The sequence below is a fragment of the Cebidichthys violaceus genome, unplaced genomic scaffold (genome assembly GCF_023349555.1).
Source record: "Cebidichthys violaceus isolate CVI_PGR_0920_01 unplaced genomic scaffold, fCebVio1.0.p SCAF_7, whole genome shotgun sequence".
NCBI lineage: Eukaryota > Metazoa > Chordata > Actinopteri > Perciformes > Stichaeidae > Cebidichthys > Cebidichthys violaceus.
This window is the reverse complement of record NW_027176927.1, coordinates 11,948,823-12,093,001: the sequence shown is the minus strand read 5'-3', so window position 1 is coordinate 12,093,001 and position 144,179 is coordinate 11,948,823. Positions and strand designations below refer to the sequence as shown.

Genomic DNA, 144,179 nt, shown 5'->3' with positions numbered 1-144,179 from the left:
TGACCCTGAGCCATAAATATATTTACACATCATTACACATCAACACGCATGCAGACAGAGAATCACATTCAAACACTTGCCACAGACACACGCATCAGGCTTAATTGAATATTTAATCTATTCATTGACTAACATTAATATGGTGAGAATAGCAGTAATGTGATCAAAGCTTAAATGAAAATATGAAGCATGACCTCACACAAAGAGCAGTGTAGAGAGACCACACACACACACACACACACACACACACACACACACACACACACACACACACACACACACATATACATACATGCAACTAGAAGGCACAATGCTGGCCTTAACACCTCTTTCAAGAATCAATGGAATGGCCTTTCATTCCAATTAAAATACAACACATTATTTATTAGAAAATATAAATCCACAGTTACATAAAGAAAACAGCCTGTAGGTGTGTAATCATATCATTTCAAAAACTTTTCTTTTTTTTTCCTCTAAGGATTAAATTACATCTAAATGTCAGTTCATGTGAATGCTTGGCATGGCTGATCTAAGCAAATGAATATATTGATAGAACACAGAATAATACACCAAAGTAAAGAGGAGTTTATAGAGCACTTCACAAACAGTGAAGTGTAAATTTGGATTTTGTGGCGCCGTTACCATTACAAGGACGCCCCTCCACAGCTGTCAGGATGAGGTGTGGAATATTTAGCCCTCTACTTTAAAATCTGAAGTGCCTCCTCTTATTCTTCCTCCAACTGCATGGCGATATGGCATGTATGTATATGTGTGTGTGTGTGTGTGTGAGTGTGTGTGTGTGTGTATGTGTGTGTGTGTGTGTGTGTGTATTGTAGCTGTGTTCAGAGCCCAGCTGCCAAAAAGACATGTCCAGGATGTGCCTTTTGGGCCCCAGTGACTGGCCTCTATCAGGCCTCTATCATCGCCTCCCTGCAGTCGTTCCGCAGGTCAAGAGGTTTTAGCCTGAGGGGCATTGCTTTTCACCATCTCACCCGTCTCAGTCTGACTGGACTTTGTGTGTATGTGTGTTAGATGGAAAAATACAAAAAGTTTTTCACATAAACTTCTACTTTAATGCAAAACAAAATAAGATATTCTAATCATGTTCTTAATAGCCTCTAAAAGCACTCACAAACATGTCCAGTAAGATTTGTTTCTTAGTTAGGCTTACTTGGTTACTTTGCTATACCTACTACCCAACAAAGGTCCAGGATTGTTATCTTACACTCTCTTAAAGTCAGAGTAAAGGCCAAGAGGGTCTAATCATGGGTCGCCACAACCCACTTCAACTCTGTCAGACAACTAAGAAACAGTTCAGCTCACCAGCAGATAGCTGAGATTCTATAAGCAGCAGGCATCTAAGTTTTTCGCTGTCTGGTTATTATGAGGCTGAATTGTGATTTATTTTTTCTATTATTTAGCCAAGTACAATCCGAGTTTCTTCCAAGTCCATGAGATATCTGACATTACAAAAATCTTCATGAGGATTTGATAATGCCTGTCAAATGATCTTTGTTACATCGAAACATTGCAAAAAAAACCATTTGCTGCCAGCTTATAATACAGTGTGGATCTTTAGTTTGATTATTGTCTTAGTTTGATTCTTTGAACCAGCACCTGTTGAAGTTTTTGGGGATGTGCGTCCTCTACACTGTAGCCTTCATCTGGAATTACAGTCGGAGCACACGCATGCCAATATCTGAGGATATGCAGGCAGCTTGACTCAATTTAATGGAGGAAACAAAGACCCAACATTTGATGTTTCATGAAGTGTACAGTCTCATTGGGGGATTTGATGAACATGTGGTTGGGTGTCACACCCACCGATATGTAATATAATCAAAGGTCAAAACATTTTCTTTTCGGATAAGGTGTTCTCATATGGATGAAGCAATACTGCTGAGTCAAATCCTGTTGCCCTAAGAGTTACTTGTGGACCAGGTGTAAGTCTACTATAGCAATGTCATAGTATCTTCTAATCATACTTTGTTTACTGTGATTACATTGTAAAGAGCAGCATCTGGGCAATTTAAATAAAATATATCGTTAAGTAAGCCAGCTGTACTTGATGAAGACTTAGGTATAGTTACACACAACAAGAACAAGAAAAAAAGAAAAGAAAATGACATTGTTTTTTTATATATAAATCTGGAGTCCTGCTAAAGTCATGTAGAAGTAATTGCTAAAGGTCAAAAGAGACTGTGTTTTACCAACACATTTGTGTTTATCATTCAGGACAGATCAATACAATATTGTTGTTTTAAAGAACAAAAGCCAGGGGGGGACTTAACACTGACCTTTGCTTCCATTTTCCATTGTGTTCGGTAGATCCAGCAAAACATACAAATGAGGCCCTCAGGTTTCGCTGGAAGTAAAAGGTTTGTTGTATTGTATTTTCTTTTTTTTGTACAATGAATCTCCTAAAAAAAATTCAGTTTGGAGAATTCTGATGTAGCTCTCCTGTGCTGGGCACTCGGAAATAAAGTTTAGGGACCTCCATAAGAGACAGAAACTTAAATTTGGACTCAAACTTAAAACATTCACAACTGTCTATGGATCATATCAACCTGATGTTTTGTAGACAGTGCACTTGTCACTGTGCACCTGTGCAGTGAGTTTGAATTCATAGCAATGTACAAATTGTTGTAATAGCATTAGCAACTTGTTATTACACAATTTTGCACTTCTATTCTTTTCTCACACATTTGTACACTTGCCTCACAGCACTCTGGGAAATTGTATTTGTATACTTCGAATGCAACAGCAAATAGGTTTTGAAAGAAACGTGATAGTGATTGGATTATGTAAATTGTTCAACGACAACCCTTTTCATTTGTAGTTCAATGTCTGCCCCTAGAAACTAAACCCTTAAGTGCTCATCATCCGCCCTGACTGCCTCTTTCCCAGGCGCGTGTGGTACAGAAATCAAGCACTTCCTATAAAAAACATATATAGAAACATAAAACACACTGCGGTTATGTTTCCTCATAAAATTTAATCGGGAACAAAAATGTGTGAGAGAGCATCTGTTAAAAAATGGTTGCATCTGAAATATTTTTCACAACAGCTACGTGTGTTATGGCTGATGATTGTCTGATCTCGTGCTCTGTGGTGGCAGTGGTTGAACAGTTTGCTCTTAGGCTAAGTTGAAATGAGATCCAGCCATCTTTATGTTATAGCATGACTGTTCGAGTAAAAAAGCTCTTAATGATGGTCAACACGTTCTCATTCCAACTCGTCACTTACTGACGCTTGGTCAGGACCCTTGGTGTCACTTTCTAACTCTGGGTAGCCCAGATCGTCAAACTACAGTCATAAACTAAGTAAAATATCAACAATGTAACAAAAGTACGGAAAACATTTAACTTAGCATTATAACTCAACAACACGTTGTTTGACCCGTGTCATAACCAAAATCTTCTCCCAAACTTTACCATACAGTAGTTGCTGTCAGCAGATTTTCAGAAAGCAAGAATATAGAAAAATGTTGGAATTATGTTTACACAAAAAAATACTTTGCAGCTGAACATAATTGAAGGTTTCCCAAATCATCCAATGTCTACATTCCTGTCAGGTGATTGGGTTGCAGCCCAACTGTCATGATGTTTCCTCGGAGCAAATGAAAAAAAACAAACTGTGCGCTTTTCACATTTTAATTTTTTCCATGCTTTAATGTCTAACAATGGGGTGTCTTGTTAGACTGTATGCCAATTAGTTTCTCAGTAAATTATCTGTGGTCTTTTATCTGTCTTGTTTGCATGTGAAGGGTGTTTTTCCCTTTAAGAGCGGCTGTGACCTTTTGAGTCTCATTATAAGGAAAAGTTTCTTCCATTATCTGAAAACGGTGTATCTGTGTCGTCTGACTTAGTGTAACGCAGAAGTCATTGTTTTCAATGAAGAATGTTAACAGTTCTATGAAAGCGATTTTTTCAGAAAGTATCTCAGAAAGCCAGCTTTTGTCTCATCTTCCATATGGCTTAGGTAAGTAAACTATAACTTTTAGGCCAATCACAAGATTGGATGTTGTAAAAATGAAATTTCATCCATCCTTTAGTGGCTCTGGCTTTGCTGCATGTCTTTGTGGACATAGAGTATCCCTATCACCAGCTGGTGTGCATGCACATTAGTTTTGCTGTAGTGTTGCATTTACGAACATTATGGACAGACATTTTTGTTTCAAAATTGAAAATGGGAAAAACTCTGTTCTGTACCATGAGTATGAAAACAAGTGTATCTTTGTTGTGTTGTCTTTGTCATGCATGGACTCTAGTGATGCTCGTGCTATTCAAAGATTTGCAATTTTATAAAAATGTAAAATCCAACAGTTTCCCACTCAAGAATAACCTGAATTTAATAAAGTATGTGGTACACTTCAAGGTGTTTTGCAGCAGCAAGAATGAAGGCAGAGAGGTTCCAAAATAGCACCGCTAACAAGTCCCGCAGAGAGAGGAAAAGAGACACCTTTGCAGGCCCATTGCTCCTGGGCTACAACATGTAGTGTGACGACTCAGTAACTCCAACAGGTCGACTTTAGACTATTTGGAGAGTTTTGAGAGACAGCCTGGCCAACTGTGAGGATGTGCTCTGACGCGCTAGGTGATTCTCCGTCTGCCATGCGTCTCAATCAAGCCTAATGTCCACTTCCCAGGTTCTCTGTCTTAACCCTTTTCTTTCTATCTCTCCTCTCCTCAGGTGGAAGAAGGGGGATTCATTTTTCCTCCAAATTATGATGAGTCAGCCAAGCGATGTGCTCTCGGCCTTTTTTTCAGAAATAACTGTTCGACTCAACCTACAAGCTGTACTTTCTCCTGACAATCCGGAGGGAGAAGGGAAAGACAGCTTCTTTGTTCATAGGCTTGTAGCTGCACTGGACTGGTTGTGACTGAGTTTACAGTGTCCACAGGCTGTCAGGCTAACTGGGACTTTACGATGGACAAGGCTCTTGGTTTGCCATTCAGTGGAATATTTTGCAGGGATTCCCAATTTCTGTTTTTGTACTCTATTTGACAGGTGACACTTAACCACTTCAAATTTATCTCAGCACCAAAAAGCATGGATTTCAATCTCAGTTCCATATGACTACTGCGAGTAATGAGATTTATGATAAACACTTATTTAGGGCTTTCTTTTGTAAAGACTTTAGGTTTGTCAATGTTGTTGGTCATAATGGTAGAGTAAAAATATCACAAAATTGAAATGGACACATTTTATTACTTGGTTGTACACAAAAGTGCCAACTGACATTGCCCAATTGTCTGACTTCCTTGCATAGGAAAACTCCATTCAAGAAATAGCTTCCTATAACTAGCTTTCTGGAAATAAAAAAAATGCAAATACAAAGCTAGTGATTATTTATTATTTTTGATTGGTTCTCTTGCTTGAATTTGCACCTCCTCTAACCAATCAAATCAATGCACGTTGCTTGAAGCAGCCTGAGTCTGCCATGCCTGGAACCAGCCAACCATGCCAAGGCGGGTGACCGTGTCATTGGCCAAGAAGGACTTTCATTGCTGGAAATTCAAAATTTCCTTTAGAAATCAGTAAAGGCCTCCAACATATTTGTACAATGTAAAGCTTGTTTACCAGAGGTGATAATGATGTCAGCATTGAAATGCTCCATGTCTGACCTGAGGAAACATTTAGATTTATTTAAAACATTTGTTATAAAAGTAATAAAAAAGTAAATGAATGATATGAGATAATTTACTTGATGAAGTAGGCTCATTAGAATAGTCACATTATGTATTACCTTTTTAAAAGGGTAACAAGTAATCTGTAGCCTAGCCTATTTCAAAAGTAACCTTCCCAACACAGTATAGCCTATATAGTGGAGAAGTCATTTGTTATGTGCAGCAAAACATTTTTTGACTGGCTGGATTTAAATTATATTTCACCAGCAAAACAGACAGACAATCATTCTGTATATTCACATTATCACAGAAAAGAGAGAGCCACACTTTATTTTACTCAGCTCTGCAGTAACAATGCACAACGGTAGGTGGAAAAAATATGTATTTGATTTAGGATTCATTTTACATTGAATATTGAAGAATTTTGACGTTTACAATTCTTTCTTTAACTCAAAACTGAAAACAAATTGGCATCACTCAGAGACATGTCAGTTGGTTAGCTGTTGGAAATTTAGCTTGCTGAAAAAGGTAAACTTTTACGGCTTCTAGCAATGGACAAGTAAGAAAATCTTTAAACTTAAATAAGGAGGCTGCAGCAGAAGTCCGTTTTTTTTGCTGGGTCTGGTCGGGGGCTGTTCAGGTTGGTCCCTGCATAAGCAGTGTGTGGGACTGGTACAGTGGCTGCGGCTGACTGACCTGCCTGCTCATTAAGGCACTAGCGAGCCCACTTGGCCTGCTCCTGTAATGGGAGCCTGTACTGTGTCAGAAACACTTATTTGCTCCACAGCCATCACAGAACATTAACATTCACGACAGCCCGTCAAATGAGGGAGGGTGGGGGGGTCAGAAGAGTGTCTGAGAGGGTTTGCTCACTGCCCCAGCCCAGTTACACACACACACACACACACACACAGTCGATCTGCATTTCATACACATGCATATATACACAAACAAAACACACATTTGAAGCCCTTGCAGGCTCTTTGATAATATGTATGAAAAGTTGCATGCATACACACACACACACACACACACACACACACACACATACAGTTACACATTTTAATTCTTTTAACACACCCTTTCAGAGATCGTATGCTCTCTCTTACACACATTCACACATTCACACACACACACACACACACACACACACACATGCACACACTTCTCCACACACATACCCTGCGTTCCCTCACACACTCTAGGAAACATGCAATCAGCCCTCTAAGGAAAGGTCACATTTGCAATGCAGGTGACTCAAACAGAAGGCAGCAGGTAATTGGCTGACGGGACGTGGACGCTAATACCTCGACTCTGAAAGATAATGTGATGGATGGGAAATGCTTGGCATTGGGGTAATTAGATGTGTTTGGAGGAGACTAGACCTGGCCAGGTCCTCCACTTAGGGTGAGTGGAAGAAAAAAGGGAGGAAAAGCGGGGTGCAGTCAAAGAGAGAGTGGTAAGGTTGAGTACCAAGGGTCACACAAGGCCTCCACTGAATTTAAGAGAACAGGAGACAGACAGAAATAGAGAGAGGACGATACGCTTAGACATTATGCAAGTGAGAGAAAATGTAGTGGACTTGATGTCCAATGCTTCCTTACCTTGGACCCAAGAATTGGCTGCAAATGAAATTAAGCACCACAGCAGGGGACACTTTGGCATGGTTTAACATGTTGTACAGCAGATCAAACAAGTGTTTTAGTGGCTTCTCTGAGCAAGGTAACACCCAGGAAGCAGGGCATAATCAATACTTTATTGTTTTCTTTGTCTACTTTTCTTTACATTTATTTGTGAGGAAGAGAGGAAGGTTGTATGGCAGGGATTAAATGCAGGCATCTCAAGTTGGCATATTACTGTAAACAATTAAATTGGAACCTTTATAAGGGATATAGCTAAAATCTAGAAAATCCATTCTTTATTAAAATGTTCTGTGCAAACAGTAGAATAACGTAACCATAACTGGAATGAGTGAGAAAACGGAGAGAAAGGGTGCACTAGAAAGGAGGGAAAAGATGAGTGCAAAGCGTTCTAATTGAAGTGGGCCAGCTGTGGTGGGGTGAAACCCTTTAAGACACATGCATTATTTACATAGTGTGTGTAGCTGTGTAGGCCTGTGTGTATGTGTGTGTGTGTGTGTGTGTGTGTGTGTGTGTGTGTGTGTGTGTGTGTGTGCCTGTGTGAGACACCCTGTCTGCATCGCACCTCCTTTGGAGAGGGGAATATATTCTATCACAGGGCATCCAAGTGGAAACAAGAACTCAGCCATTCTCCATATAGACTATATACACAGTCGGAGAGAGGAGGGTTGAGATGGAAATATTATCATTGACACTCTTCATAAGTAGGGCTGGAGAGGAAGGGATCGCATGTGTTCTCATTAATTCAAGTGGGAACTGCATCAATTAAGAGGTACCAAAAAAAGTGAGAAAAACAAAATACAAAACATATAAAATGAATGATAAACTTTATAACTTTAATACAATGTTATAATACATTTACAACAGTGTATTGTAGTATCAGAAATAAAATAAAACAATAAAAATACAACATAGACACAGAGTAACGTGAAAAATGATATATACAAATCTACATAGAAAGTACTTCAGCCCTCTCCTCTCTTTTTCCTCTCATCTCTTCTCTTCTACTCTCCTCTCCTATCCTATCCTTTCCTCTCCCCTCCTCTCCTCTCTCCTCACCCAACAGGGTTGTTGCCGCTGTGTGCAAATAAGATTAGTAGGTTGTATTTTCTCAGGTCTCTGCATTGAAACAGTAAGCCTGGCTGTGTATATAATTAGAGAGCGATTATGGCAAGGCCACTGCCAACGACCACGGCCAACTGACATTTTGTGTGTGCATGTGTGTATGTGAGTGTGAACTGGCTGCGGTTGTTGTGCAGTGGCCTCTCCATAATCTCTGTGTAATTGTGAACGTGTGTGTGCATCTGTGTGTGTGTGTGTGTGTGTGTGTACAGGACCACAGGTGATGTTTGAAGTACAGCAGAGCCAGGACCTCAGGAAACCAAAGTGTTGATAATATGGTGTCTCTGAAAATGTGTAAAATGTTAAGTTTTATGTGCGTTGTAATTTACCAACTGATACAAGTAGTAGAATGTGATCTAAACACATTATATGGCATGAATTAAAGGCTTATTAGGCGTCCCTTCCCACATTAGAAATGTATTAATTTGCTTGTCAGCGCTTGCCCTTTGTTACTCAGGCTTCAACTCACAGTGTAAACATGCACCCCTGTGAACTTGGCAGATGTCTGTAGCCAGTATCTATCCTCCTGATGGCCCGAGTGTTTGACTTTGACGCCATTGATATCCTGTTTATTCAGTCTGCATAGGAATAATCACTTCAGTAAATGTGGGATATTTTGCAGGATTTATAGGTTTGTAGGTCAGAACTGTTTTCAAACAGAACTGTTTTCTGTATGACTTCCCTTTCTTATTTAAAGTAATTTAAGAGTCATACATAGAACATATTGACATATATTGTGTCTATCTATGGGAAAAACGCATACACAACAAAAACTAGATCAATACTAACAATTCATTCACATTTTAATTTTTTAATTATTTCATTTATTTATTTTATTTATATTATGTTCTGTTTATGTTTTAATTTTTGTATTTTCTGAAAACTTACATATCATGTTATTGTAAATGTAGCTCAATCTTATATATGTTACATACAATAAGGTTTAAATTCCAAAAAGATGGATCAGAAAAACCTTTTCTCTCATTAAAAACCACAAACAGAAAATAATCCAAGACAATGCTCTCTCTTCCCCCTTGTTTTCCATCTGCTTCCCATCACTCCATGTTGCCTGAAAGTTACTAAATAATAGAAGAATTATGGGTATTTTATTCAGCCATTTTTCACGCACAGTTTCACACAAATTTGCGCTCAGAGCGCTTTTCTAACTGACTGAAGAATCTTCGAAGTGGTTTGGTATTGCCTCTCCTAATAGCCGCCTAACAGCTCCCCATTCTCACCTTTCGCAATTAGTTTTCATTGAATGCTATTGATTTTTACCCCCTTTCAATTACATACACAAAAGTCAACTACATAGATGTTTGTAATCATTAGGAGCTACTCTTTGTGTCTTCTCCAATACTAATTATGTCTTGCTGCTGCTCCCTTGGATGAAAGGAAAAAAAATAAAAACACCAAGTGGAAATAAAATAGAACCACTACATGCACCAGTGGACATCTGGTCCTGCGTGTGTGCTTGTGTGTGTGTGTGTGTGTGTGTGTGTGTGTGTGTGTGTGTGAGAGAGAGAGTGAGTGTCTGAGCTCATGGCTATCCTGCCACCATGAAGCCTATGGAGAATACACCTAATAAAATAAATATGACTTGGATAAAAAAAAGAAAGGAGAAAGTGTTGTCCCTTGGCACATCTCTCTCACAGAGAGTAATGTATTGTATCAGAGCTGACATTTCTCCTGCATTGTCAAAGAAATGTTTCCAGAAATGTTTATGTTGTATAATTTTAAGTGTATCCTTAAAATTGAGGATTTATATTAAAATCTGCTTGAAGATGAAACAGGGCAGGAAAGGAAAGGAAAAGAAAAAGAAAATGACAGGTAATCATTTTGACACTGCAATGTAGACAATGTAGTATTTTTGGGGCATCATAGATTTATCTGTTATGGATCTATCCTTGTAGGATGAATATAGAGGAGGCTTTATTTTTTTATGTTTGGGCCTTTGATGACCTGTTGTTAAAATGTTACAAAATAAGACATTTTACATTTTGTCCTAACTGTACTCTGTGAATATTTCATGTTTCCCATTCCCTTGCCCATGTAGTGAAAATGTTGCAGATTAGAGAATGAGAGGTTGCACAGGTCTCTGTGTTTGAACTAACCTCTGTCCTATATTTACACTTCCTCTAAACTGGAATGCCATGCATATGTACAGAACAGATTTGGCTATCATCTCTGAGCTGAATCATTATGCCCTTCCCTGCGTGGCAGCAGTTCAATGATAGGTCTGAACTATGACAGCATTGATTTTGTAGAACAGTCTTCAATCTTTGATCCAGGGGAATCAACATTATCCAAATATTTGCTCTTGTAAAATAATATCAATCAATCAATATCTTGAGGAAGTTTTACAAGGAATGTTGGACTGAACTTTGACATGCAAATTTGCGCTGTTGACCAATAGTAAACTATCTTGACAGTGCTGACCTTTAAGACTGGAGAGCTTGAGAGTCCAAACTGGAGGAAGCTTGTGGAACTTTTTAGTTGTGAAGAATTACAGCTGACACAGGTGATGAGGAGCTTAAAAAGACAAAACAAAGAGTGTGAATTGCCAGAGAAAACTATGTTGACCACTCCCAAGAGCAAAACAAGGGAATGTGTGAGTATGTGACTGATAAACAAGCTGTACAAATTGGTGATTTACTTTTTTTTTTAGATTGTAGTCTGGCCAATATAGTAACCTCCTCTATAAGAGTAAAACAATTTTTTTAAAAGAGGAATGATTTTCCGACATATAGGCGACTAGGGAAGCCCTAAATGATTATGACTAATTTATTTGTATTTTTATACCATTATCTCGAGATCACATGTTATGTTACAAGTTGTGTTAGATAAAAACACAATTAATTACTCTTTAATTACTTTTTTTCTCATATTGCTTATGTTTGGGTCAAATCAGCTGGCGATAAATGCATCCAAACGGCCCAGACTGAGCTGTGATGAACACATACATCTGGATTTCAAAAAAAGGTGTTAAGTAGGGTATATTAAAAATACACATATGGAAGTAAAATTGAAAGGAAATGTAGCTATTTCATGGTAGAAATGTTAAGCTTTTACATTGAAATCACTTAATTGATGTAAAAATGCTTGATTTTCAGTATGTGAGAGGTGTCCTGAACTCAAATTTATCAGCTATTGTCAGGAATTATGGAACAATGTGTTTTCAGATATCTATTTACTATACTATATCCATAGTATACTGAAAGAAACAGTGTTTATAGAGATCATAGGTCATGATGGGTAATTAAAGGACTACGGCCCCCAAAAATACCTATTGCCATGCACAAAGCTTTATTACTGCTCACATCCTTTGATTTCATCACATTGTTATCACTAAAGGTTAGCATTGAATACGTTTCTCCTTTGATTGCTAATTACAATAGCTTGTTTGACAGGTGCACGGATGTGTCTCCGGTATGGGTCTAATATATCAACTTTAAAAAGAGAAAAGTGTTATCGTTTGGATCAAAGTCAGAGAAATCCTCTAATTATGATGAGGTTCAGACTGGGTTTCTCACTCTCTCTCTCTTCCTCATGCCCCCTTGATCTCTCCATCGTTGACTCTGCCATCTATCACAAAGTGTTCCTTTGATAATTACATGCCAAAATGACTTAAAACGCCCCCGCTAGGTGTAGGCTTTACAGCCTGAATGACATGCCAACTCACCTTAAGGACTTTTTAACAAGGTAAGTCAGGAGCACGCCATGCAGTCACTCACTCTTTTACACAATCATTTGGCAACACCTAATTACAGTCTTTCATAATCCCCCAACTTGTTATTTTGACTAAACAAGTTCACAATGAAAGCCACTGTGGCAATCTGCCATCGCTCCTTTTCTCCCTCCCTCTCTATCTGTGTGTGCGTGTGTGTGTGTGTGTGTGTGTGTGTGTGTGTGTGTGTGTGTGTAAACATGCAGGCAGAAAGTGTAGTAGAGACAGTCTGCCACTCAGTGAAACAGATAATTAACTGATGTACAGTGGAGTGAAGATTTATTTATTTATTTCAACAGATTCAGTGGGTAGGGAGATCGTGCCTTTGTGTATGTCAGGAGATGGAAATGAGACTTCAGCAGAGAGGGGCAGAGAGAAAATAGAATGTTGATGGGCCAAATACCAAGCCACAAAGTCTCTAGTGAGTTCTTCCTTGAGACGCCATGTGTGAGCAAGTGTGTGTGTGTGTGTGTGTGTGTGTGTGTGCGTGCGTGTGTGGGCGCAAACCCCCAGAACAAGCCAGCAGAGCCTGAACGTTTGGCACTTGCAGTTCATGTGTTAAATGTGGGCATGGTTGTCAGCGTGTATAGAGGTGTGTTGAACTTGCTTAGCATGTCCCATGGACACCTGCACACTTTGTATACTTTTACACAGCATGTCTGGGTTATGGACGCCTCACACAGAGACACACACTTGCCTGTCTGGTGGCTCCAGTGTGTACATATATACTGCATGAAAGCAGGAGTTGGAAGTGTGTGTGTGTGTGTGTGTGTGTGTGTGTGTGTGTGTGTGTGTGTGTGTGTGTGTGTGTGTGTGTGTGTGTTTTTGTGTGCATTTCAGAGACATAGATTGTACTTGATCACACCGCCGTGGTTGTATGTTTTTGTATTTTTTGTTTTTGTACACTTTCTTCTCAATATTACTTTTTTCATTGTAGCTGAAAAGAATAGACAGTAGTTAAACAGACAATAACAAATACATTCAAGTTACATATTGTATATTATGCACATTTTTCAGGTAGTCGTACAGGTGAGTACTGACAGGAGGTTCCACACTGAGTGAGAAATATAGCCTAAAGCTTTAGAGCTGCTGACAAGACATACATTCCAAGTTGGTTTTGGTCTTCAAATCACATTTTGTTTGTCATCTAGTTACAGGGTCTGGGTTAAGCTGAGGTACAAAAACGCCCCTAGCACGGGGGCATGAGGTAATGAAGATATATGAAATATTGCTCTTTCATAATCGTCTATTTACAGAACACATCGGTGTTGAACTGTTTTAAAAACAGGAGGTCTTCAGCTTTCAGAATCCGTAAACTAATTGTACATTGTCCAAACTATGTGTTATTATGAAGTTTTTAACAATAAAGTAGTGCAGATATAAACTGCATTATGAAAAGAACACGTTGTGATCAAAAGATACAGGATCATTTTCTTGTAAGTCTACAATATCAAGATTGGTATTGCTGGAAATAGAAATTCCAAGCTTTCGAATGCACCTGAGCTCACCTCCCATCGAAAACACACAGCAGCCACTGTCAAAGGGGAAACTAAGCAGCCAAACTTCACGTTTTACCATTACACTGACATACATCTATTGCCAAAGTATTTCACAAAGGACGCTATTTTTTGCCCAGAACGGCAGATTTAATTTACTTACATGTCTGCAGCAATTATAATCAACCAGAAAACCACACAGATCGGCTGGAATAGGAGCAAGGCGCATGTTGGCTCAAACTATATACTTCACTTTCAGCCAACCGCTAGCTCTTACTTGATACAGCCACCAAATGGCAACAGTCAACAAACTATACATCATTGTCTTCGTCTCATCCATACGAATGTGTGGATACCTCAGGTTTTAGCATTTTCCCTTATGTATAGTTTGGAGCTCTTGTGTCATGTAAATATTGATCAGTATCCATTGTGTGCATTACTTCAATGTTTTTTGGGAAATTTGAGTACCTGAGTATATCTTTTCAAATTGTATAATATATGTTGCAAATTAGTGTATTTTCATCAAATGTATAGTTACAGTTGAAGACAAAGAGCAGGCAAAGACATTCAGTTGCATCGTTGTCTATGGGATCATGATTATAATGGGGATGTTGGCTCTTAAATTGGGATTTTAATCAAGCCGAGGATAAAAGTCTAATTTTTTTCCTTCCTTGCTTCTCCGTGTACTCTGAAATGGTAATATAGTTGATTTTAATTGGTTTCATTATCCTTAGCTTCTTACCTTTCAAAGGAGACCAGAGCTATTCCTGATATATTTTGGGTTTGCTATTTTAGGTGTTTTTTTCCAAGGGATAGGGCTCGAGGTTAGGAGGCTGAGCTAAGGTCACATTTCAGGAACACTTTTAGTCGGATTACATTGGATTCTTTTGCATAAACATTACGATCAACCATGTAAGGATTCTAGTAACGTCTGTGATTTTGTCCGATTTTGTCATCCTATCCAATATTCCAGTATTCAGCAAGTGGATTGCCACCAGAATCTCTGTGATGGAGGTTGACAGCTCTGACATTTAAAACTGAACTGTGTTCTGTTGGGTAGTAAATCAGATTCAGACTCATACCAACAAAATAAAAGTCAGGACTATTTTGGAAGAAACATTTGTAGTATGTTAGCCGGCCTGCTAGCACTGCTGCATTAAAAGACGTGGTGCTTGTAATAGTAGTTTTGCAACTACTACTACTGTACTTTATCTGAATGTTACTGCTAACACCATTGTAGATTATTTTAAATATAAATTATTAATACTCACAGGTGTTAATTATGTTTCCTGCCTGTCCCTAACTGATTTTGTGGTACAACATAGGTGCAATACTTCAAAAGGGTTTCTATACTGCTGTTTAAAAACTTGAGGTGTGTTCCCTGTAGCAGGTTGAACCACTTGAAGTGAGTCTTAAGTGCTCTGCAAAGTGTTTGTGGTAAGTTTGAGGTTACACTGTGCTTTTGCTCCTTTACAATTTAGACACTCTCTCATGAGTGCAACAGCCTGAAATCTGAAAACCACATGCAGAAATCTACCTCTTTATGCATCACAGTGGCAGCTTAAATACCATTGTATAGTTTATTTTTACACCACAAATACACCAAACATTTCTCTTTGAAGTGCGATGTAATGAGGTAACCGGGTAAAACTTGAGAGTTTTAAAAAGGAGAATTATGGGAAAGTAGAAAGCATTTCTACAGAAAATGTATAGGTTAAGATACTTAATAAGGGACAGAGAGAGGTTTACGTTGAACCATCTGTTTTGAGTAGTGTGTAAAGCAACAGTGACCTCTATGGTTTGAAAAGAGAACTACAGACTTGGAAGAGAACATGAAGTTTTATGACTTCAATTTGCACCCAACAGAAGATTTCAGAGCAGGTCAAATTCACCAAGTTTTTTCTTATCAACTACTTTAATTAGACTGTGTAACACGTTTAGATTTGTTTATGAGTATAGAGGAATACTGCATTGCTGTGTTCTTGTGCATTTCTCTCTGTTTACATGAAATGTACAGAATGTGGCTTGTCTGTCAGTCTTGTCTGTCCATCGCCCTCTGTCAATCACTGTGACTTTGTATCTGTGTGTGTGTGTGTGTGTGTGTGTGTGTGTGTGTGTGTGTGTGTGTGTGTGTGTGAGAGAGAGAGAGAGAGAGAGAGACTGTCAGACTGTCTGTCTGTCACCACTGATACTTGCTGGAGGGGAAACATTCAGATATTTCTGCTTGACCGTACAGCTGCCCAGCCAGAGACAGCCTCTTTTCCTGCTTGGCCCCTCCGCGGACTGCTGTGTGTGTGTGTGTGTGTGTGTGTGTGTGTGTGTGTGTGTGTGTGTGTGTGTGTGTGTGTGTGTGTGTGTGTGTGTGTGTGTGTGTGTTTGTGTTTGTGTGAGTCAGACAAAGCAAGACAATGTGTGGCCGGTTGGACAGTGATTTTGGAATCTGTTTCACCCTCAGGTGACTGTCAAGCTGTCAGAAAAGCAGGTTTGTTCCAGCTCGAGATGTACCACACCATGTTTATATTTGCAGTTATTTTCCCCTTTGAGTGCTAACATCTTGTTGACAACACTGTACACAGAGAGGCTGGACAGGTAAATAAGTCACACGACTCTCCCGATCTGCAGAAGTATTTCAAGAAGCATGCTACGGTTACAGAAATCATGTTGTTCTTGGAGTTTTTGTGTTTTTAATGTTTCTTATTTCTGGTTATTTTAGGAGCTGTCTAACTATTTGACTTATTAATATAGACCAGTTCTAATGCGGCAGAATCATTCTTAATTAAATAACTATAATCAATAAGACAAAGTAGTTCAATAGAAAAACCTGACAATAACACAAAGTTGTACAAAGTTGTTGTACATTGTCTCTGGAAATTATGACAATGATTTCAGCAAAAGTTCATGCTTAAATCCAAGGGAATGTGTTCAGATTGAAGCATGAGACCAAACCACACAGCAGCTGTATAAGCGTTGTATCAGAACCATCCATGTGGTTTATCACTCGACAGATAATAATGAGCCTAGTTTATCGTCGTACACAAGACAATCTACTCTACTCTATGTCCCCTCTCCCTGGGTGAGTGTGCCCTGCTAATCATTCCCCGGATCCCTCCGGCAACAAGGACAAAGTAAGAAAAGGCCCCTTTCTCACCTGATTACCTATTATGCTGTCATAACTATATGATAGCTTTTATCCGAGAAAACAGCAACAACAATGACTGAACACAACATGTTGGCATGAATAAAAACAACAAAGACTTTGATTGAACAGCAATCCAAAAATGTCAATTTTTTTATGATCCAGCATCGTAATGAATGAAAGCATGTGATATTAGTTTTGGATTTCGTTCAAGCCTGTTATCAAAGTGGAACAACAATGGCAGAGGAAGATGGAACAGGCTTGTGTGAAACAGAAAGTTTTTGTTTTTCAATTTTCAAAGCCTTCCCTGAGAGTCGCTGGGGGAAACAATCGCCCTGACACAGGTCCATTGTTTCTGGGCGGGTATGAATACAACAGGCCTAATGTGTCTGTTGATCGCGGTTTCTGGCTCTCTGCACTCATCACTTCCCAGAAGATAGGTGATCAAAGATAGAGACAACAGGATGCCGAAGAGATATCACAGAGAATGTGAGGATTTACATCTGCACTCCTCATAAAACCAGAAGCTTTTACAATGGAGCGCTGATGGGCCCGCAAGGACTGAGCAGCACTCTGTGTTTGTGTGTGTGTGTGTGTGTGTGTGTGTGTGTGTGTGTGTGTGTGTGTGTATGTGTACAATGGATTTCCAGCTCCAAATCATCTCCTGTTATTATCCTCTGTGTGAGAAACACCTATGGGAACCTCAGCAGAAAAGGCAATATCAACAATTTCACACAAAGGACCAAATACCAAAATTATGCTTTCAAAAACCTCTGTCTTGCATGGTAACACATGCGTGTGCACAATCCTACATAAGCACACGTACACAAGCACACAGCCAGATGCAAGCACATATCACAGAGCACGGAGGGGATTACAATATTTCCCCCCTCAACCAGATTAGACAAGATCAAATTATTTCCCTTCCCTGATGCCAGTTTTTCTGCTGTCTAATGCCGGCTTTTCAAACAACACAAGGTTTATTGTGGGCAGCGCATAATGCAGCAGATTTCAAATTCCTGTCAAATGCGGTGGGATAGAATACAGTAGCTCTTCTCGTATTCAGCAGGAGGAGGCCCACGCAGGCCACTTACACTGACTGCAGCTAAGCTGTTTATGTCCCCCATTCAGCAGTTACACAGGCCAGCGAGTGTAAACACAACAGTATCTTTTTAATTGTGCTGTTTCAAGCCTCGCTTCTCTGTCGAATTAGAGAGCGGACCACTCTCTGTCTTTCCCCCAGTCTGGCAGATTAGGGGCCTTGCTGTAAGGAAATGCCGGGGTGGCTCGGTTTGGAGTTGTCACCGAATCAGCTTAAACTTTTGCTCAGCATGCATGGCGAAGAGCGATAACAACCAGATGCTTGTTTGCGGTGCAGAGATGCAGCGGCAGGGGCGGCTGGGTGAAGGCGTGTGCATGCACGTGTGTATGTATGTCCAGCAGACTTTTTTGCTTGTTGTCGTCTTATTTGTTAGAAAGCTGGAGATAAGGGGAGACAGAGTGAGCAGAAGAGACTGAGATAGGTACTGTGTATGTGTGAGAGTGTGATAGAAAGAGAGACGTTGAGTAGTTGAATCAGTGTGTGAGTAAAAGATTGTAAAAAAAAGTTTGCATGCAATTTTAAGTACAGTAAACACTGAGGACAAAAGAGCAGTCGTATTTGTCCTGCTGTAAAATGAATCACGTGATTGTTACAATGAGATTGTTTGACAGTTGACAGTGAGAAGCTACTAGAATAGGAAGAAAGGAGTTATATAACATAGTCTTTGGCCTGACTCAACCTAAACATTGCGGTTACATGTTACAGTATACACGTCACAGCCAACTGTTGCCAACCAACAAGTTAATATAATGGCTTGATTACTTTCTTAATAGTTTCCATGTGGTGTGTCAAGGACAGACTTGTAACAAGTAACATAAAACATTTTTTTTTTCCTCATAAATGTAGAACAAAATACATCTGATGTTTCATAGATTCCCAAGTCTTTTGTCCTTTCCCATCTATTGGCTGTTGACAGGACAAAGTCGACTTTGGTGCTTTAAACACTAAATCTGTTTTCTTTATAATTCTTGTTTATATTATTTGGTGAAGTTAGGTGATGCCAGCATTGAGCAGTGCCTAATTTGCTCAGTATTGGGTTTGCAGTAATCATGCACTTGCAGAACCAATTACCCACCTCCAACTTTGTTTCTGGCATTCATGTCCAGTCCACAGGGCTGTTAGTCATGTTTATTTATTTTCGGGGAAAATTGAACTTTCAATCTGTAATCACCTCTTCAAAAAAAAAAAAAAGTTGTAAAACGCAATTGTCCTGAATAAAGATTCAGTGAGTGCCCCAAAACGGCATATGTAGGTGAAGAGGTTGGGGTGGACTTCAACACGAGATGTTGCTGCTCATCTCCTGTCTCCTGACCTGTCAACATGGTTTCTTTATACCATGACCACGGTCGTTCCCCAACTGTATGGTTATTATCGTAACTATGAAGACATATGTCCCCTAAACTCCACAAAGTTATTTTATCCCAAAGCATGATGTTTCCCTGACCTTACCAAGTTTGTTTTGTCCCTACACATAAGCCAACCTTCACCATGGGATATCAGAAAACACTTTAAATTTGCCGATGCCGATGTTATCCCGTTGATAGTGGCGTCAGACCAGAAAAAGCTTATATGTGATCTTCTGGAGAGCATTGACCAACAGCACATTTTGTTATTTAATTTGGAGGAGTTGCAGATATAATGTTAGCTTGACCCTCAAGTGAGGCACTGGAGACACCTTGAATCCGACTAAATGGCTTTCAGGCGTAAGCTGCTTCTCTGTTTGAATCAGAAAGAATTTAATGTTTGTTCAAATTTGTTTGTAGATTTTTTATGTAAAAGTGACCTACTGGTACCCAAGCACATTACTTGACGTCTTGGTTAAACTTGATACATCTCTGAAGTTTTCTCAGAACCCATTTGAGAGTCCTACCCATTATAAAATGTATACGAGATACATTTGTTCCTCCATCCCAACCATTAAAAACTTCTTCAAGATTGGTTGTGATGCATTTTTAATTATGCCATGTGTTGTTGTAGAATGATCAGCTGGAGTTAAATTGGTTAGGACGGGCAGGTTTTAAAAATTTAAACATTGTCTTTAAAAGACGGGGGCAGGGATATAACACTGGCAGTTGAAATGAGGTCCGTATACAGTGAAGGAATTAACCTTTTCTGTATTTAAGAGCTGTGGAGAAGAGACAAGAAAGTCTCTGTCTGTCACCTCTGGCATTCAGGAGAAAAGAGGGGGAGGGGGCGAGTTAAGGAGGAAAGGGAATGAGGAAAGGAGAGACAGGGGGAAGGGAGGGATGTGAAAGCTCATGAATATTATAATGACAGTCGCTTTATGTTTTATACCATAGGCACATCACAATACGGCCAGGCCGTATAAGTTCCCTGACATGAGAGTGGCATGATACTGTACATCAACTATGAAGACAGGTGTGTGTGTGTGTGTGTGTGTGTGTGGTTGTGTGTGCGTGTGTGTGTTTGTGTTTGTGTGTACTTCTTCAATCTTAATGAAAACCATTTTGAGTTTTAAAACTACATTAAGGACCATTTTTGCAACTGCCAGTTGGACTGGTTATGTTAGTGTGAGAGCACACTTTTAGAATCAGTTCAGATTTCAAGTGTTGGACCTTGTCAAGTACAGTAATACAAATATGTGCATGCATGCCTGCATACTTATTGTACATATTTATGTCTGCAATCGTCCTGTCACACAGTCAATGTGCCATTAACTTTCTTTGTGCTTTCATTTTATTTCATGACTGCTCTGTGTGACTCTCCCAAGTTGCTGAAATCAGAGCTTCATGTGGTTGCAAGTTAAATCTGAGAATCTGAATTTAAATTGTTATACAGGAGAACTTGAGGGCATGTGCTGTTGGGGATGATAGATAGACTATATATGTCAGATGAGAATGAAGGACAAAGAAGTAAAAGCTATTTTAAATTGACACCAATTGGGAAAATGTTTCTGGCTGTTTACGGATCTATTTTAATAAAAGGACTTACATTTTTTAAAGAAGTATCTCTGTCCAATACTTTGGTTCATGACATACCTCCAAAACTAATGACATCACCATCAGCTTAGCATTGTGTTTACCGCTAATTACCTAATGTGAATATGCTAACTATTACCAAATTCATACCAATCTCAGAACCCATCGGTTATCAGTCGGACGACGAAGAAGCCTCTGGGGGCAAGGAGCTGTATCTGGTGTAGCCAGCGGATATCCAGACAAAGACTTCCTTTTCCGTGCATTGTTTACAGTCCGTTTATTATCTTGAGATGAGACTGGAGTTGGAGAAGATGTGTACGACCGGATTGTTTCACAAGTATCCAGTTTACAAGCTAATTTTAAACCAATAACAAGCTAAATCATCGTATGCGTTCGGCCTCGTTTGCTCTCCACATGGATTGTTTACCGGCATTCAACCAAAGCCTGCTTGAATCTTGACGAGTCAATACTCTGCAAACTACAAACGGAAGCGCTTCTCATGCCAAAATGTGTTTATCGATATTAATGTTATATTTGCTGAACATCAGCCTGTTAGCATTGTTATTGTGAGCATGTTAGCATGCTGACCTTCACATTTACTCACATTAGCTCACAGTACCGCTGTGCCTAAGAACATCCTCACGAGCCACTAGCACGGCTGTAGACTCCTGTTGTTGCATTACAATGAAAACAAGATGTATTGTTTGCGAGAAAGGACATATTATTTATCTGAACTCATGATCAGTATAAAGACTGTATGGCTCTCTGCCTGTTACATATTTTTTTCTTTGCATTTTACAAATATAAAGGCAACCATCTCAACGGTGCTGTATAGTATGAAGAACTATGACACAAACATTAAGTGGATTCATTTCAGCTTCCATTATGAAGTTTATCAAGTGCACTCTGGCTCCCTGTACACTGAGTTTAACACATTTAAGTGTCTGAAGCATAGCTGAGTTCTGTTATAGTTTGTAGGCCAATGTCTGAGCCTGGAAAAGGCATCGTTACGTCATTAAAAAGTGAATCTAAATATAAATCTGTACTCAAAGTATTATTGCCTGAATCACACCTGTGAAGATCTCAGAAAGCACCTTCCATTGCCTTGATTGTTAAATGTCGGTCAGGAAAGATGTTTTAAAATATACATAGATTCAGCAAAAAAAAAGATTTTATATTAATATTTTCAAAGGCAAAGAAAACATCAGGTCTGAAGAGCACTGAGGTGATGCCTATTAATCCTCTTCTATCCGACAGCAGCGTTAGAAAAGGTAGAATTGTGAAATGACAAGCCCCTAAAAAAAGTGAACAAGCACACTTGAACGATTTCGACTACAGCTCCCTTCAACCATGCCTGTGGTTTTGAAAAGGAGGAGAATATGGTGAAATCTGTCTGTAGACTGACGCAAAGCCGAGTGGACAGGCAGGTAATAGGAGGGCGAGGCGGCGAGAGAGAGACAGGCATGGAGCAATCATGAAAATGAATGCAAATAGAGGCAAGGGCAGCCATGGGAGGTCCAGGAGCATGAAGACGGGTGTACTTAAAAAAGATCTGTTCAAAGAGCACTGACAGCCTTTACCCTCACAAGATACAAATGAATGGGTTTAAAATACTGGACAACTTGGTATAAGTATACAGACATACTTTGACAGTTTCAAAAACATAAGTAAGTGTTCAGATTTGTGAAATTAAACATTTCTCAAAAAAAAACAAAAAAAACATGCAATATTGTAAAACAGCGCCACTTTGATTATAACTAAACTCAGCTCTGATGAAAATAGACTTGACAAACGTTTATTATAGAGCGACTGTATTGATAAGATTTTATTGTGCAGGTGTTTCTGTTGTGTGTGCTGCTGTGTACTGACATCTTCAGTTTGAATAAAACTGACAATCATCACACTTTTTATGATAGTTTACGACCTGCACATTGCAATCGAGATACAGATGAAAGGCAGCTTTGTTTGTGGTTGATTAGGTCTTTAGAGTTTGGTGACTTTCCGGATAACTTTGAAGACAGGGTTGGCAGGGGCTCCTGATGAAGTGTGGGCAAAACTGCATACATAATTCCTCTGTCTCTTTCCCGCTCACTTATTTGCCCTCTTTCCCTGCACCACAGGTTCTGGCCTTCCTGCAGCTTTGAACATCTCAGCTTGTGGTTCCAGATTAATAAAACAGGAAATTAATGAATTTTGGATGAAATCCTCCCAGTTGGGGGCAGGTTGCGCCTCATTAAGGCCTGTATTATTGATCAGATTGAAAACCTCCAGTACCTCTGGAACCAAACTGTTATAACCAGGCACCCACCTCCCCCTCCCCCATAAAGAATGCTAATTGCATGGAGGTAAAGGATTAATAGCTAATTGAGCATATTTTCAGACAAATCATCATCATGACTTGACACTAAAACGAATGTCTTTAATATGCATGGGGCCTGTCACACACAGTTAGCTTGGTAATATTATGGGCAAGATTTAGAGATCTAAAGAAAAAGGGCTTTTAAATATACACTGTGGGGCCAATACCTCTCGTATTACTGCTGAATAAGGGATGTGAATTTATATTGGAATGAGGCATATATTTTGCAATGTTTACATTCTTATCTGAGAAGCAATCAGCTGATGTGAATAGAATGGAAATAATATAGGAAAGCTAAAATTGTGAAATCTCCAATTCAGTCTCCCCAAAGTTCTTGTTCCAATTTAGTTGATTAAAAAATGAATATGAAAAATATCAACTGGGTTTAAAACTCACAGTAAATACTATATAATAATAACTCCTTCACTTCAATAACAATGTTACCAGGGCTACAAAGGTCGTCCTCTGTGTACTGCATCATGTGGTTCCTTTTGTTTTCTCTTTGGTGACTATATTTCTTTTCTCTTCAGCAGCTTGCCATGAAAAATTAAATGGATGCTAAGTGACTAATGCATTTTCTCAGTCATGTGTTGAGACAATAAAAAATTAACATTAGAAATAATTAATTTTGATTGGTGCCTACGGTACTAAAAAACTTGTGTTGTCCCCTTATAAGTAATTCATATCTCATGCAAATTCTCCTCCTCACTTACATGCAAAATAATGTTGCTTCCATGTTATATAAATTCTGAAAGACTTTTAACTTATGTTCCAGCATGTTGTGATTACAATATGCCCCCATGCACCTCAGCCTGCCTGCAAATTTTATTTGTTTTTATTTTGAAGTTCCACCCACTCATCTAATATGCATTTAACCAGAGGTAAACATGCAGCCCAAGCACGGTTTCATTTTGTAACTATTAATTCTTACCTTTCTCTGTGGCATGGCTCATTGTCACACTATTGTAAACATCTCTCCTTTTGTTTTGTTGTCTGCTACTTGGCATATTGCTACCAGCGCTGCATGCCTTAGTTTTAACTGTCATTTAGGCTAATGCAGCATCCAGTTCTACTTGTTTACATGATGTAAGCCTGACTACTACCACTGTGGCAACATTAGTTTGTTTGTTTCCGCAAGTGAAACAAATAGATCCGATGTTACCGGGATACCTACTGTACAGTACAAGTTTGAGTAAGCATCTTTACTACAGAGATCCTAATTACGTCAAGTCAAAGTGATTGGTTTGATATTACAGTTGACTGAAAGGTAATATGGTCATGATTTGAGCTGCAGACTAAGCTTTTAAGGTGTGTTCTTTCACTGCTGGGTATAACACTAGAATTGGATGAAATTGACAATTGTTGCTTTCACGACTTGAGTTTATTACACTGTGGAATTCCTCAAGTAAATGAAGCTATAGTATACTATCACCACAAGCACTTCATGTTCTTTTTTGCTGTTTTATGCACTGTATGTTTCATGTCACAGGTTCCAGGTGTTCAGAGCAGTCACATTTTATTTGTGTATTAACCGTATTTGTACAGAAACAATGAAGTCCACACCACATATAAACGATTGTGAACATATTTAAATGTGTATAAATAATCAATGATTTTGTTAACCCTCTTTAACTTATGTCTCCTGGACAGGTAAACAAAGGACAATACAAAGAACATACCGTTACAACATAACAATTACATATATTTCCCCTCCGCCCAACCAACACTCACAAGTAAAGTTCTTCCTGTAAACACTGTTGAGTACACACACACACACACACACACACACACACACACACACACACAAACTCCTCTCTGCCCCTTACAAACCCCTTGTTGTCCCTGCATGGCATCTTGCTGAATGAGTGAATCCATCCTGACAACAAATGGGATATAAGACAAAGAATATGTTTCCCTTCACTCCCCGTATTACTAATAGATAGACTGTTGGGTTGCATAGCATAAATACTTTAACCACGTCGCCTCCATTTGTAACTGTGTGGCCCAAACAGATTCAAACAGGAACATATGAAATATAAATTGGCATTTTATAATGGCCCTTTGGGTGTGTGTGTGTGTGTGTGTGTGTGTGTGTGTGTGTGTGTGTGTGTGTGTGTTTTGCATTGTCGTGATGCTCTGCAGGGACTCCCCAGCCCTTGTAGACAAAGTAAATTGAAGAGGAAGAGAGACCAAGCTTTTCTGTGGGGATTTGAGATGCGTTGCAGGCAGCTGTAGCAGGTCAATGCAGGGAAAATAAATTTAATCCAGCAACTTTTCTGCCCTAATTACCCTCCAAACACACGCACACACACACACACACACACACTTAAAAGATCACAAATAAACACACAGGAACCTCTTTAAAACAAAATTTAAATCTTAAAATGTGGTTTTTGTAATCTTTCTATTTATAAATTATGGAAACAACAAACAGTGCAAGTCAATGATAATATACTACAATTGAAGTGAATGTGACAATTGTGCTGTCATTATCTTCTTTCTTGCTTAATATATTTTTTTATTTATTATTTTTGAGATGATGTAAGTATTATTGTCTTAAATTGCATGATATTGTAAGATGTCCATGTTATGTTGTGCACACCCTATATTCATTTGTGCGTGACATTCATCGTACATCATCAGAAAGCAATACAAAGGTAAAATATTAAAAATTAAAGTAAAAAAAAAAAGAAAAAACACAAGAGGAAACCTAGTTAGCTGAGCAAATGTACAGAGCACATTGACCAGAAGCAGTATGGTTTCTTGGAGCTTGTACTACACTCCTGTTGGACATCATGTCAATCCTGGGATGATCCATCACTCTGAGGAACACACACACACTAGCATCTCCGGCTCCAGATCTGTCATTGCGCAGGCTGTAGAACATCTTGTCCATCTAACACATACACCAGAGCTAAACTGCTGTACTACATCTTAAATCAAGAGTCCATCATTGTACTTGGTGAAGTACATCTACTCTCTCTTGTTACAAAGCTAAGGCTGCAAACTGAGGCAATTATAGCAGCATGGATTTTACACATAAACCCACAGACACTCAAAGAAAATGTTATACGACTTGATTATATGGACATAATGCATCTACACACACTTGTGACTTAAAGACACAAACATATATAGCACAGGTAAATACATTTGTACTTACGTTTTGATCATTTTTTTCACCATGAAACTGGGTCTCTGTTGGAGACTTTTAGTTTCTCATAATTAGAGGAAAATATTGTTGTCATGATTATATATTAAAAGAAATTGGTGGTCTGAGATGGGACACAAACCCTTGTCTACAGTGTCAAAGTCAAAGACATTGTACATAATTCTGCTCTCTCAATAATGGAGTTGCATGTAAATGTTGGCCTTCAGAATCATCCTGCTGTTTGCTCTGCATATGTTGTGTAAAAGACCTAGATGTAATTCCTCCACTGTCTTAATGCTTTCATCAACTTATAACTTGTTGTTTTTTTCATAATTTATTTCCACTGTGTTTTGAAAAAAATATGTCACTGCTGAAACCGCACCAAACACAGCCATACAATCCAACTCCCAACTTTTCACCAACTCCCAGATGGAACCAGCTTGAGCTCCTTCTTCAGTGAGGAAACTCAGGATGAGACAACAGAGCAGCAGCCCATCTGAAAACTTAAGGTTTCTGAATAACACTAGTGTTGAAAAGATTCAGAACATTGTGATAATACAAGGGACACAAATAAAGAAGTGAGGGGAAGTGGTAAAGAGAAAAGCAGACAAAAAGACGTGAGTAAGAAAGAAGGAGAAATCGGGCAGCGAGGAAGAGAAAGAGAGGGAGAAAACAAAAGGCAGTAGGAGCAAAGCCTGTCCATCCAGCTCATGATTACCAGTTCAGATAGCACTGGCAACCTTTGATTTAGAGATAATCTCCTTATCCTCTCCTTTGTGATAAGTGGACATTGGATCTATCTGGAGTGACTCACTGCTGCTCTATGTCTGTCTGCCTGATTGCCTTGTCTGACACACACACATCCATCCACTCATGCACGCAAAGTCTGGACACGCACAAATTCACATATACATATTGGTGAGGGTCAATATCAGGTTTTCAGCAAAGACACACAGTTTGCATGTTTCTCTCTCTCTCTCTCTCTCTCTCTCTCTCTCACACACACACACACACACACACACTCACACTCTCTCACTCACACACACAGACAAACACACAGGTCTGGTTGGGCACCTATGGGGATGGATAGCATCATATTAAAAGACCAACTTGCTGTCTTAATGTATCTCAGACTCTTCCTCTCCACCCTGCAGCTGCTGTGAGAGATAGACAGATACTGCAGCTGTTTCTACTAATGGATCAAAAGACAAATGGGTCTTTAAAAGGGATAGCTACCCCACATGGGTGGTGTGTCTTGAGGAGATAATTATATGACATATTCTTTGTCTGGTGATTTCTATCATATGCTATTTTTTTTATTAGCTCAGCTGAAAATGTATTCCGCAACCGCAGCAGTGCAATGTATCACATTGCATACTACATGTTTTATGATTTTCTATGCACAGTGATTTTGTCATAGTCGGCTGTCATCATGAACAGCTAAGAAAGATGACGCCGATTTCAGATTGGTACAAGTGACATTTTTTATTACCACAAAAGCAGCTATACTTCCCAGACAGGTTTAGTTAAATTATGGACTTCTTTTCTTATGATTGGAAATGTCATTTCACAGAGGAGCGAGATGAAGTATGAAGGAGCGAGAGGTAGTAAGTCTCTTCCTCCTTTCTCACAGGTGCTCAAAAATGCACACTTTAGTATCTGATAATATTGACTGATATAGCCTGCTTTTACAGCTGTTGACCGTCCTGTGTCGTGCTGGCATCTTAGTCAAATATGTTTGAAAATGCATGACCGTGAAGCAGCCCCAAACATCTGATTAACAAATATTGTGTCAGACATTTCCTTTAAGTGGGCCTAAACACAGTGACTCATGTAGAGAGAGGGTCTGAGGTATGCAGACATGGTTTTGTATGAGTAAACTGAGAAGTGAGAAGTGTTCAAAGTTTCCATTGTTGTGAGTGTAAGCCGTATTTACTGTGACTGTCTCACCAGCTAAGGTGAATTCATACAATATAGAAACATCAGTATGTTGTTTCATCTATTTAGAGTGGGGAAATGAGGAAGAGAGAGAGAGCGAGAGAGAGAGAGAGAGAGAGAGAGAGAGAGAGAGAGAGAGAGAGAGAGAGAGAGAGAGAGAGAGAGAATTAAACCATTCGTCAAATGTTATTAATGACTCGCCCATATGCATGTGCTGGATAATTAACCATTCACAGGTGAATGTAACCGATAGGCGCCTTGCTTTCTCTGCAGCGAATCGAATGAACTTCGATAACATCAATGGCATCCCTCCTTTTTTACTGCACTCATTCATTCTGCTCTTTTTTTCCATTGTGTTGTCCGCAGGATGCTGGTGTCCCTTTGGTTATCAAACTATCGCCAAAATTTGCCCATCTATCGAGGCGAAGAGAGCGAAGGAGGGCAGAAAGAAGCAAAGAGGGAAGAGCCTAATTACTTTAGCCTGTTCCACTGTCAGGTCATTAATAAAACCTAGTTATCTTACAGTGACGCCCAGCCAGCAGCCTCCCTCAGCCATATCTTTGTCTTATCTACTATAGAAAATATTTGGGAATTTTGTCTGTGAAAATAATTCAAGATTTTTGTCTGGGTTGGATATTAAGAAAGGGAAAAAACATACCAGCCATGCCAGAGATATTCTTGGAATAATGGAAAAGTCCCTTTAAACGTGTGTGCTTGTGTCTGTATGTTTCTGTGTGCATGTCTACACGCACGTGTGTGTTCCAGTTGGATAAATGTGCAAGAATTACACTGGCTTCGGCTTCATAAACATTGATGGATCTGGGCAACCTGCAAATGCAGATAAGGACTGTGGAAAAATCACTGGGGCAGGTTTTTACTTCTTGGCCAATGTATATTTAAAAAGAGTATGCTATAGGTTACATTTGCATTACTTATTCCTTTGCCCACATACATCAATGACAAGCAGGGAAAAATGAATAGTCAATAACAGCGTGGCGGGGTTGTCCCACGGAGTCCTGGCGTGCATATTTTACACCCACCTCTATCAAATAGAAATAGGTAGGTGATATTGAATTCATTTCCTGTAGTGTAACCTCTTTGGCCTGGTTGCTCGTGAGTCTGGTAGATAGAAAACAGAGCGCAGAGTTTGTAAATCAGGTTGCAAACATGGAGCAACACTGTTTTTTACCTGCTATCATCCGTCTAGCTACAAGACTGGGACTAAGTCTACATTTTTTTCATCCTTGGACAGCTGTATACAATCTGGCAAACCGCTCACTGGCGAAGCAAGGACTGGGTTTGGGCACGTTAGGAACAGCTTCAGTATGGTATTAGTATTGTGATAAAACATTGAAATAGAAAGTTTAGTTTCATTATGTCATTATGTTGAGTTCATTGAGGCAAATTGTGTGGGTGTGTGTCAACAAAATAAGATTGTTCCAACTCATCTATCTGGCTTGAGTTTCCCATACCCGGTTCTTCAAGTATCACATTAAACACACAAAATGTGTGTCCACATATGTTACAGTATGTTCCTAAGCTTTCAGATACAACCCATAATACCCATCCATTATCTGTGTCTCCCCCCTATGATGACAGGTTGTTTCCAGCTGCTTTGAAACAGTAGTGCCCTCAGCTGTGCACAGGTCTCTGATCACACAAGAGATGTATTCAGGGGGAAATTGAATGGATAACCGGATATGGATTATAAAAGATTCTGCCCACTCAAAATATCCCATCCAAAGCATTCCACTGTAACTCAACTCAGCACGGCAGGGAGGATGAGTGGAGAGTTCAAATAAAGTGTCAGCAGGAAACATGAGCAGGTGTCTCCTGATGTTCACTGGGCAAAGATAAACTATATTCAGTCTAATCCAAGTCATTGAACTGTTTAAATGTATTATTTAGAAGCAGCAAATAAGCCTTATTTGTTATCAAAAAATATAAATTTAATGTAGTCATGAATGGAAGATAATCACAAAAACTGATGATACTGTATTTTTTTATCTGCTTCTCTGTGTAACCTTTGTATACTTCCGGAATCAGTATTTTAACTCTTTTGACAAATGTGGTGTACTTTGTGTTGTGTTGTTATACTTACATTTTTGGTCACTTTATAATTGCTCTTGATGACTAGAGTAGACTTTAAAGGATTTTATCTTTTAGGTTTACTGAAAGAATCGTACCAGTGGCTCAGCAGCCCATTCCTACATCTTCATCGATATGTGTTTTCTTTACGTTACCTATTACATTTTCTTTGGAACAAAGGAAAGTTGTCATCATTCGAACTTTTCACTGGCCCTGCTAACAATTTATTAATAATACATTAAATAGAATTCATAACAATGGCAGATTGATTAAGCAAAAGAAAGTCTTTTGCAAATGTCAATTGGATTATGAAAAGCACACAAAAATAAATACAAGTAACGCTTCATGTTAAAGTCCTTAAGTATAGGTTGATAGGTAACAAGCCCTTTACAAGTCCTAATAAGATGCTTATTAACATTATTATATATTAACAAGACTATAAAACAAGAAACGTGTTAATACATTAATAGAAGCCTTTTTTAAAGTTAGCTAGAAGTTTGTTATAATTGTGAATAATAGCATTACAAACATTTGTTGAGTTCAAATGACTTAGTGTTAAATCTTTTCTGGGCTTTTTGTTTGTTTTATTAAAATTATTGCATACTTTATCAGCAATTACTTTCAGTTAACAATGCACTTATTAACAGCTCACTATGTTATTGCTGGTACATAATCTAGAGCTAGAATAGTGCCTTATTAAGATTAAAAAATACTTTATTATGCAATTTGAACGAGGACACAGTCTTAATACATCTTATAAGGACTTCTAAGGGCAGTATTATCTAAACTAACACTTATTACAAGAACCTTGATATAAAGCGTTACTAAAGTAAGCTGTTAAGGTGAGCAAATATACCTAGGAACTGCATGCATAAGGAACAATCTTGCACCTCATCATTTATATTCAGTGCCAATGAGGGAAGTGACGTGCCCTGTATCAATGCGGAGAGAAAGAAAAAAATAAGAAAAGGTGCAGTGGCTTTATTTAATTTTTTGAAGATGGAGAATTGATTTGACTTTAGTAGTTTACATACTTTCTCATTGAATTACACATTCTTCATTCATTAATACTAACATTGTCAGATTCCAGTTCCAGACCAGTACCCTCACATCAATCTGTATCAACAGCACTGTATTGTAAGTATTGGGCTAAAAAATGTAAAACCACCATTTTCACCACAAATGCATGTCAATTAACAGTGTATCCAGAGCACTAATGCAATTGAATGTATCCTTAAAGAACCCAGAGACAACACATACTCCAAACTCTTGTGAGTGTTTGGGCATGACAAAATGAACGTGTTTTAGAAATAAAGATTGCAAATGCTCTTTGTTTATCTTATGGCCCACTAAATAAAGTCAACATCACAGCTGGCGCACTGAGCTGAATTCAATCACACTGCTTTCACCTAATATCCCCCACCACACACACACACACACACACACACACACACACACACACGTAACCCACCCCCTATGATTCAGGGTCAGCCATGCCCATCTCCTCTGCTCTGCATTTAGGACTCATGAATAAGTAATGACATCTCTCATCACCTCAGAGCACTGACAGTCAGGCCAAGAGCTTTCATCTGCTCAAGCCCGTGTTCAATGTTAATGTTTTTCTTCCTTCCTGATCATGTGACAGACAAGCAGCTGACCCGAAACCACCATAAACAGTAGCAACCTGTAAGTGCATGACGGTGAGGAAATGGAAATATCAAGCTACATTACTTGATTTTGATTTTAAAGTCATTACTCAGGCAGGGTCAGTGCTCAAGTTTGCAAACTGTTTCCAGTACTAACATTTACTTCTTAAATATTCTGAGAAAAAAATAACTTATTCTATTATATATTTTTACAAGTAATTCTAAAGTTATATGTAGTTTGGTAATTTAAATACAGGCTGTTTCTGCCATTAACTAGAATGAAAAGAGAGTCAATTAAGAAAAATGCCTTAAGTGAGGACAAGAATGAGGTTGCTCTCAGGCCACTGCAAACAAACACAGATACAGTTAATTCAATAAAACCACAAAGGCAACAACACCTTTCTCCTCTGTTCATTGACAGTTAAGACCAGCCTGGCAGTCAGGCCCAGAAAGATCAATTAGATAAACAGATGTTCAAATCACTAGTGTATCAACAGGGCTTGGGGGAAAAAAAAATATGAAGCAAAACACCATTAATAACCGAAAGAGAAATCACCAAAAATAAAGATTTTCCAGAGTGCCTGTTTGAAAAAAGAAAGAAATAGGTAAATGGTCTAACAGATGTCTTGTAGAGCTTTCTTGTAAACAGTGTCAATATGTCTGCCGTGAGTAAGGTCTATTGGTGAGTGTCATCATCAGCTCATTGCTCATTACTCAGATCAGTATGAATCTTAAAATTAGTAAACAGTCCACGCAGTAGTTTCTCATGGTAAGATTACTTGATTTTCTTTATGAATTTTTGTTTCAAGTAAACATTTCATCTTCAACAAGTGTCTGTTTACATTTAGTGTTTCTCACTGAAATGCATCGAGTGTATCCTTGAAGTCCATCAAATGCGTTGAATGCATTTCCTTCTCTTTGCAAAGCTGATTTTTCTCAAGTTTGAAACCTGCATTGTTTGCATCCATGTTTACTTATTAGTCGTCCTCTTCTTCCTTGTTTTTTGCTGGCACATTGCTGCGTGTCTAGGTGCATTACCCCCACCTGTAGAGTCGAACTGTGTAAAACTATTAGCAAGAATGTGTATCGTGTCCACTGCATGCATCCTCAAACAAACAAAACAGGGACCCACCTGTGAAAAAAGTGCTCAATAGCTGATAATGGGGAGAATCCCGACACGGTACCGTTTACTTATGGCTAGGGAAAGATTGTGTTTTGGTTAAACGCCAAAAAAAGTCAACGCCTCTTGTGCTTCAGTCTATACCACAATCTTCACCATATCTGTCAACAGACCTGCACCTATTTTGTAGCCTACACTGCACTGTGAGTATTTCCACTACAGGTCTGTTGATTCATCTTAAATGTTACAGCGGTGATGTATTTTCACCAGTAGATTTATTGATGTGTGCAACAACTAATTTCTTATTGTGGTTTGGCTCCAGTACATTTTTTTTGTCCTTTTGAAATATAGTTAAACATCTAGTGATGGATTTGCCTTGAAGATATGTTTTAGGCGACAGTAACTAATAATATCAATGCCATCTCCATCCATTCTCTCTCTCTCTCTCTCTCTCTCTCTCTCTCTCTCTCTCTCTCTCTCTCTCTCTCTCTCTCTCTCTCTGTCTCCCCCCTTTCATTATAATGTCCTCCTCTTTTGTCATTTTTTAAGAGGTTGGCCGGTGCCCTTCCCTCCCCACCCTCCCCCCTCACTTTTGCATATTCATTTCATGTTAAATTGATGGATTAAGTTATCCCTGGCTCAAAATCAATCGTGGCTTGCTATGCCTTCTTCCTTTACACTGGACCGCTATCCAGAGAGAGAGAGAGAGAGAGAGAGAGAGAGAGAGAGAGAGAGGCTGGGAGAGAGAGAATGCATTGAGACACTGATAAGACTCAGTCCCATTATATGTCATTTTAAACAAAGAAGCAAAGCAGCCTGTGGAGACTTCCTATCAGCTATTAAACAGAGACGTAGCATGCAGCCTGAGATTGATGATTAGCATTTTCTCCTGGTAGAATAAAGATGCCGGCCTGGACCAGCGATAACTGGAGAGAGTAACAAGAAATGCTTCCCTTTTTCTCCCCTCTTTTCCTCCTTTTTCTTTTAGTATTGTCTTGACACCATGAATATCCATATCCATAAATGACTAGTTCTGTCTCTTTTTTCTTCCAGTCTTACTCTCATTTTCTCCATCTCCCATCACTCTCTTGACACCCTTGCTTCTCTCTCTCCCTCTCTCTTTACCAAGGCAAATAAATGCACAGGCAGTGTTGCTGTTCCTTTGTCTTTGCGTCCTTGTGTAATCTGTTAGGAGTGGACAACATGGAATCCCTCATGTCACAGCCGGAGACTTGTAAGTTCTGGCCAGATACAAGGCAGAATGACACAGAATGAAAGCGGGGTAAAAGGGGGGATTTAAGTAAGAGTTTGATAGGAGCATGTAAGGCCATTGTTTTCTTTGCAGCAAGACCAGTGTCAACCATTGTGCTGGGACAGTTTGAACACCATGTAAGGGCTGCAAGACAGCTGGGTTTTAGATAGAGAGAAAGGATGTTTCTGCTTGATAATCTGTCTGCTGTTGAATGCCGTTGTATGCCGCCACATTGGAAAATTACATTAACTCTTCAAAACTATAAAATCCTCCCATACATTTTTTTTTTCCTTTGCAAAACTCTTTTGAGAGGTTTTTCAAGAATAATCTTTTTCTTTCTCGTAATTACAAGTTGTGGAACGTATCATCTCAAGTCACCAGAGTCAAATGCGCATTGACCTTCACATCTTTGCTTTTCTCTGCAGTCTGCTTTGAGTTTTGTCTCCTTCATTTAATTATTTCTATGATGGACAAATGCATTTTTTCTCAATTATGCAAGGCAAACATTATTTGGGCTTTAATTAAACCACTATGTCTATTACTTTATGACACTCAATAAGATTTAGACTAGCAGTTTGTATGTTTTAATTCTGTTCCTGGAATTAGTTTGTATGTTAATTATTTCACTGAATTCTGTTCTCTTTAGGAGTCAATCCTGAGAGTCAGAGAATAATATGATACAAGCAGATACCTATTGAACTTATGTAAAGAGCTAAACTGTTGGAAAATCTCTATTGAGGTGTAAAAGTAAAATGTTAAAAGCCTTAGGTTGGTAGAGTTGTGTGGTCTACAGGTTAGGAAAGTTTATCAGGCTTGTGATGTCTCTCCAACAATCCAATCTTTGATTTCTTCTCGACCGCTAATGTTTTTCTTTGTCAAAAGACAAAGTATCAAAAACAACCAAACTTTACTGATAGTTTCAAAAACCTTCTCACTTGTGCAAGTTCATAACCTTCCAGATGGAGACATATCAGTCAATTTCACTTATTGACCAATATTTTAATTTTTTTTTCAATCCCACTGTTATCCATAATAGATTCATATTGATTTCTAACAATTTGACTTTTATAGATTTTTTAAAGTCCCCCAATATCTGCAGTCACCTCCAAATTTGCAATGCATGCTTGTTCACCTATCAAGCACAAATTAATCCTTGGTTCTTTGAAGCTACAAATTGCTGCTTGTGTACTGCACTGTACGTCATTGTTACCCTTAAGTGACCTTCTAAAATCAAGAGAAATGCTTGTGATGAAATTGTTAACACTGAACAATTAAAATTAAGTGTAGCCAATCACACAATATTTTGAGTCAGGATAGTTAGAAACTGTCATAACCAACCAAACTGTATGCCATAAGGGGTAACAATTCACCTGCCATACCGGTATTTATTTTGTGCCTCACAACCACATGGTTTTACTGATATACCAGATTTCATATTGTCACAACACACAAAATGCATGAAGGGAGATATATATATATATATATATATATATATATATACTGTAAATAGACTTAAACACACTTATAAAACCCTGCTTGTTCGCCATGCAGGGACATACAACAATAAAATAACATCCACAAATGAATTGTGTATATTTGTGCAGTACACATGCAGTAGTAACACATACACATACAGTAAAGACTACACACGTTAATGCAGATGTCCACACACACAGAGAGACACAATGTTTGTCTTGTGGTCCTCCCAGTGGTCTTCCCAAGTGGTCAAAAGAACATCACTAGAGCTCCTCCACTTGCTCATAGCTATGTACTGCAACAAACAAAATCATGTGTGACGTATCCCACTTTGTAGCAGCTGACAACCCATGCATGCATGTGTCTATTACGAATACATATATTTTTAGTCTTTGTATTTTAGTTATTGTGGATTTGTACTTTTCTTAGTCAATATCCTTTACTGCTTATTACTTATTTATGATACTTTTTGATACATTGTTTTTTACTATGTCTCTTGTTTGCACTATCCACTATGCTGCTGTAATCCTGTAAATTTCCCCACTGTGGGACTAATAAAGGATTATCTTATCTTATCTTATAACTATTTAAAAAACAGTAAAAAGTGAAAATTCATATAATATTGTTGCAAGTTTTTTTAATGTAATAACAAATGTTCTCTGACTCAAAACACCAAAACACAGATATGATATGATATGATATGTATATTTAGAATATCTGTGTCTCATGACACATTCTTAAATATCTACCACACATTTACTATTTGTTTTGCCAATTTTGGACAATACTAAACTATGTAGTTTGAAAGAAGGTTAAAATATATTGCTTTAGAAAATACAAATATGTACCTCAATTGTGCATGCATAGCAAAACCAGAAAGAAAACATGAAATTAACATTTCTACAAAAAAACTTGTATGTGCTTTCCAGACAATATATACCAATCGTGTTATAGCTCTATTGGGTTAATTAGTTGTTTACGGTTCTTTTTCTTGTTCATTCACATTCTAAACCCAAATGTTCCTCATCTAAGTGCCTACCCTAGAATCATAATCTCTAACCTCTGGGGTGTCACCACCACCTCAAAGATTCAATCTGCCCTGGAGAAGATGAGGGAAAGGAAACAGGAAAAGAGAGTGTGAAATCAAAGTCTCACCATTTTTCATACCTTTATCATCACCCTAGATGGTCAATTAGACTAAACAGTATCTGCCTTAGAGAACAGGATGTGACAAGAGAGTCCGAGAGAGAGAAAGAGACGTAAAAAAGGACACATTTGTTGCAGTGTTGACAGATGTGGAGACACGGAATGACATTTCACAAAAAAACTTGTGGCATCAGCCTTTCAGCAATCTGACTGTGAACTCATCCTCCCATGCCCCCATCTTCCATTCCAGCATTCCCTGACTAATTGTTCCTATTAAAGGAGGATCATTTTGTTTTTGTCTACAGCTTTTCAATCTGCTTGTTGAGAAAATAATTCCGCCTCTGTTTCTCTCTCTGAATCTCTCTCTTCTTCTCTACCCAGCCTTGTCTACCTACAGAATGTCTGAGGATTTTTTAAATGCAAAGTTGTTCATGGAACGGCAGCAAGAACGGGGGCTAACGAACCTAGTCTAAAGTCCTAGTCGTCTAGGACGTGTCTCAGTGGGGAGACACCCAGGAGGCCGCCATAGATTCTAGAGGAATAAAACCTGCAACCACAACTCCCTTTTACTTTGAACAGTAGCAGCAGTAAGTGAGAAGTCTGTGTGTGTTTGTTAGCATGTTAGCAGTGCAGCTGTAGCAACAGCAGTTCTGTGCATGCGTTTCTGCTACCACAGCGTTTACAATGACACAACTTCTACATGTCATAGCCCCATTATAAAGGTATGATTGGGTATATGATTGGGACCTCAAGACTTTGGATTGGTTCTGCTGCTCAGGTTTTTTAACTTAATAATTGTTTCCACCCAGTTTTAGCAATGAAACCATGGGAGACCGTCAGCCTCTAGTTGAGCAATGTTTTAGAGACTGACTTGAGTGAGTCTAGTAAGAAAGTGGATTTTGTTACCTTTTAAATGAGCCAGGTTAGCTGTTTCCCCCTGTTTCCAGTTGTTGTGCTCAGCTGACTGGCTATCGATTGTGGCTTCATGATTATCTTACACCCATGATAGTGGTATCAATCTTCTTATGTAACTCTTAGCAAGAAAGCAGATATATCCATTTCCAAAAATTCCTATTCCTTTAACTATTTCCTACTTAAAAAAAGACTTTGACAAAAAGTTAAAATAAACCTGCATTTTAACCTTCAAAATCCAGTGTGTGCTGGAGCACATCCATATGCTGCAAAACATGAAATCTACCATAAAATATAAAGCCACCATTCCATCTTAAACCCAGGGTCTTCAATTCCTTTATGTTTTCACTGGCAAATGAGAAACAGAAACTCATTTTTGGCAAACATAAACTAAGTATGGGGCATATTAGAATGCCAAATTTCAAAGTGAAGCATATCTTATGGTCCTCATTTGAAAGAACCTCACACATAACAGGAGATGTGAACCAGTGAAGTGATGGGTGTGCCTTTTAGAGAGTATCATTTAAGCCATATCATATACATAATGGATTATTTCTACTAAATTATGAAGCATAACACCTGCCACACTATGATTTTGGCAGTGTTTTCAGAAACCAGAGTGATGCTTGTTGAAAGACCTGGTTCTTAACCAGTGTATCATGATAGTCTGGTGCGAGGTCCAGTGAGCATTGTGAAGTTGTTCTAATTATATTATTAATAAAATAAATACGAGGAATTAACTTGAACTATATAAATGATATAGCCCCTGTATTCCCTCCTAAAGCAAGGCCTTGGGTTTTATGTGCATCCCTCATACATACAAACACACACTCACATACAGACACAGGTCACCGATGTCCTAGTACCTTATCATGGTATTAGCACTCAGGCAGATCAGTGGTTTCTGTCAACTAACACTCGACCCTTGATGATAGCAAAACAGGGCATGGGTATCTGTATTGTGCGTGTGTGTGTGTGCATGCAAGACTTTATCTTTTTCCTCTTCCTGCTCTCTATCATCCAGTCACATTCCAAAGCCATGACCTCCCCTTTCATTTCCAAACAGGCTGACCTCTCTATTTGTTGTCCCTGCTCTGTCTTATTCAGCGCTTCAGACTTTGTATCTTTCTCTCATTTACTTTGAAACTTATACAGAGAAGAACAAAGCATGTTGAAAATCCCAAATTCTGTGTCATTTGGTCACTCAGTGCTAGAGGCTTTCTCTCAAGGTCAAAGTCCATCTCTTCGCTATTCCAGCAAAAATGTTCACAATTGTCATTAATGTGTTTAGTATGAACAGTTTCACCTCCTGAAAGACTGACTCTTTTGAGATGGATGGTAATGATGTTTCCCATCAAACACTAACCTTCAGAAGAAGGCACTCAGCGGCACTTATGGAATTCTTTACAAAGAAAACACACACACACACACACACGCCTGTTCAATCCCTCCTTACACGCCCCCCTGTGTCGCATGTTTTTGTTTTTGCCTGTGTAAAATTACAGTTGTACAGGTGTCCAGCCGGCAAAGCAATGCTGACAGACAGGCATGCGAGAGGACAGCCAAGCACTTGTGTTCGCCACAAAGATCTTTCTTGTCTTACAACTGGCTGTCCTGCCCAGCATGTGGCTTTGGTTACAAAACCCGCTCTTCTAGCGGGAGCCCCCTTCATCTCCCTGAGGAACACAGAGGACGATGGAAGGTGCTTTCCAAGATGAGCGGCAAAGTGGCTTCCTCTTTCAAAGGGCCGTGGATGTACATGGCTCATGGATTCCTGTGTTAGCTGTGAGATAGTGCAGCACCTGGAGAGGCCATACAGGAAGATAGGACAAGAGACCAGAGGAGAGAGATGAGAAAAAAACCCCAAAGAGAAGCCGCTTAGATTCGATGCCAGAGAAGGGACAGCAGCTCTCTCGGATTTCAAATGTCCGTTGTGTGAAATTGTGGTTTCAAACGCTTACAAACCCCCCCGCCTGCTCTCATCATCAGCATATCATGAAATGCGCAGATTAGCGCTTTCACAAAAGCATGCTGCACAGAGCCGAGTATTGTGAATTCCACTTTTACCTGTTTGACAAAGTCCCCTCTCCGGGATAAATCAACAGTATTATACTTTTGGTTTTAGCTTTTTATCTTAAAAAAAATGTTTTCTCTTGGAGCCAAATGTAATACACAAAATGTAAGTGTTTATATTGCATACAAAGACAAATGAGACAAAAGGAAAAGTCTTTGTTATTGAAGCTCGGGACAGCAGTAAAACAAAGGGCCTTTGATGATTGACACATCCAGAGAGTCCCCTGCCAATCTTGCGCACAATCCATTTCCTCAAGCCAAAGTGTTCTCTTTGTGTGTTGAATATGTTTTGGAACATGCCGGCCATTGATTGACATGGGCGCAGGGGCTGGTAAAACATTACTGTGGTGTGAAGCAAACAGTAGTCCGTCTGTCACACTGCCTCAGATGTTTGGCCTGAGGGGATGTACTGGTATAATAGTGGTGCAACAATCTGGACATTCTCTCTCTCTCTCTTGTTCTCAGTCCCACTCCTCCCTTTTCCTTTAACTCATTCTTGATGCATTCCCAATTGAATTTTTGCCCTTAAATTATCTTTCAACTCTCGACCTGGTCTTCTGTCTGTCTGCACAGATCTGCTGTGTGTCTTTCTCGTATGCTCTGCCTCCACTCGCTATTATTTCTTTATTAAGACACATTCTGTCTTCAAATTTCCTTCATGAACAATCTTCATGAGCTGAAGTGCAAGAAGCTGTTTCAGCTTTGGATCTGGCTTAAAAGGTACATTGACAGTGATGGGAGGCCCCCAAATTGCTCGCCATCATTCACATGCCCCTTGGTAAATGGAAGTACACATAATTCTTCCCTGAGTTTTCCTAAAGCGATACATTTTAAGCCACTTTTGATGATGATCACTATAGTAATGTTGCCAAAACTACATAAATACATTCATAATCGTCCCATTATTGAGTTTCCAATACATCCTACATCAGCTTTAAATACTATGTACAACACTAATAGTAACGTATTTGTACAGGATATTGAAACTTCCTTTCTTTACCTTCAAACAGTTGGAAGGCATAGTATTGACACCCAGTTCGAGTCACCACCTTGCACCTTTCTCTTTCCAAATGAAAACAATAGAAAAAATGCTGTATATATAAAATGACCTGATACTTGTGTATTTCCAAAATGTCATATGGATTGATTCAACACTGGCATTACAATTTTAATCAGCGGTGTAGAACCAGGTGTTAAAGCGCATGCGGCAGCCCTCCGGGCCATAAGAAATTGGACAAGGCACCAGGAAATTGTGTCTCCTCCAGAAACAAGTGTTTTGTGATTGTTTACCCCATGTCTTTAAATTGCATTTCTTCCTTTTTAATTTAAGCACCTCAGCTATGGGATTGAGGGAGGGAAAGAGAGAGGGAAGGGGATGTTGGAGGAATGGGGAAACCTTTTCCACTATTTGTTTTTCTTTTTTCTATCCCTCCATCTTCTCCAGTATTAACCCTGTCTGATGTGGTTCCTGTCAAATGCAAATGTCACGACCTGATATGGTCAGCCCACAGGGCACTTTGACTACACGTTCCACACCCAAATTAAAATATGAGGTTGAATGTTGTGTGCATGTGTGTGTGTGAGAGTGTGTGTGTGTTGAGTGTCTTTGCCTGTAAAATGTGCATGCCGTGTGTTTGTGCACATGTGTAAGATTGACTGGCTGATCTTGACATACTTGCAATTACAAAAACCGTAAGGAAAAACATGATTGCTGAGAGGACAGGGAGAAATCAAGTGTGATGAATAAAATACAGCTTCCAAAATACAGCACCTTTGTTCTCGCCACATGCTTGAGTACCTGTATGAACACGTAGTCCAATCAATAAATGTGTTTGTAAATGAGGGACTTAAGAAACTGTTGTGCACGCAAAATTAATCTTATAAGCAATAGAGTAAAGCGCTGTGGTCAAGATACATTCTGCTCTTAGTTTTTCTTTAGCTTCCAAAAACTTTTATTCACAAAAAAATTGGCTAGGATTTCACGTTGTTGTCCTAAACTAAAGTACTTCAGTATAATTAGCACTTCATCACATACTCAGACAGTGGACAAATAAAAATAGCCAAATAAAATGTGAAAGCCAAGCTTTTGTGGTACGTTCAAAATTGGCCAATCCACAGCTTTACTCGAGAAAAAAAGGCATTTGTTTTATTGACATCCTGTCTAAACACAAAATAATTGTATCTAGTTTTCCATTTTACTTTTCATCTTCTGATCATATCACACATTCACACTTTCAAAACTTCTTCTTCTCCTCATATAATTCAATGAGAATCAAACTTTGCATGGTGTAAAAGGGAGTCAATAAAACAGGATGTTGTGATTGAGACCTCAATTCCTTTTGAAGATCAGCAGATAATGATGAAAACAAAGTCACTGGTGACATTCATGTTACATCCCACTCAAAGAAAGGTAAATTGTTGCTGGTACCTACACATGCAATCAATGACAGCTTTTTGGTTGGATATTGTTCTGTAATATCTTTCTCAATATTGTTTCAGCCTACATTAATGTTGGGGGTGGAAATCACCCAACACCATGTTCCATAAACGCAATTTATTAGCAAGTCACATACAATCCATCTCTATATACTAAAACGTGTAGTTTCATCTGTTACAAAGTTTTGTCTCATTGTATTGTGAGTAATTATTCTCATCCCTTTAAAAGATTGTGGATTTTTTTTCTGGCTGCATGCTTTAAAACCTTATCTATTTTTCAGTGTTTACTCTAATGGCTACTGCTGCCAATAAAGTGGCAGAATTCCCTTGCTTCATTGAAACAAAAGGAAAAGTTTTTACCAGCGGACTAAAATTGTGAAAGTGGATTTGTATGGTCCACAAGAGCTGTATCTGTAACTCTGTCTGTGTGGTATTATATGTGCTACTGAGTGAACATATGGTTGGGTGTAGTCAGAAATACAACTGTGACTGTGCTGTGAAGTGATCACCACTAGAGGGAAGCATATAATCAGCTACGAAGAGCCATTCAATGGAAACGAGACACAATACTAAAGTAAATCATACTTCAAGAGGTACCGTATTAGGCCTCAGTTAAAGATAAATACAACATTGCCAAATGCCCTATTTATAGTATACTAGTTAATTAATCTCCTGCAGGTTTTCAAACCATGGTGCTGAGTGTGTCCATATTTTAAAATGCATGCACGTTTGCTGTGCAACATACACTACGTGCAATAGATATAACTAAAATGCATATTTTTGGACTTCTCTTTTATAAGTTTGTGGCATTCATTCAATCATAAAAAAGAATGAGGTTGGAATTAGGTGAATGCCATAACACCACTCAGAGTGCCCATACTGTAAAAATGTGTGTATTAATTGAATTAAAGTGATACATATTTGTATTCATTGAGATACGAACAAGCTAAATATTTGAACTTCAGGAGCTGCTGACATCTTTGGACAAATATTGCCTTTTGTGACTAAAATCATGTGCTCTTGACTTGTAGTATCAGTATGCAATTCATAGTTCTCAACAATTATGCTATGATAACACATAAACCATCTATTAATATAGATATACTCACAACAGCTATATATACTATATACGTACATATGGCTGCTGTGAGTCATTTCACAGAATAATGACTGCACTTAGAGCATCACCTAGGTACTTATGTGCATGCAAGCATCCATCGATGCACGTACACACACAAGTACACACACACATACACACACACTAGGGCAGATATAGCTCTTGTCACCTAGCTGTCCAATAATAAACACCACAAACTTTTATGACACTACTCTTCTGAAAACTCTTCGATTCTGACAGCAATTCTAGTCTGCTAATTGATAGATAGATAGATAGATAGATAGATAGATAGATAGATAGATAGATAGATAGATAGATAGATAGATAGAGAGAGAAAGAGAGAGAGAGAGAGAGAGAGAGAGAGAGAGAGAGAGAGAGAGAGAGAGAGAGATAGATAGATAGATAGATAGATAGATAGATAGATAGATAAATACACAAGGACAAGGTGAGCTGCTGGTCATGTCTAGTTGTATTTACTATGCATTTGTGCGCAAACACATAACACTTTAGTTGTAGCAATGGTTACCAGCTGCAACAGCGTGTGGCTGATGTTGTTTTCACCTTGCGAGTTCCGCTTTTGACTGACGTCCAGCTGTGCATATCTTGTATTATTTCCTGTGAGCACTAAACAGTTAAGCACAATGGTTACCATTTAGAGTAGTTTATAGGGTATACTATAAAGTATTAGTAAATGGTGTGACATTGGGACACAGCTGTGTGATATTTTCAGTCCAGTTCAGTCCAAGGTTAGAGCCTCAGTTGTATGAATGAGGCTCTAACTGGCATAGCAGGCATAATATGTGAGTATCTTGTTACAAGTAAGAATAGTCACCTAGGGAGGTTCACACATGTTTTTTTTTTCTTGAAGATGGGTGTGATCCAAGCAAGGGTATCCAAAGTTGGCCCCTTAACTTTATGTTATTGGCCTAATTTGGTGCCACAGCTGATGTGATCCCATCGCAAGATGGGCTCTAGTTAGTTCTTGCTCGGAATGACAGTATGTTTGTTTGTTGTTTTATTATAGGAATGAATGACAGAGATACAGTAAGCTACACATGCTGTATTGCAGCAACATATAATTTTTTTCTTCCAGTAGTCTGTTACATCTTCAATTATAATAGATATTATTTTGTCATAAAAGTTCCCTCATAAGAATGTGCAACAATGTGGGAACATGCTGACAGAGAATAAAATAAATGAACAAATTGTGCATGCACATTTACTGTAGCTTTAGGATTTATGCTGCGTTTCCCTTTATGATTAACATCTCAGAAATTTACAAACGTATAATTCAGCTGGAGCTAGTTGCAGCAATGCTTATGGTAAACATCAAGAAAAAAGAGGGTGTTTTATTCCAGATGTGTTTATTGTAGGGCTATTGTATTGCATTGTGAGCCTATTTTGAACATACGTTTCATATTTTGTCCATGCCCCTGGCCAATAGTAGAAATGTATCGCAAATATTACAAATCTATGTTGCATTTTAGAAATTACGATATTTTGGACAGTTATGAAGGCAGCATCTTCTAGGCACAATGATGTAGATACGAGGATGTGCTGCGCATGCGCACTGTCAAAAGAGCAGAATCGTGGCTCCGTTAGCATCCAGAGCTAGCTGACTGGTTGGGGAACACGGTGTGGAGGAAGGCGCTCTGCGCACTGTAGGCAGAAATATATCGGCGACTTCAAATATCCCCAGCTAATCCTTGAGCTAACCATTATCCCTCCATGCTCTCCGGGAGAGAAAGATAACCCTTCACTGCCACCTCAATTAGCCACCGTGCAAGACTGATAAGGGAAACTGCGTGTTTTGCGTGAGGAGACTACCTTTCAGGCAGAATCAGTTTCTGTTTGCAATATTGACAACTTAGCTGCAACCTCGACCAACGTTGACCTCGTCTAATAATGAGGTTACCGAGTAACAGACATAGTGCGATGGAAGGAGATGGAAAGAAGATGGACCAAGCTCCTCCGTTTAGAAACCCTTTTGTGCACGTCTTGAAATTCACCCCCCTGGAAAAGGCAAAGGTAACGTTAACGTAACATTATGTTTGCAGCCCAATGACGTTCTCTTCTACAGCTATGTTAACATGTTGCTGTCGTAGTGTAGAACATTATCACTTAGGTGCAGCGCCGTGGAGAGGCTGTCACCATCATTTAACTTGCAGTTTTTCCAAAATTGCAGGTAGTCAGCTGAGCTAGTCTTAGCTAGCCTGCTAACAGAAGCCACATACATGTTGCTTTCTAGCTCCTGTCTTGTTTGGTTGCTGTCTTGCTTAAATACTGCTGGGAAGGGCTGAGCGTTTTTATTAAAAAAAATGGACGTTTAGCTACCGCAACGGCATGCATTGCACACATGAGTATACAACATTAAAAACAACACCTCTCACCCAGGAATCGGCTAACAATTCATTAGGATGAAATATAGCTATTTGAGTATGGCCGCCTGTCCAGGATGGGCCTAGCTTGTTGCACTGGTATCATAGCTATCAGAAACGAGCATTTTGTGCGATACCCTTTACCATGATTTCATGATTTTTTTTTAAACGTGCCGTCAGTTGTAAACACGGTTCACTTGCATCTCTTCATGCTTTTGGTGGTTATCACGGTGGGTCCCACTTATTAACCAGCAACCAACACGTGTGGATATGAAGGCTTGAGAATGGGATGAAAAACTGACAGTCATGTTACATTTCCCCCCCATTTAAAAGTTTGAGGTTATTTATACGACATATTTTGCCCAGCTGTTGAAGTTAAAACGTTTTTGCAATTAGACGCCTGATTAAAATGTTACAATTTTGCAACATGGACCAGACATGCAGGCAGTTCAGCTATCTGTCATTCGTGTTGATAATCTGATAGTTTTCAGGCTGTCATGGAAAAAGGTGTTGACTTACAGGCTTCTTAAAGCTTCCAGACACAGGTTTGATGTATGTTTGTATTCTTGTGAGCATTACATTATCTTGCTCTTTCAAACTGCGGCTGTTTAGAAATCGAAAGGCACATGTGGGACCTTTTGTTCACCTCATATGATCCGTTATGGCGGCAACATAGTGATTCAGATGAGGTTTAAGAGACATGTTTAGTTGTTGTCCATTGTCATAAGAAGCTCTGTCTCCCTATTGAGCATGATATACTACTTATGGTGTTTGAGTATGTAGTACATTAACATCAGAGAAAAGTGAAAGAAAAAAGTATTTATTTTCAATGCCAGCATGCATTCTAAAAGTGTTTGACACGAGTGCATTGTCAGTGTGCTCTTATCACCCGTAGCTCTAAAGGAAAGAAATGCATACATTTATTAAATATTGGCCAAACCAGTTTCCTTCTCTTTGTAAAACCTCCAAATTTGAAATTGGCAGCAGCTTTTCAAACTTTCGCTTTTGATTGACGTCCAGTAGTGCATATCTTGTATTATTTCCTGTGAGCACACAGCTGTGTGGTATTTTCAGTAACAGAGTTCAGTCCAAGGTTAGAGCCTCAGTTTTATGAATGGCTTTAAGCTGGCATAGCAGGCATAAGCGAGTATCTTGTTACAAGTAAGAATAGTGACCTAGGGAGGTTCACACACATTGTTTTTTTCTTTCTCGCTCTTTTGACAGAGACTGAAAGGAAAAAAGGTAGCGTGATAGGTGGATCAAAGCCAAGGGAATGGACAGGTTTTCTGGTTTGTCCTATAAGGCTAACATAATAAAATCAAGGAAGTTATCAACGGAGGACTGCACTTAGTTTATTTATTTACACCAATTACACGCTTATAGAGATGTAAAAGCGTGTTCATTGCGCTTCATGATTAAATATGGAAATTAGTTACAATTGCAGAATGTTTTATTTTGACAACTGTACCAAAAAAAAAGGACCAAAAATGAGACACAACTCCCTAATCCCCTAAAGTGGCATTTAATTGTCATGTTTTTGGTAACAAAGCTTTTTTTATCAGTATGCATGCATATGTTGTTGTAACTTAGATATTTAAAACAGTTTTCTTGTTAACACAAAGTGCTTAAGCCAAAGTGCGTCATGACATGATGGAAATAAGAAGGCTCCGTCTTATGTAACTGAGAACAATTGTTTTCAGCATGTAGCGCTGGTTTTTTCGCATCCGCAGCAACGTGGAAAAAGTCAAACTCTGAAGTGAAACATTGAAGACATGAGCAGGAAGTGAACTTTCTGTCTACCAGTTGACCCACTAACAGACAGATAAACCCACAGAGTGCTTTTATAGATTCACAAAGAAGATAAATTGCTTCATGTACCCCTTGTCTATTGTAAAATTACAGTGCTAAGTGACAGTCATTAAATGGCATGAGATGAGGATTATTTCACCAGCAGTGTCCAAAATTATCTTTTGAATTTACCATCCAAGCAGACTGGTAGATTAAAAACGTTCACTGGGCAAGCATATTTTTAACGGCCAAAATAATAAATTGCCTTTTCGTTTTAGATATTGTTGTGTTTAAGTACCTTTCATTGTGATAGTATTATCTTGAATACATCTTAAAGAAGAGGCCAGAGCAAAATTTGAAGCAAAATGATTTGGCATTATTTGGTGTGAAATAAAAACCTCCACAATGACAGGACAGAAACAAGGTGTCATATACAAATGCGGGTAGATTGTCCCAATGGCGGATGTCTATATAATTACTCTAATAAAACATATACAAGATTTTGTTTCGTATGTTTTGCATGATTGCCCAGAGATGGATAATACTGTATTTTCTCCAATTGCCTTTGATAAGTAAATCAGTTTTGGCTATAATACGTTTGCAATATCCTCGATATTGCCCTCAAGAAAGGTTTATAGAAACAGATGAGTTTTGTTGGGTTAACCGTTAACCCAGTCAATGACAGTATGCTTGGAGTTAGTCCATAAAGCTACATTACTGCCTGTAAGAACAGGCTAAAGGCCCGAAAGCTTATAGGCTGTAGATAAATTACCAACTAATGACTTAGTATAAATTACTAACTAAACCAAATTGGCATTGTTGCTCACAGTGCAAGAGTCTGTGCAGTAGAGCCTACAATTGCTGGAGACTTTTTTGCTAATCTTTGACTTGAAGTTGACCCAAATCTTGGAGCAACTGTGGAGACTCGCAGATTCTCATTAGTAGGCTATATTATAATTCAGCTGCCTGACCTTTCAATCCATATAAAGATGCTCTTGCAGTTTTGCACCTTGATGAGCTAATTAGTTGATCACAGAGTTGATTAGCATGGACCTAATATGAGAACATATTTCAGGGTTTTAGTTGCCGATTTAGGTGCATCAGCAAATATTCCTGTCATAATCAAGCATTAAAGCCAAAAGGTTGGTAATGTGTCAGAGTGCAAGCTGGTAATGTTAAAGTTGATTTAATTCCCATCTTAGGTTAGACGAGCCTAATTTACAATATTTGTGATTTATTGGGGAACCCCAAAAATACCTAAATCTGTTTAGATCCTGCCAAAGCAGCAATGAGTCAATAGCTTATTCCCACACTGTAAAGATGTTTAACTGTAACATTAACAAACAAAAAAAGATTTCGGGATTCTGAGGTGGAGGATGCCCTTCGTGGGGGAGAGAAGACTGTTACCGTTGTAGTAATGTTGTATGTTGATTTATCTGATTATGAAACAGTCTCGGTGTAAAACTGATGCCTCGAAAGATCTGGCTTCCCTGCAGTCAAATCTCCGGTGGGAGGTGGAGAGCTCAGCGCCCGGCAGCAGCCGCTCAGCGCCCGGCAGCAGCCGCTCAGCGCCCGGCAGCAGCCGCTCAGCGCCCGGCAGCAGCCGCTCCTCCTCCTCCAGCCAGCTGGGTGCACTGACTCCATGCTGCTGGAGGCCCAGGTTGTATTGCTGGGTCCCTTGGAGGAAAGGGAGGCACAGGAAAGCCAGAACCAGGACTTCTCAGTAGGGATGGGTATCGTTTGGGTTTTTTCCGATACCGGTGCTAAAACGATACTTTTAAAACGATACCGGTGCCTAAACAGTGCCTGAACTGATACTTAAAAAAAACAACACACAAAACGATGATTGACGACATTAAAGAAAGGCTTTTTTTATTGCCAAGGCAATTTGTTCTCTTCAAATTGAACAATATATGAACTGTTTAAAGTATACTATAAATTGAAATGAATACAAAACACTTGGTTTCAAACTTTTTAACTTCAAACTATGAACAATATATTAACTGTTAACAACAGTTTACAGTATACTTAAATAAATATAAATAAACTTCAGCAATTCTTTTGCAGAAATATGAGCACATTTGCCTTCTCTGGCAAAATACAACACCTCTCCTGACTAATTGCATGTCCTGCACAGGAGAACCCCTCTCAGATGGTGTGATGAGGCCTGTACACACAGGGATGAACTAGTGTACTGGACAGATCATCCCTGGATGGGGGTCGGTAGCGAGGATTGAGGGCAGTGGTCATCTCTCTGTATAAAATACATTTGAGGATATTTATTAGTCTTTTTGACGAATTGTCTTAATGGAACAGATTTGATACAAATATTGTTTTCACATCTTTTTTTTTTTTTACCTGAACCGTGGAGATTCACAGTGGAAAAAGAACGCAGTCCCTTGACCACACATTTGGTCACAGACCTGTGGGGCTCAGACACCGAAATGAAACACCGATAGTATCATATTGGCACCGGTTTTTGGTACCCAACCCTACTTCTCAGGGCAGAATGTCAGACCGAGCTGCAGTGAAATACAAGCTTTTCTAAAGGGAATATGGTGCTTGGAAACACTGCAGCTTTTGTCCACAGGTAGCGCCAAAATGAACACAAAATTAAAGTTTTTAAAAGATTATACCTTTTGAAATTGACTCATGACTTCAATACATTACGAAAATCTTAATTTTAGAGCAAATTACACACTGCATTCAAATTTGACATTTCACACAGAGTAGCAATTGCAACCTTCCTACAAGTACAATTAACAAACTCAACAACAACTCGACTACAAAGCTGCCAGCGAAACATAAACCCAGAAACACAAACTCTCGCAAACGTTTTACACAAGACTGATCCTTACTAGCCATAACCACAAAACAGGCAACTGTCCCCAGTTTTTTTTTTCTTTCTTCTTATTCTTTTAACTATATAACTGATGGCATTGTTCGGTCAAAATTGTTTGGTTTGCATTTTGAAAATGGGAAGATCATACACATGACTCTACTACCAATAAAAAGGTTACAGTTTGATTGTTGTTCTTTTTTTATTCACTGTTCCAGTATCAATTAAGTCAAAGGTAAAAGAAAAGTAGGATAAATGGCTATCGGCTACATGAACGCCAATATGCTTAGAAAAAGCAGGATACACTTATAGTTTACACAGTCTCTAAACTTTGGTTGCATATTAATAGTTAAAATGTAGACTGGTCTTCTACATCAGTGCAGATAATATCAGCAGACCGATAACATCTGGTTTACAATTGACTGCAATTGCTGCTTTGCATTTCGTTAGTAATACCGACATAAAGCTACACTGTCAACAAAGAGTAGACCTCTGCTGTTTTAGATTAGCCCCTTGATTCTTTTTTTTTCTTTTTTAGATTTACAGTATTGTTACGATATAGGCTCTACTTGGCAGCTATTATACAATTCCCAAGATGCATAATTCAAGATGAATGTTTAATTTGTTTTCACTCTCACTCTTAAGACTGTGACGAGCCTTATTACATATATTACATATATTACATTACACAAAACAGGCAACTGTCCCCAGTTTTTTTTTTCTTTCTTCTTATTCTTTTAACTATATAACTGATGGCATCGTTCGGTCAAAATTGTTTGGTTTGCATTTTGAAAATGGGAAGATCATACACATGACTCTACTACCAATAAAAAGGTTACAGTTTGATTGTTGTTCTTTTTTTATTCACTGTTCCAGTATCAATTAAGTCAAAGGTAAAAGAAAAGTAGGATAAATGGCTATCAGCTACATGAACGGCAATATGCTTAGAAAAAGCAGGATACACTTATAGTTTACACAGTCTCTAAACTTTGGTTGCCTATTAATAGTTAAAATGTAGACTGGTCTTCTACATCAGTGCAGATAATATCAGCAGACCGATAACATCTGGTTTACAGTTGACTGCAATTGCTGCTTTGCATTTCGTTAGTAATACCGACATAAAGCTACACTGTCAACAAAGAGTAGACCTCTGCTGTTTTAGATTAGCCCCTTGATTCTTTTTTTTTCTTTTTTAGATTTACAGTATTGTTACGATATAGGCTCTACTTGGCAGCTACTATACAATTCCCAAGATGCATAATTCAAGATGAATGTTTAATTTGTTTTCACTCTCACTCTTAAGACTGTGACGAGCCTTATTACATGAATTGAAATATGCCCTGTAGAACAATGGCTGAATTCACTCCAGCTCCTAAAAAGCCTCTCTGCTTTTGTAGCATCGCCTTTATTTTAAATCTAAGTGACATTCATGCATTCTCATGCTTTTGGGTCTGAATAAATCTTTTAACAAATGCATTATACAGTGGCTCTCAAGCTTTCCTGGCAAGGCCCATTTTATCATCGAAAGAAAGTGCCAGTTGTTTTTGGGTTTTTTCTTGTGCAAAACTGTATACTTCACATTTGTATAGAAAGAGAGCTAGCCTATGTGTGGTATACATATATAATTAATTCATATATCTTAAGAGGATCTTGGGGAAAGTAAACAGTTTGGAGTACTATGAAAAGAAAGAAAATCTAGGGTGATGTGTCACTGCAATAACCGGTAAGATTAGTGTTTAATATAATTTTGCGACTCCCTCACACAACCCAACAAAACAAATCTATAATGTAGATAAAACCATCATGATGTAAACAGGGTTATTTCATAGGCCAGAGTTATGTTTTGGGGAAGGAAAATATGTGTAAAAAGTGTTCTTGTAAGGCTACATCCACACTATGTTTTTGTTTTAAAACAAAAACGATCTCCGTCCACACTTGCGTTTCAGCATTGTGCAAAATGATTTCTGTCCATACTAGCAAGCCTGAAAACGGATATCCCATGACTATTCCCGTACACTGGGCATGCGGGTGTAAGCAGGAAGTGGTTTGGTTGTAGTATTATAGTAGTCTTTGTTAATAAAGGTTGTGCTTGATACTCAAGATCTTCCTCTAAAATCTTCCTCTATATACTCAAACAGACAAATTTCGTGGAAAGTTTTAGTTTTCAAACATAGGTACAGCGTTGTAGGTCTTGCTCTTTCGCTCTCTCTCTCACACTCACACACACGCACACACACACACACATACATCAAAAATACTTACTCTTACAAATTAAGGTTTACTAGATTATGGGTCAATAAATGTGGTCAACGCGTCTCTCAAGTAATTTCGTTGTTGTCTGCTCTTACACTCGTAGTTCTGCTGGTGGCTGATGTCCCTGTCGCACGAGAGAACATTTATGCTTTTGTTCCTTTATAGTTTCTATGTGGACTTCACAATAGTTGTGGCGAACAAAATAAGCATTAATTAGAAAAGCGAGGTCCCTTCACTTTGTCTCCATCACCCTCCTCAAAGCCGCAAACCGTGGCTTCACATGTCATGTAAGGCTGATAACGTTGCTGGACACACTGCTCGCTAATTGCTCCAATAACGGCTTACTTCCTTTGCATGTCTGCAGTAGTAGAATTTAAAAAAAATGCTGAATTTAACTGCACAACAGCTGCTAGTATAGACAAGGCCAGCAACGACTGTAATTAGTTATCCATGTTGAATTAACGTGGTAGTCGATCAATAATCAAGGCCGTTTGTTTTCTTCTGGAAAAGGGTCATGTGATAGGGACGTGACAAATCAGGGAAGGACACGCCGTGACTGCTAAGACCTGATCAAGTAGCCAACACGTGTGTCTGTCATCGTTTTCAAACTTCTCCGGTTACGCCGTCCACACTAGGAGGTAACCCAGGACTTTTCAAACGTATCTGTCCTCAGGAGTATTTTTAACTAATCCGTTTTTGGGTGCTCTAAAACTCCGGCCTAATCTCCAACTGATCTCCAAAATGTGCTACTTACTGTCAGTAGTTAAACAAGCAGGCTTTAAATGTATTGATTTAAATTGACAATACTGTCAGACAAGAACTCTCCCCGGATAAGATAGTGCAGATCGGCTTCATGCTGCCCAGTAGTGGTTGCTACTAAGACAAATATTGACAGAAGATAAGCGCTGCAATCAGGGAGTCATAAAAAGCTGTAAACGGTCACCAGTAGACCAAACAAGGTTTTGTTAGAGCCTTTAAGAATGAAGAACAAATGTATATGTAACATTTGCATGCTTAGGTGGTGTTCGGGCCATATTGTGACCTAAGATGCACCATCTGATTTAAATTGTCTAGTACAGGCCATGCTGCAGGCCTGCTGCCCTCTGTAATGGGTAGGACAGACGGCTTCATTACATGATGGTAGTTAAACTACTTACATTGTTCTGTTTTTTTCTTTACACCAGATGCTTATAATTAATTGCTTCTCAAAGTCATCATTGTTGTCTGATGGGCTTTCTGTTCTTGTGCTTTGTTAGATATGTAATAAAATCAGCTCTGCTCTCTCATCTTTCCTTCCTAGAAAAAGTGTAAACACGCCAGTGTATTTTTAGAGATCGATTGATGCTTTTTGGGTGCACAGTTAAAACTAAACATTAAAAAGCATTTATTGTGAGGCAAATGAAAAAGTCATGGAGTTGGAGCCAACGACAACTTAATACTGCAAAGACTAATGTCAAAGTGTGACTGTACCAGCGCCAAGATGACTGATAACACATGTGTATTGTTGAATTTGTTTCTTTAACCCTGTTCTCATTTTCTCAATCTCTTACAGATTGCATTTATGACAGTCACACTGTTCCCCATCCGTCTACTCATAGCTGCATTCATGATGCTGCTGGCTTGGCCTTTTGCCTTCCTGGCCTCAGTAGGGCGCTCAGAGACCATCGTGGAACCCCAGTGCCTCTGGAGGAGGTGGGTGCTTTGTTATGGATTTGTGTGTTTGTTTGTTTGGTGAATTTGATTTTTTGTTGTGCATTGGCCCACATATTGATTGCACTGTAACAACCGGTCTCTAGGTGTCCTTCACACTTTGATTGTAGGAATGTAACTGTGACAAGGGGGCAGAAATTTGAGTTTAAATTACAATGTAATGTTACCATCTCAGTTTATTCTGAATAATTATTGAGCTTTTATATTTCCATTGTTTGACCCCACTGTCTGTCTTGTGCTCCAGATTGCACTTGTTTTAAACAAAAGATTAAATACACCTACAAATTTAGTGAACATGCAGTTGAAAGATGTCATGATGTCATATTTTCATAGGATACTTGGGTATAGATGATGCTTATAATTTAAGAGTGTGTGGGTTGGTGAGAGAAGTTTAAGGACAATAAATTGATTGATTTTTTAATTAGCAACTTGAGTAGGACTAGTTTAGGATACACATTTACAATATGTCTAGTTGGGCTTGAGCATGCAAACCAGTCCTAAGTTGTTTTTTTTCTTTTGCAGTTTTGCACATTTTTAACTTACCCATCTGGTTCTTTTAAAACTTTCATATGACAATGGCTATTATCTGGCCTATTTTAGTGCTGATGCCAGATTCTTAGCAAATCCTCGATCTTGGCGAGGATGTCAATTGGTCTAGTGTGATGACAGTTTAGCTTATGACTTAAGTTAGCCTCAAAAAAGGAGGGGCATCCAGTGGGGTAGAGGCAGAACAGAGTCAATGGGGTAACTACGCTAATTGTACAAAAAACATGTTAAAAGTGTTATTTCTTACTGTTAAATGGTGTCATTTTCACTCGTGCCATGACTCACTGATTTCACTCATTTATTTGATACCACATATTAACCCCAGACCGAATCTTCTATTTCAAAGATATCATGACATTGGACATATGCATCTAGAATACTATAGGTGTTGGATATGTTATCCCCATCTGCTGATGAAAAGTGCCCCTCACACATGCTTTATCTTGTTCCAGACTGGTGGACATAATTCTGAAGATCATCATGCGGGTCATGTGGTTTGCGGGTGGTTTCCATTGGATGACTGTGAAAGGGCGAAGGGCAATGCCTGCAGAAGCCCCCATCCTCACCCTGGCACCCCACTCGTCTTACTTTGATGCCATCCCAGTCACGATGACAATGGCTTCCATCGTCATGAAGGCAGAGAGCAAGGATATACCTCTCTGGGGCAGTAAGTAACAAACGCATACCAGTATAATATTACTGTCATTGTTACCTCTATGAATATGACCTATGTTGTGAGCGAATGTGAGGGAATAGGTGCTTCCAATCTGGAAAAAAGATCTGACTTTCATGACAGCATCACAACATTTCTATCTATTCTATGCATATACACAGGTATAACCAAAACTTGTTCAGCCACATATGGGTTCCAGGGAAGGTTAAGTATATACAGAATGCGCCCTGTTAATTCCGGAAATCATTATGACTTTTCAACCTTCTACAGTGTTGTTACATAGTCCTAATGATATTGTTAAAGCCATCCATAGCATGAGGAAGCAGAAATCAAACATTCTTCTCCGTGTTATCGCACTCGGATGAGAAAAAGAAAATAACTCATAACATTGTTAAAATGCTATGGATCTCATAATCATAGACATAATGAGACGTAATTGTCAATTAATTCTTTTATTTGACATTATTGTCATATGACATAATTGTTAGCTGGCCCACCAGCCTCACTTTTAAACCTGAACCAGAAATGGCCTTGTTCAGTTCCAGATCCGATTAACTAGATTGCAAGTTCAGTTACCTTTTGTAGTTGCCAGGTGAGGCATTTGTTCTTATACCCCTGACAGATGGACATGCAGTGAAAGGCCTAGGTGTGTGTTATTTGAGCCTTCCTTTCTCCTCCTGCTCTGCCTACTAAGTCAGTAATTGGCCACCTATTTATCTCCAGGCTGAGTGAACCTTGCCAAGTTACTGGAGCCTTCCTTGCTTGCATTACAGGATTAAAACCATATTTGCTTATAGGCTTGTTTTCTATTTTGTCAACATGATGTTTTGAAGAAACCAAAGTTGCATAAACAATAGATACATCTTACATCTTCAGGAGTCAATATTCATTTTTTTGGTTGAAAAGTGTAGTTTGACTAGTCATGCTGGCCTTGCAGTAGGAACCAGGCACCAATCATTGGTCAAGCAAGTGGAATCCAGAATAAGCATTAAGACCTGATCAGCCACAGTGACGTGTGCAGTGTCTCTCAGGGTACCAGCTAGAGCCCTAATCCCTTCCTTTCGGCAGACAGCTCACAGTTGGAATCGATTTCTTCTTTCCATGGCCTAACTCTCTTTCTTTCTTCATTTTATATTACTCTCAATAACTTGTTGTGGAGCTTCCTTTCTATTTGACGCTCTGCCTCAGGGCTACCAGAAACTTTGCTTTTCTAATTATTGTATGTATTGTTAAAGATGGAATGTATGAGAAAATGCTTCTTGAATCAAAATAAAACTTTTGCAAATCTACTTAGAATATTCAAACCCAGTCTTTGTCAGATTAGTTCCTCTTTTATTTCCTTGTAAATTATGCCTTAGTACTTTATCTATGCTTTACAGTTCTCAAATGCTAGAGACGCCCTCGATCTTTGCCCTGCAAATTGTACACTATGCAAATATATTACACCAGGAGTTTTCCTCTTATAGTGCATGGATTTTGTGTTCATTGCATTACTATGTCTGACCTTTTTATTAAGAAGGTTTTCTTGCTCCAATGCAGTCATGTGGCTGTGCTATGGGAAGTGAAATTAACAGTAGTGGTGTCACGCCAATGACAAAATGTGTCAGGCTGACGCATTGCATGGAAGTGGTATAGTGGTATGTGTGCTAATGCGTGTTTGGTTATTTCACTCAGAACAGTCGTAGTTAGAAATCAAGTTGTTGCAATGGTGTCTTTGTTGTAAAGTAGTCTGATCCGACCTTCTGAGGCAAATACAGTTTGGCTGGGTGGTAACAATAGATGCAACAAAATACATCACATCATACAGCACATTAACAAGGCAGATTTCTTTTCATGTGTTTGTAAATCAGAGTCTTAACTTGCAGATTGTTCAGGACCAAGGATGGAAGGTGGAACAGGCTTGTTTTACATTACATTACAGTCATTTAGCAGATGCTTTTATCCAAAGAGAATTACAATTCATATTCTATCACATTTCTACCGCCGATCCTCTGATTGAAGGACGGCCCTGCTCTCCACTTATCCACAGTCGCACACAGTTTTACCAACTTCTGTACTCATAGAAGGCAGTTTAATCTGAAGCTATTTGTGCAACCTAAGGGTATTACTGCTTTACAAAAGTAATAACTTCCAGCTTAAGAAAGTGGGAAATGTGTCTGCGATGCTCTTATAGATATAGAATGTAACAGCGATTTGGCCTATGCAAAGTGAGGGATGACCATCCTGCCATGTCCTTTAAGGCAGTGTTTTTCAACCTTTTCTGAGCCGCGGCACATTTTTTACATTAAAAAGACCCCGCGGCACACCAACAACCAAAAAAGTTGTAAAATGACACCTTTAAGCATAATACAGCAGGAGTATGCCAAGCGTGTCAAACTCAATCACAGAGAGGGCCAAAATTCAAAATTGGGACTACGTTGAGGGCCAAATAGGGTCAACATTTAATAAACAGGATAGAAGGGATATTGGACAAAGTGCAAGAAGAACACATGTTTAGGTAGGCTACATTCTACTATGCATACTACCAGAGCCAGATGTCTGGCATCTGCTTTTGGCTGCCAGTTCATTAATATCTGGGGTTAAGTTCTGTGCTGTGGAAACCCTCAAGATGGAGTGAAGGTGTGCATCAGTGAGATAACGCCTATGTCTTCATCAAAGAGAAAAGCTGCTCACACAGGTATGTGCTTCCAAACATGCAGAGCATTCTAGCAGCATTGAGGCATCGTTTCGGGGATGAAGCTTGGAGACTGTGCAGCGCCCACAGAGTCATATTTGCCTTGAGAGTGTCATTACGCTGGAGGTCTATCAGCTCCATTTGGATGTGCACAGGTGCTCTTTCCACGCCAACTGCAAACAGATTGCTGAGCAGTTCAAATTTAAATTTCTGAGCTGCAAAGTCGGCAAATCGCAGACTGAACTCTGTGCCAAGTGCGCCCAGTTTATCAGCAAAATGCGCAGTCGGGAGCGGTGGAGACACGGTTTGGCAACACGGAAAGTGACCCAAGTTTCCTTGCTGCCCGAGTGACCAGAGTCTCCCACAGGCGCAGCTTGGCTTGGAAAGCTCTCAGTGCATCATACATGACTGTGATCACACGTCCCCGTCCCTGAAGCTGGAGGTTTAGCGCAGTGAGATGCTTCGTTATGTCGCACAAAAAGGACAGTTAACATTGCCACGTTTCGTCCCGGAGCTCTGTGGTGTTGCGGGCCAGTTATGATAGACATATGATTCTCGCGGGCCGGATATAATTGTACCGAGGGTCGGAATATTTGAGTTTGACATGTCTGATATATGCTGACAATTCAATGACAAGTCTCTCAATTTATTGATCCTTACTAGGCTTTTCATCTGGGTTACAATGTTGTCCAGGGCCCATCGCTGTTCGTCTTGTCACCGCAACCTCTCCCACGCGTCATTTAATTCTACTGTCTTAAATGAACACGGTCATTATTGCGCTACCTACTGACACCCACTGCCATGAAGAGTATTTATTACTTAGCCAGCCAGGCTGAGACGCTCAACAATGGCAAATTATTTGCAGCAACTAAATAATATTATTTTGACTGACTGCTTGAATTAGCGATATACCTTAGTACTGAGTGATACAGGGGGGTCAAGTTAGGAGTGTGGCAAATAAAGTGTTTAAAATTTAGACTCTCGTCCATCCAAATTCCCAAGTATTTGTAATTGTCTAAAGACTGAGTCAAGACATAATCAAGAGTAATAATGAAAAGGGTTCAAGAGAGAAAATAGTAGTTTTAGTTTTGGTTGAGTTTTAAAGCAATTTCAGATCCGATAGGGCATGCTGCAGGTTGTTAAAATTGTTCTGCAAGTTCTAAAAGGCCCCCTCTGCACTGGAGGCACATGAGTACATGATTGTCATCTGCATACAGGTTGTACTTGCAGAATCTGAACTTCTCACAAAAAATGAACATCATCATAGTGGTAGTTGATGTAAACGGGAGCAATGCTCGTATTCCTGTCTAGCTTTACTTAGCCCGTTCAGTGAAGTGTTTGTGCTACTGAACCAGACTGATATATGTGGATTTAAAAAATATTTACCGTTTTAGGCAATATAGATATAGCCTGTATTACCAGGTTCCATCAAAAGGTCTGGCTGAGGTTTTGCAAATTTTGCAAATTCCAGTTAAAACCAGATTTAAGAGCTCCCCCATCTCCCTCAACTAAAACACTAAATGCAGTGGATGCATATAATGCAGAGAAGCTTTAGTTGCTTAGCTGTCAACAGAAAGAAAAAAAAGAATGAAGGTTTCTGTATTCATTTGCATTTTCTCTACTCTGTGTCTGCTTTCTTGCTTCTAGCTTTGATTAAGTACATCAGGCCAGTGTTTGTTTCACGGTCAGACCAGGACTCCAGAAAGAAGACTGTGGAGGAGCTCAAACGCAGAGCCCACTCAGGAGGGGAATGGCCTCAGGTAAAGAGATAGACATTCTTGTGCACACATGTGAATGTGGTTGTGGGCACACGTACACAGAACAGGAACGTATTTTAACATTAATAGACTTTATTTAAATTTAAATTTTTTACAACATCTTTACAAACAGTGGATAATAATAAAAAAAAAATATCCATTATGATTCACTGATACATTGGGTTTGTTGTAAAAAACATTGTGTCTGTACAAAAACCCCTTACGGTTACAATTCTAGCCCCGGTTTTCTGATAGCATGTGTAAGGTATGGGGGGGGGCATAGTCCACATAGTGCTTAAAAAGACCTAGACATCCCTGAAAAGGACAAAGCTACAGACAAATGGACATTGTTCCAGTAAAATCCAGCAATGCAGCAAACATTGTTGGAACTACCTGCACATCTGACTTATTGCAACTTATATTGCAAGCTAATGCACATATTTATGCTTTGTACCATTCTATTAATATGGCTAGTGATTTTTGTAATTTGCAAACCATTCCTTCTTTCCTACAGATAATGATTTTTCCAGAGGGAACGTGCACTAATAGATCCTGCCTAATCACCTTTAAGCCAGGTAAAGCTTCCCCTCATAATTTTTCCTCTTATTCAGCTTTCTTGTCTTTTTCTTTCTTTGAAGTCATGCTTCCAGCTTGCTAGCATGCACTGACATGTCATACTCAACTTAGTGGGATTATTGATTTATTATTTGAATTGTATTACACATTAACTTAACGTCAAATTTAGCTTTAAGTGCGATGTGTGATCGTATAATCGAGCAATAAGAACTAAAATCCTAGTCTCCGTTCCCAAAGTTTGAATTATGATTTAAGTTAACATCATTTACCTTTTGATGGATTTTCTGTAAAGAAGAACTCGCATAAGAAATACAAATTTCAAATAGGAAAGAAATAGGGTTGGGTGATTGGCTGTAGCTAAAGCTGATGGACTTTATTTGGTAGATGTTTGAATAACCAAATATGTGCATTGGTTACACTGGTGTTTCTCACAGTCAAATTTCATTGAGTCCACCTTTTCAAATGTGCAAATTGTAATTTGTGTGCTCTTGTTCGGAATTTGTTGTTTATGCTGGTATGTCACATTGAAATAAATCCTTTACTCTTGCAGGGGCCTTCATCCCAGCTGTACCAGTGCAGCCTGTGGTGATTCGTTACCCTAATAAACTGGTGAGATTGTTAATGGATGTGTTTGTAACACAGCTTAATAATGCATTTATTTGTAAAAAAAAAATCTCAATCAACTTTTTGCTTTACATAGTCAATTAAATCGTATGTTTGCTAATGCAAGTTAATATAAAAAAATATAGGGGATGGATTTTGAGTGACTCCCGACCTATCTCCTTATTCACAGCTTAACTGTGTGATAAAATGCAAACTTTATTTGTTGGTTTCCCTAAAGATTAATCGGTAGCCCAACACCTACTCGCTGATTCCCATCAACCACCTTCTATTGTCTGTTCTTGGATTTATTTGGCAGACAGTTGCCTATAATACAAACTATACACTTAAGAGTACTAAGGGTACAGTTGTGGTCAAAAGTTTACATACACTTGTAAAGAACATAATGTCATGGCTCTCTTGAGTTTCCAGTTATTTCTACAACTCTGATTTTTCTCTGATAGAGTGATTGGAACAGATACTTCTTTGTCACAAAAAACATTCATGAAGTTTGGTTCTTTCATGACTTTATTATGGGTTAACAGAAAAAGTGACAAAATCTGCTGGGTCAAAAATATACATACAGCAACATGAATTAGCAATTTTGGTGACTTAGAAAGTTGTGTCGATGAAATGAGCTTCATAGCATGGCCTCTTAACTTCTTGTGAGTGATTATGAGTGACTACAACTGGTGACTTCTCTGAGGCCATTTAAATAGGGCTCATTGGATACAAACGCCCACAAACGCTACAATGGGAAAGTCAAAGGAGCTCAGCATGCATCTGAAAAAGCGAATCATTGACTTGAACAAGTCAGGAAAGTCACTTGGAGCCATTTCAAAGCAGCTGCAGGTCCCAAGAGCAACAGTGCAAACAATTGTTTGTAAGTATAAAGTGCATGGCACTGTTTTGTCACTGCCACGATCAGGAAGAAAACGCAAGCTATCACCTGCTGCTGAGAGAAAATTGGTCAGGAGGGTGAAGAGTCAACCGAGAACCACCAAAAAGCAGATCTGCCAAGAATTAGAAGCTGCTGGAACACAGGTGTCAGTGTCCACAGTCAAGCGTGTTTTGCATCTCCATGGACTGAGAGGCTGCCGTGCAAGAAGGAAGCCCTTGCTCCAAAAGCGGCACCTTAAGGCTCGACTGAAGTTTGCTGCTGATCACATGGACAAAGATAAGACCTTCTGGAGGAAAGTTCTGTGGTCAGACGAAACAAAAATCGAGCTGTTTGGCCACAATGCCCAGCAATATGTTTGGAGGAGAAAAGGTGAGGCCTTTAACCCCAAGAACACCATGCCTACCATCAAGCACGGTGGTGGTAGTATTATGCTGTGGGGCTGTTTTGCTGCCAATGGAACTGGTGCTTTACAGAGAGTAAATGGGATAATGAAGAAGGAGGATTACCTTCAAATTCTTCAAGATAACCTAAAATCATCAGCCCGAAGGTTGGGTCTTGGGCGCAGTTGGGTGTTCCAACAGGACAATGACCCCAAACACACATCAAAAGTGGTAATGGAATGGCTAAATCAGGCTAGAATTAGGGTTTTAGAATGGCCTTCCCAAAGTCCTGACTTAAAATCCCATTGAGAACATGTGGACAATGCTGAAGAAACAAGTCCATGTCAGAAAGCCATCAAATTTAAATGAACTGCACCAATTCTGTCAAGAGGAGTGGTCAAAGATTCAACGAGAAGCTTGCCAGAAGCTTGTGGATGGCTACCAAAAGCGCCTAATTGAAGTGAAAATGGCCAAGGGACATGTAACCAAATATTAGCACTGCTGTATGTATATTTTTGACCCAGCAGATTTGATCACTTTTTCTGTTAACCCATAATAAAGTCATGAAAGAACCAAACTTCATGAATGTTTTTTGTGACAAAGAAGTATCTGTTCCAATCACTCTATCAGAGAAAAATCAGAGTTGTAGAAATAACGGGGAAACTCAAGAGAGCCATGACATTATGTTCTTTACAAGTGTATGTAAACTTTTGACCACAACTGTATGTATCAGGTGTCCCAATTGAATCAACATACGAGAAGTGCATGTTATGCAAAATATCACGTTAAATCCTAATTGTGGTAGTGCTGGGAGATTGGATTACATGAAGGACCTGCAATACTAAAACGTTAGCGCTCTTTGTTAGTTCTGAGAGGAATTTGCACGAGCCATATTGTGTGTGTCTGTATGTATACTATGCATGCCCCGTAGCCCGCTTGGCACCCTATCAGAGTCTCACTCAGTGGGTAGGTAAAACTCTTGCCGGTCACATGGTGGGAAGAAAGGATATTTCAGTTATATATAGTATCCACAAAGGAGAAAATGTTCTGCGTAATGGAGAAAGATCAGCGAAGTCAGCAGAGTCATACAGGGTACTTTGAGATCGTCCTTCAGTCAACACTTGGTGTTGTGGTCATACTATGTCATCTTTTTGTAACTCTTAGGTTCCGGTTAGAGAGCGATATTGTTCATATATGGGGATAGCGGTGCACATTTTCAGACTTTGTCTCTCCTGGAAAGCATTCATAGTGTTGCACTTGGTTCATGTGAAAAGTGACAGAAATAGTTATGTGACAAATAAAAACAGCTAGTGAAAGAAGTTCAAACCCTGGCTCCTTTCTCAGCTTCACACAGCGGGATTTGGTTATTAATGTCTGTTTTGGAGATCGCCTGACACAGACGATGGCTATTGGTAAATATGCTGAATTTGCCTTGTTAATATTCTGGATGCTCACTTGAGGCTGAGTTTGTCCTGACATTCCGTGTCGAATGATGGACTCTTGATTACAACATTTCTGGCAGACCAAAGAGGCTGATTCAGTTGCAGTCATTTAAGTCATGTTATGAGAAGAATTCAGTGAAGTGTACAGAGCCACTTTCTGATAGCCTCACTGGGAATCTGGTTAATCATGATATGACTTGTTAGTGAGGCTGTGGAAACCCAACTGAGGACATTGTGAGAAGGATATTGTTTGGGGATCTTCTAGTTTGCTGAAAGTGGAAGTGCTTTGTTGTTCTGCTTTGAGGTCAGTTGCAGAAATCACAAATGTGCTTGCAAACCTTCAGTGGTGCCTGTCCTGAAACTGTAGTTAGGCTATTGAAATCAATAGTTACATAGTTACCATATATATTTAAGTATAAAAAAATATTTTGTGGAGATAAAAAGTGCTAAGTCAGTGTTAGCATGCACTACAATAAATGCAGTGTTCCCCACTGTTTGCTTTAACCTGGTTTCAGAAACATCAATGGAAATTTGGAAGTAGGTCTTTTAACTCAGTTAACACAAGTACATTTCTGTAAAGGAAACCTGAACACTTAGCAACCCAGAGCTGTGATTTTAAATGTCCAAATTTGTATTTAAAATAATGTCTACATTTCATACCCTTACAAATATGCTAAAACTGGTGTACATGTTCTATAGGAGGTGGCTGAGGAATTGAAACCACTGTATTTGAGCAAGTGCATGTATTTCCTGTCTTACACTGTTCTTTGGTTTTTGATGTGCAAATAAGAATGCAAGCCCTCCTATTTAGTGCAAGAAAAGCTATAGGAAAGAAATTAACAATTGATTAAAAAAATGCACCTGGGAAATATTTTAATTTGTTTTTCTTTATACTAATGATGTCCTTGCTTCATTTACTTATTACAGGACTCAATCACATGGACTTGGCAAGGGCCTGGAGCGTAAGTACACAATTTCTTCATTTCATATATGGTGTGCTTCAGTTTCTATGAACTAGTTATGGCTGGAGGAAAAAGACTGCCCTCATTATCAGTCTCTGTAGCATCCTCAGAATACTATGTCCTGTTCTGGTTTCACTTCCATAATTATGGTGGCTCTTTGAATGCAGTCGGCTGTCTTCCCAGGTCACATGAGCAGAACTCTATGTTGTTTAACTAAATCTTTAAAAGACGCGTGCACACTTTTTTAAATGCCAGCTCCACACTAACTTTTTTTTTACATTGGTTGCAATGGTGTGCCTAACTTTTTCATATAGGTGCACTGTGTATATACACACACACTGACATTCACACATGCCTTTCGGACCTCCTGCACCAACACACTTCCACCCGCAACCTCAGATCCACCGACGACAACCACCTTCTCCAAGCACCAAACTTGGGGGGACGGGGGCCTTCTTCATTGCAGCCCCCTCCCTCTAGAACTCTCTCCCCCAGCACCTCAGACATTCTCCGTCACTCGCCACTTTCAAAACTGCACTTAAAACTCACCTATTTAAATCTGCTTGATGCCTGTCATGCTAGTTATGTATGTTTTTGTTTTGTTTATTACTGTACTATTGTCATCTCTCTGCCTTGTTTATATATTTTTTTGCTTTTATTGTTTCTGTCTTTACCATGTCAGGTGCCTTTTGAGTATCTTTTTAAAGCTGGTTAGGGTTATACAAATATAATGTATTATTATTATGCCTGTCAGCACGAATAAGAGGCAGAATAGGGGCGGTGATTTGCAGAATGCAGGTGGGGGAAGAAAAGAAAATCTGCTAAATGTCTGGCGCACTGGTGCAACCAATTAAAATGTTTAGTCGCACTTGACAGATTTTCTTATCCAAAAATGACATTAATGTCTAAACAGTTTAGGAGGAACACCACATTTACATATGTATTGATACCTAAATTGAACTTCGATGTTCCTAAAATTTAGGACATTTTTAAATTTTTAATCATTTAGGACCTAAATGATTAAAAACATAACAATACTCGAAGATCTCTGTCCAGATCTATATTTGAAAAGCAGTGACAAGCATACTCTAAATGATTGGTGCATATAAACATGGCAGTTTTGGTTTTAAAAGTAATTAAGTAAAGATATGAATAATTATAAAACTGTTTAACTGTCTAAATTTGCAGAACAAAAATATTTCCTTCTTCCTATGATTTATTGTATGATGGCAAAAACATTAATGGAAAAAGTGAAGAGGTCCATTTTAAACGCACTGTATATTCTCAATGTTACATCATTTGCCTCATGGACATGGGCCCCAATCAAGGCTCTTTGTTTCTGTCGATGTTTATTGTTGATGATGATGTCTTGTTATTATCCAGGTTTGAAATCTTGTGGCTGACTCTCTGCCAGTTGCACAATGAGTTTGTTGTCGAGGTGAGTGTGAAATTCTCTCTCCATACATAACTTATTATTGTCGCTGTAGATGATGACATGTTTGGTCATGATGTAATTGTAGTATTCCAAATATTTGAATGTGTGCTATGTGAAAGGATGCTCCCGTTGATTCCATCCTGTTCTTTCTTTTTTTAAAGATATAGCATATGCCTTCTTTCATGAATATTGAATTTAATGTTTTTTCATTTGTCCACAATAAACGGAATATTTGTTTTAATGATTGTATACATATAATAAAATGTCAATTAATCATTCCCATTTCTCTCTGCAGTTCCTTCCCATCTACACACCCTCAGAGGAGGAGAAAAAGAACCCTGCTCTCTTTGCTATCAACGTGAGACGTGTCATGGCTAAGTGAGTTAATTGCTCATATATTTGGCAGTTCACTAGCTTCATGTACAAAAAGCAAAGTTGAACCAAAATAAAAGAAGTGTCCAGTCATAACTCTATCACTGCTGTTTGTGATGGCGTTTTTCTTAAATCAGATACTTAATTACACATATTTGTCAGATGTCTAAACAGAGAGCAAGAGAGACAAGAACACACAGACACAAAGTGCAGAGGAGCAGAATCAATTGTTGACCATCACGTAAAAGTAGCTTCAAATCGAACCTGTGATCAGATGCTGCTTCAAGCCGTCGATGATCGGCCCCATATCCTGATCGGAGCGCTTTATTTATTTATTTATTTATTTTTAATTCTGCACCAACCAACATTGCCATCCTCATAACCTGTCTTATACAGTGCTACGGGTGCACAGGCTTCCTACCTGTGTTATCATTCTCTCCCACGCTCTGTGCTTCACTACTTGAGGCTAGGGACGGGAAATGTAAGTTCTACAGATGGACAAAAAATAAACTATAAACATTACTCTCAACATCTAAGGAACCATATTGGCTCCAGCATTGGCCTTCATGAGCCTTCAGCAAAGTTTGTATTGATTTGCACATACTGATGTCCTGTCATTGTCTCCTCTGTGCCATGCTCAGAGCCCTGGGGGTACCCATCACAGATTACTCATTTGAAGATTGCCAGCTGGCCATGGCAGATGGCCAGCTGAGACTGCCAGTCGACACCTGTCTGCTGGAGTTTGCCAAGCTCGTCAGGAGACTGGGGTGAGTCACTCAAACCTTCCAATGCAATGCTCCCATCAAAGAGAACCAAGTAAGGGGTAAAAAGGTGAGACCGTGGCAAAATACTCATCAAACGCCACAGGGACCCAGATTAAATTTGTGCGGGCATGGTTTGGATTCCAGCAAACGCAACTGGTCGTATGCACAGGTGGTGAAGGTAGTTTGGGATTGTGTTCTTGTTGCTACGCTATTAGCTTCCATTTGTTGGTCAGGTGCCTGCACAGTATAAGATCTGTAGGGGGATAGTGGCCACACATGGTTTGGGTTCTTGGTGAAACTCCTCTCTGGCAAGTGAAAAGAAGCATCTGGCAGCACTATGTGTATTAGTGGAGGCACATGACTGTCTACTCCCTCCCCAGTCCAACACTTGGCAGTGACAAGGACCACTGACAGTGCAGGGGAGAGAAAAGGAGCGTAAGGATAGAAAGCCCGAGAGGACATGTAAATGGTTTGGACAAAATACGGCAAACAATTGAATAGACTGCAGCCCAACAAACAACAGTTTAAAAAAATATATGGTACAGTCTTAAAAAAGGACACAGAAAGACGTATTGTTTTGATGTTTTTTTTCTTCTTTTTGATTGTGGCTTTTCTACATTTCCTTGTTTGCACCATGGTTAAGTTATTCATTTAAATATGGTTTATTCCCCTTGCCACCCCAGGCTTAAACCCCGAAACACTGAGAAGGTTCTGCAGGATTATGGGAACAGAGCCAGGAAGCTGGAAGGTCAGAAACTGGACTTGGACAACTTTGCTCAGTTCCTCGATGTGCTAGTTTCAGAGATGCTGCGAGACATGTTCACTCTGTTTGATGAGGTAATGACTGTGGAGACTTTTCAATCACGACCACAATAGCTCTACTGTCTTCCTAAGAGGCCACCAGCAAATAACTTGCATTTTGTCACTTTCACCATTATGACTCTCACATTATGTCGTACTTGCTTTCACTGCAAATATAGAACTGAAATGCATTCATTTAGTTAAAATAGTTAGCTAGAGATGTGTTTATATATGTATGTAGCAAACAATACATACTTCAATTTAGGGCAGAATGAACTTCAAGCAGTCAGTTGACAAAGTGCATCTATAAAAATACTGTTCAGAATGGAGGCTGAGGTTCAATTCCACATACTTTTTTAAACTAATCGCAGCACCTTGCTTTTCACTCAGGAATACATTTGCAGTATAGTACCCAAACAAATAATAGAGGTTTTACTGCAGCAATTTGTTCATGACCTAAACAACAATCACCCGCAGCTACTTCTGTGAAATAAATAGATAAGTAGCCTTGCTCACATCCTCGGTCTTGATCTTTTGTAACGCATAGTTTTCTATTGTTCTTCCAGCATGAAGATAACTGCATGGATATCAGAGAATACGTGATAGCCTTATCTGTCGTATGCAGACCTGCCAAAACTCTGGAAACGATGAAATTGGCCTTCAAGGTATGTTCTGTTTCAAGCTCTAAGCTTACAAACCACCAGACAGAATGGAGTTCTCTATGCTTGCCTATGATCAGCATGACATTTGCTACGTTAAAATGCCACTTACTGTAGGTTGGCTTGTGTTTAGCATACTGACAAGTTTACGCATATTTTCCCCCACGTACATGCTCAGATCTGCATTTCATAACATCAGATAAAACGTGCTTTTGTGAGTTATCTTTTGCAACCAATTTGTTTTCGTGACCAAATGGCTCGAGTTTGAGTCATTTATATGTTTTCACTTGAATTGCTTTTCATAATTCTTAAAGTTAAGCAAGTCCTGTGACCTTAGGGCTCTTGAAACCCATTGAATACAGATGTATTATTTAGAGCACCATCAGTTATTTCAGAAAAAGGAAACCCACTTAAGGAATAATTTCACTAGCTCCTATTCTGACAACCTTTCAGAGTGGTATACCTAAAGGCAAAGTCAAAGAGATGACACCTGCATTTCTCCCCATTGTATCTTCTCCAGATGTTTGAGGCAGAGGAGGATGGTGCCATCACAGAGATGGAGTTGGCAGTTATCCTAAAGACAGCTTTAGGAGTGACTCACCTCAGCGTGTCACGTCTGTTTACTGCCATCGATCCTGAGGACACGGGGAAGATCACATTTGGTAAGAGATATAATCAAATAAACTGTTCCTGGTCTCTGATTGATCTAAATAATTTGTATTTGAATCTTTGTTTTGAACTTTGCTTGGTCATTGAAGCAGTAGTCTTTTTTTTTTTTTCAACCCTCTTATGAGGAGCAGTAGATTGAACAACCAGGCCACTTCAGTTTTAAATGTAGTCTGTCTCCGGGCATTTTTTAGGCCTTTTGTCTCATGTTGACTTTGCCTCTGGCGCCCTCATGTGGTCTTTCCACAGATAAGTTCAGATACTTTGTGGAGCAGCAGCCAGACTTTGCTGAGGCCTACCTGTACACAGAAAACGCAGGCCTCCACAGCAGCCCGTGCCATGGTCACCAAACAAAGCCCAGCCTGTCTTCCCGGAACATGCAAGGCACTGCCACCACCAAAACAGCTAACGGTATCTGCCCCAACTTCAGCCCCAAAGACCATGATGGCACAATAGATGGACTCCTCAAGAAACACAACTAAAATGGTTTGAAAATGAAATGGGAGAAAACAACACCTCTCCTGGTGAGAGGATGTTGTTTTGGGGGCAGAGGGTAGTTAATTACTTGTTAGTTAGTAACTTGTTCAAACAGTAAGGGACTACATTTCAGTAACCACAACTACAAATATGAAGAAAGTTTACCTTACCCCTTTTTTTTAGTATTGTGTCCATAAAACTTCTGAGGTTATTTTCAACCTGGTACAGTTTATTTTGTTATGAATTTCTTTTTCTTTTTTTTCTTCTTTTAACAGCAAGGATCGTCAAAATTTCAGACAATAGCTGTTTCAGATATAATGCTTGAATACTTAAAGGGCAAGCACTTATAACATTTCTTAGGGGAAATGTTTTTCAGTTCCTTCCAACATAGTGCTAACTGCGTGTTTGGAGCAAGAAAAAACACGAGCCCTGGACAGTAAAGTTAATTGAATTTCTTGGAAAATTCAGTGTTGGATTCTCTTTTATCTGTTTTCTCTTTTGAATGGTAGCTGCCTTTTTAAGTGAAAGTGCAGAATGCATGGGCTCATATTGTTTTGAGTAATATTGAGGATTATTTATCTAAAGAAGGGAGGCCTGAGGGCACCAGTGACATTGTATCACTACTTGGAAGTGTTAAGCTACAGTAGACACAGTTGAGGTGAACTCGAGTCTCTGTGAGTTGACGGTCATAATTGCTATCAGCCTGTTACATATACGGTGATATATTTGATTTAGCTCAGGGTTCAGTGACAAAAATGAAAAATGTAACTTGTATGATGTCATCATTTTTGACACTAGCTGGGTTATGCGCATGTATTTGTTTCTTACGATATCAGTACTCTTATGCCCAGTCATTTGTCATTCACATGAACTTCACAGATTTCTTTCAGGTTGGCAAATTCAAGTGTCTTTTTTTTTTTTTTTTTTTTTCTTGTTGAAATTTTACAACGTGGACCAAAAATGCATTGAGTGATTTAATGTCACCTGTCTCATTTGTACTGTCCTTTTCCTGTCCTGTGGTGTAATGGCTGGAACCGGGAGGGTTACACAATGTATGGTCATTGACATCATATTGAGTTAGGTGGCTTTGATGGGTATTATAAAGGCAAGGTCATACTTATTCCATTTCTGTCTTACTCTGCTACATTTTATTAAGTCCTACAGTTTTCACAGCGTATTCCCAATCTGTCTGAAACTACCGTTCAGGTGTTAAATGATCTAATATTTAAACAATGGCCCCTTCGTCACCTGTTTTTATTCACTAATAGATTCATGTTTTCAAATAGATCCCTAGCACCTTAGCATATAATCACATTCAAGGGACCAGTCTGGAAATGGAAAATATCCACCTGTGGTAACATTTATGCCTCGTTGGTGATCTAACTGGCATACAAATATTTGTCACTGAATGTGATTTTATTACTTCTTAGTGCACGGACATACAGCCTGTGCCCAAAAATGTGTTTTTCATCACTGGGCCTTTGCTTTATTGTTAGTATTTAAGATTACACATTTGATCTCTAATCACTGTTGATTAGTCTTTAGTGGTCTTTACGACACGGAAGTTATATTATGACTCAATTATCGTTTTATAATTTGTCCAGTATTCTATGATCTTTTTTTGTCCGATATGAAATCCAGAAAACTATCTTAAATTTCAATCAACTTTTGGATGTATTGGCAAAAAAAATCTCACACGATGATTCTCAATTCAATCATTTGCCAACAATGAATTGACTGTTTTTAATAATCCTTCCGTCTCTGGAAACAGAAAATTACAAAAAAGATTAGGCTACAACTTCTTTTAAAATGTATAGTGCTTTACATGTCATTTTATAGCACACCTCTTCTGAGCAGATGAAATTAAACCCATTAGAATGTTTGTAGCTAGTTATACTTGAAATCCGTGCATTGGTGGTTTGATTCGGTTGACTTTTTGTTTATAGATGTCACATAAGAATTTACAATTTAGGTGTTTTTTTTTCTTATTCTGTAATTTCATTGTGTTGGTGAGCCTCACATTCCCATCACATTCATGACCATGGATACTGTACATACATCCCCATTATGGCTTACGGTGGAGCGATATTTCACATCTCTTAAGCCTTCTCAAGATGTATGCTTTTAAAGAGTTCTGATATGTATTTTGAATATTCCAAATGCAGGACATTTTGTGAATTTTTGATATACGTATATGGATGATTTTTATTTTCACTGCCATGACAAAGATCTGTGATCTTCTCTCCTCTGCAGATTGTATTGATGGTGAAAAATGAGCCACATTTTCATTTTCTTTTGTATAATACTGCAATTGTTTTGTGCTGTATTCCTCCTACACAGTGTAAAGTTTTATTGTTGTTATATTATTACTATTATTGCTGAGTTGACTGCTTCGAGACAAAAATGCAGATTTCTTATGGAAACCGATAGCCTTGAATCTATAGAATTTTTATGCTAAAAAAAGAATGTATAGACAATCTTGTCACAATCAGAAGCTACTCAAAGCGCTGACCTCCAGCGGACATTTTCCGAAGAAATCCTGGTTTTGAAATGTAAATTTTTTATCCTGGTTTAGCCCTCTCTCCATTGACCTGGTGTCTTATGTTTCAGGCATGCGGGTTGAATTAAGCAAAGTGTAAGTGTGTCGGGCCTTGAGGTGAAGTCTGCCACCACATGACAGGCCGCATAGCAGAAACACCCCAGACTGTACGCACATATAGACTTACATATGTTAAACCACAATCTCTTAGTATTCCCCCTTTCTACTTTGTCTTTTTTAAATTATACGTTTTTATGCTTGCACTTTAGATTCCTTATTTTTATTTTATTTTTTAAGAAATATCACATTGCTGTAAAGCACGTTAAGTTCGCAGGTTACATTATTGTAGCTCCATTTTGTTAATTTGTATTGCATTGGTATATTTGCTGCAATAATGGGAGCACAGAGGAAATTAGGGATCACCCATTGACGGAAGCTGCGCCTCGTCCCACTTTGTTTTTTGTACTGTAAGAAAGAGCTCAGTTTGTTTAAACACCTAAAACACTTTCAGACCCACTTTTCTGCCTTGTCTCGGGATTGTGGACATTTTGTAGCTTGTAAACTTATAGGACTTGGCAACGGCATTCTGATTTGAATGGTTTAAAACTGCACCGTGAGTGTTAAATGTAGCCCTAAGTGACGTGATTTTACAGCAGATCTTTAATTCTACAATTTACTCTGTACGAGGGAAACCATACTGTTTTTGTACATAGGTGGGGAAATCCGATTGTAAATGTTAAACTGAAACAAAGAGATCTGAGCCAGAAGGAAATGTATTGAGCCACAATAACCCCTCTTTGTTTGTTTGTTTATTTTAAACAGACATTTCCATGTGTAGGTCTGAAGGAGGATATTATATTTCATCAGAAAGTCAAATATGTACATTTATATAAATATATATATATATATGTATATATGTGTATATGTATATATATATATGTGTATATGTGTGTATGTATATATATATATATATATATGTATATATATAAAAAATATTTACATTCAGAACAATGGCATTGGGGATGTATGGAAATACTGAGTCCATTTATATTCACACTTGTTTCACTTCCCTTTATTTCAAATACCTCTGTAGAGGTGAATCATTTTTGTACTTGCTATCAATCTGATAAAATGTAAACCTGCAAGAGAGAAACTTGTATTTATGCTACTGCTGCCTGCTTAGTTTGTCCTGCAGCGAGCCTAAGACGAAAGACTTGTGTGCTCTGACGGAGCGATAGTGTCTTTCTGATGGCTTATTGTCTGTGGACCAACAAACTGAACTTTCTGTTTTCTCTGTCGCTTTACTTCCTGTCTTTTTCTATACTCAACAGGTTTTATTTTATTAACGCATTTTGATGATGAAGAGTCATTACTGCAAGCTACTTTGAATTTGTCTGTTCAGGACTGCTATGATATAACTTGTAAATGTGACTCTTGGATTGAATAAAAAAAAAAAATGAAATGTGAACAATGGTAATTTTGTGTGTTTGGTTGCATGATTTAGAGATGGAATGGGTTTTAGCACAAAACATTCTTCATTCTGCTCAACTTGAAATAGTAACCAAATTCCCTGCACCACTTGCTGGCTTCTTGTATAGATGTCTCCTCCTTGAGGTAACATGGTGGCAGTGCTGTCTCGAGTCTCAAGTGCAATTGCATCAGGTGTGTTGAAGTTTTTCGTATAGCTTATATCCAAAATATCTTTGTTACACATAATTCCTATATCAATGCAGTGGTATTGGCAAGACTCTGGCAGCATGTATATGTTTGCTGTCATTGATTACATGTTGGTGTCTGTCCACCACTGGTACAGACTTTTCCTGTTGTACCACCAGCAGGTCAAAGTTTGCACTTCTCCAGAGAAATATTGAAATTTCTCAACATGTGTATATCATAGATTGGAAGAGATTGTGATTTGTAGAGACATTCATGGATGACGACTTTGTCATCACCTGACTTCTTCGCGCTCCACAATGAGCTATTTGTTGTATTGAGTGAAATGTCGACAACCATTGGCTGGAACCATATCTTTGGTCACGATATCCATGTCCTCTTCGGGATGAATTGTAGCCTAATAACTTTGATGAAGTGCCATCATTATCAATACCTGCTAAACTAAAAATATTCCCATCAACCTCAGCTACATTAGTGCTTATTGGCAAATGCTAGCATGTTAAACAACCTTATGCTGGCTAAATATCAGCATGCTAGTATTGTCACTGACAGGGTTGATATTTCTCTCAAAGCATACAGCCTCACACAGCCTCTTGTATGGCTCTAGACTCTTAAGTCTTTAGGATAGGCTATGTAAGAATCAGTTATATGATCTTGTGTGTAATGGACCTGTGCTCATATGAAACTTCTCAAAGTAGATTTCCTGCTGGAGATCCAGATCTAACAGCTTGGGCAGAACAGAAACTTACAATAGAACATTATTTTCCAGGGCAAGGTGGAGCATTGTTGTTGTCAGTATGTAAGGTCTAGTGTTTGTGCATTTCACTTCATTTCCAGGATGGCTGTGTGAGTAAGCTGAGGGAAAGCTTTAGTTATTGACATTATGTTAAACGTTTTGCCTTTGTTTGAAGGAAAGACTATTTTTTAAAGCCACAGGGTTACATCATTTGTATTGTATGATTTCACCCTTATACCATTCCTCAGCCCTCTTGAATCCCTTTTTGTTCCCTACCTCCCCTTCCTCCTCTTCACCATTCTTCTCTCTGGGTCTCAGCTGCTGCATTCATGAAAACAAGACACTCGATTATGTTCACCTCATCGGAAACCTCATACATCCAGCTCGGCCTACATCGACACAACGATTTCTAATATGAGGCCCGAGGCTTGATGGATTGTGGTGTGCCTTGTGGTGCTGCGGCGTTGATGTGAGGGATTAGTGACCGATTGATCACTGTGATTGGCTTGCAAACAACAGTCATTTTGGACATGAGGGTCATAAATATGTCCGTGGGTAGCAGGCTGATTGGGTTATTTTAAAGCCCCGGTCCTGTTTAGGTTGAGTTTGAAATGGGAGAGGTCTGGATGTCAGGGCAAAAAAAAAGGGCACCTGGCTTGATGTGTAGTTAAAAGTAGGGACTTAAATGTTATAGACAGGAATTAAAGGCACTGGAAACTCAATTTCTTCATCAGCGTCTTACTTCGAGTGATGGGGTACGGAGATGCAAAAGTTCTGTTAATTCTATTTCAATTGACGGAATTCTGTATTTGTGTTTTTGTCTGTGCTTTTTTCACGAGTTTGAAGTGGGCAGGGCACTGTTGGAAAAAGATGATGTCACTTACTCCCATGAACCAATCAGGATTCGGCCATGTTTGAATCAGTGTCATATTTTTTTCACGCCGTTTAGGACTGACGACATAACTTATCAAACACAACATTTTACTGCTTTGATTATTTGTTGAGGAGTTTGCACCACTTCAGTAGAGTCACTTTAACAATATTCAGCCACAGCTGTTAAACTATTGTACCACTCTCAGGACTCATTGTAGAATGGATGCAAAATTCTTATCTCCAAGAAAATGAATAGAATAATATGTCTTGAGCAAGAGATTATAATTTCATATCAATTAAGTTATTTTTCAAATGTTTGAATCAAAATCTAGATACATATTTCATTATCAAGGACCTTTTGCTGATTTGTCAAAAAAAAATATAGTTTTTTTAATTAATTTGATTGATTGATTAAAATTAGGAGGATTTTAGAGTGAAACTAAATGAGAAAACCTTTTTTTTCTAAGAATTTATTTTTATGTATGTATTTCTTTAGTGGTTCTAACCACTCCCATCTTAATTAAAACATTTCATCTACCATGAGACATGTGTTTATGTATAAAGAAAACTATCTGTTGCATTTTCACACAATCATGCTGTGAACACCTTCAACTAACTTGAAGCTTCTGCCACACCAGTGAATCTCCTGCTTCAGAGCCACAATGTGCTTACATTATACTTACATTACTTACCTTAGAAGGGGTCAGGTGAGTGATGGTGAAAACAAAAAAAACTTTTCAAATATACTTGCAACAAATATCAATCGATCAATGCTGCTTGCAGCTTTAATATTTGTTTGTGTTTACTTAACAGATTTACATTCACAAAGAGAGAAAAGTCATTTAGGGAAGATGCTTAAATCAGCTGAGAAAAAAAAAGCAATGATGTGAGAGAGAGGACGAGGAGGAGGAACAGATCTAGCTCGGGTGAGGAGGAGGAGGGAGGGAGGAGAGCGTGACGGTGATGGGGTGGGGGGTGTTGTTGATTGATTCTCATACAAGAGTGGTATCGCAGTCAGATCTCCATACCAGACCACAGGGTGCTCTGGGATCTGTGTGTCTGTCACTGGAGCCAGGCAGGTTGGGAGGGCTTTCTATAACTCCCCACAGATTACCAGTTCCTGTCGACTTTTTCTGTCTTGATCCTCATCTCCTGTCCTATTGTGACTATATCTCGCACTGTCTTTTTTTATTCTTTCAGTTTCTATAAACATTTATGCTCCAATCTGGGTTTGAGTCTAAAATATCAAGGACGGGCTACATAAATATGGTCAGCGTCAGTTGGCAGCACACTGAAGAACATCAGCACAACTGGAATTAAATTGTTTGAACTGACAACTGAAGGAGCTTTTACCTGACATATTTCAAAGGTGAGTGTTTTTGTATCATTAAAAATGTTTCTTTTGCAATGTAAAAATTGTTATGTTATTTCATTTTATTATTTTAATAAATGTATTTAATAATACAGCATTTGACTATAACCAATGGTGTTAACTGTTGTCTCATGTTGACAGGACATTTACAGAATAAATGATAGAATTTGACAACATAGCAATTCAGTGGAATAACAAAGGTTTAAATATATTATGGATTTTCTGTTTTCAACAAGTTTTAGATGTACTGTTTTCATCTATAAATGAAAACCTCAACATGAAGAAGGAAAAAAAAAACTACATTATCTATAGTACAAAATGTAAAACATAATTTTATTCATAACTTTCTTATATTTACCTTTTGGGTATAATACTGGTTCTTTTTCTACTAATTTATTTTATTATTTTAGTGAAAAGTTTTAAAGGGAAATCTGAACAAAATTAGCTGGACACAACATGTTGACGTTAACAGGATGAGTAGACACTGGGCCAAATCTGAGCAAAATGGCGATCAACAAGTGTGAAATGAAATGAGCATGCTGTGATGGCCTGGTGGAGACGCTCCCCCATGCCCTTCTGTTGCCCTCAGACTCGATCCCACTCTCTGCTGTTCTCCACTCTCCTCTTGCTCTTTATGTAGTAATTCAGGTAAAACCTAGACGTTGACATAAATTAATATGTTTAATGACATATCCTTACTCTTTTATGTGTTTATCTCATATACTGTCTGCTTAACATGTTAACTTGTTTTTTTATTTTTTTTATTTTTATCGCTAAATTTCTCTCTTTCTATCGTGTTGAACCCGATTAAGTCTGACTACATTCGCAATTATAACTCAATTTCCCCCAAAGGGATTAATTATGTTCTACCTCGTGTTTTTCTCAAGACTCTTTCTTCCTCCTCCACAACCACCGGCATTTCACTATCGAAGGCTGTGCACCCCTCCATGCTGACAGAGAGAGTCCCTGTCGGCCTGATGTCTTCGGTTGTAGCCCCGGAAAAGCCCACCTCCAACACCATGGGCCCCAAAGAGGTTAGTGCATATCTGACGCAAGTAGTGGATTAATGGCATGCAATTCAGTCTGATTAAGAAAACCTTAAATTAATCACAGTATGGGGCAAGCTTCTTAATTATGTTAATTTGTCTCTGATTTGGTCTGTCTGACCTAATTCCTACAGCCCTGAAAACGTAGGTGGGGGAAAGAATCGTTATTGTAACAAAAGCCACATTTTCTTGATGCTAAAATTAACTGAATGATGTCTTGAGTAGAATTTGTTCATTTACAAATAACTTACTTAGTACAACATGTAACGCCTTGGCTGATGCATGAAGAATTGATGAAGTGAAGGTGATAATAGCTACTGTCTGTCATGAGTGGGAATTGAGAGAATGATACAATAAAGGTGATACTTTAGTGTCTAAATGAGACTTTAAATGACCTTAGTATGTTTTCAGCGCCTGTTGAATCGGATTGATGTTTAACTCCTTGACTTCTACTTCTTTAGGTGGAGCTGATCTTGGTAAAGGAGCAGAATGGGGTTCAGTTCACCTCAAGCACCATTGTGGCTCCGACTCCTACTCAGACCAACCAGAGTGGGGAGGAGGAGAGGGAGACCTGGGGGAAGAAAATCGACTTCCTCCTGTCTGTGATCGGATTTGCCGTGGACCTTGCCAACGTCTGGAGATTTCCCTACCTCTGCTATAAGAATGGAGGAGGTGAGATGGATTAAAGGGGTGAGGGGAGGAAGCTGATATTGGCCCATGTCCAAATGGTCCCATCCAGAGATTGTTGTTAGTGGGTGCATGCACTTTACTCACATGAATGCACAGACTATTTGCACATGTATGCAGATCTGTGTGTGTGTGTGTGTGTGTGTGTGTGTGTGTGTGTGTGTGTGTGTGTGTGTGTGTGTTGGTGTTCCTTGTGCTTGCTGATTGCTGTTTGAGATTTTTTTCCCCCCTTTACAGAGATCAAAATAGGGGAAAAACCACCACAGCTGCTCTGAATAGATTAGCTCTAACAATCACTGCCACTAATTATAGCTGTTTAACATAGAGCTCTCATTACGTTTAGGAGCTATAAATAATACTGTAGCCATAGTCGAGGCTGAATATATGTCCCCCAAATCTGGCATGCTGTCACACCTGTATTTTGGGGAACATATTAATGTTTAATTTGAGTCAATTACCCCCAATATTTTTCTCTGATTATTATTTGTGGCATTTTATGCTTTTAATTGATGGATGACAGTAAATTAGAGAGAGAGACTTTGAGGCTGATGGTCGGCACTTTACCCCTGAGCCACCAAGGTGCCCGAACCCACACTATTTTTAAGAGTGTTGATAATCATCTATATTCTATATACTCTGTGACTGTATTAATGTTTGACTTGTCTGTGTGTGAGCAGGTGCGTTCCTGGTGCCATACATGTTCTTCATGGTGATAGCAGGCATGCCTCTCTTCTACATGGAGCTGGCTCTGGGACAGTATAACAGAGAGGGGGCAGCAGGCGTCTGGAAGATCTGTCCCATATTTAAAGGTAGGAATTGGCCATAGGACACATATTTAGATATAAAGACAGACACGTGCTCACACTGGAAGATGTACACAAGCAAATTCTTGACCACGAATGCTTTCACATGTATTTTAAATCTGTCTATTATGGTGCGTACATGCCTGCCTGTCTGCCTGATAAAGGACCTTTAATATCTGAATGTCTTTCTGTCTGCTTGTCTGCCCACATGCCTGTCTGTCCACATGCCAGTCTCTTTTGTCTGCTTGTCTCCTGTGTTGAGCGGGGCGACAGGCATTGTTTATCCTCCCCAGAACGTCAGGTTCTGTTGGCACTCAGATGGAAAGCAAATGAAAATTGGGCTTTTAGACTCTTGTCCTGATTGTCCAAATCCTTCTGTCAAATAGTGGCGGTGAACACTCTCAAGGGGTACTTTTCAACACATCGATAAGCAAAGCGCAGCTCAGGAGAATGCCATCCAACATGCACTAATGGAGAAACAAACATTAAGACCAATTCCTGTTTCTGAGCAAAGTCATTGGTTGGAAATATAATAATACACTTTGCTTTGTTCAACTTTATATTCTCCATACACAGTCTACAAACTGTGACCTGTGTGTATTCATCCATCCCTCTCTTTACACTTTATATCCTGCTCTGGTAAAGTTATAGTTTCACTTAAGTCCATATTTATCATCTCTATATGAATCTAAAGATGCAACAGAAATACAGCCTCAAATATCATTATTTCCAGCAGACCAGCTGTTGCTTCACAGTATGATGCAGCAACGCTGCCTTTTGTTAGATCATGTCCTTGTTGGTCTGGAGGTGGCCCACAGTGTGTACTATACGTGCTCCTCCATGATGTACATCTGTTTTTGTGCGTGTTTCTGAGCGTCTGCCTCCTGCGTGTGAACATGTGCCGTCTGTCAGGGACCACACTGAGTAGGTTGACGTTCTAATCACACGCTTCACTCTCTCTCTGCCTCTCAACAGGGGGATAATAGTAATTATTCAAATACACATATACACATGCCCATATTGACAGTAATTATTCTGATCAACAAGCTGGTTTCCTCTCAGGATCAATGCTTTTGAAGAAAAAGACCGAGAGAGGCAAATGGAGAGATAGAGAGTGATGGAGAGATGGCATTGCCTCATGTGGCGCTAATAAGAGGCATCGCTTCCTGGACAAATATCACATCCACATTACAAAAGGAATCAATAAGGCACACTTGTGGTCATGCCACTTGGCAAAAGATAACAATTAAATTCGGACTTAGAAGAGCACATTGTTTCAGATGTATAGAAAGGGTAGATGTGTTGATAATTAAGGCATGAAGAGGCAATCTTTAGAAGTTTTCGTGAGACCGCAGGCGTCTTTTAAAAGCTGGTGTTTTCATACTGAGTGAGAGATTGTGCTTCGTGGTGTGTAATCCATCAGGATCTAGTCACTGTTCAGTACATTTATGCTTAAATTGGAACCTTATGTGGAACATATTACTGTTTCTACTGATTCATAATGGCTCTTCATGACCAAATACATTAAAATCATAACGTGGTTAGTTTATAAACATTCCTACAAAGTAATAATCTCCAAGTTTTCATTCATATTTAAGTCACTATCTATGGCTGGTTGAAGTCACACAATGGTGAGTCAATGACACACTGATGAAAGCTCTTGCATTTGCAGGATTACAAACTGGGTGTCCGTGGCGACAATTGCGTGAAAGATTACAATTATCAATCTCTGGGAAGTGAGACCCAAAAACTTTGCTTGTTAAGATTAGCACTACCACTGTCACTGTTCACTGCATGATAAAAGCATACAGTATTGGCCAACATCCAAGATAAGTTAAAGATTTGTTTCCTTGAGCAAGACGGTAAACAATTTCCTGATAAGCTAACATTCATTAGAACAAGGTATACAATATGTTATGTTATGCTTCTTTGTGTGCATCCTCTCATGTATGTAAGCTGATGTTTCAGCTAGTTACTATTGTAGCTGGTCAAGAAAATCAAAAATGCATACAAAAGAGCTTTGAAAGCTTCATAAACTATTCCACTTTGAAGCTTATTGTTAAATAGCTACATGGTCAAGCTACTTCACTGCTTAATGAATTAGTTATAAGACACCAGCACATCTGTAGAGTCAACATACATTAACTAACTTAACATTTAAGAAAATATAATGAAAAGTCCTGTGGAAAAGTGTTGTATATTAGCGTTTCATTACAAACATGAAACACAGTGCATCCGGTGCTTGTGCATACGTTTATGTTACAATTCTAACGCTACTGCGATATCCATATCAAATAAACTAGACTAAACTAAATAGGTCATAGGCCAGACGTGAAGTGGCTATACTTTGCTTTAATGTTTAACTATGCATTGTATTTTATAGGCTAGTAATATGTCCATCCCTTTCTATCAATGCATCCCTGTCTTTGATGCTTGTAAATATGATTAATTTGTGTGCCCCTAACAGGTGTAGGCTTTACAGTGATCCTCATTTCCCTCTACGTTGGTTTCTACTATAATGTCATCATCTCCTGGGCGCTGTTCTACCTCTTCTCCTCGTTCACCAGTGAGCTGCCGTGGGTCCACTGCAACAACACTTGGAACAGTCCTAACTGCTCCGACTGGGCTGACAACAGCTCAGTCGGTGACATTTACAAGGCCACCCCTGCTCAGGAGTACTTTGAGTAAGTTGGCCTGAACTCAGGCTATAATATTTGTTTATTAATATTTGTTTGATATAGTTTGTTCCTATTCAAAGATGTGCAATTACATAGATGTAAAGTCAGTTTGGAGCCCCACCTACTCTTGAAAATAGTTGTCATTGTCAAACTTATATGACAACTAAGCAGCTAATTGTGAATGTGAATTTTGGGACCTAAAATGGAGAGACGAACAATAAACGGCTGAGACGAATATATATATATATATATATATATATATATATATATATATATATATATATCAGTAAAATGCCTTCATAACAAAATATTCTCTTCCAAAATTAAGCAATACTTTATGTTAAAGCTTTCTCATTATAACTGTAAGGCAAACATATATACTTTATGTATATGTCCAGCTACTAAAACATTGGTGTAAAGCTTAGGCTTTATATTTCCACTGCAGGATGTGCACAGGAAACAAGCACTATTTTGCAATAGCTGTAACTACGTACATTTATGCATCCATGTGTTCACATACACACACACACACACACACACACACACCCTCCATGGCAAATTTGAGGCTCATAGGGAGAAAAACTGGGGACATTTTTATGGACCGACAAACTGACACAGCTCGCTATAGAGCTGCTGGCTGCAGCTAACATGTTTGATGCAATGCAGAAATAGAGTGAAATAAAACGGAGAAGGCTTATATTTAGTAATGTCTCAGAATATATCTATATATGAATACTTAAAGAAAAAGAGAAATGTACAACAGGTATGTTTTCCTCAAAATGGATCCAGAGTTTGGATGCATTTGGCTTATGCAGCCTCCCACGTTGTGAAGCCGAACAGGTGTCCCCACAACAAGTGAGGGGTTGTTCTGTTGTGACAGTTGTGACATTTGATCCACGCTAGTTGAAATGGCCGTGTGCTATTTACACAGACCCACCTGCAGACAATTTGACCACACCGGTTGAACACTGACTGATCCTTTTCAGTTTCATCTGTTCGGCTGTCTCTGAAATGATCTGAATCAAGGCCTCAGCAATGTTCAGTCTTTCAGGAGACACATTCAACTTTACAGAATGCAATATAAAAGTACGCTTTCAAATCTGTTACCTTGTATTGCCAGTGCAGTTTTTCTGTCTTGGCAGACTGTCATGATCTTTGAGACCTTTGACTTTAATAAAATCCAACATTTTCAAGCAACAGATGCACCGACACTTCATGTAGCATCCATCTGGCCATATTGCCTAAGGTCTTACATGTCACTTGTCACCAATGAACCCCCAGGTACAGAGCTTCCAACAAGGCCAGACTTGTTAAGGCAATTTTATGCAGGATACAAGAACCATTTGAGAACATAGCTCAACTGATGTTGTGAATAATAATGTTGTTTATTTATCCTGCACCCATTATTTTCACGGGTCTCCATGTTAAGGGCTTCTACATCTGCCCAGCCTGGCAGTTCTTAAAACATGTCCCGGTTTAAGTCCAGGGGCTTGTGTGTACTTGCCTCCAATTGTTGTTTTCAGGTTAAATCACATTCTCATAACTTTGAAATGATAGACCCTGAACTCTGGTGCGTACTGTACTGAATTGCCTCAATGACAACATATGTGCCATTTAATGTAACTAGTCTGTCGCAGAAACTTTATAAACTATAAATAGGGACTCAGGATCAGTCGTGGTTCTTACCAGAATACTGTCTTTCCTCAGACGAGGGGTGCTCCACATCCAGGACAGTAATGGTATTGATGATCTGGGCCGTCCACGTTGGCAGTTGACTTCCTGTTTAGGCGTAGTGATTGTTCTGCTCTACTTCAGTCTCTGGAAGGGAGTCAAGACCTCTGGCAAGGTGGGAAATGATACAGTCGCCATGTTTCTTCTATGTGAAAACCACAAAAGTACTATTCTATCCAAGAATATTCATGTGGCTCAATACCTCCAGTAGATTGCGGTCGGCATGCCCCGAGTTTGGATTAGCAGACAGCAGTAGCGACACAAGAGCAAAGCAATATACTGCTGTGAACGGGGGCAGCAGCGAAACATATTTTAGCCACCTAAAAGAAAGGCTCACTTATTAAATAACTTAATATCCATTTAAGTGTAGTCTACACTATATTTTTCATCACTTTATGTTTTCGTCCGCCCTTTCTGATGGGAAACTAAACTGAAAGTGAAACTTATCTATGCTCTCTAAGCATATATTCATAATTTAGAGTACACTTAAACTGACGTTTTTTTTAAGTGGGGCCTTCTTTTTGGTGGCTTAAACAGGTACTGCGGCCCCGTCCACAACAGTAGCCTACATTTATTTGCTCTTATGCTGGTACTCTTGTCTGTTTGTTCAAATTGGGGGCGTGCAGACCGCCGTCTGACAGCAATTAATGAATCTAATGCTCTGACAAAAAAGAAGAAAAATCTAGTATCTGTGGCTGTTGCAGGACTGCAGTAAGCCTGTGAGATCATTTCATTTGGCCCGGATATAATCATTAGGTGGGCTACCTGCCTGTCTACCTGCCTACCTGCGTGTATTCTGCCCGTGCATTCACTGCTCATCATCGGAGTACTTCACAAGCAGCTAGCTTGACAGAGTTCTGTGTGTGTGTGTGTGTGTGTGTGTGTGTGTGTGTGTGTGTGTGTGTGTGTGTGTGTTTGTACCTCATGCAACCCTTTCAGGTTGTGTGGATCACAGCCACAATGCCCTATTTGGTCTTGACTGTACTGCTGATCCGCGGAGTCACTCTGCCCGGAGCCATCGATGGCATTAAGGCCTACCTCTCTGTGGACTTCCTGAAACTCTGTGACGCCAAGGTGAGTTTTAAAAGGAGAGGGGCAGGGGGACACACGAGTGAGGTGAGAGTTGTGGGGCTGCTAGATGAGAAGAATAGAAGGCCTGGGAAGGTAACTGTGTCCTCTATCCAACAATAGTACTTCAAACAATGTGTAAAGACAATTTTAAATGTGGGGTTGCTCTAAAAAGACTAACATATGTTGTCCACTTTATCATCCCAATGTGCTAAGTTTGACTTAAAATGGCTATTGTACATCATATCAGAAAGGTAATGCTCATTAAATACAAGTAGCAACAGCAATAAAATGCAAGCATAGGATGATTTGATCATTTTAAAGTGAGTTCGTTTCTGCATTCACACTTTTTTACAGTTGCAAACAGTCTTCTTTTTAAGAATAAAATGTTCTGTCTTCAAGGCTTTGCTTGCAAGAGCAAAGGCAATATTGACGTTATTTTCAATGTTAATTGTGCTGTAAGTGTTTTACTATTGCATGCCAAGTAGGATAAGAATGGAGAATTGCAAGAAGATAGGAAGGAATTAAACATAAATGACAACAAGGCAGGGTTGAGAAGGAGTAGAAAACGTATGCTTGGAAAACACACAAACAGCACATACACAACAATTTCTTGGCAAAATGAATCATCTTTAATTGTGGCAGAGCGGGTTGTACACCAATCGGACGATCGGTGGTTTGATCGCCAACTCTTTCAGACCACATGTCAAAGTCTCCTTGGGCAAGATACTGAACCACAAATTGATCCCCAAGGTTGTGCCATTGGTGTGAGAACGATTAGATTAGAATCTGAAGAGCAGGTTGGCACCTTGTATGGCAGCCTCTGCCATCAGTGTATGATTGTGTATGTGAATGGGTGAATGTTGGCATGCAGAGTAAAGCACTTGTAAGGTTTGGAAGACCAGAAAGGCGCGATATAAATGCAAGCCCATTTGCCATCGATTTACCATTGCAACATTGGTTTATAATGTTACTGTTAGAGAGACATTTCCTCAAGGCATAAAAAAAGTGAGAAGATTGTTTGTGTTACCTGTCTCTAATATGTTCCTTATCTGTGAAAACTGCTATCACAGCACTAAGGACCTCAATAAGTATGTATGCAGGACTAAAGGACTCAGTTTTGGAGAATGGGAGCGAAAGCAAGAAGGGAGACAGAGAGATGCATGGCAGCAATTGGAGAATTAGATTAGATAGATTCATGGAGCAGTAATTTGCAAAATTACCCCTCGTATTCACGAGCGTCTTTCATCTACTGCCGTTGAATGAGTTTCCTGCAATTATCCTTAATAATGGCTTTTTTCCTCTCCTGTGCCTTTTGTTTGCCGCTTCACACAAGTGTGCTTGTTCTGTTGCTCCCCAGGTCTGGATTGAGGCAGCAACACAGATCTGTTTCTCTCTGGGAGTGGGGTTTGGTGTGCTAATTGCCTTTTCCAGCTACAACAAATTCAGCAACAACTGTTACAGGTACAGACACACAAGGAGAAAAAAAAAAGAGGGGATTCACAGAGACAGAGGACTGGGAGTTGCTTAAACACACACACACACACACACACACACACACACACACACACACACACACACACACAAACAAACACATGCACGCAACATAAGCAGGTGAATTACAATAACCTTTGAAGCTCCTTGAAACCCGCTATGTCTTTGACACCATGCTGTGCCACAGACAGCCTTAACACCAATCAACACTGATGCACTCTTTGAAAATCATCAGCATCCCACAGGAGCCTTTTATCTGCTTTTTTTATGTTTCTGATAACTGACACATGATGACACTGTTTACCTTGAGGATTTCTCCATGAACATAACACAAAATCACTGAAAATATATTTCGGCAAAATGTCTGACTTTGAAAAGTAATGAGGAATTGCACATTTTCTGCAGGACAATGTAACAGCATGTGTAAATTTAGTCTCCTTATTTCCCTTTCACACATAATTACACACTTAGTCCTTATTACACTGACCAACTCATGTTAATGTTGCCAAATTGTTTTGCAACTGAAGGAGATTAAACTCTCAACAGAAGGCAGGCAGACCATTTGCCAGTCTGTCACATGATAGGCAAATCATTGACCACCTGACTAATCTATCTATGGTCTCTAAACCATCCTGAGACGCAGACTCATTACAGCAAGCTAACATTGTTGTCATTTAAAAACCTGAACAGGCTTTCACCCACCAATGACAGACTGTTCAATTGACTGACTGGTCACTTATGTTGATATTGACTGATGACTGATTGATGATTTTGTTTTGCATTCTCATTCTGTACTGTTGTTGTTGTTTTATTTCATCTCATTTGATTTTATTGATCCAGAGACGCCATCATCACCAGCTCCATCAACTCCTTAACCAGTTTCTTCTCCGGCTTTGTGGTCTTCTCCTTCCTTGGGTACATGTCCCACAAGCACAACGTAGCCCTGGACAAAGTTGCCCGAGACGGTACGGTATTATTTGTCATACTCTTGTCATACGCATTTTTGCTTCTTAACTATCAAATATTTAATGTCTGCTTCGATGTTCAGTGCTCCAAACGCTCATTTGTTTGTTTGTGTTTTGTGCTGTTTTCTACTTTCCTTGCTTGGATTTGTTGTTCTGTAGGCGCTGGTTTGGTGTTTGTCATTTACCCAGAAGCCATTGCAACATTACCTGGATCATCCGTGTGGGCAGTTATCTTCTTCATCATGCTGTTGACTCTGGGCATTGACAGTGCTGTGAGTATGCACCCGCCATCCTCAAAAGACATTTCTGGCGATCGGCTAGGCTTAAAACAGGCCTTACCTAGTCAGTCGCTGGCCACATTTTGGACTTTGTCGTTGCTCAAAAACTGACATCAATAGAATGTTTGGCCTCATTTTGAACCAGAGAATCTGCAGATTTATACCATACCCGAAATGTTAGGATCCACCAAAGTTAGGCATTATACGAGATGAATACATCCCAGTTTTTGTTGTCTTCACCGCCATCTTGTCTGTAAGGGAGCCAGGGGGACAACTGAGTGACATTCAACTTCATTTGGAAGGAGAGAGTGGGACACACCTGGCGAAGATCTACCCTCTACTGATTGCACATTTCTAGTTTGTGACACAAATTGTGTCAGACAGGTTGTGATGGTGCTGCAATAGCTCTGGTGTTTACGGGTATTTCAGCTCATGCACTGCAGTGTTGACTGAAATGATTTTCAGACATTCACTGGATAAAATGTGAAATGAACAATTTTCATTTGTAATTTTTATGTTTTGGGGCTTCAGTGAAGCAATTATGCAATAACAAGTGGTACATCTACAGTGACTCACTGACTTTGTGTTTTGATGTAACTCTTCAGTGTCTTCTGTTGTAGATGGGCGGGATGGAATCGGTGATCACAGGTCTGATTGATGAGTTTAAATTCCTCCACAAGCACAGAGAGCTGTTCACCCTCTTCATTGTTGTAGCCACCTTTCTCATATCCCTCTTCTGTGTTACAAATGTAAGTATCATATGGGGCAGTCTTACACTTTCATACAAACATTTTATCATTTCCACAAACTCTGGTTGTAACACTGTCCGACAAACCAAATGACGACAAGTATCTGCAAATGCAATAAACTGCATCATCAGATTTTTCTTCCTGTAACATACAATGAAGTTTATTTTAATAACGCCATCATTATACATTCATTACATGTTTCCTGTCTTTCCAGGGTGGGATGTATGTGTTCACTCTGCTGGACCACTTTGCGGCAGGAACGTCGATTCTCTTTGGAGTGCTTATTGAAGCCATCGGCATTGCATGGTTTTATGGTGAGAGAGATAGACAGTAGGAAAGAGGGATGAAAAACAGATGAATTATGTTTTCATGCCCACGAAAGCTGATGCTATATTAAGGGTTTGATAAGAAATCACTTGGTCTAGGTGTGCTGTGCCACAATGCCCCATATTTCTATTAGACGTAAGGATACCACAGCTACAAAGTCTAGTCCCATGAATGGTTTCGGCCTCCTCAGTCTCTGTGCATGTGTTGTTACAGTACAAGGATGTGCTGCTCACAAGAGCTCAGCGAGGTTAAATGGCCAGTGTTTTGAACCCTGCCAATGCTACCTCTGTGTTCACTCAGCAGTGAGCCACCACACCACATAAAGAAAATTGCAGCTGGGGAACAGGCAATCCCATTTGTCATGGGAGTCAGCTGTCTAATAGCTAGGTTGTATATTGTGGTGGATGGCAAGTGGGGGTGACCTCAAACTCAATTTCTCTCCAGATGTCTGAATTCTATTGACACTCGATTTTATCCAATTTTGCGATCATCTCAATAATGCTCTGTTTTATATGTATCACTCATCCAACACACAAAATCCCTCTAAATTACTGTTCATCTCTGCATGAGATAAAAGAGTTTTCTTCGAGTGAATGACATGTCTCTATGGTGATTCTTAGAATTATTATATCAGGCACTCACAGCACAACACATAAGAAATACTTAAGTTGTATAATAATACATATCCTCTACATGTTACGGCCTCAAACAATTCAACCCCTTATTTGCTGAATGAGTCAGCCGTTTGGGGTTTCCTCCTTTTTCCTGTTTTATGTGTAAATTATTAGCTAAAAACCACCTGCTTTATGGTGGACATTCACCTTAACATGCAGTTTCATCTACAGCACCACCAACAAAAAACATGAAAAACTGACTTTTGTTTTGTGTAAAAACTCAACCACATCTGGGGACTCCAGCAGGTACAAAATATTATAAAAACAATTTAAAGGTCAGGGAAAATGGTTTACGTGAACTTCTGTATTGAGTTTCTTGTCTCATGTCTACTGAACCTGGACTGTGGAGGGATCCTTAAAGGGCTAAATACTAACCAGGCCCCAGGCGGTGGGGTCAGCATATTGCCCCACTTTGGTGGGTCCTGACCTTGGCAAGTCAGATAAATCAAGCCTGAGGCTTCAGTGGGTCTTTTTTTCCCATCTTCATAACTGCTAAGAGGAACCCTCGACCCCTGGCCATTGTGGTCTTTCGTTCTGCTGTCCACTACATAAATACACTAAGCTGTGCTGACTACCTGGTCGTCAGTCTGGATATATTCCTCTTCAGTGAGAGATGCCTTCCAGGCAGAAAGATAAAAAAAAGGTTTAGGAGAAAAAGAAAGTCGTGATGAGGTAAAAATGTTGCAGTGGCTTATTACAAATGGCTCTGCAGAGTGACTTTAGTCACCTTCTGTCTTAATAATATTTCCTATACATGTTATTCAATTTTAGCAAAGTATTTCCATATATTTCAGGAGTGGACCGATTCAGTGATGACATTGAAGAGATGATTGGCCAGCGACCAGGCATGTACTGGAGGCTGTGCTGGAAGTTTGTCAGCCCCTGCTTCCTCCTGGTGAGTCTGTGCACAGACTTACAGTGCTGTACATTGGAATTACTAAATTTAAAAGGACATACAATGAACAGCAAATATTTTTGAACTGATACTTCCTCAGGTCTTTTGCATTTAAATTACTTTCTTCCATAGTTTATGGTGGTTGTGAGCTTTGCCACGTTTAACCCTCCGAACTACGGCACCTACACGTTTCCTCCATGGGCTAACATGGTGGGGTGGTGTCTGGCCATTTCCTCAATGTCCATGGTGCCTCTCTACGCCATCTACAAACTCTGCACACTGCCTGGAAAGTTTTGCGATGTAAGTTGGAACTATGACTCCTCCAAAAATAGACTAAGGGGAAATGAGTGAGGATTAAGTAGGATTTGTCTTGCCAGAGACGTTTCATTAAAGATCAAGTATTCTTTTAAAATGTCTAACTTTTAAAACTATGTCATTGTCACCTCTCCCTTTGTCCTGAAACAGAGACTGGCTTATGCCATCACCCCAGAGACAGAGCACCATTTGGTTGATAACGGGGAGGTTCGGCAGTTTACAGTAAGTGCTGACTTAATTTTTATTGCATCCTCAGAATTGTTTATTGGTGTTGTCGGCAGAACCTCTGCAGTTTTTGGATCAATATTCACATTAATGATATTACAGATTTTTAGCTCATTTCAATTAAGTAGTAGAATAATGCAGTGTTTTATTTCATGGGCATATTTCATTTTCCCCACAGCTGCATCACTGGTTGGTGGTCTGAAAAAGTACAGAGAGAGAGAGAGAGAGAGAGAGAGAGAGAGAGAGAGAGAGAGCGAGAGAGAGAGAGAGAACATGTACATTGGGTGGGTGAATGAATGCACAGCAAAGGTCTGAAGATCTAGGATGAAAAAAGAAATGGTCATTTAAATCGATCTTGATGGTGGTTGTGGGGGTGGGAGCAGTCTGAAAGTTCCGACAAAAAAGAAACCATAGACATTGTAGTGTGCTTTAATTTCAAAAGTGGATGTGTGGAACTGTGCATTGACCCTCTCCACCATTGAGTTCACATTGGATTCAGTCAAACACGTAACGTGGTGTTCAGACTGCTTCTTCCATAATACAAAACTCTTCTTGAATGGAATTGCAATGTTTTTTCTTTGGGACAAGATTTACAATTAGAAAAGAGTAAAAATGATGTTCATGGTCATAGGTGAAGATGTCACAGAGATGCACACAACATCTGGAAGAGTTTATTAGATTGTTTTTGCAAATAAAATAGAAGAAATAAAAGAACATTTTGATTTATTCTTTATTTTCTCAATCTATTATTATCAAGCAGTATCTAGAATGTTTTAATTACATTTTTATTCAATTTTCATTCCGGATCAAAACAATAAAACAATATACATACAAATAATACACATACATTTTATCAGTCAGGCATGAATGCTACAGGTTTCACTGAATCCCAGTCCATGTCTAGTTTATTATGTTTATTTATGTACTTGCTCTCATTAAAGACTGTTATAATATACATAATTCCTACAGACTTTGAAAAAAAGACACCTACTTTTGTTTACATCAAAACAATGGACAAGAAATACCAGTTGCTACATCAATAGACCAAAATAACATAATCTCACTGAGTGGTTCTCATTTCTTCACAAACAAAAAGGACTCGTCAGTTACAAATCAATTGTATTGATTGTCTGAAAATGTCTCTTACTTTGTCCTTGCTTTTGGTCATGCTGGATGAACCAACAAAAGCACAATCTGACCAGTAGAGCAGTTGGGTAGTGTTGCCAAGTGTTGGCTTATTGTCATTCCATCACATGTATTCTAAAATACATAAATGAAACAAAGCCTGTCTATAATCAGACTTAAATAGGTTAAAACAGCTGTCCCAACGTCCAATCAGCCTATTAAGCGAACAAGCACACAACTTCCAAAAAATAATTACTGACACATTGATAAAAACATCTTCAGCCGCACTGCTGATTTAATCAACCAAAGACTAAAACAATGTTCTTGCTTTTAATCATTAGACCACTTGATTGTTAACTTTATCGTACCAGGTCAATCTCCTGTCCCCTTATCAATAAGTTGGTGCCAATGCACATTTCATTTTAGTTTAATTGAACATTATTTGTGTATTATTATCCCCACAGAGTTTTAGGTGGTGAAAACTATCACTGTCACAAATCCAGAAAGCATAAAGCTTTAATTATACTGTTTACAGAATCTTAAGTGTTTCAATACTGTTTAAAAAGCTGCTTTTTATTGAACTGCAAATTAATAGTGTGTAGTGTAATATATGAAGTAATTTAAGTTATATATCTGTGTAAGTAAATGTATTGTAGAGGGGCTTGTTTGTATTGTACTGTATGATATATAACAAGACCATATATACACATAAATCCATATATATGTATGTATGTGTAATTATATACATGGATTATTGCTTTGTTACTGTGAAGTTGATACATGTTAGCCTTAAGGAACTCTCTTCTTATGAACTCTTTCTTTTAAATCAGAGACCATAAAACATGTTTTGATCTGGTCAGCAATGACTTGTTTTACACTTGTGGTACATGTAACACACTGAAGGGTTAATTAAATGATATGCCTGTGCTGCTGTACTGTGCCTTGTGGTGTTTCTGACTGTATTACTTTGTTTTGTATCGTCAAATAAAGTATAATTAATGAAATTATTTCGTTTAAAACGTTCCTCTCTGCTTTGCTCTTTTCTTTGATTTATTTTAGGATTAAATTATTATAATAAAATGATATGTGCCACTTTTCATATTTCACCCTATTTCACTCCTGACCAAGTGCAAAATCCCCCTGCACCGTTTGTCCAAACTGCAGCTGGGAAGAATTAATTTAGTACTCCAACAAATACATTCTATTTGTCTCCCTGTATTGAGAGGCTTTTTAAATGTAAATATTCACTTTGTAATTGTTCTCTGTAATCCAAAGTAATTACCCACTCAGCAAGCCTCCAATGTTGGCCCATAAAGCTTTCATAGAAGAGATCAGATGATCTTAATATGGCACATTAGCTTTGATATACATTCAGAGAAGACAAATACTGTTGTAACATAGAGACCTGATTAAATGTATACATTTTGCTCTCTATCCAATTAGAACGTGTAACAGTAAACCAGTTAATGTCAGCCATACTGTTAACTATTAGTCATTCTTTTTACATCTTATATCACATGGAAGGGGGTTAATGAATCTAAATGTGAATGTTTTTTAATGCCACCTTTCCTCCATTTGTTGACACTGAATAAGGGCTCAGTAAAATGCTGTGTGGTTTTCCAAACGATGTCAGGCTAGAACAATCGCAAAGCAATTTTGGCCATGCAAGGATCGGGTTTAAAAGGTGCCATTATCACAACCAGTAAGCAACAGCAATTATGTGTAATTTCATGTCTTGCCACAAACGTTGAAACTGAAAGGTTACACACAAGGAGAGGTGGTGCACTGCACTATATGATTTGGGGTTTGTCTTAACATACGCCAGGTTTCCATCTAAATGTAACGCAAGTTTTAACAGAATCTTCTGAAAATTGGTAAAAGAAAATGCAAATTCATGAGCATTTCCATGCAAATATTTTATAGTTAGTTCACTGTTATGAGCAGTAGGTAGCTCTAATTCTCAAGTCAGGTGCCATTTTCCTATTGCGGAAGAAGAGGGCGTAATGAGATTACATAATTAAAAGAGCAACAGTCAAACCCCAGATGGTGGGAAAAATGTAGAAAACGTGATGTAAACATGGCATTCATGTTTTTTTCAGTACCCCTTGGTGTCTGATTCCGACGCACCGGGTCACCCTTTAGCTTCTGTATGACATGCAACAAGGCGATTCTCACAAATAACATCTTAGAAATTGTGTGTCAACACAAAATTAAAATGCGTGTTAACATGTAAACATCAAGAAGTCGGGTAGATTTTTTACACCTTAAATTAAGTTCTATACTCGATGCTTTCAACTAACTCCCATGTAAACCCGTCATGTAAACCGCGTCAGTATTAGACTGTCAGAGCAACTGACGTATAGAAAGAGCAAGGCAGTCCTTGTATGGCGGAAGGGAAGGGAGAGGAGGATGGAGGGCTAAAACAAACACAGGACTTTCACCCAGGAGAACGCTGTTTCATGTATGGAACACATTTTGCACAAATAACATCTTCATTTTGACTTATTTACCACTTTTTTTATGTTGCCTACTGTTATGATCTGGCTCAAAACCACAGCAGAATATTATGAAAACTCAGGCAAGGAGTTAACCAAACAAATACTTTTAATCACCAAAGCCAGGACATTTCAAATATGCAACAAAAGGGAGCATTCTCATAATGAATGCCAGAAGGAAAAATGTGCCACCAGTTCAACTACAGCAGCACACCAGGTGTGTCAGGGGGGAAGAAGCCAGCTCTCCCTCAGGATGGGGCGGGTCTAGACGAAGGCAGTGGCCAGCTGCCTCCAATCTTCTTGATGTCACTCGCCAATGATCCAGGGACACTGAAAGACAGGCAATCCCCGTTAGAGGCCCTGGGGCCGTCACACTACTTAACGCCATTGATGTAACGCATGTAGTTATTTTATGTAACAAACACCTGAACCACAATCTTTTCCTAAGCTTAACCAACTACTTGTGTTGGCGAAACCTAACCAAGTTTTGTTACGTAAGTAAAACTAAAAACTAAGTAGAGCTATGTCGGAAGTTTATTTTGAAAAGACACTGTAGGCTAAGTCTGTTGCCATTGCACTTTCTCACATTTTGCTTTTGTATATACACCGACTTTTCCACCTCATCATTTTGTTCCTCGCCCCAGACTCAAGACAATGACAGACTGTGAGGTTGTAGCTAAACCTTAACATTGGAACTCTCCCCTATTGGACTTCAGATCTGTGAACACTGAGGACCCCTTTAAAAAGTAGCTCAAGACCCACTTGTTCAGCCTTGATTTTAGTTTCTCATTTAATTATATAATTGTTCTGGTTTTAGCATGTTGCTCTATGTCTGCATTTCATGTCTTGTATTTGTTTTTGCTGTCTTAATTGTGAAGCACTTTGTGACATCTGCTCTTGAAACTTACTTACTCACGAGGTACTGTTTTCTTGGGAGCATGCCGTTTGGAGAAAGAGACAGGACAAGAAACTGCATTTGATCTGAGTGTTGCTCAATTTGGAATTGTCACAGAAGGTGTGTGTGAAAATGTAGGTTTAGTTTAAGTTAGGCTACATATTGTGGTTAGGCATTTAGTTGAGATGGTTAAGGTTATAGCAAGGGGCTGGATTATGTCAGAGAGTTTCCTCACACACAGTACAGAAGTACAGAGTTCTGCGAGTTGACCCAGTGTGAGGCTTGTTTTGTTTTTTTGTTATACACTGCCCTCTACAGACAAAACAGCTGCACTACATGGCACTCCTAAGAATATTTTTGCAGTCAACATCAGATACCATAATGTAAGAGTCAGCCAGTTCATTCAACAGCCCAGAGTCCAAAAAGAGAACACATCGTTGGCTTAACTTTGCCAAAGAAGCCATGGATAGAGAATGTTAGTCAAGCCACTGGGTAATTCAAAATTAAACCAATTAATGAACTGTAAATAAACAACCACATTTCCTTCATATCGTTTTGACTGTGGGATGTTGAAAAGCTCATGCAAAACATAAAGTTTCCCACTTTAAAACTTACTAAGCACTAAAATAAAGTTAAAAAAAACAACAGAAAATACAAACAAAAACATTTAATTTAATCTAATTATTTAAAAGGATACAGTAACTCATTACACATTTAAAGCAATCTTCAAATCTTTCCTTAGGTTTTCATGAGAAATGTATAACTCCATAATTGTAACCCCACATACATAATCAATCTTGAACCTACAAGAGTTTCAGGATGTCATGCAAAACTCTGCATCCCCATGTTTCTGTCACTCTGTTTAAAAAGAAAAAAGAGATAGAAATTATATCCTTAACTTAAATCAAGTAATACATTGATGGTGGAATTATCTTTATTAACGTATTTTAGATGCATGTCTTTATAGTGCATTCCTTTAAAAATGATGGCAATTTATGTTCTAATAGACCGGTGCCAGTTTGCTGTTGCATATTTTCTAATATTTGAGCAACATTTTTAATATGTTCTCAAGAAACAATTTATGAACAATTTTCTAAATATAAATATATGAAACAGCATCATCATGTGGCCTCAGGAGAGAATCGCAATTGAACCACAGTAAATAAGTGGTGCAGCTGCTGGGAGAGCGGTTATAACCAGCCAGACAATTACTGTAAATTATCCTATACACTTATATATTATATTTATTCATCTACGGACTGACCTCACCCAACATGTGGAAGAGTAATAATTTCGCTGATTGCTGCTGCTGCTGAAAGTGGGAGTGAAAGTAAGAAGAGGTTTTGGTGATTTAAAGGGCTAATCATCCCACTATACAGCAGCTGACAAAACTAAACAGACATTCTGTAGGCTGTGGTATATTTGCCAAAACTAATTAAATATCTGAAATATTATTATGCAACTACACTAAGGAAATTGAATATAGATAACCAAATAATCCACACCTTAATATGATGAATACATTTGGCTTTATATTGCTGCGACAGGAAACGTGCCATAATGTGGAAAAAGGACATCGAGTACAGATCTCCCTGTTGTTACGCAACACAATTATGATACACAGGACAAACATGTTTTTTTCTCCCACTTTCGGGATGTCACAGCTGGGTTTCCAATTGGTCTCTTGGTGCCCAATTAACTTTCTCCCCTGGCTGTTGAAGAGTTTTACAGCGTCTTAGTCATGCAAAATAAATAAATAAATTCTCTCACAGAGCTCTTGGCATATTTCATTATGTTTTCTACACACTGATGGTGTGCATTGTAATACAGAATTATATTTTTTTCTCATCAGTTAATGATTGACTACATCTTGATTACCGCTTTGTGAAGTCCCTGGTAATCGGTGAGAGAACAGCAGCGTGTTCCCATAGATACATCCCAACAGATGAGCTCCCATGATACCCAGCCTGCATCGTGGGGAAACCACAGAGTCCCGTTTGGCTTTAACCATCGCCTGATGCGTATTGCGGTGCACACACGAAGCGGATAACTCTGCACCTGTTCCTCCGTAGTGAATTGAGCTAACATTTGTGGATAGTTTACATTTATAACACCAGGTCACATCCATAGTTTAATGCATGCGCTCATATTTGTTTTATTATATTCAGTTACCCTCTATGTATTAGCCTTTTGCCCCTGAACGCTTCATCTGTGCCCCAACTGCTGTCGTCTTTGAAGATCTGCGTGCCGCTTCAGCCCTACTCAACTCTAAACATTTGGCCAGGATGGAGCAGCTCTAATGTAATTATAATGGCCTATGAGCTTTTGTCTCGCAATTGGGATCAACCTGTTTATTATAACAAAGATCTCTCTCTCCGTCGCGCGCCAGCCTGCTTTTTACGCACAACGATGAGCTCGGAGAAGCCAAACTTTCTGTCACAGCCGGTCGTGAAGAACGTTTTCATGTACCGAAACGGCGACCCTTACTACGACGCTCGCCGGATTGTGATAAACCAAAAGAGGGTGGCCAACTTCGAGACTTTGCTGAAAGAGGTGACCGGCGGCATACAAGCCCCGTTTGGAGCGGTGAGAAACATCTACACACCGAGAGGAGGTCACAAGGTGGACTGCTTGGAGAGCCTGCAGAGCGGGGAGCAGTACGTCGCTGCTGGGAGGGAGCGATTCAAAAGACTGGAGTAAGACTAACTAACGCTTGGCTTCACTATTTTGAAGTTTCTCACAGTGTCTAAGCCTAAATAATATACACATGCATAAATACTGGTGTTTTGCATACTGCGGGTGTCCAAAGACTACTAACTTTAAGACCACGACTCAGTGGCCCAGTGCTGAGTCACAGCATGAGGCAGATGAGATCAACACTCCAGAGAAGTGTGCTCTGCTCTGGCCTAAAAATAAGTGGACTTATACTGCAGATAATGAGATTTGTGCAGCGAGTTATTCGTAGAATGCAGTGGTGAAGCAGCTAAGTGGGAAGCTATTCTGAAGCCAAGAGGTGTGTGTACTGTCACTGTGTCACCATGTCAGGGAAAGTTGTGGGTTTTGTATACATTATCTGCTGCAGAACTGGATATACAGTGCACTTAGTCACCATCTTGTCGTTCCTCTCACTGCATACCATGGTGTTGCTTCAATACCCAGAGGAATTGTGTGGAAACTCAGATCTCAAGAGATGATTAATTGACAAATGATTCACCAACTAACTGTTTCCTTACAGTCAATGTGTTTGCACATATTGGGCACAATGAGGAGCTACATTACTTTTACCTGGCAGCAAAGCTAACAGCAGAGGAAACCCAAGATGATGGATATTTCATACTATAGGCTTAAATTAACATGTCAGCACATTCCCATCCCTGATTGATAGAATATTTAAAAATAATCTTAGCTTGTGAGTTACAGAATACCTCTGTCGAAAAAAATCAGATAGCTGTGTATGTTTAATTGAGACAAATTTCCCTTTGTATTTTGTCCGTAGTTACCTACAGATTGGTTCAAGACGGAAGAAGATGATGCAGACTCTTCCAATGCAGGTAAGGCAAAAGTGTTGCTAAATTAAGCATGCCTTCTTTCATTTTATCAGAAAGTCAGTCAAGAAAGGTAAGTAATGTAGTGAAGTAGCTGTAGCAAATTGCAGTGTGTTAGCATGTGTGTATTTGCTTGACTTGGCCCCACTTTTATACAGATTAATTCATCGAGATCATTTAGGAACGGTTCCTAGTTAAATGTTTAAGTGCCATAAGAGTGAAGTGTAGTACGAGAAAAGTACTTGTTAATGCCTGGAACTCCCAAGCTGTATGATCTTTGGCATCATATAAACACAATCTGCAGAAATGGAACCTGTTTACATAATTTACATTCTCTTGTCAATCACTCAGAGAGTCTTGTAGTGCAGTAAGTCCCTACATGCACTTGCCAGAGAAGATCCTCAGGTTCCACTCTACCTCCTTTAGTTTTAGCAGTAAGAAGATCTAGAAGCATCATTTGACTGACTCTGTCAGTCACTTGCTAACTCACTCAATCGCTGTGGATTGGACAACATCTAAACAGTGAGACCAGTATCCCAGTATCTGTACTAAGTCTTTGCCAGACACAAAAACACAACCCTCATTTTTTCCCCAAAATATCCAGCTGTGTAAGCTCAGTTAACGTTTAGAATGAATACCTTAATCATAGACACATTTTCTAAATTGTTGTTACTTTATTCCATTATTATTTATTAATTTATTTTTTGTTTGGAGAAATCCTTCAATGGCTATGTTTTTCAAGACAGGGTTGAGTTACAGTATCCTTACATAATCCAACTTTTTGAAATGAAACTGCCACTAAATGCAAGATACATGAGGATTTGTCACAGTGTAACGGTTTTAGAAAGATCATTTCAGCAAGGTGTTATGTTTAGCATTCCTCTCTATTGTTCACTGTGAATAATCACTTTGTCGTTGTCTCAATGGCCATGCATTATTGATTTATGGATCATAATCATCCCTCCTTTCAATGCATCTTTTATCACCAGCTATGAAGTCTCAGCCAGAACAAGAGCAGCTCAAAACCTGGTTCAAGGGTGTATTGTTTCTATTTTGAAAGTCAACTGCAGGTCTTCTTCCAAATTTGTATTTTTAAAAAAATAGCATAATAGCTAATAAAACAACAAATAAAAAGGGGCAAACGTTTTTGATGCTGATTTTAATCAGTCATTGAAACACAAGGTCTTTCTCAGGATACTATAAGTGTGCTGTCTTTCTCTACTGTACATGCTAATCAAACAAATAGAATGAGGAACTGATTGGGAACTGTTCTTGATTTCGTCTTTTCACTGGCTATTTCAATTTAAACAAGCTTTGTTTTCCAGCTATATAAGCTCATTAATCACAGATATCCTCAAGGGTTTGTTGTTGCTGTTGTGATTACGTGGCGAGCATTAAAAGAGCCAAGTCCGTTGACGAGGACCCAGCCCGCCCCCACTACCCCACTTTACCTGCCTGATTGTGTCGATTAATGATGAGAACTCTTAGCCGGCTGGATGGTTGGCAAGTTTGTTTCTTGTCCTTATTGATTTTGAAGCATTATAGGAAGGACTCATTATAGGAAGGTCACTGCTTCAGATGTACCATTCTGTATGTGGCTCATTATGACCCCAACAGTCCCTGTTATAAAGAAATTCTTCATTTTATATTGCATATACAAGATCTTCTGTTGTTCTTACATTCCCTTTTACCTTGAAATGTCCCTCTTTATTGCTCTGTTTGATTAGGTGGCCTTGAGAGGATCCAGAATAATAGTGATATCCACCTCCAGTCAAGTCCTGGTTATTCACAAAATTCTAACATTATACATTAGCACTAACTTTGCATCGTAACTTAGCTGCATCTAGCATCTGCACTCTGTAGATGGAATCGAGTGGGTGTGAGATGTTTTTAAGTGTATGAGCCGCTTTGAAATTACAGTACATGGTAGGCTATCTTGGTTTCCTGTTAAAGGTTACTGCTTAGCACTAACAGTACAACAAGCTTTTGGCCAAACATAATTTGTACATGTACACCAAAATGAGCTGAGGTGACATTTCCATCCTGCTCTATATTTAAAGATCATGTGCTTATAAAAATCATTGTCTATAGAAAAATAAATCTAGTACATCTAATGGCTCCAGAGAGTGGTCCACGCCTCACCTTGCTTGTTTTCTTTTTGTTTCTGGCTTGGATTGGTTACTAGCTATGAGGTTTCTTCTAGTCTCTGTGGTGACTAGAGAGCAATGGTTAAAATGGAAGTGTAATTGTAATTTTTTAACAAGGGCATTTTATTCATTTTAAACAATCTTTGTTATAATAACCTCTCTTTGCGATTATGCAGTCAGTGTATGTGTCGTGACCTTATGCCCTGTTACTGGTATACCTCTGAATGTGTCCCACACCTTTTTTTTAATGAAGTAAATTACTGAATTCGACTTCTGGCCTTCACATTTCTGTTGCCAGGGTGCTCCTACAGGGCCCCAGAAGACTTTTATTATACCTTCTTCCTTATCTCTCTCTCCCTCTCAGAGGATCCAAATCTTAGTGTCACAGTGGGTTACCGGGTGTTATGGGACAGGACCTGCAGTGCTCACTCTTTGCAATCTCACAACCTCAAAGGATTTCAGAAGGTTCATTCTTCTGCTGTCACAGAGACGAGAGGCAGACTATTTTTAGTGTGTACAATAGCTCTTTCTTTTTTGCTGTCAGGGGGAAAAGTTTTTGAAGTTACACGATCTTGGCTTTTGGTGGCGTTTATCTCTCGCAACAAAGAAGAAAATTTGCCAAACAGTTAAAGAAGTGGATTGATCACTTTTTTTTTTTTTTTTTTTAGTGAATAAACATATTATTATCTACTATTATGATACATAAAACGGTTGCCACGCTTGGTGACTCTGTTTCTAAAAGCAGTTCTGACTCTAGAGGACATTCAGTATTAGCCCTGTGCTGGTCCCTAAAGCAAAAGTCCCCAAAGTTTGCACTGGTCTTTTGTTCTGAGTCTCCACTGGGAAACAGGAGTCCTTTAATCCCAACTGGACACACTGATCTGCTAACAAGCTTTCAAAGCAGTCTTAGGTGTATCCATACACGCTCACACACACACACACACACACACACACACACACACACACACACACACACACACACACACACACACACACATGCTCACACACACACACACACACACACACACACACACACACACACACACACACACTATACACACACACTTTTCTCTTTTAGTCTCATTGCCCAAACCAGATTTAGCTGTGTGCCACAAAATCTTAAATGATCTCTGAGCAGCTGTATGTTTGACATATTTCACCCTTTCCAGGCCAAACCACTGCCACCGAATCGAATCATTGTGTCAGCTCGATTTCTGAAACCCATCAAGGAGCCGTGTACAATTTTGTAAGTTAAATTTCCTCTATTTCCCACTAACCGTTTTGATTTTGCCTTCAATGGTCTCAGATTGATTATACATGTATGACACCCTGATTTTGCCTGTTTACATAAACTCAGAGGGAGATACTTTACAAAGGAAACTAGTCTGTGTCAGTATTTGCTTCAGCCATGTATATTTTCTCTACTTAGTGTGGTAGCAAATGGCGATGTCTTGAACCCTGCCATGAGGGTGTTGATCCACCAGAGGATGCTCAGCCAGTTTGAAAGAATACTAGAGATGATCACAGAGAAGATGGGTTTGAGAGTTCTCGGGGGTGTACGAAGGTAAGCCTACAGCTTGAAAATGCTCATACGTTTTATATGGACTGTATTTTTTTCCCCTACATCATGATATCATTTCAGTTTTGCTAAAGGTACACTATGCAGCATTGTCAGTTGCTGATTGTTATCAAACAGGATTCAAAGTTGGCTCCTCCTTCGCGGCTCAACGAGCCAGAGAGAGAGGCAGCACAGTGATGGTCAAGCGAGCTAATGTGTGAATGAAGAGAGGGAGCTGCGTAAGCGAGAACAGAGCAGTTAATCTTTATTATCGGTTACATTCTAAAGCATTTTTGTTTTTAGGAAAACTGCATATTTTACCTTTAACATAATAATCAGATTATATCAGATTATCTCATAAGATTTTATAGCACTTTGCTGCGAACATTTGCATATTAATAAAAAAAGAAAAATAATTTCTTCAAACTTTTTCAGGTTACTAATGTTAACATGGATGTTTTGAATACCTTTCTTCTCTTGTGATACATAAACACAGGATGTTGACTCACTAAACCAACATGTGTTTGTTTTAATATGATGATTAAAGGAGGATTTTCTGCAACTTTAGTGCGTCTTGTGTTTACAAACTGGTACAAACACATGATGGACACTGTGGGGCTTTTGACGTTGTTTCTGTTTCCCAGTCTGTACACCTATGAAGGCCACCAGGTGACTGATGGGAATCAACTGGAGAGCGGTCAGCTGTATGTTGCTGTGGGAAGAGAAAGGTTTAAGAAGCTGCCCTACAGTGATCTTCTTTTTACAAAACCCAGAGGGACAAGGCGAGTCAATGGGTAAGTAATCCAATATAAGAACATTTTCAATTTACTGTGGTTATTTTTCTTCTCAAAGCTAAATATTAAAAGAAAAACTTGAAGGTGCAGTGTGAAGGATTTGGTGAGGTTACAGATTGCCACCAACTGCAAATTCTCCTGTGTGCCAAGCGTGTAGGAGAACTACAATAGTGAAAACACGAATGGTGATTGGTTTGTCCGTTCTGGGCATATGTAGAAACACGGTGGTCTGCTTTGTGAAGAGGACCAGCTCCATATGTAGATATAAACGGCTCCCAACAATTCTTATTTTCAGGTGATTATACACTAAAGAAAACATATTTCTTAATATTTTCAATTTCTGCCAATAGATCCCCCGAAATACCACACACTGTTCATCTAAACTCACTTTCAGAATATCTTTGAATTTCCTTAAAAACTCTGTAAACAATTACCTCATATTGAGCAAGGTAACTAAGGTCATTCATTTAACATCAACAACATTGACCAAAGATACACATGATAAGCACCATCAGTATGTAGATTCATGAGTCCTCTCTGAAGCGCTGTGTAAATTAAAAAGAATGGAAGACTATGTCTATCAGGGATGGTTCTTTAAGAGCGATCGGATTGTATCTCTCTGTGTTCCAGTGTGGCAACTAAATACTCCTCCAGGGTTAATATCTGCTTTCCAGTTTCCTAGAGCCCACATCCTGTAGCTCCAAATAGACTTTTAAGGATGTATAACTTGCTACATGTAAATAAAAGTGCAGCCTTTCTTCTGTAATGTTTGAATAATCTTTAGAAAGGAACAAAGATCATCAGAAAGATAATGTATACTTACCATATCACATGCAGCCACACAAAGCTACAGTATCTTAAACACACTTTATTTGTGTATCTATTCATAATTTAGGTATTTGTTAAATTTAAACTTTACTTTATTTTTTTAATCAAATACCACACAGTAAAGTGTTTGAGCCTCACACTTTTCATTTTCAGATGAAGTTTGGTTGTATTGTAGTTTAACATTTACATTTAATTTCAGATTCCTTTATTCATTAAGTAATCTCTCTATGATGTATTTATGTTAATAAAACAAAATTGTTTTGTTCACAGAATGAAAGCTTACTCGTTACCGCCTATCTACAGATTCTCCAAGCAAAATGGAAATGTAAGACTTACATGTGCCTTTGACATCATTTATTTTGATTACTTTACAGAAATTCAATATTTTCATAGCTGGCATACTTGACGTTGCGTATATAAACCAGCTTGCATAGAGACAATTGGCACAGATTTACATTTGAGTTTATTGTTGGTCATGTTTTCCACAAGTTTCTCATCAATTGAACTAGACTTGTATTTCCTCCAGAGTAAGTCTATGGTCAGATGCAGTGATAGTGGTGATGGAAACTCTAAGGTCTCTCCTCCAAGCCACAATGGCAGCAAGGATCACCTGTCCTCCATCGTCAGAGAGATCTCTCAGGCCAAACTCATGTCCTTCAGGAAGAAGAGGAGCGGACAAAGCATGACCCTCGGCATCTCTGATAATGGTAATGCAGAAACAATTACAATGCTATGAAAAGGAATACCAATGCAAATGCAGTGTGGTGGACGTGGCTTTGGCTCCACAGCACCACATTCAAAATTAGAAGATAGTACTGTAGCTGCGGCGAGCTCACCTGTAGGCATTCGTCTCAAGCACACGTCGATAGTGTTTGTGTAATAACTCTCACTGCCAGAGGGAGGAAATAAAAGTTCCACCCTGCAAGTCAAAAGCGGAAGAGTTTCTGTGTATCTGTGTGTTTCTGTTCCTCCATCCCTGATGAAGTGAATACTCGCGGGGTTGTATGCTTACATGTGTGGTTGCATGTGCCTGTGCAATCAAGAAGATGAATGCCTGGCTTAAGACACTTCTCACAGGAATGTCACATACCATAAGAGCTGCCTTTTAAAATCTGTAAGTCTGAATTGTCTTCTCCCACACATCATTTCCTTAAACATGTGCACAAACAGGGCTTATATACAGTTAAGGTAATATGATATCCAGATGATGTAATGCATGGCTTTTGAAATCTTATGTAACCTGCTGCAACCTTAAATGCCCACATAGTGGCGCTGTTGCTCCGCAAAAAAGTAGAGCAAGAACTATTGAAAGTAGGTCTTGCATGATGACATTAACTACTATTATAAGAAACACATTACGTCATCTTCTGGGCTTATGATCAGTGTTATAATGTCCTACAGAAACTCTTTTTACCTCTAAATATTAAGATGTGTTGTTGCTCTCGGCCCCTTCAGATGTTTTCCATGAATGGTATATACATTGTAGATATATACAGATGTATACATTGTGAGAAGGAGTTGAGAGTTTTTCTTCTCTTTTTAAAAACAAAATATTACAGTAAAAGGGATTTTCTGCAGACTGCTGCTGACCTTGTTATAACTCCTACTGCGGTACGAACCACCATTACGTCATCTCTGGCTCATGATAGATGTTGCCTGTTTGCTACTCTGGCAGGAGTCTTGACAGCCGAAGCCCAAAGGAGCGTGGAGAATTGTGTCTGTGGTTCAGGGGAGCTGGCATTTTGCATCAAGAGAGGGATCAGGAATGTGTGTGCGTTCGTCTTTGTGTGCTTTTGAAACCTGTAATGTCACCCTCAAAATCCTTGGCGCATCAGATTGTGCGGCATGTCATATTACGGGTAGAGAAAACATGTTGCATTATTGGTCCCCTTCGGTGACATTGAGCAAAGATTAAATTAACAGACAGACAGCTTGGAAAACAAGATCAGGCATCAGAAAAGATTGTTTGAAAGGCTTGGAGAGCGTATCATATTTTCATGCACCATTCACTGTTTGACCTATTAAGTTTTTTTTTTTTTTTCAAATTTGTCATGTTTACAACAAACAATATTTATTTATTTGTCTGGCTTAGTAGCTAGATGTAGTCCATGTAATGCAGTCTCTGCATGGCAGTTGGTTTATCTCTGTCCATGGTGCTGAACAAACCGTTTGTAAGATTCAGCAGGTTGAGGTTTCCTAAAGGAATCTTCTATATTTCTTTGTCTTTTCTCCCAAGGCAAACCAATGCTAAGATGTTATTTGTGCATTTGGCTTCTCAAAAGCAAACGAGTTGAAATCATAGTTGCCCATTGGCTCACCAAAAACTAATTATTTATGTACCCAATAACTTTTACATTTAGTGCATTTAGCTTCACAATAGGGACACAGTGTTCATATCCCCTTTGTTTAGTGATTCAACACAACACAGAGGTGTTTTTGGTGTCCCTTTGGGAAATCCTGACCTGGCTGGTGTATCAGGTAAACACATCCCAATCTGGTGCCAAACGGAACACAGCCAAAACAATTGCTGACTGGCAGAGGCTGTGGAAAGAACACATCATGAAACCCACACTTCAGATCTCTGGTGTGCTGGAACATTGGAATGAAAACAAAAGATTATTATAAAGGTGTCATGGCATTATCAATGTTTTTGTGAGAGAGGCAGGGGTAGGACAATATAGAGAGATGTAATGCTTTAAAAGAAGCAAATGATAGAGAGAGAGAAGGAAAAAGACAAATGAGACAGAGTGACCCCGTAACTCGAGATTCTCCCTCTGTTCTGTGCTGACTCTGTTGTGACAGGGAGGTTAATTTTTGTGTGTGTCAGTACGCCAGTCACCATTATTCACTGTCTATCAGCTGCTGGGAGCCAGACTGAGGATAACTCCAGCAGTGTCTGTCTGGTGTATTGTAAAGCTTCTGACTTTTTTGCTTCATTGGAGTGAACACAGTGGTGAGTGACAGCAAAGACAAGGGGGAGGTGGTGCGACAACTCATGCAGCAAAGGTCACGGAATGAATCTGAACTATAACAAAGACATTTGGTGTAAAAGACTTCACCAACAAGACCCATTGCCTGTCCTACGCTTCACCCAACAGAGTTATATTTTACAGCAACCATTTTAAATTAAGGACAATGATTTGTCCAATTTAGCCAGTAATCAAAAACACATTCATGTTCAGGTTGTATATAACAAGTCAACAGTTGTTGCTAACCTCAAAATAGAAATAGGATGTTTATCAGTGTTCTCTTTCTTAAAGGACCTTGGTGACCAGTTCAGTTAATGTTTCCCTTGAGAAGAGAGGAGGGAAGATGAGAAGTAAAAAGAGAAGCAGCAAGAATGGGAAAACAGATAGTAGAACAAGGAAAGGATTTGTTTTGGCAGGGGAGGGGAGATACGATGTAATGAGAAAGGTTAAAGAAGAGGGAATACAGAGTTAAGATGATGGAGGCAGGAGAACATTATGAGGAAGGAGAAAAGAAGAGAAAAAAAGGGTACAGTTAGAATCAAATAGTGAGTAACCCGAGGTGGTGGAGCGTCAGCATTGAGTGGAGGAAAAATGATAGCGGTAGAGGGATGGGGTGGGGTTGGAATAATTGCCTTTCATTTGGATAATCTCTCCATTTAGAGTCATCAAAGCAGCATTTTACTTGTCCCTGCCCCTTGCTGGGACCAAATTGCTGCTCTGAAAATCAACAAAAGAGCCTTGCACTTCAAGAAGCAAGGACAGACAGAAAGGTATGGACAAGAGGAGAGTGAAAGGAAAGGGGAAGAAAGAGGGAAAGCACAACAGAAGGGGTAGATGAAGGGGGTCTACTGATTATCAGGACTCTTACATGGATTGTATATGTCTCTGTGCATGCATTAGTAAGGGGGCTTTCTGATTTGCAAAACTGTGTGTGTCCTTGTCAAGTCTACTTTGAACATGATTGGTATCTGCCAAAATAAGCAAATTGTCCCTCTTTACACTATGGCAGGAATTAGGCCAATAACTCTACAGCCTTGATATTTGACACACAGGTGCTACTTTAAAACACATAACAGTGCGGTGTGAGTTTTGGCTCCGATAACCTTGTTTTTATTTAATATGATCAAATTGAACAATAAATGCCTAGGATATTTGAAACACAATGCAACCAATACAGTCAACATATAACACAATGCAGTACTTTTTCACATTTTGTGTTAGTAATGGATGCAGAGATGCACACACTTAGTGCTAAAAGAGTGTTGGAATAATATTTCCTTGGGGGCTAATGATACTTTGGATATGGTGATTGACTTGTATTACCTGTGAAAACACACTCTCTGGCCTGTTTTGATGGTATCTTTTTTTGAGCTGTTCTTAAATTGTTATGAAAAACAAGTTTATTCAATGGAAGAAAATTCTAGCTAAATATAAACAGTTTTTACATTGCCGGGCACTCATAGGGCACTTTCAAGGACTTGTGTGCCATGCGAGCTAGACTGTAATAATGATTTACAGTGCTTTAAATCAAACTGTACATCTTCATATGTGTAGTTTTTGCAATTTGAAGCCGATTCCATGCAGTCTATGCAGCCTGAAACCCAGCAATATGATAAAAAAACCAAGTCTTCCAATACGTACACATAGGTAATTTGCTCCCCTACTGGTGGCAGGAGATTAACATGTCCTCTTAACTTAACGTAATGGTTGCAGTTTGAAACCTGTGGTTAATGATGCAAAACAGTCACAGTTTGGTTAGGTGTAGGCAATACAACTTAGTTATGTTTTGGAAAAGGGATTTGGGTTAAAAGGCTGTTTGCTGTTCAACTTAAGTAAAGTAAGTAAGTTAACCTACGTTACAAATATAATGCAAGTCATGTCCAGGTTAACCTTCATATGAAAGTCAAATCACTCAATGTTGACTTTTGGTTTCACATGGGAGACGAACAGTGGTCTCCTGTGATTGTTTCACCCGTCCATCCATTATTTCCCCCTCCCTATGCAGACTTTATAGTTTTTTATACTGCGTCACCTGACATCCTCTTTTGCTCCCGTCATATTTGCTACAGCCATTAAAGGTCTCCGCCTAAGAATAAATGTAAATATGGGTCGTAATAAGGTGCTTGTACGAACGACCTATGGGTTCATTTGTTTGTAGGAGGACAGAGTTTAAAAGAACAAATGATTCAACAATCATCCTTCATTTATTTTATTTTACTTTATTTTATTTTGGAATCTCAATTGTGAAGTCTCAGTATCTCAGTAAGGTTCATCTTGCCTTTTGTTTCCCATCTCTAAGTCTGGAGATGGTGAGTTCCAAACGACTTGAGTAACTCTACCCAAGTTACACTGAAATATCAAGAAAATCCACTTTACACATAACGTTATGTTCTGAGTAGCCTGCTGCCTCCTTTTCATGAACAAAGTTGCATCCTTTAATGTAGCAGGAGGCAATTCAACTCATGCCACACAATAGGTACACATTATGTCCATTCCATTTTTGTTGAAGGGACTTTAATTTGAAGTCAAGGAAGTTTTGAAGTATTTTTCAGAATACCTAATTTCCAAAACTCTAAATGGAAATATTCTTGATATTATTTGCAAGTTAAATATGAGAGGAATTAATATTGCTGCATATGTGAGCATGTCTGTGTGTTTATGCATGCCTTTACATATGCACAAGCCATCCAAGCCAGATCAACTTTTTGCCTCTGGTGTCATAAAATGTGATGCTGCCTTGGGGAATTAGCTGTTAGAATGTGTATCTATAATGCCTGTCAGAGTGAAATAGGGTTCAAAACAGCATTGGGAGGCAGGAGACATGTACATAAAGAGGCTGTGTGTCTGAAATTGTGTGTCTGTGTCAAAAAAAAAAGAGGCTCAGCAGCAAAGGATGAGAGATGGCAACATTTGCCAAGTTCTTAGAAAGTGTGGTGTGTGAGCACTGCGTTAAAAGTATGTATGTGTATGTTATGTGCATGGCTGTTTTTATGTGCACACGCTTGCATGTCATATTTCAGACAACATGGCCATCCTTTCCAATTCCCTCCTCAATTCTTCTTCTCCTTTCATCTCTCCCTTTTCACTACAGCTCAAAAAGGTTCTTCATGACCCTTTGATGCAGGATTACTGGATTAAAGTGCAGAGTAGCTGTACTAATCTGCCACATAATCTGTTAACAAGTGTTTCAGCTGTGACATACAACAGTGAGGGCTGTGACACGTAAATTATAGGGTTAGGGTAACGTGTGACACTTTCAATGAATTTTTTTTAAAATTTCTCTCACTTGTAATCTAGCCTGATTTGCGTGTTTTTAAATGTATCTGAGGTTTAGCTAGTCGCACATCTGGAATAGCTGTGATAGGAACATCAGCATTTGTAGGATTTGTATCAGCCTAAGACAGTGAAACAGCGTTGACGTTCAACCTATATGGAAAGAGTAAATATGACATTTGTGGAGATCTTAAGTTTACATCATTTGTTGGAGCTGGGCTCAGAAAGTTGTGTTGCCACAGCAACATGCTTTTTGTTGGACCCTAGACCGATTTTTAGGCCCTCAGAAAAAAGCATACCCATACGATAATGAGTGTAGCGTTGCAACTGTAAGGGCTATTTTAATACTTTTGGTATTAAAATAACCCTAACACTTGTGAGATGTGTTGATATGTGTAAATATCAGTATATATGTTACTGGTTAAGAGTAGATTAAGATGGCACACAGCACAAATTGAAAATTCTAATTTTCGAATGGAAAAAAAAAGCAATTTCAGGATATTTCTTTATTAGAAATCATGTAGCTACAAGCTTTCCAGCTCTCCCAGATCATAGAACTATATGTTGAGGGTCTCTAAACAAATTTTTACTTTGATAAAGTGAAGCTTTATCTAGTACATCTTGATCTAGTACGGAGAGGTCAAACGAGGTCAACCAAAATGTAATTTTGTTCCAGCTGTCTCATTGTAATTTCATATACTATATAATTATATATTTCACTTCTTTTATCACTTATAGTGTTCAATCTATCCATATGCAGCAGTTTGGCATCATTTTGAGATCCTGGATCCTCTCTGAGACTGTTAATGTTTGTCATCCATGGGATTTTATCGTCTGAATTCCAGTTTTTTTTTTCTTCCAGTGCCTTACAGCCATTGTGAAGGGCCGATTTGACCCAATGGACGTTCCATAGACGCGTCACAGCCTGCTCTGTTGAAACAACCTAACGTGACTTTGAATGACAGAATCCGTTAGCCAATCAGAAAATAAAAACTACCCAAGTGTCAAATTTCTCAAATCTGATTTGCTGAGACGTATAACCCTGCCCCTTCCGCTAGCAGGCACACGAGGCACACGACGGCAGCGGCAGCTTTGAATTCACACAGAGACGGTTGAGCTGCGCAGTTAGACAGTAAACATGAACGGATTCATTTTTTTTTTTGCTGCAGAACATCTCAAAGTAAGGAGCTGGTTTATGATGTGATCGATTATGCGGATTATGATGATGGCTTTGTTTTGTAACTAAAACTGCGAGGCTGTGTCGTAGCGGAATGTGAAAAAATGGCTGCGACCGTCTGGTCGCTAGCGATCTCCGGAGCTAACGGGTGTTAGCATTGAATTAATTTTTCAAAACGTTATTGGCATAAATGTGGCGAGTGGGACTGCCTAGGGGGCGCTATATTGATTGTGTTATTTGGTATTATACGTAGCTTTGTCATATGTTGTGTTTGGAGTGTGTACAAACAGCTGAGATGACTTCGTAGTGCAGGAGCTGCAGTTTGAGCAGGTATGCAGCATCATTATATTCGTTACTGATGAGTGCATGTTATGAGTGGATTCATTTGTGGATGCATGCGTTGCCCCCGCCGGTGGGGGCGCTCGGGCCAGATTGGTCATAATGCATTAATACATACACTTTCAAATGTTTTACATTTCACGCATTTATAATTTGTAATCAAAATAAGAAAGGTTAGGGTGCAAAGAGAACATGAAAACAAAATCCCTTCACAATTTTCCTGTGTTAGGAAAAATACATATTTTATATTTGGTCATATTACACTGATTAGACAGAAGCCATTCAAAATAAATCTTTCATGTGATGAAGACACTGGATGGTATGGTTTCCGCCAACTGAGAAAAGCAACAGAACAAGCTCCACGAGTTATTAAAATATTTAACTGAAGCTGTGACCTTTATGAATATGACTCTGTCTGTGTAACTGCAACATTCCTCTGATTTAATGTCAGACTTTATATGCACAGCTGCACTTAACTTTAGATGAGAGGCATTTTTTACTCTATCAAAAAAGTTCACTCTAGTGATAGGGTTTAGTTATTCAGATGCATCGTGGAAACAAAGATAAATGTACATCCTATTATTACTGTATAAGCAAGGGCCAGCTACTTCCGGGACCCTTCGAGTAAGCCTGAGGCCTGCCGGGGAGAAGAAGATAGAGACACTGCAGACATGTACCTCGCTCACCCGAGCAATCCTCACAGTTTAGCACCACTCCAAATGGTCTGAAGTCACAGGTGGTAGAGATAGCAAGAGCTGCATCTGCACCTGGACCAAACTATAGGATAACTGCCCCAGGCTCCTGAAGTTTTTGTGGAAGCTGATGGATGTGGAAATCCCAATCGATCCCATGAGCGTGGAGCAGAACGGACACCAACTTCATTCAGAAGGAGAAAGACTCCCTCAACATCAGCCCATTCAGAGGTATGGCCATGCTAAACTTGGAAGGGAAGAGACTCTTCTCTGTGGTGGCAAACAACTTCATCAACACCAGTTGTTAGAAGGCAAGCGTTTCAGGGTTTCCTGGCTGCATGGAGCACTCTGCCATGATCTGGGAACAAAACCAAGAAATCCCAGCCCAGCAAATCAGATCCCGGCGTAATTTGGTTGGATCTCGTAAATGCCTACTGGTCTGTTCCCGACCAGCTCATCACTTTTGCTTCTTACTTCATGAAAGCATCTCACTTCTTACATGTACCATCATGCATCCAGAGCCGAGTAGCAAAGTCCTTTAACAGCTTTCATGTCTGCTATACAACTCAGGAGATCTTAACTTGTTTGCACCAGCTGGAGAAAGGTAAAGCAATGGGTTGCTCGATCTCTTGCATCTTTTTCACAACAACAGCAGTTCAGATAATCCTAATTGGTGGAAAACGCATTGTCCGAAGAGTCAGATCCCAATGACTCCTGGCCCTACATAGCTGAATCAATGATGTTACCATCCTCCCTCAGACACCAGCATGCACCTTCAGACTCCTGAAAAGGCTTTAGGAGCTGCTACTATGGGCCAGGATGAAAATAAAATCAGACCTGCAGTCTCTCAATCCGGAAAGGAGTAAGGAACGAGAACATCTCCCTCTCAGTTGATATTGAGAATTTCCAGTTTCATGTGGTCCAACCTGGGACCAACCTGTGCAGAGCCTTGGAATGCTTTACACAGCAAACCTGTCCATTGCTGCCTCATACCAGCTCTTGGACGTTCTAAGCAAGATTGACTAAAGCTTCTTACTGGGGAAATGCAAGATCTGATGTTACCTCTTTTTACCTTATACTAATGTCCGATGCGACCCCTGAAGTTGGGTAACATCACCTCAACAACAACTCTGAAGATGGATTCAAAAGCCAACAAATACACCCGTAAATGGCTTGTCCTTCCTTTATGTCTTTCTAACACGGCACTGTTTGGGAAAAATACCCTGAAGATTCCACTAAAATTCATTAGCTTTGGCTACAAACAGGAGAAGGTGAGGCTTGTGCTCAAGCTGAGGGACCTGTCTGTACAAAACATCATCGCCAAAGTTTACACAGGGTGCAAGTGGAATGTGATGCAGACAGTAAACCAGGCAATCAATTAACTGAAACACCAGGAGATCATTGGATTGAAGCCAGGCAGGGCTGGGTTTGGATGGGAAATGACAGCCAAGATGTGGTCCAAAGCCACAATAAATTATGAAAAATCAAGGCTGCGTGCCATCAGCAGCAAGGGAGAAGGACAATATGGGAGGTTGAGATTAAAAGAGCAGTGATTTGAGCGTATATGTGGGTGACATTCCAAGCGAGGCCGAACTTCCTTATCAGAATACCCTTACCAGTCCCTGGAACCTGCGCCTTGGGTACAGCTCAGAAGAGACCTGCCAACACTGCAACTTCCAGAACTAGAGCATGTTGTAGATCCTTTTTGGCTGCATGGCAGTATTGACACAGGGCCAGTGGGTCCTGCACAAGATAGTCAAAACCGTGGAGGCACTCAGGCTGGAAACAAACAGAGCAAGCCTGAGTACCTAATAGCACAGCAGTGGATCCAGTATGTCAGGCAAGGATGTGAAGCTCAGAGCAGCATTGTGAGGAAATGGCCCCTCCTGTCATTCGGTGGTGAGTGGAACATGAGAGCCATTTAAAGTTTGCACAATGGCACCGTCGGAAGTGCGTCAGGCAGAAATACAAAGCAGATGGACCCGCCCACACAATATACAACCTGTATATCTTTTCTGTGCATTCAAGATGTTTAGAGAATTATACTTTTTAGTCCCCACAGTAGTGTGGTGGATAGCACTGTTGCCTCAAAGCAAGAAGGACCCAGGTTCAGCTGCATGTCCAAAGTCAATTGATGACTTTATATTGTCTATAGGTGTGAATGTGAATGGCATGGTTGTTTGTCTCTATGTGTCAGCCCTGTCATAGCCTGGCGACCTGTCCAAGGTGTACCCTGCATGCCCCCATTGTCAGCTAGTATCGACTCTAGCCCCCTGCAACCCTGAATAGGGTAAGCGATCACAGATAACAGATGGGTGGATATTTTAGTCCCTCTAAGCACAGTTTCCACCAGGCTCATTCATTTAGCGATTTAGCTCTGCACTTAAATGCATAAAGTTGGGGGATTTTAAAAAGAAAGGTCAAAATGGAAGCAGCAGGGGCCAAGATATCATGACTTTTAGGCCCCAGTCTAGGTCATACCCCAAAAACACTGGATCCTACATTTCCCACAATGCAACTGAATAGCATCTGTCATTTGAAAAGCTTCCTCCAGAACCACACAACAAATTTATGTAGTGCTCAATGAGAAGTTAATTGAACTTCATATGTTAAATGATGGCATTCCTCTTAAATACAGTTGTTGTGATGACTTTTGAGTCCCACATTTAGCATCTACAAAGCCATTACAAATATGATAAACTGGATGTGCTCATTTGTGGTTTGTCGGATTGTTGATTGCATAACATGCATCACTCTTACCCTAAAGATTCTCGTGATACCGACACTGTATGCTATTTAGCCACGTACACCAATAACATTCAAATATGTTATGTGAATGCATGAGAGAGAGAAACAGATGAATGAAAATATTGTGCAGTCATCAGTTTTTACACTATATGGCTGGATTGCTTTCCTTTGTGTCACATCACTATATACCCAAAACCAACTGGGTCTTTCTCATGTTGGCCACGGCCTTACCATCATTAAATGTTTTAACAAGACTCTGGCCAGTGACTGGAGCACACTTGCTGAGTGGCAACATTTTATAATTACCATTTAGAGATACTACCCATGTTGTTTTACACCCCACTATAACTCAGCCATGTACTGAGTACGTTAAATCAGCTGGGTGTAAATAAGCAATATAATCTACTGTATGGTGACATACAGGGAGTGTTGTGTGAAGTGATTTAGGTACATTAAGTAGTAAGTCAAGTGTTTATTTAACACTGCAGAGCTAATCTGCTGAAAGTAGACTTGGTTTGTGGAGGCCATGTCAACAATTTGTTCCTGCGTTGGTTTATAAGCACAAATACTGTCACGGGCTGTGGTTGTGGACCCAAATGCAGACACAGACAAGGGAAAATAAAGTGATAATGGGTGGTGATACTGGGCAGAGCAAGGCAAGGCAGGCAGAGCGGGGTGTGAGTGAAAAAAAACAAAAGCTTCCAATGACCATGGAATCCAAAACATTTCCAAGAACACTCGTCACAAAGTCACTCACAACATGGCTATGGTCCGAACAAGGGGGATGAAGGGGCCATTGGTCCCCTTGCCTCCTTGCCCTTAAACCACATTCATTTTCAGTCGAGGATCACTGAATCCCAGTTTCAATCATTCCCATTCACTTGTTCGCTCACTGAGAATGGGGAATCCTTGACCTTTTTCATCGCCATTAACGCTCCCGAGATTTAAATCAACAGCTCAAACACACTCAAAGAAAGGAGAATCCTTCCTTTTCAGTCACCGTCAAAGCTCCTATACGCTTCAGTTAAATAAATTATTTGTTACATGGCAGTCGTTCTTTGTTGCTAAAACCCATATTTTGAAAAGACATGCAATGAGTGTGTATTGTCATGCAAAAATGAAGCTAGAGGGGTATGTAAAGTGTCATAGTTTGAAAATTAGTGCCATTGACCAAGCTGCGTTATTTGATGCATTGGTGTGAGAATGTGTTGACAGGGATGACGTATTTTTGCCGGCCGGAGTTAGCATTACTATGGTTCCCTTGACAAAAAGCCAATGTGATTTTTCCGTTGGATTTGGAATTATTGCAGAAAATAAGGTCCTGTGCAAACAAACGTTTATGACACTTGCACGTTTTGTTCAGCAAGATGATCTACACTATTGAACACCACTTTTATGCTTGAATTATAATGAGCATCAATACAGGGCAAAGACTAGGTTATAAACATACTACACGTTACATCATGCATGATGCAACGTCACCACCACTAGCTAATGGTGGACTAGTGTTTGGCTCATTTAGCAACTTGTTAGGCCGCCTTCACACAATATAACACAAGGTTGTGCACAAAAGCATGGCATCAACAGTACTATATTTTTACATTTTCAATACTCTTTTTGAGCTGAAAACCCTCACTGATATGGTTTTCTGGAGGTGTCTCCAGACTAAGAAGAGCTTTATTCAGTTCAATAGGTTTTCCCAGAAGTGCCACAGCACTGAGAACATCTTGAAATGTTGAAAATGACATAACAGCTTTTAGTGAAACTGGAATAATGATTTGCAGAACATTAAAGGAAAGGTTTATCCGCAGCTGTTAAAAGCAACATATACATCCTCAATAAACCTATTTGCGGTTCCCGTTGCCATGAAATATAAAATGGGTTCATGCCCTTGTCTGCAACATTTGTTTCCTGTTGAGTTAAGAATGTGATTTTACTGTATGGATTCAGAAATTCTTCCTGAAGGAGTAGAACAGCTTTTAAACATGATATTAGACCCTGCAAGTCTCTGCTGGACATTTTTTCCCCCTCCAAATCTGCAGTAGAGGACTGAAGAATACACTGATGTAAAGCACATCAACATTGTGTCATTGGCTGATGATTGACAACAATCCGTTACATCCTGTGGGATTCATGAAACGATGCACCTGTTTGCTTACACTGTGCTGGAAATTTAAAAAAAAAAGCTCTATTGTTGACAATTTAGCTCAGATTCAGGGTTCATCTGAGCACAGGGAACCATGTGGGATGTTTCTGCTGTGATACATATTTATTAATTGAGTTGATGAATAGAAATCATACATACAGTATTTCGTCGAATAATATTTACATCATGTTACCTAGTGTGAACTGCACACTCGATTCCCCCAGTGTGTTAGGGTTGCCAGTATTGGATGATCAAATGGAAACACAGAACAAAGCAATGCTGCACAATATAACTGTGTGTAGCTGGAGAGTGGACACAGAGATCACTTCACCTGCTTTTTTTGTATTTATTGAAATACTATTTCATCATACAAGCCAGTTAAATCTGCAGCAGTAAGGCAGAATATGTGTGTATGTGTGTTGAGAGAGAGACATAGTTTGTTTTTAGAGAAGTGGGAGGTTGTTGTAGTTTACTACCTGCTATTACTTCATCTTTAGTTGTGTGATTGCAGTGCAGTTATTACATTTCTCTGGAATAACATTCTTTTATAACTTTACCTTTCATGACAATGGCAGCTAGAGACGTTTATATGAGTAATTATACACACTTACAGTTGCATCCTCGTTTTGCCTCACACTGATGGATGAGATGTAGCACTACTTCAGAAGAGTGGGTGTGCTCTGTCAAAGTTTGTTTGACAATTGTGTGTAAGGGAAAGAAGGAATATGTGTGTGTGTGTGTGTGTGTGTGTGTGTGTGTGTGTGTGTGTGTTTGCCTGACTATGAAAGAAAAAAAGAGACAGACACATGTTCAGATTTACACACACACACACACACACTGTAAAGTAATTTCACAACACCAGAACCTAAATCTACTGGATTTAATGAAGAGCAAGAAAGGGAGATTCTAAATATTGTGTTTAATTTGATTTAGCATTTTCATGAGCCCATGCCTCATCCTCAAATCATGTTAAGATGTTTAGAGTCGTTGCAGCTCATCCACTGCTTACTGCTTACACTCAATTGCTTGGCCCTCGCTGTTAATGAATGCGGGCAATTTCCATAAAATATTCTTAAAGAGGTCCGATATTATTACCATAACGTTTCATCTCCCACCATAGCTAAACTTCAATCAGTTTTGCATTTGAAATGCATTAAATGTCTCCATAAACTCTTCTAATCTCTACCCGAGTCATTTTTCTTCTTTAACTGGTATGTGTAGAAAGGGAAAATAATATTAAAGACATTAATTACACTGTTTTTTCCTCACTCTTTTGCTGCTTATTTCTGATTGGGAATTTCAGTCGCATCCATTGTTTCACAACAAGTGTGTAATTATGTTGTTTATCAGAGCGTATAGTTGTATTCCGCTTATAATGTTTAGGGTTAATTACTTCAAGCCCTTTGATGCACAGGCTCACACGAAAACTGAAAAAATAGGTAATAAAGTAATAATTTTGCACTCCAACAAACCTGCCTTGCAGGGCTGATTGCTTCAATATAAATGAGTGTGTAGCTATTGAGTTGTGATGTCTTCAGTTATACACCAAAATCCACGATATCACTATGTGGTTGTTTAAGCAGTACACGATGACAAGTGATTCCTTTGGGGGAATGGACAATATGTTCTTGTCTTGCAGACTGCTATTATGGCAAATATATATATATATATATATATATATATATATATATATATATATATATATATATATATATATATATATATATTTATTTATTTATTTATTTTTTAATTTATTTATTTATTTTTATTATTTTTTTTTTTCTTGTGTCCAATCTACTCTCCTAATGTACTTTTTCAGTCTGTCTGACACATCTTGTCTTGGGCAGAATTATTTAGACTGCAGTTTGCAACAATGTTGATAAGAATATAGGAAATTAAAAAAGTGTTTGCAGACTAAACAAGTGATTTCTCCATATTAAAAATAAATTATGAGGCCCATTTCTTCTTTCAAATCAATGTTGAGTGCCTACTCTATGTTGAGTGAAAGCCAGTGTCGTAGATAAACAGCAACACTGGTCGTGGGGACTTGAAGGAACTCTTTTAATGTTTGTGTGTTAGTCAGTGGTTACATCTACCTTAACAGGGATTATTAGGACGATTACTGCGGTGGTGATAATTATAACGATGATGAAGATGATTTACTTCTGAATCTTCTCACAACTTTGAACTTCCCCGCCATACTCATCCCCTCCCCCCATGAGTTTACAAAGTGTTTTCTGGCTCTCTGCCACACTTCCATTGTCTGGGCAAGTTGTTTACTTGGCTGAGATGGTCTTGGGTGTTTTTTCTTCCTCTCCACCAGGTGTCAGTCTCGTTCTGTGTTTTGGTCATGAAAGACTGAAAACAGCTGTGGTGTTAAAGATGTATAATTTCAATAACTGGATGATGAATAAATGCTCCCTTATTTATAGAAGGTTTTTTGGGGGGATTTCTGAAATTATGTAATCGGCTCTGACTGGGCTTAGGGTCCTGAAAAATATTCAGCAATATTCTAAACCTGTAAAATTGCATGAGGGAACGGAAAACAAAATACTTAACAAGAGTGCCATGAATCGTAATTAACCAGCGCATAGCCTATTTGGGATTGTTTTACGTTAAATTAATGTTGAAATGTGCAGAGTTACTTGCTGCATTTAATCATTTTGACCTTCTACAAAACAGAACGTTGAATCAAAATATTATTCATGTCTTTGATGCATTTCATAGCATTTTATTACCTCCGTCTCTATTTTGTCTGATATGGCCAAGAGTAGTCTCTTCAAACCAATGTGAGATATAACAAATGTTGATGTATTTACACCAGGATGACACCCATAATCATGCTTCTTGTTATATTGCCCCTAATATGCCAATTCAGGGCACAATATCATACATTTTGGATGAGATAAAGATTTTTCTTTCCCATAAAGTCCCTTCTTTTTTTTAAACAGGCTACTTTTCTCTGAAATAAGCCCGCATTTCTCTTCAGCTTTTTGCAAACAGCGTGCTCAGGTAATGTAATTGTGTTTTCTTTCTATTACCAGATGACCTGGAATCAAAGGCTGATGATGGGAACACTGAGGACAAGACACCCCAAGACCAGCCAGCTGAGGAGGTAGAAACAAGCAGCACTGTATATAATACACTGTTACAGGAGCAAGTAATGGCATCGTTGTAAAGAGGTGAAGGTGTACACTCGTTTTTGTAGTGTGTTACCCAAAGAATGATGATGAGTCTACTCTAGTTTTGAAGATGCTTATATTTTCATATTATTATCTATTTCACCTACTTTTACTTTGTTTTAAGATACACAATTCATATAAATATCAGCCACAGTATGTTAGGCTTAATTTGTATTCATGTTTGCCAACTAATGTGTTACACCATTACTTGTTGCATATTGATTGACATGCCATTAACACGGTTTTGAAAAAATAAATAGTGCTTTGGCTCCTTCTTTCAGGAAAGTGTAGGTCACAGGGGGAATGATTGTAAGAATGCAATTACATTGTATGCCTGTTTAAATATTTAGAGCCACAGTATAAATCGTTTCTGTGGTATTATTGTATTACAGCATCCTGCAGATGATGCTACAAAAGCCGCAGAGGAGAATGGTGAAACAGCAGGAGATAAGGAGGAGGCTGTTGCTGAAAACACCACAGAAGAAGACCCTTCCACTAATAAAGATGAAATTAAGGAAAACCAGGAAAGAATTGGTGAAAAAGAAAGAGGGGAAGATAAGGAGGAAAATACCGAGCTAACTGATGAAAAAGAGGGAGCAACGGTGGGATTTGAGGAGAAGGAGGAGGAGGTAAAAAAAGAAGTACAGGAGGTGGTCACAGATGAGAGTAACGAGGAGGTTAAATGTGAGGAGCAGGGGTCCAGCAGTAGCAACAGTGGTATGACCCAGGACAGTAAAGAGAAAGAGGATGGAGGACATACATCTTCTGAGGGCAAAACGGATGAGCGAGACAGAAATATAGAAGAAGAGGCGCAAGATAAAGACAGTGAAAAGGGGGAGAAAAGCAGTCAGGACAAAGTTAATGAAGAAGAGATAGGGGAAGAACAGAAAGAGACAGAAAACAGCAGTGACCAGGGAAAGACTCATTCAGATAACGAGACAAAAGAGAACAATAGCGGCAGAAATAGCGGTAGTGAAAGTAACCAGGATGAAGATGTGAGCAAAACAAAAGAGGGAGCTACCAAGGAGACAGTAGAGGAAAAGAGAGAGTTGAATGGAGAGGTCAGTGGAGAAGATGATGAAGTGGAGAGTGGAACAGAGCTGGACACTGTCGAGAATTCAACCAAAGATGCCGCAGCAAATGGAGAGAAAGGGGTGGATCATGATGAAGATAATCAAGATAATAACAGGAAATAAGGATGAGGGAAAAAAAGAGAAAGTCGGTGGATGAGTGGTGCTGGAAATAATGAAGGTGACAGAGCAAAGAAAAAACAAGTTTTACTTGACGGCCATGTAGAGTCAGCACTGAAAAGTAAACAGGGTCCCAAATGTCAAGAAAGCAATTGAAGCTTTGACAGCTTAATGATGTCAAGTACAGAAACACCATCAAAATGTCAGGTATATATTCAAAAGCTATTAATCAAAACTTTATTCATAACTATCATGTCGGAAACAGGCAAAACAAATTAAAGCTTATATATTCTTATTTTAAATTAAGACATACTGTTACCTTGTGGGCTGCTTTATTGTTTCATTATACACCGTCTATGAGCACTGTAGTGAGTGATGCTGGGAAATTGAAATAAAAGTACAGTCATACAATGTTTAGTAAATATATATTTTATATATATATATATATATATATATATATATATATATATATATATATATATATTGAACAGGTATGATTATACTAGTTGGTTGTTTTTAAGATGCTTTTTGTATGTATGGTATAATTTGGTCTATTTCCCTAAACAAGTGATACAAATGAACTTTTTTAAGTACAACAAGCTGTGTACTATAGTAAGCACACTGTATGCGTCTGAATGTTTTTCCAAATCATAATCCTTCATTAGGTTGTCATTATGTCTTAAGATATCTGTTTATTTATGTCTATCTCCTACCATAAATATAAAAGAGAAAAGTGAGGCACTTTTAAAGGATGCTTTAATAATACAGACTTTGCTCGCTGTCACTTCATCATAATCATGTGTAATCAAATTTGTCAAAAAATAATAAAAAAGAATGCTTAGAGTGTGATAATACTAGCTTTTTTGTTTATTTGTTTGTCAAATTGGACAATCTATATGAAATGTATTAAGATAAACATTTATGTTCTCTCGAGCCACTACTGCTAAAATGTTTCTTTTTTTAACGCTTTATTAGTAAGTACTTTTTTATTTTGTTTAATTATTTAATTATTATTTGTTAAACAGTGGCCCCAAATCCAGCACAAACAGAAACAGTGATGGCGTCTTTGTTACTCACCATGTTGTCATGGTTAGATGATGGTCGTCATGTAACTCATGTACAACATCTAACCATGACAACATGGTGAGCAACACAATGTTTCTATAATTATAGAATATATCTCTAGCATTCATGTCAGCCGGTCTTTTCATGCAAACCAGTGATTTGTGTGCATGATAATAATGTGTGCACAAATGCTTGAGTGCTTACAGTGAAACAGTTTTCTTAATGCACCAATAAATATGACAATGTGCATCAGCCATAACTTATTTAAGCTATTAATCTACTTCAAGGAACCAAGATGCAAAGCTTAGCAAGTAACAGTCTTGAATCTTAAACATCTTTGATGAGAAAGACAAATGAGACGAGATTTGAAACAAGGTTGCATAAAGCCTCTAATCTGCCTCCCACAGGCAGGAAACTATAGTGTGAACTGTGATCTAATTCAGTGTCTATGATGGCCTCGCCGCCCTCTCGTCCCTGCAGCTGTTCAAATTGGGATTCAGTCAATGCGTTTGTGAGTCACGAACCCACCAGAGAGAAACATGGGTGAGAGAGAGGTTGAGGTGGAAGGAGAGCGCAAAGAGCAACAGACACAGAGAGGCGGGGAGGGCGTGTGTGTGAGTCATACGGCCTTACTGGTCAAAGCTTCCCCTACCTAAATGACTTTCCTGATTGATTACAGTAAGAGTTTCTACACGGTGTAATGGCGGCTCAGTAGGTTGGAACACCAGTGACAGTCTTAATGAAAACCAACTCCTTTAATTACTCAATCTTTGTTTTTCTTCTCCATGACGTGAACACACAGTATCTTTACCAACAAAAAATACTTGCTTAAACATGTACAATAAATAAAACAAAAATATTCACACATTTTGAGCTGCAGATATTTCAATTTTTATTGTGTTCTTTGAAAAATAGACATAATGTATATAGACATTGATATATATTTGTTCTTTATTCAATCCAACCTCCAATAAGTACAGTATACGTTTTTTATTTACTGGGAGAATCTACTTTTACATCAGGAGACACTTGAACTGGGAAATAGTCAGATTAAGAGCAGACGAATATCCATTGTGAATTTGGGATTGTAATGTAAAACTTAACTTTGGTCAATGCAAGGATAAAAAAATAAATTAAATTAAAAAAAACTCAGCATGGAACTACAAGTCAGCACATTTATTGATCATTTAGTTACACTCTTACCACACTGGAGGTTTTGTAGATAACCGATTGTTTAACAGTTTTTTTTTCTTCTTGTAGTGTAGGTTTGCAGCTTGACGGTGGTTGTGTAAATACTTGAACATGTCTTGATTATTAGTATATTGTTCTTCATAGTTTAAGCTACACATTTGTGTTGTATCTGAGACCAAATGTGTTGACATACCAGAATAGAGTGGCGGTTGTGAGATAGTAAAAGGTCCATTTATATGAACATATGGTAACCAGCATAGCAAAAGCTCACATAACTTACATAATATATGTTTATAGTAGCAGTATATAAACATATATTATTTCACACGGTATGCATCTGGCATGGATTTGAAGAGGATGCATTTTTTGGAAAGACCTGCAGCACTGACGCACATTAGGAGGCAAGTAGCTTGATGGACTGTGACTACCACAAAAACATTGTTCTAACCAAGTACAGTAAAAAAAAAATGCTGATTGTTGACAGTACTGTATCTGTGTGCAATGAATTCAAATCAAACAAAGAAGCAACAACAAACAATTTAAAGTGGCAGGGTCACAATATTTAAAAAATATATATTAAAATGCATGTATAGACACAGTTTTAAAAAGCAGCAAAACATGACTATAACAGCTCATTGTGCTTGTAAGTTAAAGTTACAGTGAGTAAAAGCGAGTGCCGATAAAAGAAATAAAAAATGAAAACCTGCTCGTTGTGACTTGTGTTTCTCATGTAGTAAGCTAGTACATATGCAACCAGTTGAAAGACAGCTTTGTTGATACATATATACTGTAAGCTGTTCCGTAAGCTTCCTGCATAATGTAGTTTCAAGTTTTATTTGTTAGCACACGAAGGCAGTTAGTGTGTTGAAAGCATCTGTGGATCCAGACAGACTGTAAACAACGAGCGCTGTCAAATTTGATGTAGCTGTTGTGATCTCACTGGAGAGCTTTGTGTGCTCTCTTCATCCATCTTGTTGTGTAACATAATCTGTCACGTTGTTTGTTGGTGCGCCCTTGCTCTGTCTTCATTTCAACACGCAGCACCTGCACATCTTTTTTTTTTTCTTTTTACCAACTGCGAACTGCAAAAAATGTGCATGCCTGGATGGATGGGTGTGTGTCTACATGCTTGGGTTTGTCACAGGGAGAGAAGGAAACAAATACAGGAGGAGCATGGGTAATGAAGTGTTTAGGAAAACAGTAAAAGATAATAATTAAACATAGAAGACGCCTCATTTGTATTTTTGAAAAAAGTAATCGGCATGATTATGATTTTGTTAGTAAGTGACAGACTATGTTGTTCCGCATGTTACGTCCGGTTCAATGTACCTTTCATCAGTCTGTCTGGTCTATTGATCGTGTTTGAAGATTCACTGAAGGAGACAAGGTCAGACACCTAATAAGACAGAAGAAATGTCAGTGTGAAATCTACCCTGAAGGTCTGTTCGAATCTGTGTTCATCTATAACCTGTTCTGATGGTGTGTGAACTAGCAAAGTAAGACTTCTCTTGGCTTGTTGCTGCATGTAAACAGAACTTAAAAGAAGTATTCAGCTACAGTATAGCACATGTACTCATATTCTCCGTTTGTGGCAGCTCTCACTGAGTGGTGTAATGAAGTTGCGCTGCACATACATGTACACACAGTACACACAAAGTGTTCTGCACTCAGGATATCTCATCCTCTGATGTCCTTTTAGACACTATAGGCAACGAGATAATGGTTGTTGTGTTCACTGCTGCTTGTGATCATTTTCTGGCAATGGGGGCCAATCACCAATAACTTCAAACAACACTGCATCTGCTGCTCTACAGCCTCCAGCAGTAACACCATCCTCCTTTACAAAACGCGAGTCCACTTGACAGAAAAATACTGAGCTGCGATGTTGTCGTTCAGCTGCTGTGTTCTATTGATTTGTTTCTGTGGTTTGTTTTTCTGGGTAGGGCTCAAGACCTGCACGCGCTTTGTCAGATCACTATGTTGTTCAAACACAAGGCTTAACATTTTCTCAGCTATATTAACTATGCTCCTATATAACCCCAAAATCAAGCATACATGTCAAACACAGTAAATAAAGATGATGAACCAATACTATCAATCATGTAAGCTGACCTTTCAAAAGCACACTTTGATCAACACACACACACACACACACACACACACACACACACACACTCACACACTGAATCCATCATCACACACACTTCTTCACTTTATGCCTTCATCTGGTCTTCTGTCAGGTCTCCGACTTCGTGGCCACTGGCTGTATGTTCTGGACTTTGGAAAGTGTGACTGGCACCTTTCCCTCTCCTGGAGTCGGCGCTTTCATTATGGGGGTACCTGTGGAAAAAAAGCAGCTCTGTTATGTTGGATATTCACAGAAAGCCCTTTGAGTACAGTATAACAGTGAGCAATAACCCTTTTCACTTACTCTTTGCCATTTATGTTTTAACCTTTATTCCATAATGGGTCGTAACAAGACAGTAGAGAGTGAAACCTCACCAACTGTTGTGTGCAGATCTGCCAACCTCTCCTTGAACTTCTGCTGCAGGTACAGTTCTTCTTTGGAGTAGCTTTTGGCGAAAGCAGACAGCAAGAGACCCACAGCCATGGAGGTGCCTCCCACACAGAACAGCACAGCACCAGTCAGCTTACAAACATCCAATGCGCTGTTGAAACTTACAGCGTGGCTGTTCAAGAAAAAGACAATTGGTTTAAAGCGTTAATTAAAAGGATAAAATCTATACTTGTGCAAACAATAACTGTGACCCTTAGGAAGTCTACAGTTTGCATCCAAAAAGTCACCTTATTTTACTGCTATTTTGTTATTATGTGCATTCCACTAAAATAAGGTGCTCTCCACTATGATCATATGATCATAATGTGAAAATGCTACACATATTGCAACTGTTAATGTTAAATACACAGAGTAGTAGAGTATTACTCCCTGTGTTGTTCCTATACAGTACCTGTCAACAAAAAGGAGATCATCTTCGCCAAACGCTTCGATCCTGACTGGAGTGGCATAACCCACCAAAACAACAATGAGACCTGCAAACAATATCAGGGATCCGAACGCGAGACAGACCTAGCGGGGGGAAAAGAAGAACTTTTGCAATTACAGTATGACTACCCAAATAGCATCAGATGAGATGATGATTTGTGTTTGAGCATGAGGATTAACCTCACCTTCCAGAGTAAAGAGCTCCACCTGCTAGGTGATCTCTGAATCTGAAAATCTTCATCACGTTCCCAGATAGAAGCTGTGCACTCCTCATAAAACTGGAGAAGAGATCAGAGAGAGATGTTCTACTTTATAAACATAGAATCTGAAACCCACTAGCAATCAAGATTTAAAACCCTCAAATTTAAAAAAATCATCAAAAAGAAAAAGTCAGGTATTTACAGTACAACATCAGACTGGGAAGACAAAGAGTTTGTGATAGAAGAGAATGTTTAAAATGTGTTAAGGGATGCACTATACTCTCTTGTGTGTGTGTGTGTGTGTGTGTGTGTGTGTGTGATATATACCTGGTGTAGGTAGGAGCGGACTCCATACTGCTGGCAGTTCCCGCTGGCTTGAGCTTGTTCACCATACTCGGACCCACAGATCTCTGAGCAAGAAGTCATCCTTCACATCTGCCTACCTGCTTGAGGACACACACACACACACACACACACACACACACACACACATGCATGACTGCACCTCTTGCTTTAAGAGCCCACCCACACGGTTTGTGGCCAAACTCTCTATTACTGCTCTAATGTCTAAACATACACGCACAGATATGCGGTGCATTAATACATTCATAAACTCAAACATGTACCCTCACACACAGTGTCAGAAAGTTATGTAACAGTGTACTGAAAGCATGGGTGCCTCGGTACATTGAGGTTAATGATACATTCTTCATGAAATGTTGCATAAGTCCTCCTTTTAGGATTCAATATAGTGTCGGCTGAAAACAGAGAGGGCTGACATGCACAGAATTAACCTTTTTTTCTTCATATTGTGTTTCATGCAACAACATGACACCAGAACCTGCTGTGCATCAAACATTAAGCAATATATTTAGTTTACAAGATTTCACAGATGATAGAAAGGACATAACATGTATCATGCTTTTTTCTTACAAGACAGATAATATCAAGTTCTGTAAAGATACAACTTTTAATGGATCAGTAATGCACAGTACACATGTGTTTTTACATGGTTCAAATGTTTTACATTAAGTCAATTCAGGGAATAACTAGCTATTTTATTTCAGCTTACATTACATATTATACCTGTTACCCTTTTCTTTCTGTTACTGTATAAACAAAACAAAAAAATTGCATCCTTATTAAACAAATGACAATAAAAGGCAGGAAAAGAAATGGTAGGAAATCCTATTTTGCACTCAAATGCAATTCCCTCACAAACTATTTTAAGATCTAGAGGCATTCCACAGCTCAGTGCCTCTGTACAAACTCACTTAACTATGTTTCAAGTTTCTGTCAGCTAGCACTAAATTACAACTGCTGTTTCTGTTGCACCACAAGCGCACAGAATTGGGACTAAAACACTGATCCCAGTGTTGGCAACATTTCTTATCAATGCCAAAAGAAGTAAAACAAAATGAAGACACATCTCAGAAACACATTTATTTACATTATGTTATGCTACAAAAGCAGCATGCGCTTATGATACGCGTGACAAATAGACAAAGAAAGTGCCCTAAACAAAAAAGCAATATTTCTAACTGACTTAATGGGGTTTCTGGTTCATTATGGTAGGAATGTAAATGAACTTGTGAATGTAAATGAACTTGTGGGTAGTGTAATGTTTACTAAACTAGCAGTGGTTACACACCTATGATGAAAAACATGAATGTTGTTGACTTAAATAGAGTTGGGAATAAATTTGGACTTGCATCTGCAGGCGCTTTCTAGCCTAAACAGTATTTGTGATATTTACTGATGCAAGCTGTGCAGTAATGATAAGGGAGGTGACCACAAAAGAGCATCTTTGACCTCCGGACTGTGTTGCCATCAATATGATTACACAGCTTGTGTATAATCGGAAGACAGGCATTACTTTTAAAGGCATTAATATTAATGAATCCGTAACAGACATCACTAGTGGCTTCCTTATTGTTGCTGGCCTTTGACAGCTGACATTACACAAAATCACAAGTTGCCGTCAAAAAGCTTGACAATCTGTAAAGCATATAACCATCTGTCCTAATACCCTTGAATTTGGATTTAACCTATTTCATTACATTGATCAAATGTCCAACAACACACAGGTTTAATCTGTTTTTGTGAGTTGTTCTAAAATGTAAACATTTTGGGGGTTATACTATAAACATGTTGGCTAGACACAGAAAATGTGTTGTCATTCTATTCTACAGACTGTTTGTGTTATCTACACAAATGGATAATAGATGTCCAGAAATGTGTGAGGTTGAGAGTGTCTCAATTCCACAAATTGCCAAACATTAGGTCACCCAGTATATGGGAGATGTCAGCGTTTCAGTCAGGTGACATAATATGAGTGTGACGAGTGGAATGCTGCATTAAGATAGGACACAGTGTTCCCTGGTACCTTGTGTTAATCGTATTACTGCTTAATTTGTACCTGCTGAGGACATGAACATATGGCACTGCCCAGATGCTATGAACTCTCTCTCTCTCTACCCATATCTGCATATTCAAGGAACTTTGAATATTCATCATCAAGCCAAATAATGTAAAATGCAACATAAGAAAATATGAGAGATTGATGATTTTGCACTTCCTGTTCCAGGGACTCCATTGAGCCTTAATGTATCCCCATTCAAACATTAAACTAGAGTTGGAAACATGTGTAATTAGGAATTTCATAAAACTAATTTGGCATTATCATATTATAATTTGCTATAACGTGTTTTTAAAAAAACATAGCATTTCTTCAGTGCTTGTAGATTTAATCAGTGCCCTTGACCTTTTGTGGTCCGTAAATGGCCCAAACTGACAGATGAGATTATTTAATCGACTTAATGAGATGACTGCAATGTGATGTACCAACTATGGCTAAATACACACAACACTACCAAAACAAATAGTGAAAATAGCCCAATACTAAATTCAGATGAGCTAACCGGTCGCAGTTGTACAGTGTGTCTCTAGTAAGGCGATGTTCAGTGTTATACGTTCAGTGTTATGCATACTCTCGTATTTAGATTTTTTTTTCTTCATCCACAACATACAAACTAAATACTTCTCGACCTACCTTGACCTACATAGTCTTGAAAATAAAAGCAGAAGACATCAATATAATGTAAATGGCCAATTCTAGCAGTAAACCAAGTACAAATTGTCCTATCAACCGGTGAACCGGGAGCTGACTGTGGTGCTGAACGCCATATTATTACCATCCAGCCCTCAGCCCAGCAGGACAACACACAGACGTCATATGTGACGCCAGTCTGAAAACAGACCTCATCCCAACCCCCCATGAGACAAAAATAGAATCACAGCACGCGCGTTTCAATTAAACTTCGAAAGACTGAATTCGGTTCGTCTGACGTCTTACCACCTGAACAAATGTAATCTCTAAATATGACATCCGCAGATACAAGCTTATTGAAGTTGTATTTATATCTGATAAGGAGAGCAACGCCCGAAACCCTCGTGGATTTAGTAGAAACCAGCGAATAGGTGAAAGGTGACGACACAAAGTTTAAAAGAACATTTTTTTCGACATTGTTCCAACAATAACGCTACTTCCAGTTCTGCTAGACGATATCGCGTGCACGGATGACACTGAGTCTATGCAGGCGATATCATTTCCCGATATGTTATTTACAAAATCACCAATCCATCTGAGCCTCTCTAATTCCAGAAATATTTCTGAAAATCATTGAAATCGTCATTTACCTGTCATTAACAGCTCGGAGAGTGATCACTCGCTGCCGTTCCCTCAGCCGGGTCCCATCACTCTACAGTCAACTCTCACTCTCTCTCTCTCTCTCTCTCTCTCTCTCTCTCTCTCTCTCTCTCTCTCTCTCTCTCTCTCTCTCTCTGTCGATGATTCAGATTTTCACGCTGTCTTGTGCGCATGCGTCACATCCATGACAACATATGATTCAACGGCGAATATAAATAACCAGACAGGAGGAAGGACTAGCTGAACAGAAAAGACTTTCATTCAAGATTAAACATTCAGGCCTAGATGAATGAATTCATATAGTAGATGGATGGATGTTTCTATAGGAACAGAGGGCAGGAACACTCTTTGCTTCACAGCTTGTCATAACAATGTCAGTTGAAAGTCAAAGACAGGCACAGGCCTACAAAATGTATTGGTCTCTATCATAATATAATAACTACCATTCCAATATGCATTCAACTTCATCCATATGTATACACTTTGGAAAGTATAGATAATTAAAAAAAAGCTCAAAAAACAGTAATTTGCGTAGGCTCAATGGGATGTCATACCATTCACAGAAACACAAATGAAAACCTAAGGGTGGAGGAAAGGCATCTTGTGTCAAAATCTACAGCAGGTACACAATAATGCAAAACCCACACACCCGTTTCTCAGAATTCCAGTCACATACAGTACAGTCTATTTTTAGTGCTGTCAATGACATACACTGTTGAAGGAAGTATTAGTCACCGTATCAGTGCTCTTCTTGAGGAGGACCTGAAGGGACGATCCACATCACGACTGAAGTACAAAACTCCTGTTCATAAAGCACAAGAATGAGTCTGCTGTTCAGTCAAACTCACCACAATAAAATAAAAATGCGTTTTAGTTTTCAGGTTTGTTTAATGTGTGCCCTACAGTAATAACAGCATTTTTTTGGAAGTTAATTTCTTCTAAACACTTAAAGTGGACAACAAACATTGGGTACATAGAATGCGGTGTAGAATGAGCCTTCATTATGTCTATCTTAGAGATATTTCTAAGGTGAGGAGGTGCTGCTTTGTCACAAAGATGAAGATGCGTTGTTTTGTCCTACAAATGAGCATTTCAGTTCACCTGTATGAGGATAGGTGTCACTTAATTCATGAAAATTAACTCCTGGTATTAAGGTCTATTCAGTTGTATTACATATTCATTTTGTGTTGCTTCAGAAAGTTGTTTGATATAGACTTAAAATTGTATTATAAAATAATTCCATCTCACCTTATTTGCGATTACTTGAGTGGAGCCAACACATTTGTTGAACTGCCTATGAACCACATACAAATGATGATACATGTGAAGGACTGGAGACCCATCTAGGGGCTATGTCTGCCTTTTGTCTGATGTATGTTGTCATAGGCATCGGCCATCCTGAATACCGCAAAATAAAAGTACAATAACAGTAAACACAATAACTCTTGGACCCTAGATAGCATGCCCATACGATAATGAGTGTAGCGTTGCAACTGTAAGGGCTATTTTAATACTTTTGGTATTAAAATAACCTTAACACTTGTGAGATGTGTTGATATGTGTAAATAGCAGTATATATGTTACTGGTTAAGAGTAGATTAAGATGTAACACAGCACAAATTGAAAATTCTAATTTTCGAATGGAAAAAAAAGCAATTTCAGGATATTTCTTTATTAGAAATCATGTAGCTACAAGCTTTCCAGCTCTCCCAGATCATAGAACTATATGTTGAGGGTCTCTAAACACATTTTTACTTTGATAAAGTGAAGCTTTATCTAGTACATCTTGATCTAGTATGGAGAGGTCAAACGAGGTCAACCAAAATGTAATTTTGTTCCAGCTGTTTCATTGTAATTTTATATACTATATAATTATATATTTCACTTCTTTTATCACCAACAGTGTTCAATCTATCCATATGCAGCAGTTTGGCATCATTTTGAGATCCTGGATCCTCTCTGAGACTGTTAATGTTTGTCATCCATGGGATTTTATCGTCTGAATTCCAGTTTTTTTCTTCCAGTGCCTTACAGCCATTGTGAAGGGCCGATTTGACTCAATGAACGTTCCATAGACGCGTCACAACCTGCTCTGTTGAAACAACCTAACGTGACTTTGAATGACAGAATCCGTTAGCCAATCAAAAAATAAAAACTACCCAAGTGTCAAATTTCTCAAATCCGATTTGCTGAGACGTATAACCCTGCCCCTTCCGCTAGCAGGCACACGAGGCACATGACGGCAGCGCCAGCTTTGAATTCACACAGAGACGGTTGAGCTGCGCAGATCGATACTAAACATGAACATGAACATAATTTATATTTTTGCTGCAGAACATCTCAAAGTAAAGAGCTGGTTTATGATGTGATCGATTATGCGGATTATGATGATGGCTTTGTTTTGTAACTAAAACTGCGAGGCTGTGTCGTAGCGGAATGTGAAAAATGGCATCTGCGGCCGTCTGGTCGCTAGCGATCTCCGGAGCTAATGGGTGTTAGCATTGAATTAATTTTTCAAAACGTTATTGGCATAAATGTGGCAAGTGGGACTGCCTAGGGGGCGCTATATCGATTGTGTTACTTGGTATTATACGTAGCTTTGTCATATGTTGTGTTTGGAGTGTGTACAAACAGCTGAGATGACTTTGTAGCGCAGGAGCTGCAGTTTGAGCAGGTATGCGGCATCATTATATTCGTTACTGATGAGTGCACGTTATGAGTGTATTCATTTTTGGACGCATGCTCCGCCCCCACCGGCGGGGGCGCTCGGCTCGAAGAGGTTTTAGCCAAAAAGCAGCCCCATGTCTCTCATTTTGTAAATCAGAATACGGCTGTTTGACACAACAGCCATGATAATCTGTTTGTTTTTGCATCTTGAGTGTTTCATAGTGTATTTTTAGACATCCCAAAACACCTCTCACAGCATCCACTTGCTCTAGCTAACAATTGCAGATACGTTGCAATCATTTCTGTGTGCAATCACACAAAATAGTGCTCGCTCACACTCATCCCATACACATACAGCGGAGAATATGTTTCTCTGAGGCTCTGTCAGCTTACCTTTTGGAGTTCTTTGTGTTATTTTCTTGCCAAATCCACTTATAAACATGTTTAAATCAGCTCACGCAGTAGTGACTGTGTTTGTGAGAGCTGCTTTCAGGTCAAATGGACAGACGGTACAATTTGTAAGATAAATTTGGTGCCAAAAAGTACAGTATGAGAAGTTGAAGCATTGAATGCCTGTATGTTTAAAAATAGGTGAGTTCATCTTATTCATTATTGGTTAACAAAACAATCTGTGCTGTTACATCATACATAGATATGAGCATGTGCTATCACATTGCAGCATACTAATGTCCTTTTGTTGGGGAGAAAATGTTCTGTCATCTCTCTCGCTTCCTCTCTCACTCTGTGTACAAGCTGAGCATCTCAGAGAGGAGAGAGGAGGTTTCTATGGCGACGTGAAAAGGTCACCTTCAGGAAGTTCTCTGTGAGCGTGTGCAGAATGCCAGTTGGATAATCAGGCTTCCTGTAATGACTGATAACAGACCACAGCTCATTAGAGAGAAAGAGAGAGGTCGGGTGGGGTAGGGAGGGGTGTTGTGGGTTTGCGGGGATTGTTAGTCATTGAGCAAAGAAACAATAGAACATTTATTCCAAAGGTATTCCACACTTTTAATGTCAAATACAGTGCAGTATGCACACTTAATTCCCACATAGCATAAAGTGACACAAAAAAGCAGAAATAGTAGCAGCCAAGTAGACATGACTTTGGACTAAGCTAATTGTTTACTGTCTGTCCCCTCTAATTGTCGATACTGTATGTAGCTAACTTGGGTGCTACTAACATTAACATGAAAGAAACAAAAGACACATTGATCTGCTAAAATGTCTGTAGAGTAGGCCATACATGCCTGGTTGGCAGATCATCTAGACACAAACAAAATGACTTAACTACCATGTAGGATAATGCTACTTGGCTGCCTGGCGGGACATTGTGACCTACATTAGCAGCAATGCTGCAGCTACATTGCTACATGAGACATTTAATTTGGACAGTGGTATGACAAGAACTGATTAGAAAGGCAATAATAATCATAGCACGCAGCAGTGACCTGCTTAGAACAGTAAAATAATGATTATGATGAGTTAAAGTTGTGAATCAATAAATCAAGTTGTTTTTCCCACCCCTATGTGAATAAAAATATATATATAATTATATATAATCTATAGAAATAATTACTAAGGAGAAATGTAACGTTGGCTTCCACAGAAAACAGAGAGACAATATGTTTTTCATCACTACTCTGGAAAGGGTTTAAGCCAGCTTGTAGTCATTAGTTTTCTCTTATTATTTGCTGTAGGCTACCTTTTTGAATTAAGTAGGGCCATGTTTCCTTTAAGTGTGTGTGATTTATGTTTCTCTCTCATGCATAACTTCACCCATGACTTCACCCCTTGCATGCTAAATTACCTGTAGACCGAAATACATACGAGACAGACACATTTGTGTCTCCCTCCTTCAAAAATACAAAAATAGTTATGAAAAAAACCCTTAAATCTGAGTGGGAGCTGATTCATGTATTTTTTAATATGCATCTTTTTGCTATTGGAAAATTGGAAAAATGAAACATTTCAAACATTGCTTCATTTATTAAGGAGAATCTGTAGGTCTTTGCAGGTGCTGTACATTTCAGATATCCAAATTGGCACAGGAAAATAAAAACAGCAAAACCTTTAGCAACCACAAGTCTGATTTAGTAGACAATAGTATATAATCAAAGACAGAAAATAGGGTGGGTTCTTTGTCAGAATCAGAATCAGAACCATTTATTGCCAAGGAAGTTTGCACCTACAAGGAATTTGTCATCGCAGAAGGTGCATAACATTAAACAATAACATCAAACAATCAACAACAATCAAGACAGTGCAAAAAATAGAAATAGAAACATATTCAAATTTACAATAGAATATAAAAGAATATAAAATAAAGTGCACAACAAACAGATAACAGGACAGTAAACAAGTGAAATGTATTTGTCAAATTATGTCCCTATTTCTCTGTAGGGTTTGTTGTTATGATGTGTTCTCTGATAATCTATCTAATAGGTAGGCCTACACTATTATGATGGTGGGAATCTTGCTATGAATGAGATTAACTGATAAACCATTCAACTGGTTTAACACAGCACATCATTTTCTATTAACTACAACTGTAAACACCAGCACTGGAGTCATAATTACTTTGAACTAACAAGGCTGACATCTACTGGGCATAAGGGCCTCTGCATCAACAGTAAATAAAAACTGTGGAAATATGGAAGTAGTTTCACCTTCAGAATTGAGTACTATCTATTTTTTGCCTCATAATGATACACTACGTCACAAATGTTTGATTTATAAGCTTGTTAGCTTATTCGGTTGTGTGTACTGTTTGCTAGTCATTTAATAACTTCTAAACTATGTTGGCATCATTTTCATGACTCAATTCGTTAAACACGCTTGTGCAAGGTATGTTTGACAGTCAACAACAACTGGAGCTTTTGTCCTATGTGTTAAAGCTAGTGCAATAGCTCTTTCAGATGTTATTTGATTTATTTTACATGGTTTATTTTCATTCAAATTATAATGAGAATGTAAGACAATGACTTTCTATCAAATGTGTACTCCGATTTATGCATACATGAATTGAGCTGACTTGCATTAGCCCTCCCCACCTCTCTATATTTTATGATAGATGAGAGGGAGGGACACCTGATCTATCCATCTCAGGAACCTTAGCCTTGGTGTTGTTGTCCATTCTTCATGGTATTGATTCCTCTGTCATTCTACCATACCTCGGCTGGAAGCTCGGACTTTCCACTTTGGCCTTGCTGTATTTCATAAACTATTGACTGGAAGAGCCAAAAAGGTTTTTGCTCTGATGGAAGGGATCTTTCTTTGCGGGACAAAGCTGTCAAAGTTATAGCTATACAGACATTGTGGCAATATTTATGCAGCCTCATAGAATGGTGGTATACGTGAGGAAATATCTTAATAAAACTACAATTAAATACTTTGGAAAACTGACATGATAGGTTCCCTGTGATGAAAGGAATTGGTTTAAATTAATCTTTAGCCCTGTGATCTGGCCTGATTAGAATAATGGAGATACCACACCAAAAATCACTGACATTCAGCTCTTTCAGGTGATACAAGAAAATCTGGGACCAGTGCTCTAATTTGTCAATAAGCTAGAGTACTTTAAGCAAATATAACTCTGCTCTCTTTTTAATAACAAAAAACAAAACATACAGATAACAGTCAGGCAAATTGTATTATAATTCTAACACATCCACCCTTATCACTATATCGATATATTAAAACTGTGGCCAAAGGCTCTGTGTTTTATTGGCCATCAACAAATCTAGTTATGAGAATGCTTTGCTCATATTTCCTGTAATCATTTATCAACAAACTGAGAAGCTTCAGGGGAAATGCAGAGAATCAGGTTAGGATGGAAAAGCTGCAGTTCTAAACAAATCAGTCAGAAAAAATACTCTAAGGTAGGCGTAGAGCTATATGGGCAAAACACAATTTTACAATATTTTTCTTTATAATGAAAGTAGAACAGTATTAGACACATGGGCTTCCAATACTAATTAAACTTACATCTTTTTTGTTATACAATTTTCTAGATCAAGTTTCATATTAATGTTGAAATTATTTAAGAAATCAGGAGATACAATGGAAGTAATTAGGTCAATAAATCATATGAAGGCATAACTCATACATACATCCACCTCATTAAATGTAAAAATAGTGTGCAGCAGTGACAAAAGTGTTATTGTAAATTAAAGTTCTGTTTGTCCACCTCATTTTTTAGTCACCTAATTTACACGTCTAGGAAGTCTGGCAGAAAACAAAAAAGTTTTTATTTGAAATATGATAGTACATAATTAATCCTAATCATACAACACTCATAAACAACAACAGGTAATCTCTATAAGCTTTTTGACAACTCTTTACTTATTGGCCCTGCCACACATGTGCACACACTGGGCTGTAGCCTCGTGTTCCTACAGTGATCCTCAGCTACCCCCATATTTTAATTGTACCATTTCACACATTTACACTGAGTGGTCATCAGTCACCGGCTTATGGGGGTTGATGTATGAGTCTGAGTTGTAATAGTCTCTGCTTTGCTCTCCAGGCACAGCATCACTTATGAGAGACACACTTAATAGCAATTAATCATGCTAGATCACACCCCACAGACTCTCTCTCTTTTTCTCTCTCTCTCTCTCTCTCTCTCTCTCTCTCTCTCTCTCTCTCTCTCTCACTCTCTCTCTCTCTCTCTTTCTCTCTCTCTGTATAGGAAGGAGTTTGTGTCGAGTTGGTATCTGAGGATAGGGCCGTTGCTGCCAATAACTACAGCGGAATCTGTATAGAGGCAATGTTTTCTGATGGCCTACAATTTCAAATCCATGATTTGTGTGGCCTGCCCTAACATCCAAGCATATTTGCTTTCATCTGGACAACTGAATGCCAGAAAATGCCAAATTTTTCTGCAACATTGTAGGAAAATGAGGCCTTTCCAGTGCAAACAGTCATATCTTAAACGTGTCATACATACAACTAGTTTCTAGACACTATATGTATAGTTTGTAAAAGAGTGCTAGCTCCTTGAGTTACCCTGAATCTGAACTGAACCTACTACATGCAATCTTGCACCTTCCTCACTGGTGGTAGGGCGAGTTTGGGTCCAGCACACAATACCTCTCCCATTTACTGCTCTTTTTGTATTCTGTAGATCCATCTGCAATCGCAACCCCCTCTGCTTTGGTTCTCTTCCCCTCTCTTTCTCCCTGTGTCTCTGTAATGGTCATTTGAAAAAGCCTCAAATTGGAGGATTAGAGGCGCATGCCTCTCTCTCTGTCTCTCTGACTCTTACTATAAGTGAGTAAGAGAGAGAAAGACAGTCACATGGAGATATGGCAGACCGTGTCCAAGGGATGTCCTTAAGAACAAAAGCATCTGGAAGAGGCCTGCTTTGCTCTCTCAGTTACCGTGGTTACAGGCTGGCAGCTTGTGTTTGTTTGTATAGTATGTGAGCCTGTAATATCAGTATTTACTATCTGTGCAGATAAAATATCCTGATTGAAAAATTCATGAAAGGTCCATTATGATGATCAATTTCAGAGATGAGGTTGATCATTAAATTTGTGGTCATGCTAAAGGTACAGTAGCAGTTGTTGTGGGGAGAATCAGGAAAGGATTAGAACAAATGTTAGTCAATGGAAGGCACTCTAAAAGTTTAAACGTCTGCCTAATTTTGTGTGTGTCTGTGTGCATAAATGTGTGCGCGTGCCGGCTGGCAAGCAACTGTCACCACGTGGTAACAGCCAACCATGCTTCACTTCTGGATGTGCCAAGCTCTCCAATTACAGGGGCCAGCTCTGCCAGAAGCCCCCTCTTTTCCTCTCAATAGATGGGATGACTGGGCTGCATCCTCTGACACACACACACACACACACACACACACACATACACACACACACACACACACACACACACACAAACACACACACACACACAAGCCTCTCTCCCCTCCTCTCTTCTCGTGGTGCACCTGCCTCCCTGCTCTCCAGGCCAGCTCAACTCCTATCAAAGGAGCTGAGCTTTTTTCTTCTAGAAAGCTAATCCTACACCTGTCTCCGGGCTTTATACTGGGAATAGAGGACTGTGTGCTGTGTGAGTGTGAATGCAAGAGTACAGTGTGTGGAACGGAGAGTTTGTGTTTTTTGGGAGAGGGAAACAGTTTGTGTTCCTGCTAGATCAAGAGCAAAAAAGAAATAGTGTGTGTGCGCAGCTCTTTTATGTGAGGATTTGAGAATGGACATATGGAGACTACAAGGCACGCTGTATTCTTTTCAGTAGTAATGGAGTATCAAAGGGCATTTTGGGAATAGATGGGGTTTCAGTTTGCAGGGGGTCAGATTAGCAGTAACACAGACACCAAGAGAGCTTTCATTCTATTGTCAATGATACCCACTGCGGCCGAGTGAAGATATACAGTATATATCCCAGACACATTCTGCAACAAAAAATGTTATACAAAAGGCATTCAGCAAGCATATGAAGTTGCATATACAAAGACCAGACTATAAATCTTATAGTCTATCCTAACATCTCTATTTGAGGGATCTACTTGTTACAGGAGGGCCATTCAAGGCAGTGTTTTTCATTATTTTGTTCGCTGTAGGCCCATTTTTGTCTCACCCTGGGTTTAGCATCTTTGAGTCGTGTTGCTTCTCTTGTCATATGAGAACTTGTTAAGCCCTAGAAGCCAAGATGGTAAGTGATGCATACTGCTCTGTGTACAGAACATGGATAGTGTTCTGGTCTTGTTGCTCTATATAACATGGGCGGCCATTGAAATATTTTGCCATTTTTTATAGACTTTAATTTAACAGGACGACTCACATCAGACCCGCTGAAGATTCGCCTCCAGCAGCAGGGGTCTCTCAAATTGGAAATTGGAGGTAAAATAAATCTAAGATTGCTTCCCTCCCTGTAGAGTCCCGGGAAATGGCTGCAGGGGAGATATTAGAGAGAGAGGGCTGAGAAGGAGAGTTAGATGGATAGAAGGTGGGGGCAAGTAAGAAGAGAGAGAGAGAGAGAGAGAGAGAGAGAGAGAGAGAGAGAGAGAGAGAGAGAGAGAGAGAGAGAGAGAGAGAGAGAGAGAGAGAAATACAAGAAAGGGAATAAATGGAGACGGTGAGAGGAAAATGGAGGGAATTATAGAGAAAAGAAGGGATATAGAGTTAATGGAGCCTTATTCACTTTGGCCGTCGGAGCCTGAAATAGTCATCTTTACCAGTAACGGGTTCTGAAACCTCTGCTGCTTGTCAGGGAACAGGCATGAGTCTTGGTGCATGTCTATGCTTGCAGATGTGTCATGGATTTCACAGCATGTGGGCATGTACAGGGGTTTATACTTTGTTATATGCTCCTCCAGTTGTTGGGGGAGAGCAATATTTGGACACGCTTAGACGTGGCATGCTAAAGTCCCATGAACATGTGTCACTGAAAATGAAACAAGGTTTATTTGAATCAGATGTGCCAATGTGGTGGCAGGTGATCGGTCACACTACATACGCATAGATACAGCACTGAGAGTTTGTCTCTGCCTAGACATGTCCTTACATGAAAAGTGCTGTTTAGATTATAATCTAAATGTGTTACTAGGTCAAGTCTCAGAGATAGCGAGATGCATGTCCAATTGATTGGCCACAAGAATGGAAGATAAACGTGTCACCATATGATACGAAATTACAGTGTCTGTGGGTTGTCGGATAATACCGTTCTATGTATGGAACCCTTTTAGGCAATTTAATTAAGCTTAATATTTGACACAAAGCATAGTTTGTTTAACATTCAGAGCGCCTATAGGAGAGCTTCTTAATAACTATGAGGCACACTGAAAATACAGTTAGCTTATTTGCGACTATTTTTAAATGTTTAAAATGGTAATAAGGACAAAAACAATGTTCCTTACATTATACCTAACCAGGTAAAAATGTGTAATGACAAAACAAATGATGGTTATTGAGCAAATACTGCAGATCACTGCTTCATAGCATGCACATTTATTAAAAAGGAATTCCTTGTAAGCTAGTATTTTGCAATTTAATTCATCTAGGACTGAATTTCATTGTCAATGCCACTGCATCCAACAACAATGTCAAGAATAAGTGGGTGCATTTTTTCTTTCGGCTCAAGCTAATCCAAAATGCATCAGTGTTGTTGAAACAACAGCTTTGCCTTGATGACATAGGAATATTACAAAAATTATCTCACCCTCTAGCTTTAAATAAGTATATGTACCAACTGTTGCTTTCCCTCTGCCACATATTCACATAATTGCAAGCACCCATAAATCCCTTCCTCCAACTCCTTTGAACTTCCCACACTTTTGCTCTCTTTTACCTACAAACACATTCCACGCTTAATTCATGTTTTCCCTTTGCCTTAACACACACACACACACACACACACACACAGTTGCATTTTGTTGAGTGCCTTAGACGTCATTTATACTCACTTTTACATTGCAAAGAGATTATAACTGTGTCATCCAGTATAGGCTAAGCAGTGCTGGTGTAACTGGAAGCATGGACAACTGGGTCTTTTCTCACACTCAAGCTCTCTCTCACTCTCTCTCTCACACACACACACACACACACACACACACACACACACCAGCCAGGCTGTTAAACTCATATCAGCAGAGGCTCACTGGATTAGCATATCTGGGTGAGATAAAGAAGCAGACGATGGTTACTTAACTTTGACTTAATGTCCCCCATCTGCCTCTTTCCATCTCTTGCTCCTGCTGTCTGACTGTCTTTGCCGTCACTTCTGTCTGTATATCTGATTTTTTTTTTTTATTCTTGCCTTTGCTCATTTTGCCTCGTTTTATGACTTAGTGGTTGTCCTCTCTGTTTCCCTGTGCCACTCTATTTCTCTCTTGTTTTTTTCCCCTCTTGTGCTCTTTCTCTCTGCTGTTGGCAGATGATGATATCAATGAAAGCACATTAGTACGACAATACATTTCTTATCATATTGCATCCACCATGAGGCTGGGGATTAGCTATTTGTGCATTAAACTGGACTGTCCCTCAATGCACACCACTGACGCTGCAAATCAAGGACATCTACCAAAATAAACCCATTAAAAAGTCCACCTGCAAACATAGAAACACACAAAACACTCACAAAACGTCTGCACAACAGAGGTCATGTACGCAATAAACACACAAGATTACACACATTAGAAGACACAAATGCATAGACACATGCAAAACACACACAGACACAGGGATAAACAAAGTTTATACTCCATGCTCAAGAAATGTCACGGGTATGTACATGAAATAGAGGGCCGTGACATTTTATTCCCATTTTTGGAATTTTGGATTATCCAGATAAGGATGAGATGGTAAAATGTTGCATGGTGTCTACACAGCATATCAGCATGGTTTAAATGGGATATTCCTGAGTCCCCTAGTTTCAAAGCATGTGTAAAATACCAATTGCTTTTCTACAGTTATATTTTTCTGTACAGTATATAACTTGTATTTCTGAATAATAAATACATATGCACATGTGACAGTTTACAATGAAATAAACACATTAATACACATTACAATGGTAATCAGGATCCCCATCGTGTGACACTGTAACAAAAACTATTCCATGTTAAAAGTATGACAAAAACTCACTTGTAGATGCATTATAATATTGACTTCTACTTGGAACAGTTATTCACATTTGTTTGGGCACAAAGGTTGCCAACGTCCTCTGTGTTTGTGAATCCATGTGCCCATCTTTATCATGTGTAGCTGCGTGTCATTTTGAGTTCAGTTCAATTGGATTACCTACATGTAGCTCGATAAGCTGTTGGTATTTGAAAGGTGAAGCGAGTGTAAAGTTAACCTCCCCAGATTTGAGCAGACTTTGCTTTGAATTAGAGCTGGACATTACCAATATCCTAGGGTAATGAAATCAGTCCACATTAACTTCCAAAATTCCACCTCTTGTAGAGTCTGAATAACAGTGATCCATGGACATGAAT

The 144,179-nt window shown here is 39.0% G+C and overlaps 4 protein-coding genes across 6 annotated transcripts; 3 read left to right on the top strand and 1 right to left on the bottom strand.

Annotated features, from left to right (window-relative positions):
• The first annotated feature begins 45,135 nt into the window (after positions 1-45,135).
• Positions 45,136-74,159, top strand: LOC137891393 (lysophosphatidylcholine acyltransferase 1). The gene is made up of 14 exons (XM_068735972.1): positions 45,136-45,534; positions 54,317-54,456; positions 55,473-55,687; positions 60,015-60,127; positions 60,639-60,699; positions 61,251-61,309; positions 64,951-64,985; positions 66,369-66,423; positions 66,716-66,798; positions 67,434-67,559; positions 68,240-68,393; positions 68,924-69,022; positions 69,537-69,678; positions 69,932-74,159. The coding sequence occupies exons 1-14, from the start codon at positions 45,412-45,414 to the stop codon at positions 70,162-70,164; spliced, it is 1,638 nt and encodes a 545-aa protein (XP_068592073.1). The 5' UTR covers positions 45,136-45,411; the 3' UTR covers positions 70,165-74,159.
• A 2,865-nt stretch (positions 74,160-77,024) lies between these two features.
• On the top strand, positions 77,025-93,365 carry slc6a3 (solute carrier family 6 member 3). Of its 2 annotated transcripts, XM_068736208.1 has the most exons (17): positions 77,039-77,060; positions 77,182-77,350; positions 78,241-78,387; positions 78,861-79,071; positions 79,764-79,895; positions 82,357-82,573; positions 84,275-84,413; positions 85,238-85,372; positions 86,727-86,830; positions 87,701-87,825; positions 87,985-88,097; positions 88,724-88,852; positions 89,067-89,166; positions 90,648-90,748; positions 90,881-91,048; positions 91,214-91,285; positions 91,467-93,365. In XM_068736208.1, the coding sequence occupies exons 3-17, from the start codon at positions 78,301-78,303 to the stop codon at positions 91,488-91,490; spliced, it is 1,857 nt and encodes a 618-aa protein (XP_068592309.1). In that variant the 5' UTR covers positions 77,039-77,060; positions 77,182-77,350; positions 78,241-78,300; the 3' UTR covers positions 91,491-93,365. The 2 variants fall into 2 exon arrangements, with proteins under 2 accessions (XP_068592307.1, XP_068592309.1); XM_068736206.1 differs by having other exon boundaries at positions 77,025-77,350.
• Positions 93,366-98,046: 4,681 nt separating this feature from the next.
• Positions 98,047-122,697, top strand: LOC137891324 (doublecortin domain-containing protein 2-like). The gene is made up of 9 exons (XM_068735885.1): positions 98,047-98,499; positions 99,300-99,354; positions 102,665-102,741; positions 102,925-103,059; positions 103,698-103,847; positions 104,946-105,000; positions 105,202-105,382; positions 121,064-121,134; positions 121,594-122,697. Exons 1-9 carry the CDS (start codon positions 98,114-98,116, stop codon positions 122,395-122,397), a joined length of 1,914 nt encoding a protein of 637 aa, XP_068591986.1. The 5' UTR covers positions 98,047-98,113; the 3' UTR covers positions 122,398-122,697.
• A 1,634-nt stretch (positions 122,698-124,331) lies between these two features.
• nrsn1 (neurensin 1) lies at positions 124,332-131,643 on the bottom strand. Of its 2 annotated transcripts, none has more exons than XM_068736063.1 (6): positions 131,551-131,643; positions 128,179-128,297; positions 127,837-127,929; positions 127,617-127,735; positions 127,150-127,337; positions 124,332-126,987 (listed from the first exon to the last, which is right to left on the bottom strand). In XM_068736063.1, the coding sequence occupies exons 2-6, from the start codon at positions 128,275-128,277 to the stop codon at positions 126,884-126,886; spliced, it is 603 nt and encodes a 200-aa protein (XP_068592164.1). In that variant the 5' UTR covers positions 128,278-128,297; positions 131,551-131,643; the 3' UTR covers positions 124,332-126,883. The 2 variants fall into 2 exon arrangements, with proteins under 2 accessions (XP_068592164.1, XP_068592165.1); XM_068736064.1 differs by having other exon boundaries at positions 128,179-128,294.
• Positions 131,644-144,179: the final 12,536 nt, after the last annotated feature.

Excerpts from the sequence above, each read along its gene's own strand:
- LOC137891324 (XM_068735885.1), top strand. The coding sequence starts at position 98,114 with ATGGCCTATGAGCTTTTGTCTCGCAATTGGGATCAACCTGTTTATTAT. Across the intron at positions 99,355-102,664 it reads TGCAGACTCTTCCAATGCAG|GCCAAACCACTGCCACCGAA; the intron begins GTAAGGCAAAAG and ends CACCCTTTCCAG. Across the intron at positions 103,848-104,945 it reads GGGACAAGGCGAGTCAATGG|AATGAAAGCTTACTCGTTAC; the intron begins GTAAGTAATCCA and ends TTTTGTTCACAG.
- slc6a3 (XM_068736206.1), top strand. The coding sequence starts at position 78,301 with ATGCTGACAGAGAGAGTCCCTGTCGGCCTGATGTCTTCGGTTGTAGCC. Across the intron at positions 85,373-86,726 it reads TGAAACTCTGTGACGCCAAG|GTCTGGATTGAGGCAGCAAC; the intron begins GTGAGTTTTAAA and ends GTTGCTCCCCAG. Across the intron at positions 89,167-90,647 it reads CGGCATTGCATGGTTTTATG|GAGTGGACCGATTCAGTGAT; the intron begins GTGAGAGAGATA and ends CATATATTTCAG.
- LOC137891393 (XM_068735972.1), top strand. The coding sequence starts at position 45,412 with ATGAGGTTACCGAGTAACAGACATAGTGCGATGGAAGGAGATGGAAAG. Across the intron at positions 54,457-55,472 it reads CCCCAGTGCCTCTGGAGGAG|ACTGGTGGACATAATTCTGA; the intron begins GTGGGTGCTTTG and ends ATCTTGTTCCAG. Across the intron at positions 60,128-60,638 it reads CAGGAGGGGAATGGCCTCAG|ATAATGATTTTTCCAGAGGG; the intron begins GTAAAGAGATAG and ends TCTTTCCTACAG.
- nrsn1 (XM_068736063.1), bottom strand. The coding sequence starts at position 128,277 with ATGACTTCTTGCTCAGAGATCTGTGGGTCCGAGTATGGTGAACAAGCT. Across the intron at positions 127,930-128,178 it reads TCCGCTCCTACCTACACCAG|TTTTATGAGGAGTGCACAGC; the intron begins GTATATATCACA and ends TCTCTTCTCCAG. Across the intron at positions 127,736-127,836 it reads GGAGCTCTTTACTCTGGAAG|GTCTGTCTCGCGTTCGGATC; the intron begins GTGAGGTTAATC and ends TCCCCCCGCTAG.